Genomic DNA, 144,179 nt, shown 5'->3' on the forward strand with positions numbered 1-144,179 from the left:
TGGCTCTTCCAGCTACAAACGCCTGGGGGGGGGGGTTAAAGGTTTCCTTTCAACTTGCTCCAGTGTAGGCTTCGGCCTACACTCCGCTCCCCCTGCTCCTCCTGCTGACCCTGGGCTCTAACACCGCCAGTTGGGGCCCAGATGTGCTAGCTGCACAGAGAAAAACAACTCGCCAATGTGTCAGTGGGGTTCAGCACCGCCAGCTGTTCCCCTGCTGTGCAGCCGGCAACGTGTCCTGCGACCGCCACGCAGACACAAGAACTGAAATTGAAGGGAACCTGTCCCCCCTCCCCCAGGTGTTCCTATGTTTTACAGCCACCTTGTACAGCAGTAATGCTGCATGTGTGCAAGGTGGCTCATAAACGTATTCTCCTTGCACTCGTGGAACTGAACATGTCTAAAATGTGTCCTCTGTGACCATTAAAACGTCCCTCAGGTGTGATTTTACTTTGTATTGACACGCAACAAGCTCCTTGGTAACGCTGCCCGTCTTCTGGCATCATTGTTTGGCTGGGTGCGCCTCTGCGGCCGCCTTGCCCCACACAACGCCCCTCGGTGTCTTATTTATTTTGACTGCGAGGGTGTGATTGATGGGCTTGAGCAGTGCATATGTTCGCCTGTCACTCGTCTCCTTCCGCCTTCTTCAGAGTGTGCGGCTTCATGGCCGTGGCATGCGATAAGGGATCAGCTGACGCCGCATAGTCTGAAGTGGGTGTAAGAACCCAAGCGAGAGGCGAACATATGTGCTGCGCCAGGCCCTGAATCCCAGCCCCGCAGTGTTTTAACAATGTTAAGACACTGCGGGGCTGGGATTCATGGTCATCGCGAACCGCACCGGCCGACATTAAATGATGCCAGAACATGGGCAGCGCTAACAGCGCTAGGCCAGGGGATCACACGACAGCGCAGACTCCTGTACAGCAAATAACAACGCTCAGGAGGCTGCACCCAGCACCAAGGTGGGATTCTTGACATCTGTGCTGCGTCTCATTACAAAGGGAACTCGCGCCTCCAACACAGTTTGACTGTTTAAAGGGCTAAATATTATACGTGTTTCATTCAGCGTGTGCAAGGAGCGAAATTAAAAGAGCAACCTTTGACTTGTGCAGCACTACTGCTGCATAAGCTGTGGCTCTTCTACTTTGTAACCCCTGAGGGGGGGTTAAAGGTTACCTTTGAAATTGGTTCAATTAGGCTTCGGCCTACACTCTGCTCCCCCTGCAGAGCCCTGGGCTCCAACACCGCCAGTTGGGGCCCGGTACTGCTAGCTGCACAGAGAAAAACACCAGCCAATGTGTCAGTGGGGTTCAGCACCGCCAGCTGTTCCCCTGCTGTGCAGCCGGCAACGTGTCCTGCAACTGCCACGCAGGCACAACAGACCCAAAAGCTGCCGCCAGTGCAGGCTTCGGCCTACACTCTGCTCCATCTCCTCCTCCTGCTGACCCCGGGCTCCAACACCGCCAGTTGGGGCCCGGTACTGCTAGCTGCACAGAGAAAAACACCAGCCAATGTGTCAGTGGGGTTCAGCACCGCCAGCTGTTCCCCTGCTGTGCAGCCGGCATCGTGTCCTGCAAAAGCCACGCAGACACTTGCTCTTGTACCTTCTGCTCCCCATCCTGGTTTCAGTACCGTCAGCTGGTTCCGGGCAGAGCCTTTGGCTTAGGTGCCTCCCTCTGGGTATCCGAGTTCCACCAACGTCAGGTGGTCCTTGGTAGTGCTTTCAGGCACGGGTACCTCCTGCTTAGTAACCGGGTTCCAGTAACGTCAGCTGGTCCTCGGTAGTTCCATTGGCTCTTGGACCTTCGGCTACCCATCCGGGTTCCAGCACCGTCAGCTGGTTCTCGGCAGTGTCTTTTGCTCTTGTACCTTCTGCTCCCCATCCTGGTTCCAGTACCGTCAGCTGGTTCCGGGCAGAGCCTTTGGCTTAGGTGCCTCCCTCTGGGTATCCGAGTTCCACCAACGTCAGGTGGTCCTTGGTAGTGCTTTCAGGCACGGGTACCTCCTGCTTAGTAACCGGGTTCCAGTAACGTCAGCTGGTCCTCGGTAGTTCCATTGGCTCTTGGACCTTCGGGTAGCCATCCGAGTTCCAGTTCCATCAGCTGGTTCTCGGCATTTTCTCAGCCTTCTTGTACCTTCTGCTACATTTCCAAGTTCAAGAGACTAAACACGATGACCCGGAAGACCACCCCTAAGATGACGACGACACCAGAGACGACAACCACCGTGATGACGACGACCCTGGAGACGATGACCCCGAAGACCACCCTGATGACGACGACCCCGGAGACGACGACCCTGGAGACGATGACGACCTGGAAGACCGAGAAGCAGAAGAACAAGAGGCTGCAGAACAAACAGCAGAAGAACATTAAGCATAACACTAAATATCAGAGCAAAAAATATTATCTAAATTATAAGCAGAAGAAGACTAAGCAGTGTATGGGGGTGAGTCCGTTCCTCCTCGTGGTGCCCCTGGATAAAGCCTGATGCTGCAGGCCAAACTGAACGCGGACAAATGTAACTCTTTTGTGACAGGCAGAACGGAAGGTGTAATCTTCAAACTTTTATAGATAACAACTACGGGAATGCCTGTCACAAATAAGAATATGATGAAGAAGTAGAATATGATGAAGATAATAGTAAAATAAAAAGAATATGAACAATGTAACCAAAAAAATAATAGGTAGAAGATGAAGAAGAAGATGAATAAGGTGAAGAAGTTGATGTCAAAGAAGCTGATGATGAGGATAATGAAGAAGAAAGTGTGGGAGAAGTAAAAAAGAAGGTGAAGGGCGTGGAAGTAGTGAAACATCAATATCTGACAAAATAAAAAAAAAAATTAACATAGTCAAAATCTTTCTACCGCCGAACGTCATAAAAAAAACCCAAAATCCTGCTATTCTATTACATTGGGCTAAACCTCTGTGCCTTTAATGTCTCCGCCACGCCCCCCAATACATCCTACATTATTCTTAGTTGTTTTCCTTCATGTAGAATGAACCTACAAGTTTATAAAGGGTTTATTTTAATTCCGATATTTTCGTCCCATTGACTTGCATTGGGATCGGGTATCGGTATCGGATTGGATCCGATATTTTGACGGTATCGGCCGATACTTTCCGATACCGATACTTTCCGATATCGGAAAGTATCGCTCAACACTAGTCATGAGACTTAGGCCGGTTTTCACACGTCCTGACATTTCTGGTACTGGAAAAAACTGTACCAGAGATATCAGTGACTGTGTGTCTATGTGTCCATGTGTGTTATTCTTGCAACTGTGTGCAGCCCATGTGTCACATCAATACCACACGTACCAGCGCCTGAAAAGCAGCGGTACAGTTAACGCTGTTTCCTGGTGTCGGGAGTTGAAGACAGCTCTCATCATTCCCTGCTCTGTCGGCGATCAGTGTGAGAAGGGAAGAACGATGAGCAATATATTTAACTGATAACAGCAACAGCAGGCAACCATTGATGGGACTATTACTCCCATCAGCCTACACCTGTTGCCACTAATAACAGTGAGAGCAGGTGGCAGCTGATGGGAGTATTCATCTCTGCTGCCTGCACTATAAATTAATTAATTAAAAAAAGGTGTGGGTTCCCCTGTATTTTTGATAACCAGCCGGGCAAAATTCACAGCTGTGGGCAGCAACCTTCAGCTGCCAGCATTAGCAAGGCTGGTTGGCTGGTTATTAAGAATAGAGGGGTCCCCACACTGTATTTTTAATTCTTTAAATGAATAATTTAAAAGAAGCGGCATGGGGTCCCTCCATTTTTGACAACCAGCCTTGCTAAACTAAACAGCTGAGGTCTGGTATTCTCAGGCTGATAAGGGACCATGGATTTTGACAATCCCCTAGCCTAAAAATAGCAGTCAGCAGCTGCCCAGAAAGGCATATCTATTAGATGCGCCAATTCTGTCGCTTTGCCCGGCTCTTCCCACTTGCCCTGTAGCTGTGGCACGTGGGGTTCCTATTTGTGGGGTTGCAATCCGCAGCTATCAGTTTGGCGTGATTGGTTATCAAACATACAGGGGAAGCCACGCTGGATTTTTTATTTATTTATTTATAGTGCAGGTGGCAGCTGATGAATACTCCCATCAGCCACAGCCTGCTCTCACTGTTGTTAGCGGCTGCAACTGTAGGCTGATGGGAATAGTAGTCCCATCAGCTGCCACTTGCTCTCGCTGTTATGAGTGGAAGATAATGCTCATCATTCTCCCCTGCTCACGATGATCGCCAGCAGAGCAGGGGAGAATGATGTGCTAACTGCACCGCTGCTTCTCAGGCGTCGGTATGTGTCACACTAATAACATCCCTGTGTGTCATCCATGTGCACGTGTGCAAGATGTTCTGCAGCCCGTGCTGCTGTTAAAAAAAAACAACATGTCAGCGTATTTTGCCCATGGACCAGGTACGGACTGGGGATGAAATTCAGTCCTGGCATTTAAAGTCACACAGTCCCATGTTGTCCCCGTCCCCAAGAACCAGATGGGATATATTACTAATATTACCCTGGATGGAGGAAAGGAAGATTTACTGCAAGACCAATATTTCTAATGATACCCATGGCCTGCTGGGGTAAGAGACGGAGTCATTGACTTTGTGCTCCGTCACAACTCTTAACAGTGTGGATGTCTTGAGAACACTGATTCTGTTAACAACATAGCAGACTAGTCAGCCCATGACCAGACAGGCCCTTCTGGCATTTGCCAGAATTGCCAGATGGCCAGCCCGGCCCTGCCATGGACACATGGTCCATGGAAATACACTGACATGTGCACACACCCATTCACTTGAATGTGTCTACGTGTGTAAGTGTCTCTGGTTCATGTGAAAAATGTCACCACACGTACCGGACACAATGACGTGTGAAAGAGACCTTAAAGAGGTTTTCCATTTTTTGGGAAACCTCTGTCCCTTCACTGCAGTTTTTTTAATAAAAACAATCTTAGCTTTACCTACCCTTCCAAAGTCAAGTGCTTAGTCTCTATTGCTACTCTTGGTGTCTGTTACTGTATGTAGTGCTGACACCATGTTGACAGGGCTGCAGTCAATCAGTGAACTGAGCAGCTCTGACCGAGTTACTAATAGTCGCTAAGCACATTGAATAGCTGCAGTGCTGTTGATTTGATGGCAGCACTGCAGACATTAACAGACCTCAGGAGCAGCAGTGGAGACTCAGTGCTGGATCAGGGATGGTGAGTAAGCACGGTTCTTCTTTTTAATAAACTGCAACCAGAGGAAAGGGGTTTTGTGAAACTGGAAAAAACCTTTACATACTTTTCTACAGAGAACCAGTAATGTGAGACTGACCAGGTCCTATCAATACTGCTGTGGCGTTTCTTCTACTGTCAGTCCTATCAATACTGAATTTAAAGAATTTTACAATCATTGTCTGTATGAATGCTACCGATCAGCTTGTTGGGAAACTAAAAGAGCTGAAATATTATAACTCAGAAGCCAAATCTATAAACGATTCCCAGGGCATCCTGTATAAGGAGAATAAAAGAAAAAATAATAATGCATAGCTGAGTAATTCCATTCTTGGCATCTTTAGAAGACATTATGCTGAGATACGGGTAGCGGCATTAACAATCAATGGATTGCGGCCATTTGCAGGGAGGTATATGTGACAATAAGATGCATTTATTCCCTTGTGGAGTCTAATACTTGAGGACAAACATGATTTTTTCCCCGCTAAATGCCCAGGACATCTCAGCCGATGTGATTCATGTTTGGTGTAATAACATGCAGTCAATGAATACTGTCATTCTTCAATCGTCCCGGGAACATCTTCCTGCCACTGTCCTCTTTATTAGACCACTAAACCTGATAATGTGAGCGATTTCACATCTAAGCAGAATACGTAATCACGTCTGTGAGAGGTTTCATGCTGAGCCTGTTCTCAGAAGATGAACACTCTGCAGATCTGGAGAAGAAACTGTGTTATAGCAAACACACGGACTAGCCCAGGATTAATCACCCTCCAGGAACGAAGTAATGGCTGGAAATGTCGCCATGGCCAAGATCTATTTACACGTAATGTCACATGAAGTGGGTCCCATTAATCGGAATGTCTCATTTTGCCACTGTAGGGGTGTGGACTGTACTGTCATGTTCCTATCCCTGAAGACCACAATGGTGTCATGTTAATAGTATCTTGCGTTTTTATACATATATTGTATCATGTGAAATGTAAACTATGTCCTGCGGTTTTAAGTGTGTATTGTGATATAGACTGTGATATAGTAATATGCATAATGTAAAGGAAATGCATAGCGCTGGTAGTGTGCAACATAAGACTACATTAGGGTAAGATAATGTGATAGGCATTGTAAGTGTACTATGCTTAGTGCATACTGTTATAAGATGCATAGTGTTTGTAAGGGAGATCTGCCCAACAACAGGCTGCAGGGACAGATATAATTATGTGTAGGCACTATCCCACAATAGGGGGCTTAATGATAGGGACAGGATTGTGCTTCCTGGATGAAGTTAGTTATAGTTTATTAGCTAGAGTGACAAGGTCAAGTTTAAGATGCAGTGGGCCTATAGTAAAAGCAGTATGAGGCCTTACAAAATTTCCTGCAGAGATTTCTGCAATGTCCGGAGCTCAAGGCTTAAGACAAGTGCTATGGAGAGCACCTCAACCCCTCCCGTTCAGAAGAAGATAGATGTGGAACCGCATGTGGGAAGGTTAACAGATCTCGGGTGTACTGCAGAACTGGACAGGAAATCCCTTTGCTTACAGGAAGAGTGAATATACGGATAGTCCAGGTAAAATGGAAAGAAAAGCTGAAAATGCACTGTATTAAGAAAACAAAAAAAGATGTGAAGAAGGAATAAATATCACCACTGCACACTGAAAGGGAAACCACTGGGTAAATCTGACATGGAGAAGGACTTGGGGATCCTAGTTAATGATAAACTTACCTGGAGCAGCCAGTGCCAGGCAGCGGCTGCCAAGGCAAACAGGATTATGGGATGCATTAAAAGAGGCATGGATACACATGATGAGAGCATTATACTGCCTCTGGACAAATAGCTGGTTAGACCCCACATAGAGTATTGTGTACAGTTTTGGGCACCAGTCCTCAGGAAGGATATAATGGAAATAGAGCGAGAACAAAGGAGGGCAACAAAATTAATAAAGGGGATGGGGGAACTACAATACCCAGAGAGATTAGCAAAATTAGGATTATTTAGTCTAGAAAAAAGACGACTGAGTGGCGATCTAATAACCGTGTATAAGTATATAAGGGGACAATACAAATATCTCTCCGAGGATCTGTTTATACCAAGGAAGGTGACGGTCACAAGAAGGCATTCTCTGCGTCTGGAGGAGAGAAGGTTTTACCACCAGCATAGAAGAGGATTCTTTACTGTTGGGGCAGGGAGAATCTGGAATTCCTTGCCTGAGGAGGTGGTGATGGCGAACTCAATCGAGGGGTTCAACAGAGGCCTGGATGTCTTCCTGGAGCGTAACAATATTGTATATTACAGTTATTAGGTTCTTTAGAAGGACGTAGATCTGGGGATTTATTCTGATGGAATATAGGGTGAACTGAAAGGACAAATGTCTTTTTTTGGCCTTGCTAACTATGTTACCATGTAGGTGCTGTGTCTGTCACTGCATAATACAAGCTGATGAACTGTTGAGTAAACTTCTGTGTGTTAAAACGAAATGGGTGTGCCCTGATCTGTGTGCGGCAGCTTCTGTAACCAAAGAAGTGGAGACAGCTGAGGCCTGCGGCCTACAAGTGAGGCTTCCATCACACTATTAGTATTTGCTCAGTATTTTACATCAGTGTTTGTAAGCCAAAACCAGGAGTGGAACAATTAGAGGAAAAGTATAACAGAAACATATGCACCACTTCTGCATTTATCACCCACTCCTGGTTTTGGCTGAGAAATACTGATGTAAAATACTGACCAAATACTGCTAGTGTGACGGCAGCCTGAGTGTGACCAGCAGTCATGACACACAAGTTAGTGTGACAGCACTCGTGACAGCCCTCATGACAGGACACTAGGTCTGGGACAAGATTTTCCTGTAAAGTGCCTGCACAACATAGAGCAGCATAACAACCACTGCTACTGTCCTCTGGGACCTTACGCCACAATAGTACATGAACTACTACCTGAAGATAGTTGCCAGAAGGGCTGTTTTGGTGATCAAAGCTGGCAACATAGGTAAATTCACCACTTCTACAACACTGTGCCAGTTATCTCTGTATAGATCCAATACTTTATAATACTTTATAATGTCCTTGGCAGTAAATCTTATATGCTATTATAAGATGTGAGGCTGTGATGGGAATCATATACGAGGGTTGTAGTGTGTCCTCCAGAATGTGCATAGAAGCATTCTAAACCAGCTGGAGAGCACTGTAATTACAGCCACTGCTGTGGTCACAATGCAAAATAAAGGAGAGTGTGGATTTAGTCAAACTATTTGACCAAGTCAGATTTAAAAAAAAAAAACTTAATATGGGCTTTTGATTATGGAGAGATCTGTATGATGGATGTCTCCCTCCACTCCGGGTCCTGGGAGTGGCCCATGTCCACAATTCCCATTTAAACTTTCAGTTAAAGGGCCACTGTCACCCCCCTCCAGCCGTTATAAACTAAAAGAGCCACCTTGTGCAGCAGTAATGCTGCATTCTAACAAGGTGGCTCTTTTAGTTTTTGATTCAGTTATTCCCTCAATAAAGCGTTTTAAAATTTGTACAAAATAACGTGTCCTTCGACCTGGAGGCGGTCCGAAGCTTCCTCGGTGAATCTCCCAACGGCCATCACTCTTCTCTTCTGGGGATGTGGTCGCCGCCCCCTTCGCGCTGTTTCTTCTTAAATCCGGCGCCTGCGCTGTGCGTGCCTGCCTGGGACAGGCGCAGTCCTCATTGTCCGTCATAGGTCAGATGCAGGGAGCCTGACTGCGCCTGTGCGGGCAGTGCGGCCACCCTGTTGCTGAATCCCCGCCCCGCACTGTGTTATTCATTATGCACAGTGCGGGGCTGGGGTTCCTGGGCATGCGCACTGCGCTGTTCAGACGCTCCCCCGGTCCCCCGCCTTCCAGCGTTGCCGTAATATACAGGTTTCCTTGCCAGCGTTTGGAATGAAGCAGCCGCAAATAACAACGCTGGAAGGCGGGGGAGCGTCTGAACAGCGCAGTGCGCATGCCCAGGAACCCGTCATACGGGTGCCGTTCCAACCGTAACATCAGGGAGGGACGGAGGATTAGCAGAACATCATCTAATCGAGTTGTGAGGGAACTTAAGAAACGGACACAACAGTTGTGGGGACTTTCCGTAAGCACAGCAGGGAAGGACCACAACACATAGCGCTAGCAGGAAGGCGCAGATTTCCACCTGTTAAGAGAACTCTGGAGGTGCCATTGGACCGGCTTGCGCAGCCTGGTTATCCGGATTCCGGACTGAGGACCCAGAGATCTTCAGTAAAGAGGTAAAGAGACTGCAACCTGGTGTCCTCGTTATTTACTGCACCGCACCACTACAGCCTCACAACCACCATCATCTACCTACATCTATTACTGTACGCCCCTCAGCAGGGTCACGGACCGGGTCTAGCCACCGTGACGACCCCAGAGCAGAGACTTAGAGGCCCGGTACCGGGTACCCCTCGGCCCTGCGGCAGTAGGGGCGCTACACTAGCCTGAGACCTTGAGCCCAGCCCTGATGGTAGAGAGCATAGTAGTTGACCGGTTGGTGTGAAATCTGTCATTAGCCATACAGCACAGGGTGGTAAGCCTGATCGAGCGTTATGTGGCCACCCAGGACTTCGTACAGGACTGTACCCCATTGCAAGTATTACTCCAGCCTGCAAGCCCAGGATCTTGGAAGCTTGGAAAAGGAACTCGAACCTCTGCTGGTGTCAGTCAGAACCAAGCCGGGAATTGGAAAGGTTCTCCTGTTGATGACACTGGACAGAGCTCATCATAGAGGTACCAGCCAACATCTAACTACAAAGAGGTAAAAAAAAAAACATCCATATATTCAGTGGCTTCTCTGTTCAATTCTTGATGTCCTGATGTATAATATTCTTACTGTCCATATGACGAATGACTGGAACAGGATTTTGCGTAATGCCCTTAACCCCAGATAATGGACTAACAACTACTATCAATAACCAATAACCCTATGATGATTCAGGGAGGCACCATGCATCTCCAAGGTCTGTAAATGAAAAACCTGTTCTGAAGAGACTGTAATTCCTTGTTGGCCAGTCATATCTCTGCCGTGTAGTTGCTGATGCTCTGCAATGAATATCTGAATGTGCATTAATACTTTTAGTAATGGCCTCATTATCGGACTGTTCTTCAAGTCTCTCTGATGACAGTGCTATTTCTAGTCCTTTGAATGGCTGCCAACTGATAAATTAATAATGCTTTTTGTTATCAATGGAATGATCTTGGACGACCTCCCAGCAATGATGAGTTGAGTAGGAAGCAGGTCCCACTGCCCAGTGGCCATAATGCATCCACTGGAACGTGAATAGACCTCAACATACAATAAACGGCGCATTAACAATTTCCGACCTGCAGAAAGCACCAGCAGTGGACACAACCCGAGTCAGCTAAATGGTTTATTTAAGAATGTCATTATAACAAAAGCTTCCTCCGTTACTTTAGAAAACAATTAAAACTCTTCTTCTGAGAGGCGATGTGTCTCAATAGAAATAACAACCAGGATTAACTCCATACTGCATGTCCCTGACCATTATCTCTGGACTTACTTTTATAAGCTGGGCACTGCCAGGGGATGGTATGGTTTGGCTTCTCTACTTCAACAATTAGCTGCTGCAGTCACCAGGGAAAACCATCTCTGCACAATGAAGTAAAAATGTAGAACCTCAAGGTATCCGTAACATATAATAAATGGATGTGACCGACCCATCAAAGTGGAGGCCAGAGGGATTTTGCTTTGATGCCTCTCACTCGAATCTAGAGTATATTTGCATTACGTAGATAATCACCTCATTCATGTTTCTTCTCGTAAGGTGAATTTGATATCATTCACATAGCCTTGGACTGATGATGTACCTTTTCAATAGATGCCATTTTCTTTAAAATGGCGCCATTTAATCGGTTGTTTGGTGAAAACAAGTTATCATATCTGCTGGATAGGTGATAACTCGTTGATTGATGGGGGGTCCGACCGTTGGGATCCACATCGATCAGCAGGACAAGGCACTATTATCTCCTTTAGAATGGAGCAACACTGCGCATGATTGGTGCAGGGATGTCTTTGGCTTTTTCCGGCAGCTCCATAGAGAATGTACGAAGCTGTGCTTGGGTGTCTGATCTGCAATGGAGATAAATGTGCCACGCCAGGGATAAAAGTGTGCCATTGTGGAAATCAACATGAGTCCAAGTGGTCAGACACAAGTTATTACCTGCGGATAGGTAATTAATTGTTTTACCTGAACAACCCCTTTAAGTTGTCTGAGAAAATGCCACCATTAATGGATGAAACCGTATCATGCAGGGACAATTTTTGAAGAGCTAAAGCATGGCTGCTGCCTCTTTAATCCTACAGACCCCATTTAGTATGCAGCCAGCGCCCCACCTATCAGAAACTGACGGCACATCATATGGATGCGGTACTGTATGTGTCAGACTCGATCCTCCGTAGAATCACATTCACTTCTGTATGCAGAACATCTAGCCTTATTGCTCAGTGACCTGAGGCATCTTTACTAAATAGCGATAAACCAGAAGTAAATTGAGCAAACATGGCTCACTGCTGCCAGCGATGACATGCTTAATATCGTCTGAAAGAAGCCGTTGATGGATGAGCTGAATCAGACAAGTGTGAGTGAATTTTGGACGACGGCCCATGTAAAACCAGAATCACTGCACATTTAACAGCATATCACAGGTTAATCTGTCGAACAAGACACTTTCTCAATCGCATTATCTTACATTATAACTAATGAGTCTTGTCTTCCTAATTAGTCATGACCATGATGACTTTTAGCCCAGTTGCAATAGTAATTAGAAGACGTTGCAAAAGTATTCAGCCCCATGTAAGGATCATAGACTCCACTGCAACAGTAAGCAAAGAAAAGAGATCTGTCACAAGGTTTTTGCCACCTAATTTGAGAGCAGCAAAATGTAGAGACAGAGACTCTGATTCCAGCGATGCCTCTTGAAATAGTTTTGATAAAAATCACAGTTTTATAAACAGGAGATGATCACTAGAGGACTAGTAAACCTGCTGCCATGTAGTCATTCATATTTATGAGTTCTGTATAACCTTGACCTCACAACTTATTTTCCGCTTTCTGCCTATGCACAGTGTACGCAGAAATCTGCCAATCAGTGTTGTGGGTGGGGTTATACAGGGATCAGCATTTAAAGAGCTGCTAGATCTGCAACAGATAAAACACGGATTTTATTAACCCCTTTCTGTCATCGGACGTACTATTCCGTCCATGTGGGGTGGGCCCTAATTCCCAAGGACGGAATAGTACGTCCAGCGCGATCAGCCGCGCTCACGGGGGGGGGGGGGGGCGCGGCCGATCGCGGCCGGGTGTCAGCTGACTATCGCAGCTGACATCAGGCACTATGTGCCAGGAGCGGACCGCCCCCGGCACATTAACCCCTGGCACACAGTGTACCGGCGGTACAGGGAAGCATCGCGCAGGGAGGGCGTGCTTCCCTGAGACGATCGGTACAAGGCGATGTGCTCACCTTGTACCGAGCATCTCCTCCTTGCAGTCCCCGGATCCAAAATGGCCACGGGGCTGCATCCGGGTCCTGCAGGGAGGTGGCTTCACAGCGCCTGCTCAGGTCAGGCGCCGGGAAGCCATGAGAAGTGCACGTCAGATCTGCGATCTGTCACTTTACTGTGATGACCCCCCCCCCCCCCCCCCCCGGGGCAAAGTAAAAATGTAAAAAAAAAAAATCACATGTGTAAAAAAAAGAAAAAAAAATTCCTAAATAAATAATAATAATAAAAAAAAATATTGTTCCAATAAATACATTCCTTTAGCTAAATAAAAGAACACATATTTAGTATCGCGGCGTCCGTAACGACCCGACCTATAAAACTGTCCCACTAGCTAACCCCTTCAGTGAACACCGTAAAAAAAAAAAAGATGCAAAAAACAACGCTTTATTATCATACCGCCGAACAAAAAGTGGAATAACATGCGATCAAAAATACGAAAATAAATAATCATGGTACCGCTGAAAACGTAATCTTGTCCCGCAAAAAACGAGCTGCCATACAGCATCATCAGCAAAAAAATAAAAAAGTTATAGTCCTCAGAATAAATAGATGCAAAAATAATTATTTTTTCTATAAAATAGTTTTTATCGTATAAAAGCGCCAAAACATAAAAAAATGATATAAATGAGGTATCGCTGTAATCATACTGACACGAAGAATAAAACTGCTTTATCCATTTTACCAAACGCGGAACGGTATAAACGCTCCCCCAAAAAGAAATTCATGAATAGCTGGTTTTTGGTCATTCTGCCTCACAAAAATCGGAATAAAAAGCGATCAAAAAATGTCACATGCCCGAAAATGTTACCAATAAAAACATCAACTTGTCCTGCAAAATACAAGACCTCAAATGACTCTGTGGACCAAAATATGGAAAAATTATAGCTCTCAAAATGTGGTAACGCAAAAATACATTTTTTGCAATAAAAAGCGTCTTTTAGTGTGTGACGGCTGCCAATCAAAAATCCGCTAGAAAACGCGCTATAAATAGTAAATCAAACCCCCCTTCATCACCCCCTTAGTTACGAAAAATTACAAAAATTAAAAAAATGTATTTATTTCCATTTTCCCATTAGGGTTAGGGTTAGGGCTAGGGTTAGGGCTAGGGTTAGGGTTACGGTTAGGGCTAGGGTTAGGGCTAGGGTTAGGGCTAGGGCTAGGGTTAGGGTTAGGGCTAGGGTTAGTGTTAGGGCTAGGGTTAGGGTTTGGGCTAGGGTTAGGGCTACGGTTAGAGTTGGGGCTAAAATTAGGGTTGGGGCTAAAGTTAGGGTTGGGGCTAAAGTTAGGGTTTGGATTACATTTACTGTTGGGAATAGGGTTGGGATTAGGGTTAGGGGTGTGTCAGGGTTAGGGGTGTGGTTAGGGTTACAGTTGAGATTAGGGTTAGGGGTGTGTTTGTATTAGGGTTTCAGTTAGAATTGGGGGTTTCCACTGTTTAGGCACATCAGGGGCTCTCCAAATGCGACATTGCGTCCGATCTCAATTCCAGCCAATTCTGAGTTGAAAAAGTAAAACAGTGCTCCTTCCCTTCCGAGCTCTCCCGTGCGCACAAACAGGGGTTTACCCCAACATACGGGGTATCAGCGTACTCAGGACACATTGGACAACAACTTTTGGGGTCCAATTTCACCTGTTACCCTTGGGAAAATACAAAACTGGGGGCTAAAAAATCATTTTTGTGGAAAAAAAATATTTTTTATTTCCACGGCTCTGCGTTATAAACTGTAGTGAAACAGTTGGGGGTTCAAAGTTTTCACAACACATCTAGATAAGTTCCTTGGGGGGTCTAGTTTCCAATATGGGGTCACTTATGGGGGTTTCTACTGTTTGGGTACATCAGGGGCTCTGCAAATGCAAAGTGACGCCTGCAGACCATTCCATCTAAGTCTGCATTCCAAATGGCGCTCCTTCCCTTCCGAGCTCTGCCATGTGCCCAAACGGTGGTTCCTCCCCACATATTGGGTATCATCGTACTCATGACAAATTAGACAACAACTTTTTGGGGTTCAATTTATACTGTTTCCCTTGGAAAAATACAAAACTGGGGGCTAAAAAATAGTTTTTGTGGAAAAAAAAAGGATTTTTTTATTTTCACGGCTCTGCGTTATAAACTGTAGTGAAACACTTTGGGGTTCAAAGTTCTCACAACACATCTAGATAAGTTCCTTGGGAGGTCTAGTTTCCAATGTGGGGTCACTTATGGGGGTTTCTACTGTTTGGGTACATCAGGGGCTCTGCAAATGCAAAGTGACGCCTGCAGACCATTCCATCTAAGTCTGCATTCCAAATGGCGCTCCTTCCCTTCCGAGCTCTGCCATGTGCCCAAACGGTGGTTCCTCCCCACATATTGGGTATCATCGTACTCATGACAAATTAGACAACAACTTTTTGGGGTTCAATTTATACTGTTTCCCTTGGAAAAATACAAAACTGGGGGCTAAAAAATAGTTTTTGTGGAAAAAAAAGGATTTTTTTATTTTCACAGCTCTGCGTTATAAACTGTAGTGAAACACTTTGGGGTTCAAAGTTCTCACAACACATCTAGATAAGTTCCTTGGGAGGTCTAGTTTCCAATGTGGGGTCACTTGTGGGGGGTTTCTACGGTTTAGGTACATTAGGGGCTCTGCAAATGCAACGTGACGCCTGCAGACCATTCCATCTAAGCCTGCATTCCAAATGGCGCTCCTTCCCTTCCGAGCTCTGCCATGCGCCCAAACGGTGGTTCCCCCCCACATATGGGGTATCAGAGTACTCAGGACAAATTGGACAACAACTTTTGGGGTCCAATTTCTCCTGGTACCCTTGGGAAAATGCAAAACTGGGGGCTAAAAAATAATTTTTGCGGGGAAAAAAAATATTTTTTTATTTTCACGGCTCTGCGTTATAAACTGTAGTGAAACACTTGGGGGTTCAAAGCTCTCACAAAACATCTAGATGAGTTTCTTAGGGGGTCTACTTCCTAAAATGGTGTCACTTGTGGGGGGGTTTTATGTTTAGGCACATCAGTGGCTCTCCATGGCAACATGGGTCCCATCTCAATTCCAGTCAATTTTGCATTGAAAAGTCAAATGGCGTTCCTTCCCTTCCGAGCTCTGCCTTGCGCCCAAACGGTGGTTTACCCCTACATATGAGGTATCAGCGTACTCAGGACAAATTGGACAACAACTTTTGGGGTCCAATTTCTTCTCTTACCCTTGGGAAAATAAAAAAATTGTGGGCGAAAAGATCATTTTTGTGAAAAAATATGATTTTTTATTTTTACGGCTCTGAATTTTAAACTTCTGTGAATCACTTGGTGGGTCAAAGTGCTCACCACACATCTAGATAAGTTCCTTAGGGGGTCTAGTTTCCAAAATGGTGTCACTTGTGGGGTGTTCCAATGTTTAGGCACATCAGGGGCTCTCCAAACACAACATGGCGTCCCATCTCAATTCCAGTCAATTTTGCATTGAAAAGTCAAACGGCGCTCCTTCCCTTCCGAACTCTCCCTTGCGCCCAAACAGTGGTTTACCCCCACATATGGGGTATCAGCATACTCAGAACAAATTGAAGAACAACTTTTGGAGTCCAATTTCTTCTCTTACCCTTGGGAAAATAAAAAATTGGGGGCGAAAAGATCATTTTTGTGAAAAAATATGATTTTTTATTTTTACGGCTCTGCATTGTAAACTTCTGTGAATCACTAAATGGGTCAAAGTGCTCACCACACATTGTTAGGGCTAGCGGAACGCACCAAGTAAAAATAGATGTTTATTATAAATGGTGCGTTCGCAGCCCGGGGTCCACCGTGCAGGAGAACCTGCTGCTAGTGAATGGTGGCACTGTTTGGCGGTATAGACTAGCTCTGTTACCTCACAGAGCAGCCGTGAGAGGAAAGCACTGCGCCCTGTTAGCCTCACAGGAGTGCAAGCTTGCTGCCGAACTGATAGCAGTCAGTGGTTATGCACACACACAATCTCCTCACCGGAGAAGCCGGTATTCTAGGGGCTTATTTCAGCCGGGTCCCTGAATACAAACACACAATCTCCTCACCGGAGAAGCCGGTATTCTAGAAGGACCAATGAGAAGCTGCCACAAAGCCTGAGCACCTTCAGGACCTTCCAGGAGAACCAATGGCCTTTGCTGCAGTATCTAAGCATGTGACCCTCGATCTCCAATGAGAGATCTTACCCTGGGCATGCTCAGAAGGAGAAAAGCAGGACTTAGTCCTAAAAGCGTCTGCTCGCCGCTGCCCAGCACTGGCTTCAATGGCAGAAGCAGGAAAAGCAGCAGTAACCCTTTGCACAGAGTCAGACTGAGCGAGACACTGGGACCGACGTCTCCGCTGAGCAGACTCCACTGCGGCAGGAGAAGAATGGGAGACAGCAGTGGAGATGGACCGAGATTCCCCCTGTGCATAGGCGGGAACTCGACCCCCAACACACATCTAGATAAGTTCCATAGGGGGTCCACTTTCCAAAATGGTGTCACTTGTGGGGGGTTTCAATGTTTAGGCACATCAGGGGCTCTCGAAACGCAACATGGCGTCCCATCTCAATTCCAGTCAATTTTGCATTGAAAAGTCAAATGGCGCTCCTTCCCTTCCAAGCTCTGCCATGCGCCCAAACAGTGGTTTACCCCCACAAATGGGGTATCGGCGTACTCAGTACAAATTATACAACAACTTTTGGGGTCCATTTTCTCCTGTTACCCTTGGTAAAATAAAACAAATTGGAGCTGAAATAAATTTTTTGTGTAAAAAAGTTAAATGTTCATTTTTATTTAAACATTCCAAAAATTCCTGTGAAACACCTGAAGGGTTAATAAACTTCTTGAATGTGGTTTTGAGCACCTTGAGGGGTGCAGTTTTTAGAATGGTGTCACACTTGTGTATTTTCCATCATATAGACCCTTCAAAATGACTTCAAATGAGATGTGGTCCCTAAAAAAAATGGTGTTGTAAAAATGAGAAATTGCTGGTCAACTTTTAACCCTTATAACTCCCTAACAAAAAAAAATTTGGTTCCAAAATTGTGCTGATGTAAAGTAGACATGTGGGAAATGTTACTTATTAAGTATTTTGTGTGACATATCTCTGTGATTTAATTGTATAAAAATTCAAAGTTGGAAAATTGCAAAATTTTCAAAATTTTCGCCAAATTTCCATTTTTTTCACAAATAAACGCGGTAATATCAAAGAAATTTTACCACTATCATGAAGTACAATATGTCACGAGAAAACAGTGTCAGAATCATCAGGATCTGTTGAAGCATTCCAGAGTTATAACCTCATAAAGGGACAGTGGTCAGAATTGTAAAAATTGGCCCGGTCATTAACGTGCAAACCACCCTTGGGGGTAAAGGGGTTAAAACTGCAGAAACAGCCCAGTAAGTTTTACATCTCTGGAAAAGGTATTTGTCCCTATATCTTGCTGTTCTCGGATGGGGTAGCAAAAACCTGGTGACAGATTCTTTTACACAATCCTTCAATATTAAAAATGGCACTGTGCATTGAAGAGACATGAAGAATTCCAACGATTTGTGGGCTCCAGGGACCTATCTATGATGGTTGCAATGGTTTCAATCACACCCAGCAGTAGGTGATAATGTAGGCAATTACGGAAAGGGTATTAGATGTTGTCTCAGTGCGGATTTTTTTAGGACACCGTATCATTAGATGAAGGGGCAATTAATTGCCGTTGTGTGGTGTTACGAAGCTGCACTCCAACAGTAGACTTGGCCTTCCGCTAGCTTCCTTTAGCCTCCATAGTGGGTATATTTTAGGAGGTACGCTATTTATACACTTTAAGGGGCCAAATCTTCATGACCTGCTCATTTTTGGACTTCTTTACCTTCTGAATGGATTTTTGCTGTCTTATCGACCATGGATAGTAAAGATTTATCTAATTGTTTTTTATGTTGCGCTGATTTTTCAGCTTTAGTGTAGCATGAAATGGTGTAGCTGTAATGGGTGTAGAAATTATAGTCATACCGGGGGCATGTTCCTGCAAATATCCCTCTGCAGTCTAACAGGACAGCAGTACTATAATATACAGTCATATGAAAAAGTTTGGGCACCCCTATTAATCTTAAGCTTAATGTTTCATAAAAATTGTTTTTTTTGCAACAGCTATTTCAGTTTCATATATCTAATAACTGTTGGACACAGTACTGTTTCTGCCTTGAAATGAGGCTTATTGTACTAACAGAAAATGTGCAATCTGCATTCAAACAAAATTTGACAGGTGCATAAGTATGGGCACCCTTATCATTTTCTTGTTTTAAATACTCCTACCTACTTTTTACTGACTTACTAAAGCACTTTTTTTGGTTTTGTAACCTCATTGAGCTTTGAACTTCATAGCCAGGTGTATGCAATCATGAGAAAAGCTACTTAAAGTGGCCACTTGCAAGTTGTTCTCCTGTTTGAATCTCCTCCGAAGAGTGGCATCATGGGCTACTCAAAACAACTGTCAAATGATCTGAAAACAAAGATTATTCAACATAGTTGAATTTCCACTGTGAGGAACATAGTAAGGAAATGGAAGAACACAGGTACAGTTCTTGTTAAGGCCAGAAGTGGCAGGTCAAGAAAAACATCAGAAAGGCAGAGAAGAAGAATGGTGAGATCAGTCAAGAACAATCCTCAGGCCACCTCCAGAGATCTGCAGCATCAACTTGCTGCAGATGGTGTCACTGTGCATCGGTCAACTATAAAACGCACTTTGCACAAGGAGAAGCTATATGGGAGAGTGATGCGAAAGAAGCCGTTTCTGCAAGCATGCCACAGAGTCGGCTGAGGTATGCAAAAGCACATTTGGAGAAGCCAATTTATTTTTGGAAGAAGGTCCTGTGGACTCATGAAACCAAGATTGAGTTGTTTGGTAATACAAAAAGGCGTTATGCATGGTGGCAAAAAAACACAGTGCGTTGTATAGTTGACCGATGCACAGTGATACCATCTGCAGCAAGTTGATGCTGCAGCTCTCTGGAGATGGTCTGAGGATTGTCCTTGACTGATCTCACCATTCTTCTTCTCTGCCTTTCTGATGTTTTTCTTGGCCTGCCACTTCTGGCCTTAACAAGAACTGTACGTGTGTTCTTCCATTTCCTTACTATGTTCCTCACAGTGGAAATTGACAGGTTAAATCTCTGAGACAGCTTTTTGTATCCTTCCCCTGAACAACTATGTTGAATAATCTTTGTTTTCAGATCATTTGACAGTTGTTTTGAGGAGCCCATGATGCCACTCTTCAGAGGAGATTCAAACAGGAGAACAACTTGCAAATGGCCACTTTAAGTAGCTTTTCTCATGATTGCATACACCTGGCTATGAAGTTCAAAGCTCAATGAGGTAACAAAACCAAAAAAAGTGCTTTAGTAAGTCAGTAAAAAGTAGGTAGGAGTATTTAAACCAAGAAAATGATAAGGGTGCCCATACTTATGCACCTGTCAAATTTTGTTTGAATGCAGATTGCACATTTTCTGTTAGTACAATAAACCTAATTTCAAGGCAGAAACATTACTGTGTCCAACAGTTATTAGATATATGAAACTGAAATAGCTGTTGCAAAAAATACAATTTTTATGAAACATTAAGCTTAAGATTAATAGGGGTGCCCAAACTTTTTCATATGACTGTAAGTAATACCTTTTCTGGTCCCTGTGCACACTCCATTCTATGTTGTCATGTCTGTTCCTATTCCTCTTAGCTGACAACCCTTGTGAAACCTCATTTAATTTTATAATTGTGGTAGCCAGGTCCAATTATCTGGGTGTTCAAAATATCCACCTGGGGATCCTTCAATAAATCTAAAGTCTAATTTAGGGCTTCTTACTAAATTAGAATATCATCAAAAAGTTAATTTATTTCAGTTCATCAATATAAAAAGTGAAACTCATGTATTATATAGAGTCATTAAACACAGAGTGATCTATTTCAAGTGTTTATTTCTGTTAATGTTGATGATTATGGCTTACAGACAATAAAACCCAAAAGTCATTATCTCAGTAAATTAGAATACTTTATAACACCAGCTTGAAAAAATATTTTAAAATCCGAATTGTTGGCCTACTGAAATGTATGTTCAGGAAATGCACTCAGTACTTGGGGGTCGGGGCTCCTTTTGCATCAATTACTGCATCAATGTGGCGTGGCATGGAGGCGATCAGTCTGTGGCATTGCTGAGATGTTATGGAAGCCCAGGTTGTTTTGAAAGCAGCCTTCAGCTCATATGCATTGTTGGGTCTGGTGTTGCTCATCTTCCTCTTTACAATACCGCATAGATTCTCTATGGGGTTAAGGTCAGGTGAGTTTGCTGGCCAATCAAGCACAGCAATACTGTTGTTTATAAACCAGGCATTGGTACTTTTGGCAGTGTGGACAGGTGCCAAGTCCTGATGGAGAATGAAATGTGCATCTCCAAAAAGCTTGTCGGTAGAGGGAAGCATGAAGTGCTCTAAAATTTCCTGGTAGATGGCTGCGCTGACTTTGGTCTTGATAAAACACAGTGGACCTACACCAACAGATGACATGGCTCCCCAAACCATTATCCAAGCAGCTTGGATTGTGTGCCTCTCCACTCTTCCTCCAAACTCTTCTATAGCTTGCCGAAGAAGAGAGAACCCAACCAAATCCACTCATCTCTAGTCATGAGTGGCTTGACACAAGGAATGCGACACTTGTAGCCCATGTCCTGGATACGTCTGTATGTGGTGGCTCTTGAAGCAATGACTCCAGCAGCAGTCCACTCCTTGAGAATCTCCCTCAAATTTTTGAATGGTCTTTTCTTAACAATCTTTTCACGGTTGCTTGTGCACTTTTTTCTACCACACTTTTTGCTTCCATGGATGGTTGGAATTTCTATTCATTGGGATGTAAATTCTGACTACCTCTCCACTAATGGCCATGCACAACAGGGCCCCATTCTCAAGATAAAAGCATTGGCAGGACTTGCATCTACTATATCTAACTGGTATATCCTATAAATATGCTATAATTGTATAAGATTAAAATACCCATTTAAAAGGGTTGTACAGGATAAAAAAAAAAATTACTACTTTCTTCCAGAAATTTCCATAATTAAGAGTGGCACTGCAGCTCAGCCCCATACACTTTCATGGAAGTGGACCACAACACCAACACAACACACAGACCGATGTGGCACTGCCGTTTTCTTATAATAATTTAAAAAAAAAATTCCTTTTGACTTTTTGGCCTTTGCGCTTTTTTGCTCATACTCTCATTAATTACTTCAGGACATGTGCACATTGTGGTTTTCTAAGGAGGATTTTACCTGGAACCTGTCTGAAAAAAAACATGAAAAAACATCAAAAGAATGAACGTAATGTAAAGCAATGTCAAAACCACTTTCTGAGACTATTGTGTTCTGTCATTTGTCACTTTTTGTTAACTGCTTCAGGCTTCAAAAGTAGCTTAAAGTAACCAGTCAATTCTTTTAGAGGATCCTGCTTAGAAGCCGCCATTATTTTATATTTAGAATGTAAAAAAAAAGATGTCGGGAGTAAAAGCTGCCTCAAGAGACATCCAAGACTATGTCAAAAAGTACGCTTCAGGGAAAACACCACCAACGTTTTCCAGAAGGGTCCGTATGTGGGTACACCAGTGTCCATAAGACGCCACGTGCACACTGAGATTGGTTTTGCTTCTGTTTTTTTTTAACTAAGTGCATGAGTAGCAAGATGAATTCCTCTGGCTGGAGAATGTGTTAAGAAAGACAATATAATGTAATAAATGTCAGCTCCCAGCCTATGAACCAGTCATTCAAAGAGTGGGAAAAAAAATCAGAGAATAATGTGGCTTGATTGGAAGAAGCTTCAAGACCCCCATGTGCATTAATAATCAAAGCCGGTGGGATTTACAGTACATCGATGTGCAATCTAATCAGTAATAAAAGCCCTTTGATTATGTAAATGATGTGTTGCTGCAGCCGTAATTGCTACCCATGTAGGTTCACCCGTGCAATTTGGCAGCATTAGTCAAGTGACAGCTCTGGGGCCCTACTACTACACAAGACCAATATTCCAATCATGGAAAATTAAGGAGCAAGGCACAGAAACATCAATTCAGAGAGTAACAAAAATTTTCAAAAGTATCTCAGTGAAATCCATCGGTGTGGATTTATCAGGGACTATTCCAATCAGCAATGTATGCTTTTCACAGACAATGAACCAATAAAGAGTGATCATGACATGATGCCACCGAAATTGGCATTATAATGCCAGGACTGCATGACTCCAAAGAATAGACCAGAACCTTACCCTTTTAATTGAAGCTTGTGGGCCTCAATGCTAATCAGAAACAGAGCCTCCAACTATCTGGGGTCTACTCTTTAATAGTAATAGTGTCTCATAAGGGCCAAACGGATGCGATTGCATCCCCTGCACCTATTATAGTTATGCCCTTGCTCTTGGCTGTTTACAAGCATGCATTGCTTTGTAAAACTATCAAGTCATGAATGTATTCTCTTCTCACATTCAGAGCTACATTCATCTTTCTGCCTCCTGAAACCTGTCAGCGTTGCAGTGGTGAAAACCCACCTAAAAGCTTAGCTGGAATTTCATCACATGCTGCATTCTGGAAGGTGTAGGAGGTTTTGCTTGCATCAGACTGTAGTTTGTATGTCCCGGGTAGTAGATTGCACCCCTCTGTATAACACATGCTGGATCACTTTTGAGGGTCGCCATACAAGGGAACAACAGAAAACAGCTCAACTTTTTTAACTGTCAATGGAGGAAGAAGAATATTGCAGAATGTGTTTCCAGTAATAAGTTCAGTGGTTTGCATAGTCTCTTTTATCCTATCTCTCAGCACAATTTATGCTCATTGCTATCTCTGTCTCTGAGTCACACACACTCTCTCCATGGTGGCCTTTTCCTATACCCTCCTTAACTATTTTACTTACTTATGTAACATCATAATATTCTACCATCCTTTACAGACATGGTAATCACTATCCCCATTGGGACACAAAATTTAAATTTAAATATGTCTTTGGAGTGCGGAAACTGGAGAACCCAAACCCACACAAACATGGGGAGAACATACAAATTTTATGTAGAAGGAATTTGAACTTAGGACAAGCGGGACTGCAAAGTAAGGGCATAGTTAGATGGCCTTACAAATCGAACAGAGACCAGACCTCAGTGCACTGACTGACTGCAGCTGTCCCAACCCAAACATGACAGTTGCATAGAAATACATTAAGCTGTCATGCTCGGGTGGGGAGGGCTGTTGGTTAGTCTGTGGATTGTGGTCTGATCTTGGTCTGATTTATACAGCCATCTGACTATGCACTAATAGTGCTGATTACTGAGCCACCGAGCTGCTCACACAACACGGTTTCAATTATTGTGGCTCTTCCCACAGTGCTATTACCCCCTTCATTCCTTCCTCTGGTGAGTCTCCGGAATCAGTCATCTCTTGTCTTTAGCATTTTATAGCCTCAAGGCCTCTTCCCAGCCTCACAGGCACACTGTTTCTATCTCACTCCCTCAGGTGGTAGTCTGAGTTTAACCTTTTTAGGACTCTTCACTTTCTCTGCTGAAGAAAACATCATACATCCATTTTCTACAGGATGTCTACACCTTACGCCATTCTCTTTTACTGAGTGACATCTTCCTCTGCTCATATGGTCGGCCTCTCTTTCACAGACACAGAAGTAATCTCCCCTCTGTAACTTATGGGGGGCCACCATACAACAATTGTCCCTGCTCCCCACCTCCTAGACATGGGCTGTCTCAGATAGCAAGACTCCTACTTGTTTCACTTGCTCTTCGTGACTGACCCAAGGGGCAGGAAACAGGCATTTATATCCTCTGTGTTGGGTTCGTCCTTACACTAGCCACTCCATTCATTACGTCAGATGTCTAGTCATATGTAACATTTGGCACAATTATAATAATAATAATAATAATAATAATTTTTATTTATATAGCGCCAACATATTCTGCAGCACTTTACAATTAAGCGGGGACATGTACAGACAATATATTCAGTACAAGTTAAGACAATTCAAACAGTGACATTAGGGGTGAGGTCCCTGCTCGCAAGCTTACAATCTACAAGGAAATGGGGGGACACAATAGGTGAAAAGTGCTTGTTATTTCAGGTCTGGCAATTATAATAAATAGGGATTTTCATATAAAGCTGCATGATCCGGTCATCAGCCCATGTGTTTAAGTGCAATAGTCAAGTATCAAGTGCAGTCTTCATGTGCATGGAGGGTGTGGATTACGGGGGATGTTAGTCTTAGGTCATTTGTAGAATGGAGGGCACATGTAGGGCGATAGACAGAGATGAGAGAGGAGATATAAGGCGGTGCTGAACTGTGGAGAGCTTTGTGGGTGAGAGAGATGAGTCTATACTGGACCCTGTAGCGAATGGGTAGCCAGTGTAATGACTGGCACAAGAAGGAGGCATTGGTGAATCGGCTGGACAGAAATATGACCCTGGCTGCCGCATTCAAGAAGGATTGGAGAGGAGAAAGTTTGGTAAGAGGGAGACCGATCAGAAGAGAGTTGCAGTAGTCCAGACGAGAATGAATAAGAGCGACATTAAGAGTCTTAGCAGTTTCAAAGGTGAGAAAAGGTAGGATTCTGGAGATGTTTTTAAGATGCAGGTGACAGGAGCGAGTGAGTGATCGGATATAGGGAGTAAAGGAAAGTTTGGTGTCGAATATGACCCCAAGACAGCGGGCATGCTGCTTGGGAGTTATGGTTGAACCCTCCAGGGTAATTTCGATGTTGGGTAGAGTGAGGTTAGTAGAAGGGAGAAACACAAGTTCAGTTTTGGAGAGATTTAGTTTCAGATAGAGGGAGGACATGATGTTAGAGACAGCAGACAGACAATCCTTGGTATTTTGAATTAGGGTGGGGGTGATATCAGGGGAAGAAGTGTATAATTGGGTGTCGTCCGCATAGAGATGGTACTGGAACCCAAATCTGCTGATTGTTTGTCCAATAGGGGAAGTGTATAGAGAGAAAATGAGGGAACCTAGGACTAAGCCCTGCGGAACCCCGATAGTAAGGGGACGAGGAGAGGAAGAGGAGCCAGCAAAAGATACAGTGAAGGAGCGGTCAGAGAGGTAGGAGGAGAACCAGGAGAGGGCAGTGTCCTTGAGGCCTATGGAGTGGTGCATAGTGAGAAGGAGCTGGTGATCCCCTGTGTCAAATGCAGCAGATAGATCCAGGAGAATCAGCAGAGAGCAATGACCTTTGGATTTAGCTGTTATTAGATCATTAGAGACTTTAGTGAGAGCAGTCTCAGTGGAGTGTAAAGAGCAGAAACCAGATTGTAAGGGGTCGAGAAGAGAGTTATCCGAGAAATAGCGGATTAGACGGGAGTGGACCAAGCGTTCCAGGAGTTTAGAGATGAAGTATAGGTTAGAGACAGGTCTGTAGTTAGCAGTGCAGTTCTGGTCCAGGGATGGCTTGTTAAGTAAAGGGGTAATGATGGCATGTTTAAATGAGGAGGGAAAGATACCTGAAGAAAGAGAGAGGTTAAATATTTTAGTCAGGTGAGTGGTGACCACTGGTGAGACTGCAGGAGAGGTGAAGGAATGGGGTCACTGTTGCAGGTTGTAGGCCGAGCAGAAGTAAGGAGCTTGGAAACTTCTTCTTCTGAAACAGGTCTAGTGAGCTTGAGGTGCGGCAGGGAAGGGGATCCAGGCACTGAGGAGATTGGGCTGAGATATCCTGATGGATGTGGTTGATTTTTTCTAGGAAATAAGTGGCCAGATCCTCACCACTGAGATTGGTGATGGGGGCCTATACTTTTGGTTTCAGGAGGGAGTTTAAGGTTTCAAAAAGTCGTTTTGGGTTGTTGGATAGTGAGGTGATGAGGGTGGTGAAGTAGGATTGTTTGGCCAGAAAAAGGGCAGAGTTATAGGTTTTGAGCATTAACTTATAGTGGATGAAGTCTTCTGCTAGGAGAGATTTTCTCCACTGTCGCTCTGCACACCTTGAGCAACGCTGAAGAAAGCGTGTTTGCATAATGTGCCAGGGCTGCCGTTGTCTGTGTCAGGTATTTCTGCATGTAGAAGGTGCTGCTTCATCCAGGGCATTCTTCAGTGTAATATTGAAGTGTGACAATGCTAAGTCTGGACAGGAGAGGGAGGAGATGGGGGCTAAAGATGTGTGGAGGTTGTCCATAAGCTGCTGGGTATTAATGGTACGTGTATTCCGATAAGTGTGGTAAGTGGGGGTGTCCTGGGTGAGGAGACAATTCTTGACAGAGAAGGAAAGAAGGTTGTGGTCCGAGAGCAGAAGAGTGGAGTTAGTAAAGTCGTGCCGCGATCCGGGACGGGAGAAAACCAGGTCCAGAGTATTCCTGTCCTCATGTGTAGGAGAATTAGTAAACTGTGAGAGGTTGAATGAAGAAGTTAGAGAGAGAAGATGAGAGGCAGATTGGGAGAGGGGATCATTGATGGGGATGTTAAAGTCTCCCATGATAAGGGTGGGGATGTCACAGGATAGAAAGTGAGTAAGCCAGGTGGCAAAGTGGTCTAGAAACAGGCAGGAGGAGCCTGGAGGGCGATAAACAACCACCACTCGCAAGAAGGGCTTAAAGAGTCTGACGGCATGGACTTCAAAGGAAGGAAATGTAAGTGAGGGAACTAGGGGGATGACCTGGAAAGCACATTGTGATGAAAGGAGTAAACCAACACCTCCACCCTGTCTGTTCTCAGGTGTGGTAGTATGTGAAAATTTCAGCCCACCAAACGAGAGAGCAGCAACGGCGGTGGTGTCTGAGTGCTGGATCCAGGTTTCTGTAATAGCCAGAAGGTTAAGGGAATTAGAGAGGAAAATATCGTGAATGTAAGTTAGTTTGTTACACACAGACTGTGCATTCCAGAGAGCACAGTGGAAAGCAATAGGAGAAGGCATGCACTGAATGTTAATAAGATTAGCAGGGTTTCTATATGCAACTGGAGGAGAGTAATGTATGCTGGTGGAGGGAGGCCTAGGGTTGGGGGAGATGTCTCCTGCAACTAGTAGAAGGAGAAAAAACAGAAAGAGCAGGTGGTGGGATGATTTGTATGAACGTTTTCAGTGCTGCATGGAGGTAGTGGCTGGTTTGGAGTGGGTAAGAAATTGTCAGTAGAGCCTCAGAGTTATACATGGGTGAGGGGAGAAGGGAGGGGTGGATATAGAGAGATTGCCCAGAATGTGTTAAAGGGCAGGCGAGTTGTGAGAAAGCAGAAGTAAAAACAAATAAGAAGCAGATTGATATGATCAATGCATAATGTATTATGACTGACCAAGAAGCATGATTGTTTGGAAAACTTATGCACCTTACCTGTCTCCTGCCCTGTCCAACTGCCATTGTCTAACTGCCAAGCACTTTATACTGTTGCACTTAATATCTGTTGCACATGCGACCCCGCGCGCGTGCTATCCCAGCCAGACTAAATATATATGAAATGAAATGACTGTTAGCATCAGAAACCAAATTAACCTGTTGTGCACTCATGTCTACCGGCAAAGAACAGATCTTAACAGATCAACATGTCATATGCTCTCAGAGTTGTCGAACTCATCAATAACTACTGATCAGAGCCACAACAACTGGCCTATACTAATAACATCCAATTAAGTTTATTCCATCTTGGTAAATTAGAAAACAATATTTCTAATAGATAAAAAAAACTTTTACAACTCAATAACAAATAAACAAACAGAGCCAAATCTGTTATTTGTTACTGAGTTGTAAAAGTAGTAGAGCTTCAATCCTTCAACTCCCCATCTCCTCGTGTGGACTCACTGTGCTCTTCGGCTGGTGCTCCATTTTTGTTTGTTTTTATCAGCTGTCTTATAATATGGCACCTGATTAGGATGTCTGTCTGGACCTGGCAGCAGCAGGCTGATTGAGCTGTAACAAAGTTGTACACATTCAAATTATCTATGTAGTGTAAGTGTTTTGTTGTTTTTTCTCCCCTCTCCCTACTCGGAAGCATTCCTTTTCAGCCTTTTTTCTTGCTTTTTTCTAGAAAATATAAAAAGTCAAGTTGGCAACCCTTGCCGCTATCTGAATACGAATGGCAATGCACAAGTTGGCCATGGGTCTCCTTATTTAAACTTGACAGCCTCATGTATGCCTATGAGGCTGTTGAGTAGGGGTTTGGAGACCCACGGACGATCCGTGAATCCAAGAGTGGACACAAACAGAATGATATATGGGCCCTTTCCAATTTAATTGCTCATCATAAAGCACAACTGCACTTGCCATGGAGTTTATAGTGTCCCCTTATTTCTTGGGACCCTGTGCGACGCAAAGGCTGCATCAACAGTATGTTCACCCCATCATGAATCATTGAAAATTGACATATGGATGTGTGAATGCATTCTTAGAAGCGAGATTGTGTATCCTGAGAGCTAACTAGAATCCAGCTCTGTGAGTGGAGTAGGTGATCTCAAAGTAGAGTATTTAAGGTGCTCTATATGAATTCTCATTCTATATCCCTATCACAATTTACTAGTTTCAGGTGTTTTAGCTGCCATTATCTGGATATATAGTGATAATTTGCAACTTTGTGAGGGTTGGGATGATCACTGAGCTGTTGTTCAATTAAAATCATATTTTTGCTTTAAAAAACTTTTTTTTTTTCAGACGTCGTCACGATTCTGCCATCTGCTTCTGAAGAGCCAGAAATAACACAGCACAGAATAAATCCCCTGAACTGCATTGTTGGCACTTTTATATTGATAGATTTGATCACATATTTTAGATCTGCAGTCGAATTATTATAATGCAGTACATTTAGATGGAACATTAATCCCTCTGGAGTTAGTGGAGCGTAAACCTTCGTAATTCAGTCTAAAAAATTAGCAGTCTGATCCCTCCTGAACTGCAGTTCTTAAAAAGGGAAAGTTCCTCCAAGAATTAAATCTTACTAAAGCTCGAATATTGTACATTGGAAATGTATAGATCCCTTATGGAATAATACAGGTCCTTCTCAAAAAATTAGCATATAGTGTTAAATTTCATTATTTACCATAATGTAATGATTACAATTAAACTTTCATATATTATAGATTCATTATCCACCAACTGAAATTTGTCAGGTCTTTTATTGTTTTAATACTGATGATTTTGGCATACAACTCCTGATAATAACCCAAAAAACCTGTCTCAATAAATTAGCATATCAAGAAAAGGTTCTCTAAATGACCTATTACCCTAATCTTCTGAATCAACTAATTAACTCTAAACACATGCAAAAGATACCTGAGGCTTTTAAAAACTCCCTGCCTGGTTCATTACTCAAAACCCCCATCATGGGTAAGACTAGCGACCTGACAGATGTCAAGAAGGCCATCATTGACACCCTCAAGCAAGAGAGTAAGACCCAGAAAGAAATTTCTCAACAAATAGGCTGTTCCCAGAGTGCTGTATCAAGGCACCTCAATGGTAAGTCTGTTGGAAGGAAACAATGTGGCAGAAAACGCTGTACAACGAGAAGAGGTGACCGGACCCTGAGGAAGATTGTGGAGAAGGACCGATTCCAGACCTTGGGGAACCTGAGGAAGCAGTGGACTGAGCCACCGTGCACAGGCGTGTGCAGGAAATGGGCTACAGGTGCCGCATTCCCCAGGTAAAGCCACTTTTGAACCATAAACAGCGGCAGAAGCGCCTGACCTGGGCTACAGAGAAGCAGCACTGGACTGTTGCTAAGTGGTCCCAAGTACTTTTTTCTGATGAAAGCAAATTTTGCATGTCATTCGGAAATCAAGGTGCCAGAGTCTGGAGGAAGACTGGGGAGAAGGAAATGCCAAAATGCCTGAAGTCCAGTGTCAAGTACCCACAGTCAGTGATGGTGTGGGGTGCCATGTCAGCTGCTGGTGTTGGTCCACTGTGTTTCATCAAGGGCAGGGTCAATGCAGCTAGCTATCAGGAGATTTTGGAGCACTTCATGCTTCCCTCGGCTGAAATGCTTTATGGAGATGAAGATTTCATTTTTCAGCACGACCTGGCACCTGCTCACAGTGCCAAAATCACTGGTAAATGGTTTACTGACCATGGTATTACTGTGCTCAATTGGCCTGCCAACTCTCCTCACCTGAACCCCATAGAGAATCTGTGGGATATTGTGAAGAGAAAGTTGAGAGACGCAAGACCCAACACTCTGGATGAGCTTAAGGCCGCTATTGAAGCATCCTGGGCCTCCATAACATCTCAGCAGTGTCACAGGCTGATTGCCTCCATGCCACGCCGCATTGAAGCAGTCATTTCTGCCAAAGGATTCCCGACCAAGTATTGAGTGCATTACTGAACATTATTATTTGATGGTTTTTTTGTTTGGTATTAAAAAACACTTTTATTTGATTGGTCGGGTGAAATATGCTAATTTATTGAGACAGGTTTTTTGGGTTATCAGGAGTTGTATGCCAAAATCATCAGTATTAAAACAATAAAAGACCTGACACATTTCAGTTGGTGGATAATGAATCTATAATATATGAAAGTTTAATTGTAATCATTACATTATGGTAAATAATGAAATTTAACACTATATGCTAATTTTTTGAGAAGGACCTGTATAGTGCCATGCATTATAATCATGCAAAGGGACCGCAAGGGTCATCGTGTCCAACCCCCCTGCTCAATGCAGTGCAGTATTCACTAAACCATGTAAGTTGTCTGTTCAGCCTCTTTTTGAAGGCTTCCATTGAAGGAGAACTTATCACCTCTACTGGCAGCCTGATCCACTCATTGATCACCCTCACTGTCAAAAAGTTTTTTCTAATATCTAATCTGTATCTTCTCCCTTTCACTTTCATTCCATCGCTTCTCGTGTTTCCATGTGTAAATAAGAATAAGGATGATCCCTCTACACTGTGACAGCCCTTCAGATATTTGTAGACAGCTAATAAGTCTCCTCTTCTTTTTTGCAAGCTAAACATCCCCAGATACTTTAATTGTTCCTTGTAGGACATACGTTGCAGTCCACTCACCATTCTGATAGCTATTCTCTGAACTTGCTCCAGTTTTTCAATATCTTTTTTGGTGCCCAGAACTGGACACAGTATTTCAGATGAGGCCTGACCAAGGAGGAATAGAGGGGGATAATAACTTCACGTGATCTATACTCTTGGCTTCTCTTAATACATCCTAGAACTGTGTTTGCCTTTTTTTGCTGCTGACTCATGTGCAGTCTGTGATCTGTTAGTATACCCAAGTCTTTTTCACACGTGCTGTTGCTTAGCTCTATTCCTCCCATTCTATAGATGTAATTTTCATTTTTCTTGCCCAGATATAGAATCTAGCAATTCTCCCTGTTAAATGCCATTCTATTAGTTGCTGCCCATTGTTCAAGCTTATCTACTGTAAATCCTTCTGTATCCTTTCTCTGTCTTCTCTAGTGTTAGCTATCCCTCCTAGCTTTGCATAATTTGATTCATTGATTAGTAAACAAAATATCCCCAATTCATCAAAGCTTTTATACCAGAAAGTGGAAGTTAAAAGCTCTGAATAGTCTCAGAAATGTTGTACAACTTGAGGTTGAGCAAAAATGTTGCGACTTTTGGGGTTTTCATAACCATTTTGGTGGAGCTGGTATGCGACGGTGGCATGACGCCATAGCTCCTTGAATTCTTGACAAGGTGTGCCATTTCTTATGCAGAGAAATCTTACTCCAATCTCTTATGGCATGGCACAGGCAACTTGTCAAACATTCCTGATTCATTAAGAGATATGTGTTTCATAAGACTACATTCCTGCAATGAGATTTTGGTAAGTTTGTTTTACACTGCACATTTTTTAAAAAAACACAAGTAACCAATTTTACTTAATGGGTGCATAAATGGTGCAGAAAATCTGCAACATCAAAGACTCGCCAAAAGCTCATCGTGAGAGCATAGCCTAATGGCTCAGGAGTATCTGACTCCACTACACCCATTCACCAACACTCTTGTAAACGTCCTCAGTCTTGATGAATCAGGGCCAATATATCATTGCTTTTTATCTCTAGCCAGACAGCTGTTTGTTTTCTAAATTTGTAGAGATAGGACTTCCTCTGCTTTGGAGACTAGGGTCCTCAGAAAATCATTATAATTAACATGAAGGCCCCAGTTTTAAGTTTGGGAGTAGAAGTGGACCTTCGGGTGATCAAGACCTGCAAATTAATCCATGAGATGCAATATCATCAATGATAAGCCCTTCTTATTGAGTTATAAAACCCCTGGCAAAAATTATGGAATTACTGGCCTTGGAGGATGTTCATTCAGTTGTTTAATTTTGTAGAAAAAAAGCAGATCACAGACATGGCACAAAACTAAAGTCATTTCAAATGGCAACTTTCTAGCTTTAAGAAACACTAAAAGATATCAAGAACAAAAAATATGGTAGTCAGTAATGGTTACTTTTTTTATAACCAAGCATAGGGAAAAAATTATGGAATCACTCAATTATGAGGAAAAAATTATGGAATCATGAAAAACAAACAAACAAAAAAACACTCCAAAACATCACTAGTATTTTGTTGCTCCACCTCTGACTTTTATAACAGCTTGCAGTCTCTGAGTCATGGACTTAATGAGTGTCAAACAGTACTCTTCATTAGTGTTGAGCGATACCTTCCGATATGCAAAGGTAACGGTATCGGATTGGATCGGCCGATATCCAAAAAATATCGGATATCGCCGATAACGATACCTGATACCAATGCATATCAATGGGACACAAAATATCGGAATGGTTCCCAGGGTCTGAAGGAGAGGAAACTCTCCTTCAGGCCCTGGGATCCATATTCATGTATAAAATAAAGAATAAAAATAAAAAATATTGATATACTCACCCCTCTGACGGCCCCGGCTCTCACTGGTCCCAGCGTCTGCCTCCGTTCATAAGAATGCAGAGTTAAGGACCTTCGATGACGTCGCGGCTTGTGATTGGTCACGTGACCGCTCATGTGAGCACTCACGCTTCCAATCACAAGCCGCGACGTCATCGAAGGTCCTTCACTCCCTGCATTCTTAGGTACGGAGGCACCGCTAAGAGCAGGGGCTGCCGGAGGGGTGAGTATATCAATATTTTTTATTTTTATTATTTATTTTTTACATGAATATGGATCCCAGGGCCTGAAGGAGAGTCTCCTCTCCTCCAGACCCTGGAAACCATACGCACCGCACACTTCCGATTCCGATTTCTGATATCGCACAAAATATCGGAACTCGGTATCGGAATTCCGATACAGCAAATATCGGCCGATACCCGATACTTGCGGTATCGGAATGCTCAACACTACTCTTCATCAATCTGGCTCCAACTTTCTCTGATTGCTGTTGCCAGGTTAGCTTCACAGGTTGGAGCCTTGTCATGGACCATTTTCTTCAACTTCCATCAAAGATTTTCAATTGGATTAAGATCCAGACTATTTGCAGGCCATGACATTGACCTTATGTGTCTTTTTTCAAGGAATGTTTTCACAGTTTTTGCTCTATGGCAGGATGCATTATCATCTTGAAAAATTATTTCATCACGCCCCAAACATCCTTTCAATTGGTGGGATAAGAAAAGTGTCCAAAATATCAACATAAACTTGTGCATTTATTGAAAATGTAATGACAGCCATCTCCCCAGTGCCTTTACCTGACATGCAGCCCCATATCATCAATGACTGGAAATTTGCATGTTCTCTTCAGGCAGTCATCTTTATAAATCTTATTGGAATGGCACCAAACAAAAGTTCCAGCATCATCACCTTGCCCAATGCAGATTCGCGATTGCTTTTCCTTAGCCCATTGTAACCTTGTTTTTTTCTGTTTAGGTGTTAATGATAGCTTTCGTTTAGCTTTTCTGTATGTAAATCCCATTTCCTTTAAGCGGTTTCTTACAGTTCAGTCACAGACATTGACTCCAGATTCCATCCATTCGTTCCTCATTTGTTTTGGTGTGCATTTCCTGTTTTGGAGACATATTGCTTTAAGTTTCCGGTCTTGACGCTTTGATGTCTTCATTGGTCTACCAGTATGTTTGCCTTTAACAACCTTCCCATGTTGTTTGTATTTGGTCCAGATGTTAGACACAGTTGACTGTGTGCAACCAACATCTTTTGCAGCATTGCGTGATGATTTACCCTCTTTTAAGAGTTTGGTAATCCTCTCCTTTATTTCAATTGACATCTCTCGTGTTGGAGCCATGATTCATGTCAGTCCACTTGGTACAACAGCTCTCCAAGGTGTGATCACTCCTTTTTAGATGCAGACTAATGAGCAGATCTAATTTGATGCAGGTGTTATTTTTGGGGATGAAAATTTACAGGTTGATTCCATAATTTTTTCCTCAGAATTGAGTGATTCCATAATTTTTTCCCTATGCTTGGTTAAAAAAAAAAGTAACCATTACTGACTACCACATTTTTTGTTCTTCATTTCTTTTAGTGTTTCTTAAAGCCAGAAAGTTGCCATTTGAAATTACTTTAGTTTTGTGCCATGTCTGTGATCTGCTTTTTCTCTACAAAATTAAACAGCTGAATGAACATCCTCCAAGGCCGGTGATTCCACAATTTTTGCCAGGGGTTGTATATAACCATGTGTATATATTGTGGTAGATCTGCAGCTTACTTGACTGCCCATAGGGGTAGACACAGAAACTCTGTCTCTTTAAATCTTCCTCTGGTTTACTGAGGTACAGCATAAACTAGGGCAGTGTTTGAAACATAAACACTACCTTTCTGGCCTAACAGGAAAACAAAACAAAACAAATGGCACAGTCCATGTTGCTCCAGGGATCTGCCCACTCAGGAAACAAGCATTAAAAAAGATTCAATTTTCCTTATCCTCAAACACAGCTCTGGAGCACCCATCTCCAGGCATACCGTGGAGCTAGAAGGCTGTGTATTTATCCTCTGGAATCCACCCTGGGGGTGGAGATATAATGAACAGCTTCCTACCCACTCTTCAGATGTTCACTAAACCTAGCCCCAAACATGGCCAATTAACCCCTCTAAGCACTTAGTGTGCTGGAGTATTTTTCTAGGTTCAAATCACTGAAGCAAATAACCTCAGTGATATATCTTCCCCCAGGACTTTACCAGTAACTTTGCCACAATTTACGAACTTCAGACCACATATCACTGTAAAGTTTGTAATAATAAATACTGCACCATTTCTGATACCATTGTTAAAATTTTTTGTTAGACATTCAGCCATAGCATTGCAAATAGTGAATTCATCTGTATCGTCCGCTGCATAAATTGACAAGCTATGAATTTCAAATCTGCAGCACAGATCAACTTCCACTGTGGATATTCTCCTCTTCATGTGCATGACATTTATAAAGATCTGATAAAACAAATGTGGCGCCCCTGAGGGTCCAGTTGCCACAGAGGTACTGCATCTCATCCAGAGGTGTGGTACCCCAACTCTCTGGTAAGGAGAGGACACTGCACAGAACCCTAACACTAGCACCCAACACCAGACCTCTCCAGGCCAGGGAGGAATTAGGTAGAAGGTGTGGGTGAAGAGTGAGGAGTTGTCAGGGGAGACAGGAGGGAGGAGTCTGTGGAGTGAAGTTGGAGAATTGAGAGCAGGGGACTGGAGCTGTGAGGAGCTCGCCCCAGGACCTGAGAGAGAGAGAACAGAAGAAAGAAAGGAGAGAAGCTCCCAGAGGGAACGAAGGGGTCCTATTGGGAGTGGGAAGTGTGGAAACCACTCGTGGGGCACGCATCCACACTGACCATCGCCAGGTGGATGGACCAGGTTACAGTGGAGGGAACAAGCCCCTGATCTAGTGAAGGAACTACAGGTACCAGCCAGTAACCCGGAGGCTGTTGTGACTGCAGGTACGACTGCCACATACACATCTATTTCGCTGAAAAGGTGGACACAGATGGTCAAGGGGACTGTGAGGACGTTGCCCGACAGTACCCGTGACCACTGGCTTGGGATACTGGATGTGGAGCACAGAGCAGGAGAGGTGAGAGCCAGCACAGTGAGTCGGCCAGGAAAGGCACATATGAAGGGGGTTCTGGACAAGTGCCCTAAGCTACTGGAGAGTTTGCTGGACCACTAACCTGGAGGACACAGCACCCCGGCTGGGGAATAACATCCAGTGAGTAAAGTGTGGAAACTGCACCCTGCTGTGTCCTCTCAATTCTTTCCTGCATCACTCGCCCTGCACCACTACCACCCATCAATAACTTTACCATACACTTCTTTAACTGCCCTGGGGACTAAGCTCTACCTGTGGAGAGCTTTACCAACTCCGCTGTAACACCATAAGCCCCAGCGGTCCCTTTAAGCAGCGTCGGCCATCCCTGGCCGAGTACCACAGGTGGCGTCATGAACATTCCATTAATCCCCTACAAACTTTATTTCCATCATCAAGCCCCTTTTATTGCACGCCCAGGGCCACGGTCCGGGTAACCTGCTGTGACCACCCCTTTAAGAACCGTCCGACCCGGTTCCGAGTACCCCACTGCCCTAGCAGGCGTCAAACAAAGGTACTGTAATATGCAATGGATTTTAAATCTTGATTTTATATCTGCTGCACCATGTGGGATTTTAACCTAAATGATTGTAAAAGTTGGCATAAATGTAAAATCAACTCGCACTAACTAAATCAGGGGTCCTCAACCTTTTTTACCTTGAGAGCAACATCAAGCTTTGAAAGATGGCTGTGAGCCACATTCTATGCAAAGAAACCATAGAACAAGTATAAAAGAATAATGCCCCTAGTATCCGCTTATAAAATAATAATGGCACAAGATATCCGTATAAAGTACAATTGCTCTGACTGCCCATTTCTAAAATAATAATGTTCTAAGTGTCCCCTTATGAAGTTATAATCACCCAAGTGATCCCGCATAACGTTATAATCACCCAAGTGATCCCGTTTAAAGTATTAATGCCCAAAATATCACCTTAAAAATAATAATGCCACAAGTACCTACATTAAAATCAGTGATTTCATGAGTACTCTTATTAAGTAATAATTCCCCAGATACACCAATGAAAAGTAGTAATAGCTTGAGTGCTATAAAGTAATAATGCCCCTTCTGTGAGAGAGTGACACCCACTCAATGATCAATGAGTGGAACAGGCTGCCATGAGAGGTGATGAGTTGTCCTTCCATGGAAGTCTTCAAACAGAGGCTGGACAGACATCTGTCTGGGATGATTTAGTGAATCCTGCTTTGAGCAGGGGATTGGACCAGATGACCCAGGAGGTCCCTTCCAACTCTAACATTCTATGATTCTATGACTTGAGTAGATAAACAGCCATGAGCCACACTTAAGGGACCCAACAGGTACAAGTGATTCATGAGCCATTGGCTGAGGTCCCCTGTACTAACGGATTCCTGGTAAAAATGCAAACCTTAAAAACGTTAAGGTTGTAGGTAGGCATGACATCAATGAGTTCAACCTATTACCTAGTATGCTGATCCAGAGGAAGGCAAAAACCTCAAGGGGCAGATGCTAATTGCTCTACAATAGGGGAAAAATTCTTTCTCGACTCCACATTCAGCTATCAAACTAGTTCCCTGGATCATGTCCCATCACTGAATCTAGTGCTCATAACTTGTAATGTTATATTTTTCAAGAAAGGCGTCCAGGCCTCTTGTACATTTGTAGCGAATCAACCATCACAGCATCATGTGGCAGAGGGTTTCCTAAACACACTCTCTTGTATAAAAGGCACCCCCCATAGGGAGGTGCCTGAGCAACCCTTATAGTTTAGACTTAGTGGTGTTGGTTTGTGCAACTGTATGTCCTTAACCTGTTAAAGCTATTCCCTTATCATGTGTCCCCTTAGTCCAGTATAGGTTTCCTTGTTTCCTGTGTCCATTTCAGAGGAGTCCGTATCCTGAAACCGCATCCGCTGTATCATGACCCCGTGGCTACATCGGCAGCACCTGAACTATTACCCGAGACCTGTGAGTCTGAACTTGTCTGAGTCTGTACCTGTCCTGCCCTGTCTAGGAATCTGATTAATTACTTAGACCCTTGGGGTCAGATGCTACTGCCGGACACTGCCCTGGAGAGGCACCTGACAGCTACCTAACCTCACCACTAGAGGCTCCAGTGAAAACCAAGGCTACTGCTTAGTCACGCCCCTCCAAAGTACAAAAGGTCTGTGGCACAGTGGGTCCACGACCCACATGCACCACCTGCAAGCATAACAGTTTTCTCAGGCTATGGGCCCTGCTAAGATCCATGGTGCTCCATTCTTGGAGTTATTCAAATTGTTGTTTGGCCAGTATGTGTGACAAAAGAAAAAAAAATCATGCAAAGACTCAGGATTAAAGATGGGCTAACCCGAACAGTAAAATTTGGTGTTCGCACTGAACACCTACTGTTTGGGCATGGACACCTAACTTGGACTTTACCAGGAAGTCGGTGTTACTGTTCAGGTTCGGCCCCCCAAACACCAGGTGTTTCTCGCACTGTTATGTGTGTTACAGCGCAGCAAACACTGCCTCTGATTGGCATAAAATTATTACCACCGTTCAGACAGCCACGGTTCCCACGCTGTCAAATGACAGTGTGAGCCCACAGCTGTGATCGGAGGTAAAAAGTTTACCTCCGGTCACTGGCGTCAACTGGCCGGACTACTGTTACCATCAGCCTACACCTGCTGTAGGCGACGGATGTTTGGGCCCCCCATTCAAGTGAATGGGGTCCGGTTTTGAATTCGGGTTCAGGTACTTTTCTAGTGCCTGAACCCCAACTTTTTTTAACTGTTCGACTGAACCCGTCAGATCTGAACATCCAAGGATCCACCCATCTCTGCTCAGGATACCTGTTGTGAATTCCGCTCTTGGGCTCCCTCCGGTGGTTGTAAGTAGCACTTTTGTGAGTTCTGCTCTTGGGCTCCCTCCGGTGGTTTTGAGTGGTATGGCTGCTTCTTGGATTTAGCATCAGCAGCTGCTTCCACTGATCGTCTTTCTGGCTCGGCTATTTTAGTCTGGCCTTATCCCTCAATCAATGCCAGTTGTCAATTGTTCCTGCTTGGAGTCACGGCTCTTTTGGATTTCCCTGACACTCTGACCTGTTCAGCAAAGATAAGTCCTTGCTTGTCCTTTTGCAGTCCTCTTGTTGTGGACTTTATTGTTCAGCACATTCTATGTTTTGCTCATTTGTCCAGCTTATCAGTATGGATCTATTCAGCTAAGCTGGAAGCTCTGGGCAGCAGATTTTGCCCTCCACACCTTTAGTCAGGTGTGGAGATTTTTGCATTTCTCTGCGGTGGACTTTTTCTAGTTTTTATTACTGACCGCACAGTGTTCTATCCTGTACTATTTATCTAGCTAGAAGTGGCCTCCTTTGCTAAATCTTGTTTCATTCTATGTATGTTATTTCCTTCTCCACTCACAGTCATTATTTGTGGTGGGCTGTCTATCCTTTGGGGATTCTCTCTGAGGCAAGATAGCTTTCCTGTTTCTACCTTTAGGGGTTACTAGTTCTCCGGCTGTGACGAGGTGTCCAGGGAGTGACAGGAACATCCCACGGCTACTTCTAGTGTTGTGTTAAGATCAGGAACTGCGGTCCGTATAGTTACCACCTGCTCAGAGCTAGTCGCATGTCATTCCTAAATCACCAGTCCATAACAGATACCTGATCGGAAGCCCTGACTTTTGCTGCACCAGCCTAAGTTGCAGTGCCTACAGCTGCACTTAAGGAACCCAAAATCTTTGCCACAGAAATGGAACCCATCCTGTTTGATCCGCCTCTGTACTATGGGAATCCGAAGCGATGTTGTGGGTTAATAGAGCAGTACATAAGGCACTATGAAGTTTTAGGTTTGCAGTTTTCCTCTGATTGGGCGAAGGTGGGATTCTGATGTTCTACCTAGCAGGAAATGCCCTGGCCTGGCTCAATTCCCTATGGGAAAAAGGGACTCTTACCACCTCGGGCCTGCAGGCCTTCCCTGGTGGCCTTCCATATAGTCCTCAACGAGCCGAACTTAGAACATCCTGAAAAAACTTCCCTTCTCAGCTTCCAGGAGCAGACTAGATGCATGACATGTGTGAGGTAATCATCACATCTGGCCCTGTCCTTCCAAAGACCACCCATTCCCCAGCCTGTTGAGACAGCTACCCATGCAGAATCCATGAAGGTCGACCTTGTTTGGTGAGCTGAGCAAAAGCCGGAACTCAGTCATGAGATAGGATTGCAGTACTGCTGCGGTTGCCTGGAACATCCTTACTGTCTTTTTCCAGTGACGCATAAAACACTCCAAATCCTTGGGCCAATGGGAGAGGCTGCTCTCGTGGGAGTATCCCCTCTACACAAATGACTATGACTGTATCCATGGCACATGTAAACTTTGGTTTGGAGAGAGAGTGTGTGCTGCAAGCCATAAAGAATCAACTCCAGAATCCGGTGAGGGTGGTGTCAAGTGGAGAACGAGCCCTAATTAGAAGCAGTCAACTTGTGTCTGAACTACTTGAGCTCCAGATTGGAGTGTTACATGGAAAAGATCGCCTTGCATGAGCTGCCTGGTTTTCCCATCGGTTGTCCAGAGCTAAGCACTCAGGTGCCCATTCTAGTCTGGAGACCCTGTGTGGTGCTTTGTTGGGACCAGCCAAGTCACAAGAGGTGTCTGGTCCCCATATGTCCAGGTCAGCCAGTAGCGTTGCCATCTTCTTTATCGGGTCCGCTAGTCGATGAGTGTCTGTGAGTTGGTGTCTCCGAGAAAAGGGAAGTGTAGGCAATGTCCCCACACAGTCCCGGCGATTGTACCAATGACCTGCCCTCAGGTACCTACCCGCCTCATGGACTTGTTGTCTAGGAGAACAGGCTCAAAATGAATCCTGATCAGGTATCTATTGCTCTTGATACACAGCTACTGAATATGTCAGCACTATGTAAATGACTCACAATCAATGATATATAAGCGACAGAAGAGCTATAGAGCTGAACTGGTAGATTAGTCATTGACCGGCATCTGCAAGGGAATAGCCTGTAAGACTTCTTTCTATCGCCTGGGGATCAGTCAGCATTTAATAAAGAAGCAATTCATATCTGGGGTACGACAGAGGCTGCACAAGAGTCTCGCTGCTTCCCAGATTCGTCTTCCAGATTTACAGTTTTTGTGCAGTTATGATGGTAATAAAATTGAATTTCGCCTCAAGGGTCCTTAAAAGAGATACTATTATTTTTTACATTTCAGCAGTAAAGATGGAAGAAAGGTAGCAGTGAGATATGTGAGTACGCTTTACTAAAAGAATCAAAAACCTACTGATCAAGAGGATTTCTGCTTGTTTCATATGTATACACTACGAGAGTGGAACTTTCTGCGCCCCTTTATATTTTTATTACCAAAGCATTGCCAATAGTGACACAGTGAGATCTTCAGTACAAGCAATTCCACTCCCAAGATGTTCTTAAGAAAATGTCAGGGTTTGATTTTACAAACTTGTTAGCAATAGATCCGGCTGAAATGGTGCAAAGCAACCAACATTCCTGAGCTCAAAGTCTGTGTCCAGATAACAATTGTGCCACCAACAATACTAGCGCTACTATATAACGTCCATCTGATGTGACAATCCAGGTAATCAGAGGGATTGAAGGTCCATGGACCAGAAATTTTTACCTCTCCAATTTGCCAAAAACACAGTTTTACAAATAAGTAAGAAGCTGAATCAAATATTCATCCAAGGTACGTGATAACCTGAATAAAGGACATCAATGTTCCCCATTGCGCTGCGTGTTACAAGCACAGCACTAAGACAATGCAAATATCTTCTAGAAATATGGCACTTGTCCCCCCTAAGAATATGTGAATATGTACCACAGGTTGAGAAGCTAAGGTACAAACTCAATAAACTGGTATAATTTAGGTAATGTGTCATTGATTGCAGGAGCCAGGTCTAAGTTTCTATTAAACACTGCCCAGCTTTTGCCTAGCAATGCCCTATTTAATTAGTACATGGTGGGTTTCACTTCAAGGTTAACTTGCGGAATGACTTTGCCTTCTCTTAATTTAATTTCTTCTACTCTTTGCTCTTCTCAAACCCTCCTATAAATCTTGTGGCATGACCCCCAAACCCCAATCTGCACAGTAAAGCCTGCATAAAACCTGGTCTAAATTATTAGACTCTGAGAAACTAGGGAGAGAAAATCAGAGATACACGGGACCTCCCATGGGTAGAACTGCATAGGTAGTGAGATAGCAGGGTGTATCACATAGTAAGCTGTGCAAGTAAGGATAGCAATGAAGGGACAGAATTTCTTTTTGCATTCAAAAATATGGTGCAAGTTTCGAATGCCAAATTTTGTACTTTTTGCAATATTCTTCTATCGCTCTCTATACACGGACACAGAATATGTCAGCACTATGTAACTAACTCACCATTAAGGATAAAAAGTGACAGAAGGACGGTAGAGCTAAACAGGTAAATTACTGTAGCCATCAACCGGAATCTGCAAGGGAATAGCCTATAAAATGTCCTTCTTTTGCCCAAAGATCAGTCAGCATTTATTAGAGAAGCATTTCACATCTAGGGTATGGTGGAGTTGGAGAGGAAGTCTTGATCCTGAAGAAGATCAGAAACGCATTTGTTCAGCAACAATTTTTATTGTCCTATTGGTCTCCTACCACTGATTTTATCTTGGTTTTAACTTTTAACAAAAATAAAAGTGGCTGTAGCAACAAACAGCACCTTGTGGCTCCTCTCTTTTCTTCTCCATTTACATATCTAGCCAGAAGGTTCCATCACTGATTCTGTCATTTTTAATGTAACAATTACATTATATTTTTAAGTAAAATGCTGGTTGTTATGATGACAATCCAACAGAACCTCATTTTTAGTCGATGGGGTACTTGGGAGGCTTTTGCTATCCGGCTTACAGGGAGGTCTTTTTTCTATATTTCTTTTAGTATAATGGAAAAAATACATAAATACCTTTCACAGATGTAAACAAAGTCTAAAGCCCCTCATACACATCAGACTAATTGCAGCTGCAGCTGCCGATTTCTACGGGCTTAGCCAACACTCTGTGTGCTGGCCAAATAGGGTGCTGGCCAACTGATTGTCAGGGGGAGGTGTTGATAGGGCATGTCCGATTTCAGACTGATGACCACTTTGTTTTCCCAAAGATAGGTCTCAGCATCGAGAACACAGGAGCACTCGGCCAAACGAGTGCTCCTGTGTATGAAAGCTATGGCAGAGATGACTGTCGGTGAGCAATTGCTCAAAGCATCATTTGGCCGACAATGTGAATGGGGATCTTAAGACATATTATAGTGATGGTATCCCTAGTTATCTATACCTGTCTTGTCTACGCATTTGAAATCTCTTTGCTTCGCATAGGAAAAGACAGAACTTCTTAGTGATGGAAAAATAGCTCCTCTACAGCTGTAAAAATCCCAGAGAGTAATGACAGCATTATAGAGATCTGCACCAGGATGTCTCAACTTCTTCGGGGCATCAGACACTTCGCAGGCACTGACTCTCCGACTGTGGTTTATTGTTTCTCTCCTCCTTTATCTGTAGACAGTGGAACATAAATGAATGGCAGGATGATGCCCCGAGGAGCTTCTCCACTTTCGACAGGAAAATAAAGAACTAGAAAGAGTCGACCAGAGAGAGCACGGAGAGAAATATGTGCTGGCCGTAGGGATTTTAGCTGAGCGATGCTATAGTATTAAGCGCTATAGGTAAACCTATAAGACTATCATGTCACTTCCCCCGGGACACAGATGTTTGTGCTGCAGTAACTGAACCGTTAATGGTCGAATCATTTTTCTCTGAATTGACGAACATGAGCAGCTACTAAACCAATATCTTCGAGCCGCCTAAATATTTACTCCTGTTATGGAGATGACAAGGCTCTCACAGACACTTTAGAATTGTACTGAGGAGATATGAGGGAACTAGAAGAAGTGGATGGCTACTGTAAAGTGTAAATGTAATCATCAAGGTGTGAGATGGTCCAGTTTCTTCACATTACCCTCTGATTTAGCTACTACTAGTGTTGAGCGATACCTTCCGATATCGGAAAGTATCGGTATCGGAAAGTATCGGCCGATACCGTCAAAGTATCGGATCTAATCCGATACCGATACCCGATCCCAATGCAAGTCAATGGGATGAAAATATCGGAATTAAAATAAACCCTTTATAAACTTGTAGGTTCATTCTACATGAAGGAAAACAACTAAGAATAATGTAGGATGTATTGGGGGAGGTGGCGGAGACATTAAAGGCACAGAGGTTTAGCCCAATCAAATAGAATAGCAGGATTTTTATTTTTTTTTATGACGTTCGGCGTTAGAAAGATTTTGACTGTTATTTTTTTTTATTTTATTTTGTCAGATATTGATGTTTCACTACTTCCACGCCATTCACCTTCTTTTTTACTTCTCCCACACTTTCTTCTTCATTATCCTCATCATCAGCTTCTTTGACATCAACTTCTTCACCTTATTCATCTTCTTCTTCATCTTCTAGCTATTATTTTTTTTGTTACATTGTTCATATTCTTTTTATTTTACTATTATCTTCTTCATATTCAACTTCTTCATCATATTCTTATTTGTGACAGGCATTCCCGTAGTTGTTATCTATAAAAGTTTGAAGATTACACCTTCCGTTCTGCCTGTCACAAAACAGTTACATTTGTCCGCGTTCAGTTTGGCCTGCAGCATCAGGCTTTATCCAGGGGCACCACGAGGAGGAACGGATTCCCCCCCATACACTGCTTAGTCTTCTTCTGCTTATAATTTAGATAATATCTTTTGCTCTGATATTTAGTCTTATGCTTAATGTTCTTCTGCTCTTTGTTCTGCAGCCTCTTGTTCTTCTGCTTCTCGGTCTTCCAGGTTGTCGTCGTCTCCAGGGTCGTCATCTCCGGGGTCGTCGTCATCGGGGTGGTCTTCAGGGTCATCGTCTCCAGGGTCGTCGTCATCACGGTGGTTGTCGTCTCCGGGGTCGTCGTCATCGGGGTGGTCTTCAGGGTCATCGTCTCCAGGGTCGTCGTCATCATGGTGGTTGTCGTCTCTGGTGTCGTCGTCATCTTAGGGGTGGTCTTCCGGGTCATCGTGTTTAGTCTCTTGAACTTGGAAATGTAGCAGAAGGTACAAGAAGGCTGAGAAAATGCCGAGAAACAGATGATGGAACTGGAACTCGGATGGCTACCCGAAGGTCCAAGAGCCAATGGAACGACCGAGGACCAGCTGACGTTACTGGAACCCGGTTACTAAGCAGGAGGTACCCGTGCCTGAAAGCACTACCAAGGACCACCTGACGTTGGTGGAACTCGGATACCCAGAGGGAGGCACCTAAGCCAAAGGCTCTGCCCGGAACCAGCTGACGGTACTGGAACCAGGATGGGGAGCAGAAGGTACAAGAGCAAAAGACACTGCCGAGAACCAGCTGACGGTGCTGGAACCCGGATGGGTAGCCGAAGGTCCAAGAGCCAATGGAACTACCGAGGACCAGCTGACGTTACTGGAACCCGGTTACTAAGCAGGAGGTACCCGTGCCTGAAAGCACTACCAAGGACCACCTGACGTTGGTGGAACTCGGATACCCAGAGGGAGGCACCTAAGCCAAAGGCTCTGCCCGGAACCAGCTGACGGTACTGGAACCAGGATGGGGAGCAGAAGGTATAAGAGCAAAAACACTGCCGAAAACCAGCTGACGGTGCTGGAACCCGGATGGGTAGCCGAAGGTCCAAGAGCCAATGGAACGACCGAGGACCAGCTGACGTTACTGGAACCCGGTTACTAAGCAGGAGGTACCCGTGCCTGAAAGCACTACCAAGGACCACCTGACGTTGGTGGAACTCGGATACCCAGAGGGAGGCACCTAAGCCAAAGGCTCTGCCCGGAACCAGCTGACGGTGCTGGAACCAGGATGGGGACCTATTCAAGCTTGTCTTCCTAGAGCCCCAACTGTGTCTTAACATTGTTAAAACACTGCGGGTCTGGGATTCATGGCCTGGCGCAGCACATATGTTCGCCTCTCACACTCGGGTCCTTACACCCGCTTCAGACTGTGCGGCGTCAGCTGATCCCTTATCGCATGCCACAGCCATGAAGCCGCACAGTCTGAAGAAGGCGGAAGGAGATGAGGGACAGGCGAACTGATGCACTGCTCATGCCCATCAATCACACCCTCGCAGTCCCAATAAATAAGACACCGAGGGGCGTTGTGTGGGTCAGGGCGGCCGCAGAGGCGCAGGCAGCCAAACCATGATGCCAGAAGACGGGCAGCGCTACCAAGGGGGTTGCAGCGTGTCATTACAAAGGAAAGTCACACCACCGGGACGGTTAAATGGTCACACAGAGGACACATTTTAGACGTGTTTTCAGTTCCACATGTGCGAGGAGAATACGTTTATGAGCCACCTTGCACACATGCAGCATTACCGCTGTACAAGGTGGCTGTAAAACGTACAAACGCCTGGGGGAGGGGGGACAGGTTCCCTTCAATTTCAGTTCTTGTGTCTGCGTGGCTTTTGCAGGACATGATGCCGGCTACACAGCAGGGGAACAGCTGGCGGTGCTGAACCCCACTGACACATTGGCTGGTGTTTTTCTCTGTGCAGCTAGCAGTACCGGGCCCCAACTGGCGGTGTTAGAGCCCAGGGTCAGCAGGCGGAGGAGATGGAGCAGAGTGTAGGCTGAAGCCTGCACTGGCGGCAGCTTTGGGTCTGTTGTGCCTGCGTGGCTGTTGCAGGACACGTTGCCAGCTGCACAGCAGGGGAACAGCTGGCGGTGCTGAACCCCACTGACACATTGGCTGGTGTTTTTCTCTGTGCAGCTAGCAGTACCGGGCCCCAACTGGCGGTGTTGGAGCCCGGGCTCTGCAGGGGGAGCAGAGTGTAGGCCGAAGCCTAATTGAACCAATTTCAAAGGTAACCTTTAACCCCCCCTCAGGGGTTACAAAGTAGAAGAGCCACAGCTTATGCAGCAGTAGTGCTGCACAAGTCAAAGGTTGCTCTTTTAATTTTTCTCCTTGCACACGCTGAATGAAACACGTATAACATTTAGCCCTTTATACAGTCAAACTGTGTTGGAGGCGCGAGTTCCCTTCGTAATGAGACGCAGCACAGATGTCAAGAATCCCACCTTGGTGCTGGGTGCAGCCTCCTGAGCGTTGTTATTTGCTGTACAGGAGTCTGCGCTGTCGTGTTATCCCCTGGCCTAGCGCTGTTAGCGCTGCCCATCTTCTGACATCATTTAATGTCGGCCGGTGCGGTTCGCGATGACCATGAATCCCAGCCCCGCAGTGTCTTAACATTGTTAAAACACTGCGGGTCTGGGATTCATGGCCTGGCGCAGCACATATGTTTTCGCCTCTCACACTCGGGTCCTTACACCCGCTTCAGACTGTGCGGCGTCAGCTGATCCCTTATCGCATGCCACGGCCATGAAGCCGCACAGTCTGAAGAAGGCGGAAGGAGATGAGGGACAGGCGAACTGATGCACTGCTCATGCCCATCAATCACACCCTCGCAGTCCCAATAAATAAGACACCGAGGGGCGTTGTGTGGGTCAGGGCGGCCGCAGAGGCGCAGGCAGCCAAACCATGATGCCAGAAGACGGGCAGCGCTACCAAGGGGGTTGCAGCGTGTCATTACAAAGGAAAGTCACACTACCGGGACGGTTAAATGGTCACTGTTGTGAATTTACCTTTTTGGCTCCCTCTAGTGGTTACTAGTGATTTGACTCTGGGAATGTCTGCCATCCCTTGTATGCTCACCTGGGTCGTTAGGTCAGGGGTTTTGCTATATAAGCTCCCTGGACCTTCAGTTCAATGCCTGGCAACGTTGTAATCAGAGCTAATCTGTTGTGCTCTTGTCTACTGATCCTGGTTCCTGCTAGATTAAGCTAAGTCTGCTTTCTTGCTTTTTGCTATTTGTTTTTGTTTGCATTTTTGTCCAGCTTGTACATAATCTGTATCCTAACCTTGCTGGAAGCTCTAGGGAGGCTGGAGTTCTCCCCCCGGGCCGTTAGACGGTTCGGGGGTTCTTGTATCTCCAGTGTGGATTTTTGATAGGGTTTTTGTTGACCATATAAGTTATCTTACTACATTCTGCTATTAGTAAGTGGGCCTCTCTTTGCTAAACCTAGTTCATCTCTGTGTTTGTCATTTCCTCTTACCTCACCGTTATTATTTGTGGGGGGCTTGTATCCAACTTTTGGGGTCTATTCTCTGGAGGCAAGAGAGGTCTTTGTTTTCCTCTTCTAGGGGTAGTTAGTCCTCCGGCTGGCGCGAGACATCTAGCGACCAACGTAGGCATGTTCCCCGGCTACTTCTAGTGTTGGCGTTAGGAGTAGATATATGGTCAACCCAGTTACCACTGCCCTATGAGCTGGATTTTTGTACTTCGCAGACTTACTTGTTCCTCTGAGACCCTCGCCATTGGGGTCATAACAGTTTGCCAGGCCAGTATTAAATGTTAAATGCATTGCAGAAGCGGGATTATAAGAAAGAAAATTCTGAGTTTTTTTTTTTTTTTTTCTCTTTCTCATTTTTTTTTTCTTTTCCCCTTTACCTCTGAGTGGCTTGTGTTTGCTGCAGACATGAATGTCCAGACCTTGATTACAGGTGTGGACCAGCTTACTGCTCGTGTGCAGGGCATACAAGATTATGTTATCAGAAATCCTATGTCAGAACCTAAGATACCGATTCCTGAACTGTTTTCCGGAGACCGATTTAAATTTAGAAATTTCAGGAATAATTGTAAATTGTTTTTGTCCCTGAGACCCTGTTCATCTGGAGACTCCGCTCAGCAAGTGAAAATTGTTATTTCTTTTTTACGGGGCGACCCTCAGGATTGGGCCTTCTCGCTGGCGCCAGGAGATCCGGCATTGGCTGATATTGATGCGTTTTTTCTGGCGCTCGGTTTGCTTTATGAGGAACCCAATCTTGAGATTCAGGCAGAAAAAGCCTTGCTGGCTATGTCTCAGGGCCAGGACGAGGCTGAAGTGTATTGCCAAAAATTTCGGAAATGGTCCGTGCTGACCCAGTGGAACGAGTGTGCATTGGCTGCAAATTTCAGAAATGGCCTTTCTGAAGCCATTAAGAATGTAATGGTGGGTTTTCCCATTCCCACAGGTCTGAATGATTCCATGGCCCTGGCAATTCAAATCGACCGGCGGTTGCGGGAGCGCAAAACCGCAAATTCCCTCATGGTGTTGTCTGAACAGGCACCTGATTTAATGCAATGTGATAGAATCCTGACTAGAAATGAGCGGAAAATTCATAGACGCCAGAATGGCTTGTGTTACTACTGTGGTGATTCTACACATGTTATCTCAGCATGCTCTAAACGTCTTACTAGGGTTGTTTGTCCTGTCGCCATTGGTAATTTGCAACCTAAATTTATTCTATCTGTAACTTTGATTTGCTCACTGTCATCGTATCCTGTCATGGCATTTGTAGACTCAGGTGCTGCCCTGAGTCTGATGGACCTGTCATTTGCCAAGCGCTGCGGTTTTGTTCTGGAGCCATTAGAAAATCCTATCCCTCTTAGGGGTATTGATGCTACGCCTTTGGCAAAAAATAAACCGCAGTTTTGGACACAGGTTACCATGTGCATGACTCCCGAACATCGGGAGGTGATACGTTTTCTTGTTCTGCATAAGATGCATGATTTGGTTGTTTTGGGTTTGCCATGGTTACAGACCCATAATCCAGTCTTGGACTGGAAGGCAATGTCGGTGTCAAGTTGGGGCTGCCATGGAATTCATGGAGATTCTCTGCCCTTGTCTATTGCTTCTTCTACGCCTTCGGAAGTTCCGGCGTATTTGTCTGATTATCAGGATGTCTTCAGCGAGTCTAAGTCCAGTGCACTGCCTCCTCATAGGGAATGTGACTGTGCAATAGATTTGATTCCTGGCAGTAAGTTTCCTAAGGGGAGACTGTTTAATTTGTCGGTACCTGAACATACCGCGATGCGTTCATATATCAAGGAGTCTCTTGAGAAGGGGCATATCCGTCCTTCTTCTTCCCCTCTTGGTGCGGGATTCTTTTTTGTGGCCAAAAAGGACGGATCTTTGAGGCCTTGTATTGACTATCGGCTTTTAAACAAGATCACTGTCAAATTTCAGTATCCTTTGCCGCTGTTGTCAGACTTGTTTGCCCGGATTAAAGGTGCCAAGTGGTTCACCAAGATAGACCTTCGTGGTGCGTACAACCTTGTGCGCATTAAGCAAGGCGATGAATGGAAAACCGCATTCAATACGCCCGAAGGTCATTTTGAGTACTTGGTGATGCCATTTGGGCTCTCTAATGCACCTTCAGTTTTTCAGTCCTTCATGCATGACATTTTCCGGAAGTATCTGGATACATTTTTGATTGTTTATCTGGATGATATTCTGGTTTTTTCTGATGATTGGGACTCGCATGTGGAGCAGGTCAGGATGGTTTTTAAGATTTTGCGTGAAAATTCTTTGTTTGTTAAAAGCTCAAAGTGTCTCTTTGGTGTACAGAGGGTTCCCTTTTTGGGGTTCATTTTTTCCCCTTCTGCTGTGGAGATGGACCCAGTCAAGGTCCGAGCTATTCATGATTGGACTCAACCCTCGTCAGTTAAGAGTCTTCAGAAGTTCTTGGGTTTTACTAACTTCTACCGTCGTTTTATCGCAAATTTTTCTAGCGTTGTTAAACCATTGACGGATATGACCAAGAAAGGCTCTGATGTAGCTAACTGGGCTCCTGCTGCCGTGGAGGCTTTCCAGGAGTTGAAACGCCGGTTTACTTCGGCGCCTGTTTTGTGCCAACCTGACACCTCACTTCCCTTTCAGGTGGAGGTGGATGCTTCGGAGATTGGGGCAGGGGCCGTTTTGTCGCAGAGAGGCCCTGGTTGCTCTACTATGAAACCTTGTGCCTTTTTCTCCAGGAAGTTTTCGCCGGCAGAGCGAAATTATGATGTGGGCAATCGGGAGTTGTTGGCCATGAAGTGGGCATTTGAGGAGTGGCGTCATTGGCTCGAGGGTGCTAAGCATCGTGTGGTGGTCTTGACTGATCACAAAAATCTGATGTATCTCGAGTCTGCTAAACGCCTGAATCCTAGACAGGCCCGCTGGTCATTGTTTTTCTCCCGTTTTGACTTTGTGGTCTCGTATTTACTAGGTTCTAAGAATGTGAAGGCCGATGCTCTGTCTAGGAGCTTTGTGCCTGATGCTCCTGGAGTCGCTGAACCTGTGGGTATTCTTAAGGAAGGAGTTATCTTGTCAGCTATTTCTCCTGATCTGCGGCGTGTGTTGCAGAGATTTCAGGCTGGTAGGCCTGACTCTTGTCCATCTGACAGATTGTTTGTGCCTGCTAAATGGACCAGCAGAGTCATTTCCGAGGTTCATTCCTCAGTGTTGGCAGGGCACCCGGGAATTTTTAGCACCAGAGATCTGGTGGCCAGGTCCTTTTGGTGGCCTTCCTTGTCAAGGGATGTGCGGTCATTTGTGCAGTCCTGTGGAACTTGTGCTCGAGCTAAGCCTTGCTGTTCTCGTGCCAGCGGGTTGCTCTTGCCCTTGCCTGTCCCGAAGAGACCTTGGACACACATCTCTATGGATTTCATTTCTGATCTTCCGGTGTCTCAGGGCATGTCTGTCATCTGGGTGATATGTGATCGTTTCTCCAAGATGGTCCATTTGGTTCCTTTGCCTAAGCTGCCCTCCTCTTCTGATCTGGTTCCTGTGTTCTTCCAGAACATGGTTCGTTTGCACGGCATTCCTGAGAATATTGTGTCGGACAGAGGATCCCAGTTTGTTTCCAGGTTCTGGCGATCCTTTTGTGGTAGGATGGGCATTGATTTGTCGTTTTCGTCCGCTTTTCATCCCCAGACTAACGGACAAACGGAGCGAACTAATCAGACTCTGGAGGCTTATTTGAGGTGTTTTGTCTCTTCTGATCAGGATGATTGGGTGACCTTCTTGCCGTTGGCTGAATTTGCCCTTAATAATCGGGCTAGTTCCGCCACCTTGGTTTCGCCATTTTTCTGCAACTCTGGTTTCCATCCTCGTTTTTCCTCGGGACATGTGGAGCCTTCTGACTGTCCTGGGGTGGATTCTGTGGTGGATAGGTTGCAGCGGATCTGGAGTCATGTGGTGGACAACTTGAAGTTGTCACAGGAGAAGGCTCAGCGTTTTGCCAACCGCCGCCGCGGTGTGGGTCTCCGACTTCGCGTTGGGGATTTGGTATGGCTGTCTTCTCGATTTGTTCCTATGAAGTTCTCCTCTCCCAAATTTAAGCCTCGCTTCATTGGTCCTTACAAGATATTGGAAATCCTTAATCCTGTATCCTTTCGCCTGGATCTTCCGGTGTCGTTTGCCATTCACAACGTATTTCATAGGTCCTTGTTGCGGCGGTACGTTGTGCCTGTGGTCCCTTCTGCTGAGCCTCCTGCTCCGGTGTTGGTTGAGGGCGAGTTGGAGTACGTGGTGGAGAAGATCTTAGATTCTCGTCTCTCCAGGCGGAGGCTTCAGTACCTGGTCAAGTGGAAGGGCTATGGTCAGGAGGATAATTCCTGGGTGGTCGCCTCTGATGTGCATGCGGCCGATTTGGTTCGTGCCTTTCACACCGCTCATCCTGATCGCCCTGGTGGTCTTGGTGAGGGTTCGGTGACCCCTCACTAAGGGGGGGGTACTGTTGTGAATTTACCTTTTTGGCTCCCTCTAGTGGTTACTAGTGATTTGACTCTGGGAATGTCTGCCATCCCTTGTATGCTCACCTGGGTCGTTAGGTCAGGGGTTTTGCTATATAAGCTCCCTGGACCTTCAGTTCAATGCCTGGCAACGTTGTAATCAGAGCTAATCTGTTGTGCTCTTGTCTACTGATCCTGGTTCCTGCTAGATTAAGCTAAGTCTGCTTTCTTGCTTTTTGCTATTTGTTTTTGTTTGCATTTTTGTCCAGCTTGTACATAATCTGTATCCTAACCTTGCTGGAAGCTCTAGGGAGGCTGGAGTTCTCCCCCCGGGCCGTTAGATGGTTCGGGGGTTCTTGTATCTCCAGTGTGGATTTTTGATAGGGTTTTTGTTGACCATATAAGTTATCTTACTACATTCTGCTATTAGTAAGTGGGCCTCTCTTTGCTAAACCTAGTTCATCTCTGTGTTTGTCATTTCCTCTTACCTCACCGTTATTATTTGTGGGGGGCTTGTATCCAACTTTTGGGGTCTATTCTCTGGAGGCAAGAGAGGTCTTTGTTTTCCTCTTCTAGGGGTAGTTAGTCCTCCGGCTGGCGCGAGACATCTAGCGACCAACGTAGGCATGTTCCCCGGCTACTTCTAGTGTTGGCGTTAGGAGTAGATATATGGTCAACCCAGTTACCACTGCCCTATGAGCTGGATTTTTGTACTTCGCAGACTTACTTGTTCCTCTGAGACCCTCGCCATTGAGGTCATAACAGGTCACACAGAGGACACATTTTAGACGTGTTTTCAGTTCCACATGTGCGAGGAGAATACGTTTATGAGCCACCTTGCACACATGCAGCATTACCGCTGTACAAGGTGGCTGTAAAACGTACAAACGCCTGGGGGAGGGGGGACAGGTTCCCTTCAATTTCAGTTCTTGTGTCTGCGTGGCTTTTGCAGGACACGATGCCGGCTACACAGCAGGGGAACAGCTGGCGGTGCTGAACCCCACTGACACATTGGCTGGTGTTTTTCTCTGTGCAGCTAGCAGTACCGGGCCCCAACTGGCGGTGTTAGAGCCCAGGGTCAGCAGGAGGAGGAGATGGAGCAGAGTGTAGGCCGAAGCCTGCACTGGCGGCAGCTTTGGGTCTGTTGTGCCTGCGTGGCTGTTGCAGGACACGTTGCCGGCTGCACAGCAGGGGAACAGCTGGCGGTGCTGAACCCCACTGACACATTGGCTGGTGTTTTTCTCTGTGCAGCTAGCAGTACCGGGCCCCAACTGGCGGTGTTGGAGCCCGGGCTCTGCAGGGGGAGCAGAGTGTAGGCCGAAGCCTAATTGAACCAATTTCAAAGGTAACCTTTAACCCCCCCTCAGGGGTTACAAAGTAGAAGAGCCACAGCTTATGCAGCAGTAGTGCTGCACAAGTCAAAGGTTGCTCTTTTAATTTTTCTCCTTGCACACGCTGAATGAAACACGTATAACATTTAGCCCTTTATACAGTCAAACTGTGTTGGAGGCGCGAGTTCCCTTCGTAATGAGACGCAGCACAGATGTCAAGAATCCCACCTTGGTGCTGGGTGCAGGCTCCTGAGCATTGTTATTTGCTGTACAGGAGTCTGCACTGTCGTGTTATCCCCTGGCCTAGCGCTGTTAGCGCTGCCCATCTTCTGACATCATTTAATGTCGGCCGGTGCGGTTCGCGATGACCATGAATCCCAGCCCCGCAGTGTCTTAACATTGTTAAAACACTGCGGGTCTGGGATTCATGGCCTGGCGCAGCACATATGTTTTCGCCTCTCACACTCGGGTCCTTACACCCGCTTCAGACTGTGCGGCGTCAGCTGATCCCTTATCGCATGCCACGGCCATGAAGCCGCACAGTCTGAAGAAGGCGGAAGGAGATGAGGGACAGGCGAACTGATGCACTGCTCATGCCCATCAATCACACCCTCGCAGTCCCAATAAATAAGACACCGAGGGGCGTTGTGTGGCTCAGGGCGGCCGCAGAGGCGCAGGCAGCCAAACCATGATGCCAGAAGACGGGCAGCGCTACCAAGGGGGTTGCAGCGTGTCATTACAAAGGAAAGTCACACCACCGGGACGGTTAAATGGTCACACAGAGGACACATTTTAGACGTGTTTTCAGTTCCACATGTGCGAGGAGAATACGTTTATGAGCCACCTTGCACACATGCAGCATTACCGCTGTACAAGGTGGCTGTAAAACGTACAAACGCCTGGGAGAGGGGGGACAGGTTCCCTTCAATTTCAGTTCTTGTGTCTGCGTGGCTTTTGCAGGACACGATGCCGGCTACACAGCAGGGGAACAGCTGGCGGTGCTGAACCCCACTGACACATTGGCTGGTGTTTTTCTCTGTGCAGCTAGCAGTACCGGGCCCCAACTGGCGGTGTTAGAGCCCAGGGTCAGCAGGAGGAGGAGATGGAGCAGAGTGTAGGCCGAAGCCTGCACTGGCGGCAGCTTTGGGTCTGTTGTGCCTGCGTGGCTGTTGCAGGACACGTTGCCGGCTGCACAGCAGGGGAACAGCTGGCGGTGCTGAACCCCACTGACACATTGGCTGGTGTTTTTCTCTGTGCAGCTAGCAGTACCGGGCCCCAACTGGCGGTGTTGGAGCCCGGGCTCTGCAGGGGGAGCAGAGTGTAGGCCGAAGCCTAATTGAACCAATTTCAAAGGTAACCTTTAACCCCCCCTCAGGGGTTACAAAGTAGAAGAGCCACAGCTTATGCAGCAGTAATGCTGCACAAGTCAAAGGTTGCTCTTTTAATTTTGCTCCTTGCACACGCTGAAAGGAACACGTATAACATTTAGGCCCTTACACAGTCAAACTGATTTTGAGGCGTGAGTTCCCTTCGTAAAGAGACGCAGTACAGCTGGCAAAATGCCACCTTGGTGCTTTGCGCGGCCTCCTGAGCATCGTTATTTGTTGCACAGGAGTCTGCGCTTTTGTGTTATCCCTTGGCCTTGCGCTGTTAGCGCTGCCCATCCTCGGACATCATGTTATGTCGGCCGTTGCGGTTTGCGATGTGTTGTGAAATTGGATTCTGGGCTCCCCCGGTGGCCACTTGTGGAATTTAACTTGTGTGCATCATCCCCTCTGTTCACCTGCTCCTATCAGGATGTGGGAGTCGCTATATAACCTTGCTCCTCTGTCAGTTTCATGCCGGTCAACAATGTAATCAGTAGCCTTTCTGTGCATGTTCCTGCTACTAGACAACTCCCAGCTAAGTTGGACTTTTGTCCTTGTGTGTTTTTGCATTTTGTTCCTGTTCACAGCTGCTGTTTCGTTACTGTGTCTGGAAAGCTCTTGTGAGCGGAAATTGCCACTCTGGTGTTATGAGTTAATGCTAGAGTCTTAAAGTAATTTCTGGATGGTGTTTTGATAGGGTTTTCTGCTGACCATGAAAGTGCCCTTTCTGTCTTCATGCTATCTAGTAAGCGGACCTCGATTTTGCTAAACCTATTTTCATACTACGTTTGTCATTTCATCTAAAATCACCGCCAATATATGTGGGGGCCTCTGTCTGCCTTTTGGGAAAATTTCTCTAGAGGTGAGCCAGGACTGTCTTTTCCTCTGCTAGGATTAGGTAGTTCTCCGGCTGGCGCTGGGCATCTAGGGATAAAAAAACGTAGGCATGCTACCCGGCCACTTCTAGTTGTGCGGCAGGTTTAGTTCATGGTCAGTATAGTTTCCATCTTCCAAGAGCTAGTTCTCATATATGCTGGGCTATGTTCTCTCGCCATTGAGAATCATGACAGTTTGACCGGCCAAAAAAAAGGGTTAAATTACTGGCTGAGAAAGGAGAGAAAAAAGAAGTCTGCTACAATTTTTTTTTTTTTTTTTTTTCCCTCTAGTTCTGAGTGTGCTCTTAATTGAATCACTTGCTAGTCTGCCTATACTGCAGCCTTCCTCTCTTCCTCTCCTTCTAATCCTTGAATGGCTCTGTGTTCACCTGTTTCAAATGGATCTTCAGAGTGTAGCTACAGGTTTGAATAATCTCGCCACAAAGGTACAAAATTTGCAAGATTTTGTTGTTTATGCACCTATGTCTGAGCCTAGAATTCCTTTGCCTGAATTCTTCTCGGGGAATAGATCTCACTTTCAAAATTTTAAAAATAATTGCAAATTGTTTTTGTCCCTGAAGTCTCGCTCTGCCGGAGACCCTGCACAGCAGGTCAGGATTGTAATTTCCTTGCTCCGGGGCGACCCTCAAGACTGGGCTTTTGCATTGGCACCAGGGGATCCTGCGTTGCTCAATGTGGAGGCGTTTTTTCTGGCCTTGGGGTTGCTTTATGAGGAACCTCATTTAGAGCTTCAGGCGGAAAAGGCCTTGATGTCCTTGTCTCAGGGGCAAGATGAAGCTGAAATATACTGCCAAAAATTCCGCAAATGGTCTGTGCTTACTCAGTGGAATGAGTGCGCCCTGGCGGCGATTTTCAGAGAAGGTCTCTCTGATGCCATTAAGGATGTTATGGTGGGGTTCCCTGTGCCTGCGAGTCTGAATGAGTCCATGACGATGGCTATTCAGATCGATAGGCGTCTGCGGGAGCGCAAACCTGTGCACCATTTGGCGGTGTCTACTGAGAAAACGCCAGAAAATATGCAATGTGATAGAATTCTGTCCAGAAGCGAGCGGCAGAATTTTAGACGAAAAAATGGGTTGTGCTTCTATTGTGGTGATTCAACTCATGTTATATCAGCATGCTTTAAGCGTACTAAGAAACCTGACAAGTCTGTTTCAATTAGCACTTTACAGTCTAAGTTTATTCTATCTGTGACCCTGATTTGTTCTTTGTCATCTATTACCGCGGACGCCTATGTCGACTCTGGCGCTGCTTTGAGTCTTATGGATTGGTCCTTTGCCAAACGCTGTGGGTATGATTTGGAGCCATTGGAGGCTCCGATACCTCTGAAAGGGATTGACTCCACCCCATTGGCTAGTAATAAACCACAACACTGGACACAAGTGACTATGCGTGTTAATCCGGATCACCAGGAGGTTATTCGCTTTCTGGTGCTGTATAATCTACATGATGTTTTGGTGCTGGGATTGCCATGGCTGCAATCTCATAACCCAGTCCTCGACTGGAGAGCTATGTCTGTGTTAAGCTGGGGATGTAAAGGAACTCATGGGGACGTACCTTTGGTTTCCATTTCATCATCTATTCCCTCTGAGATTCCTGAATTCTTGTCTGACTTTCGTGACGTTTTTGAAGAACCCAAGGTTGGTTCACTGCCTCCGCACCGGGAGTGCGATTGTGCCATAGACTTGATCCCGGGTAGTAAATACCCTAAGGGTCGTTTATTTAATCTGTCTGTGCCTGAACACGCTGCTATGCGAGAATATATAAAGGAGTCCTTGGAAAAGGGACATATTCGTCCTTCGTCATCTCCCTTAGGAGCCGGTTTTTTCTTTGTGTCTAAGAAAGACGGCTCTTTGAGGCCGTGTATTGATTATCGACTTTTGAATAAAATCACGGTTAAATATCAATATCCGTTACCACTGCTTACTGATTTGTTTGCTCGTATAAAGGGGGCCAAGTGGTTCTCTAAGATTGATCTCCGTGGGGCGTATAATTTGGTGCGAATCAAGCAGGGGGATGAGTGGAAAACAGCATTTAATACGCCCGAGGGCCATTTTGAGTATTTGGTGATGCCTTTTGGTCTTTCAAATGCCCCTTCAGTCTTCCAGTCCTTTATGCATGACATTTTCCGCGATTATTTGGATAAATTTATGATTGTGTATCTGGATGATATTCTGATTTTTTCGGATGACTGGGACTCTCATGTCCAGCAGGTCAGGAGGGTTTTTCAGGTTTTGCGGTCTAATTCCTTGTGTGTGAAGGGTTCTAAGTGTGTTTTTGGGGTTCAGAAGATTTCCTTCTTGGGATACATTTTTTCCCCCTCTTCCATCGAGATGGATCCTGTCAAGGTTCAGGCTATTGGTGATTGGACGCAACCCTCTTCTCTTAAGAGTCTTCAGAAATTTTTGGGCTTTGCTAACTTTTATCGTCGATTTATTGCTGGTTTTTCTGATGTTGTAAAACCATTGACTGATTTGACTAAGAAGGGTGCTGATGTTGCTGATTGGTCCCCTGATGCTGTGGAGGCCTTTCGGGAGCTCAAGCGCCGCTTTTCTTCCGCCCCAGTGTTGCGTCAGCCTGATGTTGCTCTTCCTTTTCAGGTTGAGGTCGACGCTTCTGAAATCGGAGCTGGGGCGGTGTTGTCGCAGAGAAGTTCCGACTGCTCCGTGATGAGACCTTGTGCTTTTTTTTCCCGTAAATTTTCGCCCGCCGAGCGGAATTATGATATTGGGAATCGGGAGCTTTTGGCCATGAAGTGGGCTTTTGAGGAGTGGCGTCACTGGCTTGAGGGGGCCAGACATCAGGTGGTGGTATTGACTGACCACAAAAATTTAATTTACCTTGAGTCTGCCAGGCGCCTGAATCCTAGACAAGCGCGCTGGTCGTTGTTTTTCTCTCGGTTTAATTTTGTGGTGTCTTACCTACCGGGTTCTAAGAATGTTAAGGCGGATGCCCTTTCTAGGAGTTTTGAGCCTGACTCCCCTGGTAATTCTGAGCCCACAGGTATCCTTAAAGATGGAGTGATATTGTCTGCCGTTTCTCCAGACCTGCGTCGGGCCTTGCAGGAGTTTCAGGCGGATAGACCTGATCGTTGCCCACCTGGTAGACTGTTTGTTCCTGATGATTGGACCAGTAGAGTCATCTCTGAGGTTCATTCTTCTGCGTTGGCAGGTCATCCTGGAATCTTTGGTACCAGGGATTTGGTGGCAAGGTCCTTCTGGTGGCCTTCCCTGTCACGAGATGTGCGAGGCTTTGTGCAGTCTTGTGACGTTTGTGCTCGGGCCAAGCCTTGTTGTTCTCGGGCTAGTGGATTGTTGTTACCCTTGCCTATCCCAAAGAGGCCTTGGACGCACATCTCGATGGATTTTATTTCGGATCTGCCTGTTTCTCAGAAGATGCCTGTCATCTGGGTGGTGTGTGACCGTTTCTCTAAGATGGTCCATCTGGTTCCCTTGCCTAAGTTGCCTTCTTCTTCCGAGTTGGTTCCTCTGTTTTTTCAAAATGTTGTTCGTTTGCATGGTATTCCGGAGAATATCGTTTCTGACAGAGGGACCCAATTCGTGTCTAGATTTTGGCGGGCATTCTGTGCTAGGATGGGCATAGATTTGTCTTTTTCGTCTGCTTTCCATCCTCAGACTAATGGCCAGACCGAGCGGACTAATCAGACCTTGGAGACATATTTGAGGTGTTTTGTGTCTGCGGATCAGGATGATTGGGTTGCTTTTTTGCCTTTGGCGGAGTTCGCCCTCAATAATCGGGCCAGCTCTGCCACCTTGGTGTCCCCGTTTTTCTGTAATTCGGGGTTTCATCCTCGATTTTCCTCCGGTCAAGTGGAATCTTCGGATTGTCCTGGAGTGGATGCTGTGGTGGAGAGGTTGCATCAGATTTGGGGGCAGGTGGTGGACAATTTGAAGTTGTCCCAGGAGAAGACTCAGCTTTTTGCCAACCGCCGTCGTCGTGTTGGTCCTCGGCTTTGTGTTGGGGACTTGGTGTGGTTGTCTTCTCGTTTTGTCCCTATGAGGGTTTCTTCTCCTAAGTTTAAGCCTCGGTTCATCGGCCCGTACAAGATATTGGAGATTCTTAACCCTGTGTCCTTCCGTTTGGACCTCCCTGCATCCTTTTCGATTCATAATGTTTTTCATCGGTCATTGTTGCGCAGGTATGAGGTACCAGCTGTGCCTTCCGTTGAGCCTCCTGCTCCGGTGTTGGTTGAGGGTGAGTTGGAGTACGTTGTGGAAAAGATCTTGGACTCTCGTGTTTCCAGACGGAAACTCCAGTATCTGGTCAAATGGAAGGGATACGGTCAGGAGGATAATTCTTGGGTCACTGCCTCTGATGTTCATGCCTCCGATCTTGTCCGTGCCTTTCATAGGGCTCATCCTGATCGCCCTGGTGGTTCTGGTGAGGGTTCGGTGCCCCCTCCTTGAGGGGGGGGTACTGTTGTGAAATTGGATTCTGGGCTCCCCCGGTGGCCACTTGTGGAATTTAACTTGTGTGCATCATCCCCTCTGTTCACCTGCTCCTATCAGGATGTGGGAGTCGCTATATAACCTTGCTCCTCTGTCAGTTTCATGCCGGTCAACAATGTAATCAGTAGCCTTTCTGTGCATGTTCCTGCTACTAGACAACTCCCAGCTAAGTTGGACTTTTGTCCTTGTGTGTTTTTGCATTTTGTTCCTGTTCACAGCTGCTGTTTCGTTACTGTGTCTGGAAAGCTCTTGTGAGCGGAAATTGCCACTCTGGTGTTATGAGTTAATGCTAGAGTCTTAAAGTAATTTCTGGATGGTGTTTTGATAGGGTTTTCTGCTGACCATGAAAGTGCCCTTTCTGTCTTCATGCTATCTAGTAAGCGGACCTCGATTTTGCTAAACCTATTTTCATACTACGTTTGTCATTTCATCTAAAATCACCGCCAATATATGTGGGGGCCTCTGTCTGCCTTTTGGGAAAATTTCTCTAGAGGTGAGCCAGGACTGTCTTTTCCTCTGCTAGGATTAGGTAGTTCTCCGGCTGGCGCTGGGCATCTAGGGATAAAAAAACGTAGGCATGCTACCCGGCCACTTCTAGTTGTGCGGCAGGTTTAGTTCATGGTCAGTATAGTTTCCATCTTCCAAGAGCTAGTTCTCATATATGCTGGGCTATGTTCTCTCGCCATTGAGAATCATGACAGCGATGACCATGAATCCCAGCCCCCCAGTGTCTTAACATTGTTAAAACACTGCGGGGCTGGGATTCATGGCCTGGCGCAGTACATATGTTCGCCTCTCGCTTGGGTTCTTACACCCGCTTCAGACTATGTGGCGTCAGCTGATCCCTTATCGCATGCCACGGCCATGAAGACGCACAGTCCGAAGAAGGCGGAAGGAGATGAGGGACAGGCGAAGAAATGCACCATTCATGCCCATCAATCACACCCTCGCAGTCCCAATAAATAAGACACCGAGGGGCGTTGTGTGGGGCAAGGCGGCCGCAGAGGCGCAGGCAGCCAAACAATGATGCCAGAAGACGGGCAGCGCTACCAAGGAGCTTGTTGCGTGTCAATACAAAGGAAAATCACACCTGAGGGACGTTTTAATGGTCGCAGAGGACTCATTTTTAGACGTGTTCACTTCAACATGTGCGAGGAGAATACGTTTATGAGCCACCTTGCACACATGCAGCATTACCGCTGTACAAGGTGGCTGTAAAACGTAAAAACGCCTGGGGGAGGGGGGACAGGTTTCCTTCAATTTCAGTTCTTGTGTCTGCGTGGCTGTTGCAGGACACGTTGCCGGCTACACAGCAGGGGAACAGCTGGCGGTGCTGAACCCCACTGACACATTGGCTGGTGTTTGGCTCTGTGCAGCTAGCAGTACCGGGCCCCAACTGGCGGTGTTAGAGCCCAGGGTCAGCAGGAGGAGGAGAGGGAGCAGAGTGTAGGCCGAAGCCTGCACTGGAGCAAGTTGAAAGGGAAACTTTAACCCCCCCCCAGGCGTTTGTAGCTGAAAGAGCCATCGTGTACAGCACTAATGCTGGAAAAGGTAAACTTAGCTCTTTTAATTATGGTCCTTGCACATGCTGAACCTAACACTTATGAAAAGTGTCCCCTCCTACCGTGATACCGTCCGGTAGGTGGAACTTTCCTTTGTGATGTGACGCAGCACAGCCGTCATTCTTACCCCCTTGGCGCCGTGCGCCGCCTCCTCAGCGTTGTTTGAATCAGTCCCGGAGCCTGCGCTGTTAGGTTAGCCCTTGGCCATGCACACATTTTGCGCTGCCCGTCTTCTGACATCATTTGGTGTCAGGCTGGCTGTGCCTGTGCGGCCGCGCTGGCCGAGATCCCGCCTCGTACTGTCTTCTGATTTAATCCCACTGGGGGCCTGAGATCCGTGGCCATGCGCAGTGCATATCCTCGCCTTTTACTCCCCTCCCTACGGCTTCTTCAGACTGTGCGGTGTCAAGGCCGTGGCATGCTATTAGGGACCAGCTGACACCGCACAGTTTGAAGAAGCCGTAGGGAGATGAGTGAGAGGTGGAGGTTCAGATATGCACTGCGCATGTCCATGGATCTCAGGCCCCCAGTGGGATTAAATCAGAAGACAGTACGAGGCGGGATCTCGGCCAGCGCGGCCGCACAGGCGCAGCCAGCCTGACACCAAATGATGTCAGAAGACGGGCAGCGCAAAATGTGTGCATGGCCAAGGGCTAACCTAACAGCGCAGGCTCCGGGACTGATTCAAACAACGCTGAGGAGGCGGTGCACGGCGCCAAGGGGGTAAGAATGACGGCTGTGCTGCGTCACATCACAAAGGAAAGTTCCACCTACCGGACGGTATCACGGTAAGAGGGGACACTTTTCATAAGGGTTAGGTTCAGCATGTGCAAGGAGCACCACGAAAAGAGGCACTTTTTCCCTTTGCATCATTACTGCTGCACAAGGTGGCTCCTTCAGTAACAAACGCCTGGGGGGGGGGGGACAGGTTCCCTTAAATTTAACTTGTTGTGCCTGCGTGGCGGTCGCAGTACACGTTGCCGTATACACAGCAGGGGAACAGCTGGCGGTGCTGAACCCCACTAACACATTGGCGAGGTGTTTGGCTCTGTGCGGACAGCACTTCTGGACGGCAACTAGCGGTGTTGGAGCCCAGGGACAGGAGGGGGAGGTGGAGGTGGAGGAGATAGGAGGGATTGCCACACACACAGCAGGGGAACAGCTGACGTTACTGAACCCCAATAACAGAGGAGGGACTGTTGACTGTGCGTACAGCACTACTGGACGGCAACTAGCGGTGTTGGAGCCCAGGGACAGGTGGAGGAGGAGGAGGTGGAGGAGGTAGGAGGAGGTAGGAGGGATTGCCACACACACAGCAGGGGAACAGCTGACGTTACTGAACCCCAATAACAGAGGAGGGACTGTTGACTGTGCGTACAGCACTACTGGACGGCAACTAGCGGTGTTGGAGCCCAGGGACAGGAGGGGGAGGTGGAGGTGGAGGAGATAGGAGGGATTGCCACACACACAGCAGGGGAACAGCTGACGTTACTGAACCCCAATAACAGAGGAGGGACTGTTGACTGTGCGTACAGCACTACTGGACGGCAACTAGCGGTGTTGGAGCCCAGGGACAGGAGGGGGAGGTGGAGGTGGAGGAGATAGGAGGGATTGCCACACAGACAGCAGGGGAACAGCTGACGTTACTGAACCCCAATAACAGAGGAGGGACTGTTGACTGTGCGTACAGCACTTCTGGACGGCAACTAGCAGTGTTGGAGCCCAGGGACAGGAGGGGGAGGTGGAGGTGGAGGTGGAGGAGATAGGAGGGATTGCCACACACACAGCAGGGGAACAGCTGACGTTACTGAACCCCAATAACAGAGGAGGGACTGTTGGGACTGTGCGGACAGCACTTCTGGACGGCAACTAGCGGTGTTGGAGCCCAGGGACAGGTGGAGGAGGAGGAGGTGGAGGAGGTAGGAGGAGGTAGGAGGGATTGCCACACACACAGCAGGGGAACAGCTGACGTTACTGAACCCCAATAACAGAGGAGGGACTGTTGGGACTGTGCGGATAGCACTTCTGGACGGCAACTAGCGGTGTTGGAGCCCAGGGACAGGTGGAGGAGGAGGAGGTGGAGGAGGTAGGAGGAGGTAGGAGGGATTGCCACACACACAGCAGGGGAACAGCTGACGTTACTGAACCCCAATAACAGAGGAGGGACTGTTGACTGTGCGTACGGCACTTCTGGACGGCAACTAGCGGTGTTGGAGCCCAGGGACAGGTGGAGGAGGGGGAGGTGGAGGTGGAGGAGATAGGAGGGATTGCCACACACACAGCAGGGGAACAGCTGACGTTACTGAACCCCAATAACAGAGGAGGGACTGTTGGGACTGTGCGGACAGCACTTCTGGACGGCAACTAGCGGTGTTGGAGCCCAGGGACAGGTGGAGGAGGAGCAGGTGGAGGAGGTAGGAGGAGGTAGGAGGGATTGCCACACACACAGCAGGGGAACAGCTGACGTTACTGAACCCCAATAACAGAGGAGGGACTGTTGACTGTGCGTACAGCACTACTGGACGGCAACTAGCGGTGTTGGAGCCCAGGGACAGGAGGGGGAGGTGGAGGTGGAGGAGATAGGAGGGATTGCCACACACACAGCAGGGGAACAGCTGACGTTACTGAACCCCAATAACAGAGGAGGGACTGTTGGGACTGTGCGGACAGCACTTCTGGACGGCAACTAGCGGTGTTGGAGCCCAGGGACAGGTGGAGGAGGAGGAGGTGGAGGAGGTAGGAGGAGGTAGGAGGGATTGCCACACACACAGCAGGGGAACAGCTGACGTTACTGAACCCCAATAACAGAGGAGGGACTGTTGGGACTGTGCGGATAGCACTTCTGGACGGCAACTAGCGGTGTTGGAGCCCAGGGACAGGTGGAGGAGGAGGAGGTGGAGGAGGTAGGAGGAGGTAGGAGGGATTGCCACACACACAGCAGGGGAACAGCTGACGTTACTGAACCCCAATAACAGAGGAGGGACTGTTGACTGTGCGTACAGCACTTCTGGACGGCAACTAGCGGTGTTGGAGCCCAGGGACAGGTGGAGGAGGGGGAGGTGGAGGTGGAGGAGATAGGAGGGATTGCCACACACACAGCAGGGGAACAGCTGACGTTACTGAACCCCAATAACAGAGGAGGGACTGTTGGGACTGTGCGGACAGCACTTCTAGACGGCAACTAGCGGTGTTGGAGCCCAGGGACAGGTGGAGGAGGAGCAGGTGGAGGAGGTAGGAGGAGGTAGGAGGGATTGCCACACACACAGCAGGGGAACAGCTGACGTTACTGAACCCCAATAACAGAGGAGGGACTGTTGACTGTGCGTACAGCACTACTGGACGGCAACTAGCGGTGTTGGAGCCCAGGGACAGGAGGGGGAGGTGGAGGTGGAGGAGATAGGAGGGATTGCCACACACACAGCAGGGGAACAGCTGACGTTACTGAACCCCAATAACAGAGGAGGGACTGTTGACTGTGCGTACAGCACTTCTGGACGGCAACTAGCGGTGTTGGAGCCCAGGGACAGGTGGAGGAGGGGGAGGTGGAGGTGGAGGAGATAGGAGGGATTGCCACACACACAGCAGGGGAACAGCTGACGTTACTGAACCCCAATAACAGAGGAGGGACTGTTGACTGTGCGTACAGCACTACTGGACGGCAACTAGCGGTGTTGGAGCCCAGGGACAGGTGGAGGAGGAGGAGGTGGAGGAGGTAGGAGGAGGTAGGAGGGATTGCCACACACACAGCAGGGGAACAGCTGACGTTACTGAACCCCAATAACAGAGGAGGGACTGTTGAGACTGTGCGTACAGCACTACTGGACGGCAACTAGCGGTGTTGGAGCCCAGGGACAGGAGGGGGAGGTGGAGGTGGAGGAGATAGGAGGGATTGCCACACACACAGCAGGGGAACAGCTGACGTTACTGAACCCCAATAACAGAGGAGGGACTGTTGACTGTGCGTACAGCACTACCAGGCAACAACTAGCGGTGTTGGAGCCCAGGGACAGGAGGAGAAGCAGAGGAACACAATGTAGGCCGAAGCCTGATTGGAGAAAGTCGAAAGGGAACCTTTAACCCCCCCCCCAAGGCGTTTGTAGCTGAAAGAGCCAGCTTGTGCAGCAAAAAAGATGCAAAAGGAAAAGGTGGCTCTTTTCATGATGCTCCTTGCAAACACAGAACTAAACACTTATAAAATGTGTCCCCTGATACCGTGAGACCGTCCCGGAGGTGGGACTTTCCTTCGTAATATGACGCAGCACAGCCGTCATTCCTACCTCCTTGGCGCCGTTCCCCGGCTCCTCAGCGTTGTTTGATTCCGTCCCGGAGCCTGCGCTGTTATGTTATCCCTTGGCCAGGCACACTTAGCGCTGCCCATCTTCTGACATCATTTGGTGTCAGGCTGGCTGCGCCTGTGCGGCCGCGCTGGCCGAGAGCCCGCCTCGCAGTGTCGTCTAATGTAATCCCACCGCGGGCCTGGGATCCGTGGCCATGCGCAGTGCATATCCTCGCCTCTCACTCCCCTCCCTACGGCTTCTTAAGACTGTGCGGTGTCATGGCCGTGGCATGCTATTAGGGACCAGCTGACACCGCACAGTCTGAAGAAGCCATAGGGAGATGAGTGAGAGGTGGAGGTTCAGATATGCACTGCGCATGTCCATGGATCTCAGGCCCCCAGTGGGATTAAATCAGAAGACACTGCAAGGCGGGCTCTCGGCCAGCGCGGCCGCACAGGCACAGCCATCCTGACACCAAATGATGTCAGAAGACGGGCAGCGCTAAGTGTGCCTGGCCAAGGGATAACATAACAGCGCAGGCTCTGGGACGGAATCAAACAACGCTGAGGAGCCGGGGCACGGCACCAAGGGGGTAGGAATGACGGCTGTGCTGCGTCATATTACGAAGGAAAGTCCCACCTCCGGGACGGTTTTACGGTATCAGTGAACACATTTTATAAGTGTTAAGTTCTGCGTGTGCAAGGAGCTAAACAAAAATAGCTACCTTTTCCTTGTGCAGCATTACTGCTGTACAAGGTGGCTCTTTCAGTAACAAACGCCTTGGGGGGGGGGGGACAGGTTCCCTTACATTTCAGTTGTTGTGTCAGCGTGGCGGTCGCAGGACACATTGCCGGCTACACAGCTGGGGATCAGCTGACGTTACTGAAACCCAATAACACTGGGTCGTATGTTTTGACTGTGCAGACGGCACTTCTGAGCCTCAACTGGCGGTGTTGGAGCCCAGGAATTTAAGTTCAGGTGGTAGAAAGATGAACACAACAGGAGACCTGGATACTGTAGACAGTCACCTAATTATTTAATCAGGAAGAGGAGTGGCAAATTCCTGCGAGATCCAGGCCTTGTTCATTTTCAGGAAAGTAAGCCGGTCAACGTTATCGGAGGATAGTTGCATGCGACGGTCAGTTAGTACACCACCTGCAGCACTAAAGACACGTTCCGATAATACTCTGGCCGCAGGGCAAGACAGCACCTCCAATGCATACTGGCTTAGCTCTGGCCATGTATCCAGCTTTGAGACCCAAAACTTGAAAGGGGAAGAGCCGTCTGGGAGTACAGCAAGAGGGCAAGACATGTAGTCTGTCACCATCTGACGGAACCGTTGCCTCCTGCTGACTGGAGCCGTCTGTGATGGTGTAGACTTTTGTGGCGGGCACAGAAAACTGTGCCACAGTTGGGCCATACTGGTCTTGCCTTGGGCAGAGGCACTGCTTCTGCTCCCTCTTTGTGCAGAGCCTCCACCACTGCCTGGACGCACTGAGCTGCTTTGGAATGCACTAGCAGCACTTCTCTCAGTTGGAATGGAGAAGATGATGGAATTCACCAGTGTGTCTTGGTACTCCCGCATTTTTCGCTCCCGGTTCAACGGTGTGATGAGGCTTTCTACGTTGTCCCGGTAGCGAGGATCGAGGAGGGTGAACACCCAATAATCAGACATGTTGAGAATGTGGGCGATGCGGCGGTCGTTTCTCAGGCACTGCAGCATGTAATCCACCATGTGCTGCAGACTGCCAAGTGCCCAAGAAACGCTGTCCCCTGCTGGAGGCGTGATCTCTGCCCGCTCGTCATCACCCCACCCTCGCTGTACACACTGAGTACTGGACAATTGTGTAACTCCCTCCTCTGGACGGATGTCTTCCTCCTCCATTGACTCCTCCTCATCCTCCTCACAAACTGTCCCCTGCCTACGCGTTTGTGAGGAACCACGTGGCGCTGACTGTCCAGAAGATGATGGAAATGCTGAATCCTCATCCTCCACCTCTTCCACAACATCATCCCTTAGTGCTTGCAGTGATTTTTCAAGCAGGCAGATAAGGGGGACAGTCATGCTGACTAGTGCATCATCTGCACTCGCCATCCGCGTGGAATAATCAAAGGGACGCAAAACCTGGCAGACGTCATTCATAGTGGCCCACTCTGTGGTTGTGAAGTCTGTACGGCGCTGACTGCGACTTCTTTGCGCCTGAAGCAGCTGGTACTCCATTACAGCTTGCTGCTGCTCACACAACCGCTCCAACATATGTAACGTGGAATTCCACCTGGTAGGTAGGTCACATATGATGCGATGTTCCGGCAGGCGGTGTCGGCGCTGCAGAGCCGCAATGCGCGCTTTTGCCGTGCTGGAACGCCGCAAGTGAGCACACTCTAGGCGGACCTTGTGCAGCAGTGCATCAAGATCCGGATAGTCCCTCAGAAAACTCTGCACGACCAAATTGAGCACATGTGCCAGACATGGGATGTGAGTGAGGTTGCCGAGGCCCAGAGCTGCCACCAGATTTCGGCCATTATCACACACTACCATGCCTGGCTGGAGATTCGCTGGCACAAACCACACATCGCTCTCCTGCTTGATGGCATTCCAGAGCTCCTGCGCTGTGTGGCTTCGATTCCCCAAATAAATCAATTTCAAGACGGCCTGTTGACGTTTGGCCACGGCTGTGCTCATGTCGGTCGTAACAGGTAAACGTTCATCACGGGTCCATGTGGAGGTGGACTGTGACGGCTCCTGCAGCGATGATTCTGAGGAACTGGTGTAGGAGGAGGAGTCAATGCGTACAGAATGGATTCCTGCAATCCTTGGAGTGGGCAGGACACGTCCTGCGCCACTCGCACGGTCTGTACCCGGCTCAACGACATTAACCCAATGGGCAGTGAGGGAAAGGTATCACCCCTGTCCATGTTGACTGGTTCACGCATCGGTGATGAGGTGGACCTTGCTACTGACGGCGTTCAGTAGCGCGTGTTTTATGTGTCCCTCCACATGCTTGTGCAGGGCAGGGACGGCTTGCCTGCTGAAGTAAAAGCGGCTGGGCACATTGTACTGTGGGACTGCCAATGACATCAAGTCACGGAAGCTGTCAGTCTCCACCAGCCTGAATGACAGCATTTCCAGTGACAGAAGTTTGGCAATGCCTGCAGTCAGAGCCTGTGCTCGTGGGTGGTTTGACGAGAAAGGCCGCCTTTTCTCCCATGCCTGTACTACCGATGGCTGTAGACTGGGCTGGGAGTGTGTGGATGACTGGGAAAGTGGTGCTGCGGGTGGAATTACAGCGGGTCTCTGGACAACAGGGCCAGAGGTTCTTCCACGGCGATCCTGGGAGGAAGCCGAACCAGCTGCGTGTGAGCTGGAGGAAGAGGCAACACGAGCTGAAGAGGTGGTAGCTGCCGCTGTTGGTTGGCCTAGCTCTTCAGTGTGTTTTTCTAACTCCGCCGGGTGCCTGGTGCGCACATGTTTCCACATGTTGGAGGTATTGAGGTTGCTGACATTTTTCCCTCTTTTGACTTTGTGATGACACACCTTGCATTTGACATAGCAAATGTCATCTGCAACTGTGTCAAAAAAGGACCAGACACTGCAAGTCTTGGGAGCGCCCTTTTTGGCTTTTGGAAGAGACATGCTCCTAACGGGTGCCAAAGAGGAGGCTGCAGGATCCGCAGTCTTCCCCCTCCCTCTCCCTCTTTGGGCCGTACGGGGAATCTCTTCCTCAGAGCTGCTCCCACCACCTTCCTGTCCCTCACGCCAAGATGGGTCAAGGACCTCATCATCTACACTACCCTCTGCCCTCAACTGCTCCTCCTGGGTAGTCTCAGCAGCAGAGCACGCACCAGTAAGTGGCACCTGAGTGTCATCATCAGCTGATGCGGCCTGCGATGTGGTGAACGGAGCCACTGGCCCACCCGCCTCTTCAGAGGAAGAGAGAAAAAGCTGTTGGGCATCACTGCACCCTGCCTCTTCTTCCATTTCTCCAATGCTGCTTGGCTGGCCCCCTGTTTCCAAGCCAAGAGATTCAGAGAACAGAAGTAGAGACGGCTCCTGTCCTGGGCTCTCTGTCTGCCTGGGCAAGTTGGCAGGTGGTGAAGAGACAGATGGCTGCTCTCCAGTGCTCTGTGTCTGAGAGGATGTGGCACTAATTGAAGTTGGTGCATTAGCTGCCATCCATCCGACAACGGCTTCAATTTGTTCTTCACGCAGCAGCGGTGTACGGCGCTCTGCGACAAAGCTGCGCATGAATGACTGTTCCCTGGTGAAAGTGGGTGCTGATGAGTCACCGGTGCCCGCAGCAGGCACAGAATCCCCACGTCCCCTCCCTGCTCCACGCCCACGCCCACGTGCCTTACTCACTGCCTTCTTCATCTTGGTTGACTGATAAAGATAAGCAGAAAAGTACTAACGGATTTGTGTGCTTATTCCTGAACAACTCCTCCTAACAGGTATAAGAAACACTAATTTTCTAAAGTGTGGACTAGACTTTAATATGAGCTAATGTGGCCTACACAAATGTAAAGTGGTGTCACTGGTGTGTTTGGTGAACTTTATTATTTATTTATTTTTTGGGGGCTGAACTGACAACAGATAGAGCTGCAGTCACACGGAGACCGTGCCTGCACTACTTAAAACAAAATGAAAATTGATTTGGCGGTATGACGCAGTGAAGAACCCTGAGCTGGAGACAACCAGGCTATGGCTGCTCACAGACTACAGGGCGAGCTGCAGTCACACGGAGACCGTGCAGACAGCCGTAAATGGCGCTGCAAGGCCCAAAAACCCTCCTCTACGTTATCCTATGTAGTGTTTTTCCACAAGTTAGCTGGAGACGGGTGGAAAGACACTAATAGAATTTTTTTGAAAAAATTAGCAGCAGACTACACTACTTGGAAAAAAAAAAAAAAAAGAACAGTATGAGGCAATGAACCACCCTCCCTGAACTGAATACAACCAGCTATGGATGGCCTATGTGGCTGCACTCAGACTAGAGAGTGGGCTGCACTCACACACACACACACACACACACAGACCTTGCAGATCGCTGTGAAAACAGCGCTACAAGGCAAAAGCAAGGTGAATAGTAGGTGAACACAGCGGTTGCTAAATTAGCCTTTGGAAAGCACAAAGAAGCAAATCGCTATCTCTAAACTGGCCCTCAGTCAGCAAACAGCGTCCTGTCACTAACTGAATTCACAGCAGAGTGATCGCAAAATGGCGCCTGCGACTTTTAAACTGCAGCATGACATCATTTCAGCAGCCAATCACAGCCATGCCAGTAGTTTCATGCCCTCCATGCTGAACAGGATGTGCCCACACTTGGAATCATTCTCATTGGATGAATTTGTGCATTTTGAATCTGGGAACTTCCGATTCCGGTATCCGATACGCGGCAAGTATCGGAATCCCGGTATCGGAATTCCGATACCGCAAGTATCGGCCGATACCCGATACTTGCGGTATCGGAATGCTCAACACTAGCTACTACATTTTTATTTCAAACTCCCCTTTCTCTCCTTCCTTCCCCTCTTCCGTTCGAACTAAGCAACCCTGCTTTCCCTCTCTTCTTTGTTACCGTTTTAACCCCACTCTCCTACTTCTTTGCTCTCCTTCTGCCCCCTTTTCCCAACCCATCATGCAATAAGAAAATTGAAAGTGGGCAGCCATGCGGTTATACCACAGGTAACAGGCAAGGATTGTTATATGCTTTTTGCCATTGCTCTTCGTTATCATTGTCCCTGTTGTGGTGGAGATAACACCGGTCACCCAAGCATCCTTTATATTATGCAAAACTTTTATTTCTGTTAGAATGGAGCAGAAGTGCAAATATGAAACCTACGCTTTATTTATTTATGTGAAGATGCGACCAGAGCTCTGCGTTTTCTGGCAGCCTCATAGAGAATGAATGGAGAGGTGATCTGGCATTCATCCTATGTGATTTTGTAACTATGAAAAAACTGATAGTGATTGGTGGGTTCTGGACAAGGGATGCATTGAATTAATGACCCACTCTGGATATTGTATGATGATGGAATTGCAATGCGTGCAGGGCTGTGTTCACACTCCAGAATTTTGCTGCTTTTTTGGAAGCAAAACCTGCTCTCTTTGCAGTAAAGAAGCTGCTTAAAAAAGCAGGTTTTGCTGAGTTTTGCTGCATTTTTGATGTCTCTTGTGCATGTTGATGAGGTTTAGTGGTCCCCAAAAAAGCATAATTTAACTTCCTTAGGTTTTTGCACCAAAAATGCAGCAAAAACTGATACCTGCATTCTTTTATGCATTTCTACGTTTTTCTTATGGGTGAAAAAATGCTGCAAATACACTGAAAAAAACGCTGAAAGAAGTGACATGCAGTAGTTTCCAAATCAGTTAGGAAAATAAACCAATGTGTGTGCATGAGATTCCTGAAATCTCCTAGACTTTGCTGATACTGTAAAATGCAACTTAAGATTTTCAGTGAAAAAAAAACAAAGCAAAAATGCAACGTGTGAACATAGCCTAAAACAGCGCATAAAAGGTTTTTTTTTGTTTTTGAACAGCAATTGATAAGCCTGGAAAAAGGAGGAACGTTGCGAAGTCCAGCAGGGAGAGTCGGAATCATGCATCATAGCTAGCAAGTGGTGGCAAGTAGCGAACTCATTATATATGGTGTTCCACAACAGGGTTCTAAAGAGGAACACAAAGGAGCACAAAGGAGCATGTAGGAAGTTGCAGCCTGTACTTGCTGTTGAAATATTTCCAGGTAAGATAGACCTGCCATTGCAAAAAGAGATAGGGTGAGGATTGTCATCATGGAGTACAGCATTGATGCTTATTCCTTACTTTTCCACTCTCCATTTATTCTCTGACCATCCATCTCCTCTTTGTTCCTTCCTTCCCTGCCATCTTTCTTTTTTTCACCTTCTTTTCTAAACAATAAGATGGTTCAAGGGTTGTACCAAGTTTCAAAGTTATCCATTACCCATGGGATAAGGGGGAACTTCCCAATTGTTAGTTGTCCGACCAGTAGGACATTCACTGATCCTAATAATGGGGCTCGGAAGACGTTTTTCTGAGTGGAGTGCAGGTTGAGGATGCTCACCTCCGCTCCATTCATTCTCAATAAGTCTCAGCACTTACTGTAAGAATGAATGGAGCGGCAGTGCACATGCTCGACCTCTGATCTCATCAGTGCCTCATTCTTGGGATCGCTGGTGGTCCCAGCAGTCAGACCCCAGTGATCAGGAAGTTATTCCCTATACCATGAATAGAGGATAAATTTCAAACTTGGCACAACTATTTTAATATTATTGGTTTGTCAAACTCTTCAAATTCAATATGCTAGAAAGTGTCTCAGGACTGTTCTGAGTGATATTGGCAGGTTGCTCAAGGGTGCAACTTCCTCATCGAAAAAGAAGTAAATGGAAACAACAGTTCAAATATGTAGCCATTAATTGGGCACAATAAAATTAATATTAGTAGCTTATTTTATTTTTCTCAAATGATGATATAGTGTCATAGAATGTATCACTGTATTATAGATTTGTCTGTATATTTATATATTTTTTATATGATTTATATTACATTTTTTTCTTGGTTCAGTCGTTTGCCATAAATTGAATGTACTTTTTGCCAACATCCCATCTGCGCCTTGCGTTTTCGTCTCTCCAGCGATAATGTCGTTCAAATGGAGAAAGCCATTTAGTGATAAGATCTTCTACTCTAAGCATAATTTATAAGGGAGGAATATCCATCTCACATATGAAATAGATCAATATCAGAGAAGAGCTTATTATTGGCTGAAAAAAAAAATAATAAAAATATAAGACATGAAGTGCAGAGCAGATAACCCGCCCTGGGAGGATTGTGGAGACCGAGAATTGGCTGAAATTCTAAACGATTTTTTTCATGTAATATTTAAGAATTCCGTTCACTCTTGTATTTTCCAAGGTTCGGAGAAGCTCGATATCAGTTTTATGCGTTTCCATAGAAACGCAGACATTTTCTCTGTAAGACGAGGGTCCATAGGGGATCGTCATTTTACACATCCAGGAAGTATAAGGTGGAAAATAAGATTTTTTATTTCTTTACTTTTTGACCTTTTTGAGAAACTAATTTGGAAAATTAATGTCAATATTACCACGCTAATTGGGAATGCAAGAGGTGGGGTTCATGCATAATTGCTTAAAAGGGGGGGGGCTTTTCTAGACAGTTTTTTGAATAGAGAAGGGTACAATTTTGGATAGAAATGCACCTTTTTTTGTATTTATTACAGTCCAAGTCTCATAGAAGGCATTAGAAAACAGGGGGAAATAGGCTTCAGAATTCAGACCATTTTCCTTCTGGAGTTTTCACATGACTACACTTAACGGACCTCAAAGTTCAGAAGTGCAATTTATGGAGAAAACTACAACTCCCAGCAGGTCCAGCATGTCTGCCATACTCACGGTCTGCTGAGAGTGATATAGTGGAGAAAGTAATGACAGGAGGTTAAAAATTATTTTATTTAATTAACAACAAGAGAGAACACATGCAATGTTAACCCTATGTGCTGGGAATACATGTTTACACAATGGCAGGCTACAATCATCAGCACGAAGCTGCAAAATGGTTTGGTGGGAAAATGGCCTCTGTGGTGATATCAAGACTGTGGAGCCAGGTACTAAGGGTTCACTCATATCTGCATATAAAATCAGAATGTGCAATGTGATAAAAAATCAATGTTATTCAATGAGGCAGTGTTCTTCCGTGATTTTTTTTTTTCATCTGCAGTCTGGCTAAGGAAAAAAATTGCAACTTGCTGTAAGTGGCCACGTACATCGGATGAGACTTGCTAATGCAAGTCAATGGGTGAGAGTGTAAAGTGCCTGAGAGCTGTAGTCATGGCCGAGCTGCTATCTCATTACACTCTGACAATTTACAGGAAAACCGTGCTTCAGTTTTGTCAGGTGTGGGGTACATCCCATTCACTTTTAGGTCGCAGGTCTCAGCTGTCTCCAGGCACACATCTTCGGCCCTACCATTCTTTCCGTCTGGGCTATGCCTATGCCCACTGGCTCCGTCAGTCCCAGGGATTTCCTGTCCAGTGCACCAGGGTCCGCTACCTTCCCTTCACACGATTCCACGTCCATCTTCACCTGTGTGCCAGAGGTCACTATGTGCCAATTTGCCCCTAGGCCGGGCTGAGCTCATGACATTACTTAACTGTCCACATGGGATTCTAGTATGGCCTCCCACTGCCTTGAATGATAGGTACTTGCTGGCTGTAGCAGCCCTCTGCACTTGAACTTGACCATGTACTTTCCTATCTGACAATCATCAGGAAGTTATTCCCTTTTCTAATCTTACTAACCTCCTCCCACTGCGGGCTAGTCCCAAACATTAGCTATATCTTATACCTATACCTTGAGCTAACTACAATTACTATCTTATAAGAGTGTGTACTAAGCTCTAATCTTACCTTATGTCCTATCCTTATACTCTACACCAGTGTTCCCCAACTCCGGTCCTCAAGAGCCACCAAGAGGTCATGTTTTCAGGATTTCCTTAGTATCGCACAGGTGATGGAATTATTGCCTGTGCAGGTGATGCAATTATCACCTGTGCAATACTAAGGAAGTCCGGAAAACATGACCTGTTGGTGGCTCTTAAGGACTGGAGTTGGGGAACACTGCTCTACACTATCAACATGTCCTATACCACTTCCACGTACTATGCATATTATACATCACATTACTATATTAAAATACTTATACTACCATATATTATTATTATTTATTTATATAGCACCATTAGTTCCATGGTGCTGTACAAGAGAAAGGGGTTACATACATAGTTATAGATATCGTTTACAGTAAACAAATTTACAATGACAGACTGGTACAGAGGGGAAAGGACCCTGTTCTTGAGGACTTACATTCTACAAATACTTCTACTGCCCTATATCACAGACTAGTTACAACATACACTAAAACCACAGTACATAGTTCACATTTCACTTGACTCTGATGAGCAGTAAACATCAGTCACCAAGGCTGCATTCTGGGAACCTGCATGAGACCCTTATTTTCTAATAAACTGGTGTTTTTCAGGTATACATTTGAGGACTACACGAGATTTGGTGGACTACACAAGATTCGGTGGTGAAACGGAAAGTGTTGGTAGTGTTTATTGAAATAAAGTATTTTTTGTGTGTCTTTTATTCTTGATTACTGGGTTAGAAATGGGGGTGTCTGATCGACACCTCTCCATTACCAACACCAGGGGTTGATGTCAGCTATGATTTTTGACAAATCACAGCTGATATCAACCCCAAGCCCCATTACCCAGATTGCTAACACACTATTGCAATCAGGAAGAGTGATGGCAACAGATTTGATGCATCTAATGTGATGCGGCACTTTCGGGGTGGCTCTGGGCTGGTATTTTTAGGCTGGGAAAGGCCCAATAACCGTAGACCTTCCCATACTGATAATATCATCTCACAGCTGTCTGCTTTAGATTTGCTGGTTATAAAAAATAGGGAGGACCACGTTATTGCTTTTATTTATTCATTTACTAGGTTAAACAAAGCTCAGCAACTTTTAGTGCCACATGAAAGGTACCAAAGGGTGTAAGTTTAATACATGTAGGGAAACTAGTAGACACAGACCGAAAAGGGCATCTGTGCAAGTGTAAGAAGGTGGCGGGGACCCTCACGTGCTTTCTCTCCGCTGTTCACTGTTCACATATTACATGGTGTATTAATGTGAAATGCAACGTTTATACATGCTTACTGATGTTTGTGTACTGCAATGTAAATGCATTTGTTATGTATTATGCATATGCCTAGGGAAAGGTTAGGAAGTAGTATAGGACCAAGGGAGATTAGAATAGAGATAGGGAGTAGGATAGCATAGAATAGACAGGAGTGTTAGTGAGATACAGGAAGCATACTGGTTAAGCAGGTGGGAGGAGTTAGAGCAGGGCAGCGCAGAGCCACAGGGATATAGAAGAAGCACTTCCGCTATAGGCAGCAGAGCCCGGGCAATCTTGCCCAGGGCGAGATGCACGCAGCAGTGAGAGCAAAAGGTTCACAGGCTGTTGGGATAAAGCTGCTAGGCAGTAAGGGGTCCCAGGCTGGGAGCTGTGCAGGTTGTCACCAGCAAGAACAGAAGTCAGCCCGAAAAGGATCCAGGGTCTAAGACTGGGGCAGTAGGATCTGAGATGGTGATCCTGGCACCTTTCCCAATTGGAACCAGACCTGAGACTGGTAGGAAGCTGGTGGGCCTGGAGCACGAGTGGGACAGTAATTGTCCAGAAGAGGGACAGGGATTGTCCAATAGTGGGTCAGAGATTGACCAAGAGTAAGATATTTCCTGCAAGAGCCATCAATAGTGACAGTAGCCATATTGAATTTGACTCACAAACCGCTAAAGAACACATGAGTAGAAATTGTAAGGCATTAATTTCAATGGAACAGATATTTCATAGCAAACCATCGTATGTCAGTAAATCTTCATGTCCGAACCAGATGTTATATCTGTTTGGAAGAAAAACGTATCTAAGTATAAAAAGTAGAAAAAAAGCCAAAAAGATTTCTGACCAGAGTGACACCATGGAATAAACACAGTTTAACACCTGCTGACACTACGACTGTAGAAAGAGGCAGGAGAGGGGGCTCAGCAGGAAAGGTGCTGGGTTCAGTGCTAGGAAAAACACAACATAAAACCTGTGATGTCTCGAAAAGAAAGTGACGAAGATTTAAATAAAGCTGGAAGCAAAATTCAGATGAAGGAGGAAGAAAATCTGGGATTTGAAAGAACAGCGGCAAATCATGTTCGCGACAAGAAAGAACTAAAATAAGAAGATTGGAGAAGTGGAAAATGCATTTTATAGTTATTTTCCTTAGGGTGTTCTTACATGAGTCATTTTGTTGCAGATTTTGTTTTTAAAAAAACCTTGGTGCAGTTGTGCTGTAAATAGGAAAATTGCATTAAAAAATGCAAAACGTCATGTAAATGCACCATGCTTGTATTCTGAATGATAATCAAATGATGAGAAAATTACAGCAACAAACTCTGATTTGACTGACACTACGGATCTATTTAAACGTTGCTGTCATGTTTTCAATTTTATTTGCAGCAATTAAAAAAACAAAACAAAATTGGGCAGCAAAAACATTGCATCAAATCACATATTGCAAAAATTCCTGTAACCAAAATTCTAAATATATATATAGTGTAGGGTGCCAAGGAAAAATGAACTTTGCAAATGGGTAAGTCTTACCCCTCAAATTTGTTCCTTTTGGCATAAGAATTCATCGTGTAAAATATGTTGACATTAAATTTAGATTTACCACTTGCTCAATTGCTCAATGATCCTCTCTTCCGTTGGTGTAAAAGACATTGCCCTCTCCTGCATCTCCTCATATCTCCCTAACTGCATGCAGCGCCCCAGAGTCCTGGTCGTTGCAGTACTGTTGCTCCACCACTAAGGGGGGCTATGGTACGTCTGATGGCACTGAAGGAGTTCATCTGACCAGGTATCACAGACACCAATACACTTCATAGTCTGGCCTCCAGGGGGAGCAAAGGGCACTCTGCATTAGGCCACTCCTCACAATCTGGTAAAACTGGGGGCTAGATAGGAAGTTAGAGAGAAAGCTGACTGGGTTGGAACCAGGCAACATCCTGTGGCAGAGGGTGTTGCAGGGGAAGATTCAGGGGGGTCTCTGTCAGGGGTGGGATCCTGACCGGGGCCTAGCGAACAGGAAAGAACGTTACGGGACCGCGCCTGCACTTCATTGCGGCGGTACCCCAAGAAAGGACAAGAAGCGAGGTCTATTGTGAAGAGTGAGAAACGAAATCATAGCAACAAGGGGAAAACACCAGTAGGAGTCGTGCTGTAAGATCGAGGCAACATCCTACTGAGGCGCGTAGCCAGTGGCCGGAACGCCGAGGAAGTATTGGCTCCAAGCCTTACTTCAAACCAACGGCAGGACAGTCAGTTATAGGCGGGCTGTCTCACCTAAATCACCTAAGCAGACATAGGGGGCAATTGTGGGAGAGGGGCGTCACTAGGATCCCGGAAGAACTCCAGGCCTACCCGTCATACGGGTGCGTCCTAGCCATATCATCTGGGGGACGGAGAAGAACATCAGAATCAGTTGTGAGGGAACATCAGAAACAGACACAACAGTTGTGAGGACTATACCGTGGTGCTCAGCAGGGAAGGACTACAACACACAGGCGCTAGAAGGAAGGCACAGATTTCCACCTGCAAAGGGAACTCTGGAGGTGCCATCGGACCGGCCGGTCTCAGACAGCCCTGTTAACCGTACTCTGGATTGAGGATCCTGAAGCCTTCAGTAAAGAGGTAAAGAGACTGCAACCCTGTGTCCTCGTTATTCACCGCGACCTGCACCACACCTCATCATCCTCAACTTTCATTGGACGCCCCTTAGCAGGGTCACGGACCGGGTCTAGCCACCGTGACAATCCCCGAACTGAGACAGAGAGGCCTGGTACCGGGTACCCCTCGGCCCTGCGACAGTGGGGGCGCTCCATGCACGTTAAGCATCTCCCACTTTCACACTACGTCCTCATCTCACCCTCTCTCTACAGGTGTCCCTCAAGACTCTGTTCTGGGACCCCTCCTCTTCTCAATCTTTACCTTTGGTCTGAGACAACTCATACAGTCCCATGATTTCCAGTACCATCTATACACTGATAATACTCAGATCTACCTCTCTGGCCCAGACATCACCTCACTGCAGTCCAGAATCCCAGAGTGTCTATCAGTCCTATTATCCTTCTCTTCACGCTTCTTAAAGCTCAATGTGGACAGCACAGAAACCATCATCTTTCCTCCATCTCACATAACTTCCTTACCTGATCTGTCTATCACAATAAATGATATAACACTTCCCCCTGTACCGCAAGACCACAGGTCTGCTGCTTCGGAGTAACCATCAACCTGTCCTGTCCTTCAAACTATACATCCAAACTCTTCCTACCTCTTGAGACCTCCAACTCAAAAATATTTTCAGAGTCCTTCATTTTCTCAACCATGAAACGGCAAAAATGTTAAAGGGAACCTATCACCCCAAAAATCGAAGGTGACCTAAGCCCACCAGCATTAGGGGCTTATCTACAGCATTCTGTAATGCTGTAGATAAGCCCCCGATGTATCCTGAAAAATGAGAAAAATAAGTTAGATTATACTCACCCAGTTGTGGTCCCGGTACGATGGGCGTCGCGGTCCAGTCCAGAGCCTCCCATCTTCTTACGATGAGGTCCTCTTCTTGAATTCACGCTGCGGCTCTGGCACAGGCGTACTTTGTCTGCCCTGTTGAGCAGGGCCGGTTTTAGGCAAAGTGGGGCCCTAGGCAAAAGTTTAAAATGGGGCCCCAAATGCTAACAAATTGCACCAACAAACAGAAACATTTTGGTTGTAGCTACATGCGCTGATTTCAGACCACTAAACGAGTGTGATCAACAATATTGAAGTCATTCGCCACTTGTTTCCCAGCCTCTTTACACTGGCTGAGGAACAATGATGGGGACAGAATGATCACTAGTAAATCAATCTGTCCCCATACAGTATCATCCTAGCAGCATATCTGCAGTTTTAACTGGGCGATGTGCTGATGAGAACAATGATTTCTGTTCCGGCATATACTGTACATACATACACCGTACATACACACAGATACACATACCGTACATACATACAGATACACATACACGTACTGTACATACACACATACAGTTATATACACATATAGTATACACATACCGTACATACATATACCATATATACACACATACACATAAATACAGTATACCGTACATACATACACATACCGTACAGAGATACACCGTGCATACACAGATGCACACATATACCGTACATACAGATACACATACATGTACCGTACATACACACAGTATATACACATATAGTATAAACATACCGCACACATATACATACTGTATGTACATGCACATAAACATACATATACCATATATACATACAAATTTATTGCACATACACACATACAGTTATATACACATATAGTATACACATACCGTACATACATATACCATACATACACACAAATACACATACATACACCGTACGTACACACAGATACACATACATATACCGTCATACATACACATACCGTACATACACACATGCATATACCGTACATTCACACACATAGATATACATACATATACCATACATACACACAGATACACATACATACACCATACGTACACACACAGATACACATACCGTACATACATACAGAGACATATACCTTACATGCATACACACATAGTTATATACACATATAGTATACACATACCGTACATACATATACCATACATACACACAAATACACATACATACACCGTACGTACAGATACACATACATATACAGTATATGCAAACACATACATATACCATACATACACACAGATACACATACATATACCATCATACATACACATACCGTACATACACAAATGCATATACCGTACATTCACACAAATGCCGTACACACATATACCGTACATACACAGATACACACACATATACCGTACATACACAGATACAGTTATATACATATAGTACACACATACCGTACATACATATAAAATACACACACCCAAATACACATACCGTACATACATACATATACCGTACATGCATACACATATAACGAACATACAGATACACATACACGTACCGTACATACACACATACAGTATATACACATACCGTACACACATATACATACACATATACTGTATGTACATGCACATAAACATACATATATACCATATATCCATACAAATTTATTGCACATACACAGATACACACATACTGTGCATGCATACACACACAGCCATACAAATATACCATACATACACACATATACCGTACATACATACACAGATACACACACAGAAACATACACATAGATACACATAGATGCACACATACATATACAAGCATATACATACAAATATACCATACATACACACATATACCGTACATACATACACAGATACACACACAGAAACATACACATAGATACACACAGATGCACACATACATATACAAGCATATACATATACACATACTAATCTTGTATAGGTGGTCAGATGAGCCCTGGATGAGGACACATAGTTCAGCTGGAGAGGGCTGCAGACCCCACTGTGGGGGATGGGGCACAGAGCAGACAGGACTGATATCAGCCCCCTGGTGCTGTCCCGTGCAGTGAGCCTCCTCCCCCATCTCTTCTCTGTGAGGAGACGCTGCAGCCTGCTCTGAACAGAACAGTGGAGGGAGCAGAAGACCCCCTGTAAGTCCTGCTCTTCCTTCACTGATGTCTCTATGTGCTGTGCCCTGGGGCCCCTGACTGTAGGTGAGCACTCACCATTGGGACGCTCCATGCAGCAGGACAGACGGCAGCCAGTGAGCGCTCTCCTCAGTCTGGTCACTGTGAGGTATGGAAAGCGTTCATTGGCCAGCGTCTCTCCCTGCATGACACGCCCCCTTTTTGATCTCCTGCACTTCGCGCCCCGCTCTCTCCCGGCACCCGGTGTTCCATGATTATAGGAGGGAGTGAGAGGGGCCCGATCCTGCATGATACCGGGCCTACCTGCAGGGGCCCCCCTCCACCTCTGGGCCCCGGAGCAGTGCCATCAGCAGTATGTCTGCCCCTGGCTGGGGGCCCCTAGGGCAGCGGGGGCCCCAGGCAGCTGCCTAGTCTGCCTGCCCCTAATGCCGGCCCTGCTGTTGAGGGCAGAGCAAAGTACTGCAGTGCGCAGGCGCCAGGCCTCTCTGACCTTTCCCGGCACCTGCGCACTGCAGTACTTTGCTCTGCCCCAGAATGCCTATCGGACTGGACCGCAGCGGGACCGCTCCTGGGTGAGTATAATATAACCTCTTTTTCTCATTTTTCAGGATACATCGCAGGCTTATCTACAGCATTCCAGAATGCTGTAGATAAGCCCCTGATGCTGGTGGGCTTAGCTCACCTTCGATTTTGGGGGTGACAGGTTCCCTTTAATACATGTCCTCGTCATTTCCCACCTCGACTACTGCAATATCCTCCTCTGTTGCAACCTGCTGATACTCTCGCACCTCTCCAGTACATCCTCTGCTGCACGGCTAATCTCCCTCTCACCTCACTATTCCTCCACTTCTCCCTTCTGTAAGTCCCTTCATTGGCTCCCAATTTCCTAGTGTATCCAGTTCAAACTGTTAATTTGATCTACAAAGTCATCCATAATCTGGCTCCTCTGAATATATCTGAACCAGTCACCTGATATTTCCCTTAAGTAATCTCCGGTCCTCCCAAGACCTTCCTCTCTCCTCCACACTTATATGTTCCTCAACCAATAGCTTTCAAGACATCTCCTGAGAATCCCCCTGTCATGACTCTGTTGTCGGGTGTCTCAGTTCCAGGGGCTCCTTCCCTGACCCTAATGCCAGGGGTGCCCTAGAACACTCTGTTCCCCGGATTACTTCTGAAGACGCCGAGGCCACATACCTTGCTTTAGCTCCTGAATCCACCCTCAGTCTGTACTCTTGTCCCAAACAGGGAAGAGGGGAGGAGTATTGTACCGTAATACACCAACCAGACTAACAAGGTAATACGAACAGGGATAACGAAAAATACCAAACATACAAATATACTCACACAAACAATAGAGCAATGCAGTGTGGATTAGAGGATGGGGTTAAACCATAGTAGGAGAAGAAAGGGAATTATTATACACTAAAAACTTAGCAACAGTCACAGATAAATCCACCAAACGCTTTACTCCAATAATAACCATCAACAACCTACCACCATGCAGCAAAAGCTAGCTCTGACAATGAGTGCTAGCCAGGACCCAGATTATATAGGAGATGGGAGTGGCTAATAGTGCACACCTGAGAGCCTTAATGCAGGGAAGCCTCCAGGAGCTCTCAATTGAGCAGATGAACCCGTGAACTTCTAAAAGATACACTAAACCATTTAATATGAACGTGAAGTGCTTCTAATCAGTGCAGGAGTAGGAGAAATCAGACAATGCAGTCTTCTGGCTCCTCACTGTTGTGGTAAACCCATGACACCCCCATTGTGACAACAAGGCATTTAATCTTAATTATGCCAGAAGTATATTTTCAGTAAGTCACACGACATAGGCTATTGTCTGAATGTTGACTATTGAGTTTATATATTTTTCTTTGGTAAGTCACGAAACATAGTGTGTTGTCATATGAGTCTTAATGTTGAAATTGAATTTGAAGTTTGTGAATTGTTACAGTTTCTTGTGTTACTATCTTTAGAGGACAGGGTCAATCGATGTTTGATAATATTTTGATTACCCATTGTACAAGTCCATGTAGCTTGTTGGCCTGCAAAACAGTGGAGGACAAACTATGCAGATTGATCAAATAATCAAACAATGAGACTTAATCTCATCCTACTTCCCCCTGACCTGTGGATGATGACCTGTACCACAAAATGGAGAGACTCTACCGAACAACAGCTAAGGCATCATGACACCATTAAGAGGAATATAGATTATAGATTTGACAATCTACAGGATTCTAGCTTAAGTGACCATGGCCATATTTAGAAGAACACAGATCTGCTCCACTGGCCATCACTGAACCCATGGAGATGTTTGAGGAAGCTGGGTCGGGACCCTTTGCTCACCTGGTCAGCTTCCTAAGCTTGTCATTACCTTCTCTCTGTGGGTGCCCACCAAAACTGAGGTGCCACTGGAGCCCTGAAGTTGTAGGTGCTCTAATCTCGGCAAGTTAGCAGAAAGGTGAGACCATATAAATTGCACCATCTTGGGTATTTTTATGGGACTGTTATATATGTTATTGTCTGTTAGTGCAATAAAGTATTGCCACACTGTTTTATCCTCACCCTGTGTTATCTGAGTAGCATTCTGCCCATGGGAAAGGAGCACGGGTGTTCAGTGAAATGAGCCTTGATCCACGCGGTCTTGGGAAAGCAGATGAGAGCACACACTGACCATCGTGTCTCCACACCAATACGCAGGAATTCTGCATCCAACATGTCCAGCTATCCAATAGTTTCAGAGGTTTCAGATGGTACTTGCAAAACACATCTCATCAAGAAGACTTTGATAACATGGTGCCACCTCATCACCACCAAAATTGTCACAACCCCCCCAACCTACTGTTTCTTTCCCCATTAATCGGTAGAATGTAAGCCCGCAGGGGAAAGGCCCTCTCCTTTCTATAAAAGTCTGTCATTGTTAGTTTGTTCACTGTAATTTATATTTGCATTTTGTATGTACTGCATCTTGAAATCAATGTTGCTCTAAAGCAAATAATACAATTCTAGCTTTCACAGTTTGTTTAGGGTCATTGTCGTGTTGGAAAATGAGCATAATCCCTAGTCTCAAGTCTATTGCAGCCTCAAACAGATTTTCCTCCAGGTTTGCCCTGTATTTAACTCCATCCATCTTTCAATCAACACTGGCCAGCTTCCCTGTCCCTGCTAAAGAAAAGCATCCCCATGGCGTGATGCTGCCACCACCATGTTTGACAGTGTGGATGGTGTTCTCAGGGTTATGTGCATTGTTAGTTTTTTACGTCACACATAGCCTTTTGCATTTAGCCCAAAAAGCTCTTCTTTGGTATCATCTGACCGGAGCACTTTCTTCTGCTAAATACATGGTATGTGAAAGCAAAACTGATGATACCCGGACCACACTCTGATCAAACTCTGATCAAAGTTTGATCAAAATAATCAGTCTGTTTTCTTATTCGTGAGAAAAACAACGTCTGATTAAGGCTTTAGTCCTGATTTCTTTCAATTAAGTTTGTTACATTGTATCAGCCACAGGTATGTGAATGTAATGCTGCATAAGTTACCTGCAGTTTTATGTAACATCACAGATAAGAAGACAGCGATAGGTAGCAGGTTGATAAAAAGGAACTATAAACATTTTCAGCTTTCCTGTATCTACCATCCAGCTAGTAGATGTTGTTGAATGAGCATAATATATTAGATTTACCCGCCTTAAAGGGACTGTGTAGGTAAAGATATTCATGAACTTGTCCTTGAGATAGCTACATGCATTTAATAATAGCATGGGGGGGGCTTGGAATCCTGCTTTCAGAATCCTTTTAAGGTGCATTAAATTGGACCAAGAATTGGTGAACAAGTATTCCTAGGAAGGCAACAGAAGCATCTTTAAAAAATCTTCAGTAAAATCTGGATTGGGATTGCAGCCTGCTACATTAAGAAGGGTGCAGGAGTAAAAGGAAATAGTGTTCCCCACTCAGGATCGGCAATAAGAATGCAGAGACACACTGGAATGAGATTCAGATAACTTTACTCATCAATATTTCCAGGAAGAGTCAGTCGCATACATACCTGGCCACATTCCCGCCATGCCTATCTCTGACGGCAGGCACCGCAGTAACTAACTCTGAAAGTGGCATTGATGTATTCGATGAGAATCGTGTTCATGCGCTGCAGTGCCCAGCTGCAACATCAATAGAGTTTGACTCCTTCTGCTGGGCAGCCTGTATTGCTGTCCAGCTGATTATAGTTATCACTATCTATATTAGGTCTTGCAGACCAGCCAATTACAGGATTGATGAACGGACCAGATTGCGAGCATATCAACCTAATTAAGGCTTCCTATTTCTGATACCTAAACTACCTTGTATTCACTCACTTTCTGCAGCGTTCTCACAAAGTTACCTCATATCAGTTTCTCAGACTTGGGCACCTGCTTTGTCATCCCTGTGGTGGTAAATCTCTTCACTTAGGCATTAGCGTACAGACTCAGGTGTGGCAACTTTTCTTGCCCTTTATGGCCACTTTAATGTGCCTATTCGGAGGATGTGCTCTTCACTCATATGAATTAACCTCCCAGCACCTTTTTGTGTTGACATTTCTCAACCTATATAATGTCAGTTTTCTCCTGAAGGTGGATTGGGTTCCTTCACCTCAGTCAGATAATAGGACAGCAGTACAAGCTAGAGCTTCATGCATGTTTCTAGCCCTCCCTTTAGCTCTGTGTTGGAGTTGCATATATAACTAGGGTTACTCACCCCTACTTGCTTGCTAGTTAGGACACAGGCAACACAGAAACAGAACCTGATATGGATTCTTTCACTTTACAAGTGGCATGTGGGCTCATTCTAATCCTAACCCAAACAGTCATATCAGCAGGAACTCATTTCAGGGGTTGTCCAGGCTTGTACTCTCTAGTCACTCACTGTCTTGATTCCTTGGTATTCCCCCATTTTTTATTGTGGTTGTGCAGCACAGTGTACTAAGGATAGGGCCTACCTGTCACGACATGACCTTTTGTGGGTCTTGTGTTTGGATGATTATCTAACACAAGTTTTTTCTAGTTATGTCTTATTCCTAGTTCACCACTAGCTTGTGTACACCCCTGAGGACACCTCAGCAGTGAGGCAAAATGTATCGGAAGGGTTTTCTTGTTGGGGACACAAAGTCCACCATTACACTTGGGTACTGCCCTTGTGAGGAGCACGACAGAGGGAACTAGGGTCAATCGGATGTGGCCCCTCAACTGACTCCATGAATTACAACAACCTGTCTTCTGGATTGGGTGAGATTGCAACAATTTACTACTTACACAGGTATTGGCATTGCACTTTAAAAAAAAAATCTATGTTATGATTTTTACATACCTATTTATGTCCTCTGTCCTGTGAACAGGTGGTCTGCATAGGTTCTTGGTCATTATCATGGGTATAAACATTACTATTAAAAGTTATATTTTAACAGTAGAATCACTATCTACGATGATGACAGTATATATGAAATTTGTATAGTTGTGGTAACGTGCCGACTCCTCCGGAAGCGGAAGGATAACCTAGTAGGCACGTGACCACAATTATGCAAATTGCATACATGTGGTCACATGACTGTGTGCTCACAATATGAGACAAACGTTGCATTTCTTACGGCGGAAATCTTACTTCAGTCTCTGACTGGAGTACAATTAGTGGCACAGAGACGTTCCTGCGTGCACCTCTTAATTAATCAGGGGTGTCTGATTCTTGTACCCTCTAGCCCACTCATCATAACTGGTGAGAGAATTACCATATTTTTCAGACTATAAGACGCACTGGACTATAAGGCGCACCCAGGTTTTAGAGGTGGAAAATAGGGAAAAAATATCTGAAGCAAAAAAATGTGGTAAAATATTTAATAACATAAATAAACATACTATTATATGTGGTGCTATTACATATAACAGTATGTTATTATGTTGGAAGCTGCAGGACCAGTGTGGTGTCTGTGAAGTACTATATGAAGATGCTGGAGGGTGAGTATAAGAATGGGGGCACAGGGCTGATATTGAAAGCACCACTCCAGCACTGCAAAATAGCACTGGAGTGCTGCTTTAAAATCCCATGGGAGAACTATAACTCCCAGCATGTCCTGCAGATCCTATGACATGCTGGGAGTTATAGTTCACCACAGGAGTGGCAGAGTGCTTTATTGTGTATTGTAAAGACTAACCTCTTAATTGTGGCAGCCTGCCAGCCTGTGGTGAGGTAAAAGCATCCCATGACTGCACACAGAGCCCTCCCTCTTGTTGCCTCTCCACAGCACAGGTTTTGAGGAAGCCTGCAGATTCTAGTGGGGAGCCTGAAGGACCTGTGATGATGTCAAGAGGGAGGGCTCTGAGCTGCCATGTGATGCTCCAGTCCGCCCACTCCTGACATCACACAGGTCCTGTTTGTGCACAGCACTCTGCATCCAGGCATGGCAAGCAGGTATACAGCGATCTCCTCTCCGCTCTGGCCCCTGCTGCTGCTGCTGCTGCCTCCTCCCCAGGACACACAAATCTCCCTAGCTGCTGCAGCAATCAGCGCTGGGGAAGCCATGTGTGTCCCTGCTTAAGTGCAGTATTCATTTGCTCCTCCCAGCTCACCGCTCAGCTGATCGGTGGGCGGGGAGCCACTAATGAATATTCACTGCACTTAATCATCGGGACCACATGGTTTTCCCAGTGCTGATTCCGAGCAGCGGTGACATCCTGAAGTGGGATAACAGTGCGATCCCACTCACTGCTGCCCCCCTCCCCACATGCTACATCCGTACCATAAGACGCACCCACACTTTCCTCCCAAATTTGGAGGAAAAAAAGTGCGTCTTATGGTCGGAAAAATACGGTACTAGGTTTGACAAATCAGGTCTAGTGATGAGCGAGTATACTCGTTGCTCGGGTTTTCCCGAGCACGCTCGGGTGGTCTCCGAGTATTTATGACTGCTCGGAGATTTAGTTTGTCGCCTAAGCTGCATGATTTACAGCTACTAGACAGGCTGAATACATGTGGAAATTCCCTGACAAACAGGTAACCCCCACATGTATTCAGGCTGGCTAGCAGTCACAAATCATGCATCTGCGGCGATGAAAACTAAATCTCCAAGCACTCCCAAATACTCGGAGACCACCCGAGTGTGCTAGGGAAAACCTGAGCAACGAGTATACTCGCTCATCACTAATCAGGTCGTTTGTGTCTAGATCTAATCCCTTCCACCAATTAATGGGTTAGTTCCAGTCAGTCTTCATAGGGACAGATATATCATATCCATATACAAGACTATTTTAAAGTAATTTTTGCTTTTACCATTACTACTAATATAAAACAAATGGCGTAGGTGGGTGGGAAAAGAATAACAGGTGGAGGGGATATAAACATAATGGAGCCCGATTACCCTGACACCTTCCATCCTCCGCCTCAGCCATTACCGTTCGTTCTGTAAACTAATTATACGTTGTTACATATTGTTTATTTATTGATAGACTTTTATAAAGATGATACAATATATGATTTCTGTCCACTTGATGCGCTCATCGTTCCCAGGAAGCATTTCTGTGGGAGATTCTATACTTCTAATATAAAAATAACTCCACACATTCGGCTTCCATTAGTGTAATTTACATTTGAATAATGCTCTCTGCTAATAGCTGTTACAGGAAAATGGAGCCATTCATAGCGGCCGCTTCTTTATGAACCTGGCAGGTGAATCATCCCCCGCCTGGTGCTCAGAGCGAGCTCCCCCGAGAACATCTGGGACTGCGGAGGAAAGAGGACAACTGTAAAGGTGACCCCTCCGAAGGAAAGCTTAGATCACACTCTGCTCAAAATGGGAAAGACAAGAATTTAGACAGCAAATCTGCTGCGTATTAAATTTTAAGTAACATCATGTCTATACTCCAGTCACATACAAAGCTGCATTTACAATTTCCATAGCTGACACTTTGTATCCATCGGTATCATGATGACAAATAAAGTCTAACAGCTTTGGTAGTGTTCAAGTGTTACTCAACTGTCCCGGCCCAAGTGCTGGGCACTTCATCTTTGTCCCTCAATAGCCATCTCTCTGGTCCAGTAGAGGTTGGGTTACCCAGCACACACCTCTAAGGTCACACTCACCTTACAAACTTCCCAGGCAAGCTTAATTACTTAGGTAGTTGGCATTCACACTACTACTAGATCCTGTTACTCTCCTCAACTCTCTAATACCAAAGTGCCACTTGATATACTCAGCTTTGGTAAAGAATAGTTGACCGGAGCAGCAATATATTTATACATTTATAATATTTATATATTTATTATATTTATATACATATTTGGTTCTACTGCACCATTGGGCTCTGCTATATCAAAAGTGAGTCACCTGACATTTTCAACTCTGCTGCATTGCTGGACTCTGCTAAATCAACATTGAGTTACCGGAAATACTCATCTCTGCTACATTGCTGGACTCTGTTACATAAACTATGAGTTACCTGATTTACTCAACTCTGTTGCATTGCTGGACTCTGCTAAACAAAACTGTAAGTTACCTAACATACTCAACTCTACTGCATTTATGGACTCAACTATATAAACTGTGTGTGACCTGATATACTCAACTCTGCTGCATTGCTGAATTATGCTAAATTCACAGTAAGTTTCCTGAAATACTCAACTGTGCTGCATTGCTGGACTCTGCTACATAAACTATGAGTTACCTGACATACTCCACTCTGCTGCATTACTGGGCTCTGCTACAAAAACTGCACTACATGATATATTCAACTTTGCTGCATTGCTGGACTCTGCTACATAAACTATGAGTTACCTGACATACTCCACTCTGCTGCATTACTGGGCTCTGCTACAAAAACTGCACTACATGATATATTCAACTTTGCTGCATGGCTGGACTCTGCTAAATAAAGTTTGTGCTACATGATATACTCAACTCTGCTATGTTGCTAGACTCTGCTACATCACCAGAGACTCACCTGACATAATCAACTATGCTGTATTGCTGGACTGTGCTACATCACCAATGAGCCACCTGATATAATCAAATCTGCTACGTTGCTGGGCTCTGCTACATCAATGTTGAGTCAACTAAAAGGTGAAATAATACAGATAAACGATGTGTGAAGATGTGGAATTAACTATATTTGTTAAAATTAGGCATTTTAAAAAGCTGTTAGATGCAATGCCTGTTTACAGGATAGTTGCACTATTGCAGCTTAGTCCCATCCACTTCAGTAGGACGTAGCTGCATTACTAGACACAACCCATAAATAAATGCTTTCTGGAAACAGCCATACTTGCCCTACACTCCTTTACATATATCTTACAGACTTTAAATGTTAGAACATCAATATATCCACTTTCATTTTTGGTGGCTGATAACAGATAACTCTAGCACGTTATTCTTTCTATCGGTTGAGGCAGCTGTTCAGCCTTTCTTTTCATTTTGATGCTTTTTAATAATTGAAACTATCTACGGTATGACCCTTGATGTCCAAGAACGACTGAACTCAGCTGTCACCACCACATAAACCTGTATTATTGGCTGCAGGTATCATATATTTCATGGGATTAAATCCTCCAGAGCTGTGTTATCCGTGACAAGTCACCATACAAATCTCACCTGTGAATTGCGCAAATCCTGTAGTAGAATCCGCCTGTCAGCCAAGGTTTCCTGGGGATTAATTCAATATAGATATATTTCTTAACTCACTTCAGCTGAGACTGAGCAAAAGAATGATCAAGAAATTATATACTGTTACCAAACTCTGCAGCCATGACACACACATCAGATAAAACAGTACTGGAAGGTTGTGTACCAAGAACAGGTGATGCTTCTTACTTATCTAAATAGATCACACAAAACAGCTTCTAGGAACAGAAATGATAGTAAAAATGCCTCTTATGTCAAGAGTATAACTACTATAATACTGCCCCCTATGTGCAAGTAAATAACTACTATAATACCTCCGCCTATGTACAAGAATTTCATTACTATAATACTGCCTCCCATTTACAAGAATATAACTACTATAATACTGCCCCCTATGTACAAGAATATTACTACTATAAAACTGCCCTTATATACAAGAATATAACTACTATAATACAGCTCCCTAAATACAAGAATATAACTATTATAATACTGCCCCTATGTACAAGAATATAACTGCTATAATATTACCTCTACGTGCATGAGTATAACTACTATCATACTGCCCCTATGTACAAGAATATTACTACTATAATACTGGCCCCTATGTACAAAAATATAATACTGCCTCCTATGTACAAGAATATAACTACTATAATTCTGCCCCTATGTACGTACAAGAATATTACTACTATAATACTGCCCTTATATACAAGAATATAACTACTATAATACTGCCCCTATGTACAAGAATATAACTACTATAATACTGCCTCCTATGCACAAGAATATAACTACTATAATACTACCCCTATATACAAGAATATAACTACTATAATACTGCCCCCTATGTACAAGAATATAACTACTATAATACTGCCTCCTATGTACAAGAATATAATTACTATAATGCTGCTCCTATGTACAAGAATATAACTACTATAATACTGCCTCTATGTACAAGAATGTAACTACTATAATACTGCCCCCTATGTACAAGAATATAACTACTATAATACTGCCTCCTATGTACAAGAATATAATTACTATAATGCTGCTCCTATGTACAAGAATATAACTACTATAATACTGCCCCCTATGTACAAGAATATAACTACTATAATACTGCCCCCTATGTAAAAGAATATAACTACTATAATACTGCCACCTATGTACAAGAATATAATTACTATAATGCTGCTCCTATGTACAAGAATATAACTACTATAATACTGCCTCTATGTACAAGAATGTAACTACTATAATACTGCCTCCTGTGTACAAGAATATAACTACTATAATACTATCCCTATATACAAGAATATAACTACTATAATACTGCCCCCTATGTACAAGAATATAACTATTATAATACTGCCCCCTATGTAAAAGACTATAACTACTATAATACTGCCTCCTGTGTACAAGAATATAACTACTATAATACTGCTCCTATGTACAAGAATATAACTACTGTAATACTGCCTCCTATGTACAAGAATAGAACTACTATGATACTGGCCCCTATGTACAAGAATATAATTACTACTAGATTGTGGCCCGATTCTAACGCATCGGGTATTCTAGAATATGCATGTCCCCGTAGTATATGGACAATGATGATTCCAGAATTCGCGGCAGACTGTGCCCGTCGCTGATTGGTTGAGGCAACCTTTATGACATCATCGTCGCCATGGCAACCATTATGACATCTACGTCGATACTGTGCCCGTCGCTGATTGGTCGAGGCCCAGGCGGCCTCGACCAATCAGAGACGCGGGATTTCCAGGACAGACAGAAAAACCCTTAGACAATTATATATATATAGATAATGCTGCTCCTATTTACAAGAATATAACTACTATAATACTGCCCCTATGTACAAGAATATAACTACTATAATACTGCCCCTATGTACAAGAATATAACTACTATAATACTGCCCCTATGTACAAGAATATAACTACTATTATACTGCTCCCATGTACAAGAATATAACTACTATAATACTACCCCTATATACAAGAATATAACTACTATAATACTGCCCCTATGTACAAGAATATAACTACTATTATACTGCTCCCATGTACAAGAATATAACTACTATAATACTACCCCTATATACAAGAATATAACTACTATAATACTTCCTCTATGTACAAGAATATAACTACTATAATACTGCCTCCTATGTACAAGAATATAACTACTATAATACTGCCTCTATGTACAAGAATATAACTACTATAATACTGCCCCCTATGTACAAGAATATAACTACTATTATACTGCTCCCATGTACAAGAATATAACTACTATAATACTACCCCTATATACAAGAATATAACTACTATAATACTGCCTCCGATGTACAAGAATATACCTACTATAATACTGCCCTCTATGTACAAGAATATAACCATTTTAATACTGAAGAAAACACAGATTTCCAGCAGCAGGCAGATCTGGTAAAAATTCCAATATAGAAAACCTTACCCACCACCACGTATAAAGTTTAAATATTCTGGCAGAAGCTTATCAGATATATGTCCTTAGTCATTGCGCTCATAAAACTGACTGCATTATAAAAAGGAGCGCCCCAAAAAAATGACATCCAAGCAGCAATGTCAGTAAGGCTACTTTCACACTTCCGTCTTTAAAAAGACGTCGCAATGCGTCGTTCTGTGCAAAAAACGCATCCTGCAAAGTTGCCCACAGGATGCGTTTTTTGCACATAGACTTGTATTTCCGACGCATCACAATGTATGGACACACGTTCCATACGTCGTGCACTGGATGCGTCGGTAATTGGTGGACCGTCGTCACAAAAAAAAATTCAATGTAACGATTTTTTGTGAGACGCGTCCGCCATTTTCGACCGCGCATGCACGGCCGAAACTCCGCCCCCTCCTTACCGCTCATCACAATGGGCAGCGGATGCGTTGTAAAACTGTATCCGCTGCCCACATTGTGCTAAATTTAGGACAACATCCGTCGGTACGTCGGGCCGACGGTTTGCAACGGCCCCGTACCGACGGAAGTGTGAAAGTAGCCTAAGGTTACTGCAGTTCATAGGCTGGCTCACACAGAGCTTACCATGGCAACCGCTACCTGCGACCTGTGGTAAGCTTAACCCCTTTCTGCCAGCTGACGGAATAGTATGTCAGCTGGCAGTATCCCCCGCTTTGAGGTGGGCTCCAGCGGTGAGCCCACCTCAAAGCTGCGACATGTCAGCTGTTTTCAACAGCTGACATGTGCGCGCAATGGGCGCGAGTGGAATCGCAATCAAACTCTGACAGCGGCATTTAACAAGCACTGCCGGCCGCGCGGCTGGAAGTATTCGCACCGCTGACCCCCGTCACGTGATCGGGGGTCATCGATGTGTTGCCATCACAACCAGAGGTCTCCTTGAGACCTCTATGGTTGTTGATGGCAGATTGCTATGAGCGCCACCCTGTGGTCGGCGCTCATAGCAAGCCTGCAATTCTGCTGCATAGAGGTGATCTGTGCATCACCTCTATGCAGCAGAGCCGATCAGGCTATGACAGCTTCTAGCCTCCCATGGAGGCTATTGAAGCATGCCAAAATTAAAAAAAAATGTGTTTAAAAAATATAAAAAAAATATATATATAAAAGTTCAAATCACCCCCCTTCTGCCCCTCTGCCCCAATCAAAATAAAACAATAAAAAAATCAAACATACACATATTTGGTATCGTCGCATTCAGAATCACCTGATCTATCAATAAAAAAAGGATTAACCTGATCGCTAAATGGCGTAATGAGAAAAAAAATCAAAACGCCAAAATTATGTTTTTTTTGTCGCCGCGACATTGCATTAACCCCTTAATGACCACCAATACATCTTTTAACTGACCTGAGATATAAGAGAATAGCCTCCTTATACAGGTGACAATCCAGCAGCCATCAGCTGTACACTATAGCTGACAACTTGCTGCATCAGCCACGATAAGCGTTTGCACCATCCAAATCTGTTTAACCCCTTAGATGCTGCTGTCAATAATGACTACATCATTATAAATGGTTAACAGAGTGTGGGGTCTTCCTATTTATCCAAACTGGTGCCCTCAGATCATGATTTTGTGGTCCTGATGTTTGCCATGGCAATTCACGACCAAATAGCAGCGTTACAGTCTGACGGCTCTAGTAATCTGTTCAGAAGTTAGAGGCATTTAGGAGGTAAAAATACACATTTTCATTTCTGTCATACCACTTTGCATTAATTCCTGTAAAGCACCTGAAGGGTTAATAAACTACCTGACAGCAGTTTTCAATATGTCTAGGGGTGCTCTTTTTAAAATGGTATCACGTTTGGGGGTTTCCCAATATATGGGATCCCTAAAGTCACTTCAAACATGGATAAGTCCCTAAAAAAATTAATTTTGTAAATTTCCTTGAAAAAAATGAAAAATTGCTGCTACATTTTTAAACCTCCTAAAATGCTAACAAAATAAAATAACATTTTACAAATGGTGCTGATGTAAAGCCGACATGTGGGGAATGTTATTTATTAATGGTTTGCTGTGGTATGACCATCTGTATTAAAGGGATAATCATTCAAATTTAGAAAATTGCTAATTTTTTAACATTTTTCTCAAATTTTTGATATTTTTTATAAATAAACACAAAACATATTGACCTAAATTTACCATTATCATAAAGTATAATGTGTCACGAAAAAACATTCTCAAAATCACTGGGATTTGTTGAAGCGTTGCAGAGTTATTATCACATAAAGTGACACTGGTCAGATTTCAAAAATTTGGCTCCGTCACTAAGGGGTTAAAATGCAATAACGGGCGATCAAAACATCGTATCTGCACCAAAATGGTATCATTAAAAATGTCAGCTCGGCATGCAAAAAATAAGCCCTCACTTAACCCCAGATCATGAAAAATATTGACGCTACCATTATCGGAAAATTGTGCAATTTTTTTTTTTTAGCAAAATTTGGAATTTTTTTGTTACCGCTTAAATAAAAGAGAACCTAGACATGTTTGGTGTCTATGAACTCGTAATGATGTGGAGAATCATAATAGCAGGTCAGTTTTAGCATTTAGTGGACTTACCAAAAAATCCAAACAAAAAACAAGTGTGGTATTACACATTTTTTTTTCAATTTCATCGCACTTGGAATTTTTTTCCCGTTTTCTGTTACACGACATGGTAAAACCAATGGGTATCGTTCAAAAGTACAACTCATCCCGCAAAAAATAAGCCCCCACATGGCCATATTGAAGGAAAAATAAAAAAATGATGGCTCTGGAAAGAAGGGGAGCGAAAAACAAAAACGAAAAAAGCTCCAGGGTTGAAGGGGTTAAAGAGGCTGTCTACTACTTTTCATCCAGTGGCTGCCACCGACACGCATAACAAGTGATCAGTGGGGTTGCCGAGTGCTGGACCCCGGCGGATCATACATTAAAGGCATGTCCTGAGGATAGAGCATCAATGTAAAATTAGTGGACAGCCTTTTCACTGCTCATCACTGCAGCTGTATTCTCACACTAGGCTCAGTGTGTTCCGGCTGGCATGGTGAGAGGTCACATTACTGATGTCACAGCTCACCAAACCATCCAGATGTAGCAGAGCTGGGGATTATTGTTGGACCTCATCATGTATTATCAGTGGACAGGTAAGGATTACTTTGATGTTTTATTCTTATTTTTAGGTTAATACATAGGTAAAAGAGGGTACCGTAATTGCCAGGGAGTGTTTTTTTTAATTAAAGGACTTTTCTCTGTGTGTATCTTTATTAATCTTGACTATGAGGTTATTAATGGGGGTGTCTGATATACACTTCTCCATTACTAACCCGTTCGCTTGATGTCAGTGGACATAAAAGAGCTGACATCAACGCCGAAGCTATAACCCTAATTCCAACGCACCAGGGCAAGTGGTAAGAGCTGAGGCTAAGCGCCAGATTTGGCACATCTAATGGATGCCCAATTTCTGGGGCAGCTGAAAGCTGATATTCTTAGTCTGGGTGAGGGTCAATATCCATGGCCCCTTCCAAGTATCAGCCTACAGCTGTCTGTTTAGCCTTTGCTGGTTAATAAAATTAGGATGGACCCCACATCTTTTTTTATCGGCCTTACTAACCAGTAAAGGCTAAGCAAACAGTTGTGCAGTGTTATTAATAGACTAGGAACCTTCATGGCCATTTGCCTCTTCCCAGAATAATAACAACAGACTCTAGCTGTCGGCATTCCTTCAGCTGGTTAGGAAAATTAAGGGAGGTCCACAGTATTAAAAAAAAACCATTTATTTAATACGAGCGATACACAGATGGCAGGTCCTGACTCCAAGTCTCATCAGCGTCATCTGGTCTCGCTGTTCACAGAGAGACCAGGCAACAATGAAGAAAGCTGAATTCAGCACCCAACACATGGGGACAGCGCTATCTGTGCTGCTTTTCCAAGATTCCGGTAAGTGTCACATTTAAACACACTGACATGTGCGCAGACCCATAGATTTGAATGAGTTGACGTGTCTAAGGCTACTTTCACGCTAGCGTCATACGACGCACGACGAATTGCGTCGTTGCGACGTACCGACGCTAGCAGTGAATGTGCCACACAACGGGGGCAGCGGATGCTGTTTTTCAACGCATCCACTGCCCCATTGTGATGTGCGGGGAGGCGAGGGCGGAGTTCCGGCCGCGCATGCGCGGTCGGAAAAGACGGTCTCGACGCACCAAAAAATGTTACATGCAACGTTTTTTGGTGGCGACGGACCGACGCAACACGACGCAACCGTCGCACGGCGGTTGCGACGTGTGGCACTGCGTCGCTAATGCAAGTCTATGGAGAAAAAAAGCATCCTGCAGGCACTTTTGCAGGATGCGTTTTTTCTACAAAACAACGCATAGCGACGTGCAGTGCACGACGCTAGTGTGAAAGTAGCCTAAGTGTCTCCACACGTGACGGAGACACTGAAGGAGGCCATCATGTTACATTCAGTAAATTGATTTACTATGATTTTTTTTAATAATCTCAGAAATAACAAAATATTTAGGTGAAATTCTTAATGATGAATGTTAGTAGATTATATTGTATCTGTATGGAATCCGCTGCCTTCATCCTACATGATGACACCCCTGTAGCTGGAGACATTATTAATTATACTGCAGGTTATAGACGGAGACAAGAGGCCTTTGTCGCAACTGATTTCCAGGACAGGTTTGCTCTGGCATAATGGAGAAGATGACACAGCGTTTCTCTCCCTGCTCCTATTCCTGGACCTGACGATCACAGCGATAACAGAGATGCTTTGTTTACTTCTTGGTCGTCCCTCGGCAGTCATGTCAGCGCTCAAATGTCTATCTACGCTTCTTGAAAATTCCTTTGGTTTATTTTGATTTTGTTCCAAACTTTTTTCCAAACAATGACTTTAAATATCAAAATTCGCCACGTTGAGGAATATTTTATTTTATTTATTTGTTGGTTTACATTTTCATTTTAATTCTAAATAATTAATTATAATTTTTTTATGTTTTTAAATTTTTTATATTTCTTTTTATTAGTTAAGAGTCACATTTCAGTAGGGATAGTCACTACTTTTGACCCAAGTCCCTTAGGCCCCCTTCACATGTCCTTACTACTGATATTTCTATTACTGAGAAAAACAATATCGGTGCTATCTGTGTCCACGTGTCTGCGTGCACATGAGTGTCATCCATATGCCGACCCTGTGCACCATCCATGTGACGAATACCGGAATAGAATCCAAAACAGAAATGACAGCTTTTTAGATGTTAGATGTGCAAAGATAGAGATAGACAGATAGATATGAGATAAGTGGATAGATAGATAGATAGATAGATAAACAGATATGAGATAAGTGGATAGATAGATAGATAGATAGATAGATAGATAGATAGATAGATAGATAGATAGTTATTAAATATATAATGTACTTGTATTAAGCTAATAAATGAATCAATAAAATAAAAACGTGGAGGTCCCCCTATTTTTCATAACCAGCAAAGTTAAAGCAGACAGCTGCAGGCTCATATTATCAGACTGGGAAGATCCATGGTTATTGCCCTTTTCCAGCCTAAAAATACCAATCCACATCTAATGGATACACCAATTCTGGAGCTTTGCTTGTCTGGTGCTTTGAAAATCGGTGTAATAGAACTGGGGTTGATGTCAGCTGTGATTTGTCAAAAATGACAGCTGGCATCAAGCTCTGGTGTTAGTATTGGAGAGCTGTCGCTCAGACACCCCCATTACTAACCTAGTAATAAAATAACACACACAGACAAACAAATGCTTTATTTGAATAACACTTTCACAAATTTATTTATTATTTATTAAAAAGAAACCTATGCAGGTCCACCATAATCCACTGAATCCGTTGTAGTCCAGAAATGAAAACCTGTAAAACTTAAAAAGAGAGAAATAAACGAGAGACTGTCCCTCATTCACCAATTTATTTGTAAAAGTGTTCCCACACAGGTCTGATGTAGTCCATGTTCCCTGAATCCCACTCCGGCGTCGGTGAATAGCAGTAAAGTTACTGCTTTTCTCACAGATGCCGGGTACTGATGACCAGGGCCGGACTGGGACTAAAATTCAGCCCTGGCATTTGAAGTCACACAGGCCCACTTGTCACATGGTGACTGTATAATATCTTTGTACACTTGTAGGCTACAAGAAGTGAGGGGAGTGTAACAGGACTATATAACATATAATCACAGCTGTATCCAGCATTACAGCTCAGTCCTATTTATTGCTTTTAGTTGCAGTACCAAGAAAAGCCGCTACTTTACCTACATGGATCTCGTAGATAATGAAGGGATGAGACGACCAAAGGCTATGGAACCTCATTCTGATGCTCCATAAGCTTTGCCTACAGCCACTTTTGGTTCCGCTGCGCAGCACGAGACCCGGTGACTCTAAAGAGCGGTGACATCAGTAACATCACCGCTCTTCAGATATTCCGGCTCTTGCGCTGAGCTCGGCGACTGTGAGGAGCGGTACTGTTACTACCGTCACCGCTCTTCAGAGTCGCTGGGTCTCGCCAGGTCTGGGCTAGTAGTGGGGGTGTCTGATAGACACCTCTCCATTACTTACACCAGGGATTGATAGCAGCTGACATTACGCAGCTGACATCAACCCTAAAAATTATTACAAATACCAGAATTAAATGCTTTGGCGGCTGGGAAAAGCATTAGAGTTAGCACTATTCCCAGGCGTCGGGTGCTAACTACAACTGTCATCATCCTTGCCTGGTCTCCCTGCAAAGCATTTCTGTTGTATTTACATTCTCTGATCTCAGGCCACTAAACGAGTGTGATCGACAATACTGAAGTCGTTCGCTTGTTTCCCGGCCTCTTTGCACCAACTGAGAAAAAATGAAGGGAACAGAACAATCACAATTAGATCAATCTGTCCCCATACAGCATCATCATGTTATCAGCATCACATCTACAGTTTACACCGGCGATGTGCTGCTAAGAACAAGGATTTCTGTTCCCACATAAACAATCCAATCACTCGATGAATAGGCAGCATTTTGCTTGTTTAGTATAATACACCCCAAAGTCATCCATATATTGTAATGTGCACCTCAGTCCTCCATATAGTATAATACACTCCTCAGTCCACCATATAGTATAATACACTCATCAGTCCTCCATATAGCATAATACACTCCTCAGTTCTCCACTTAGTATAACACATTCCTCAGTCCTCCATATAGTATAATACACTCCTCATAGTCCTCCATATAGTATAATACACTCCTCAGTCCTCCATACAGTATAATACACTCCTCATAGTCCTCCATATTTTAAAATACACTGCTCAGTCCTCCATATAGTATAATACACTCCTCAGTCCTCCATATAGTATAATGTACTGCCACAGTTCTCCAAATAGTATAATACACTCCTCATAGTGTTCCATATAATATAATGCACCGCCATTGTCATTCATGTAGTACAATTCACTTCCCATAGTATAATGCACCCCATAGTTCTTCATATAGTATAATGTATTCCCCATAGCCCTCGATACAGTATAATGCAGCCCACATATAGTATAATGATGCCACTCCAGAGTATAATGCAGCCACCCCACAGAATATATTGTAGCCCCCTGAGTATAATGTAACTCCCCAGAGAATATAATGCAGCCCCCTCATAGAGCATAATGCAGCCCCCCATAGAATATAATGTAGCCCCTCCATAGAATACAATGCAGCCCTCCTCATATAGTATAATGCAGCTCCCCACAGAATATAATGTAGCCCCCTCATAGAGTATGATGTAATCACCCCTCATAGAATATAATACAGCCCCCATAGAATATAATGTAGCCCCCAGAGAATGTAATACAGCCCCCATAGAATGTAATACAGCCCCCCATAGAATATAATACAGCCCCTCATAGAATATAATACAGCACCCCATAGAATGTAATACAGCCCACCTCCCCACAGAATATAACCCAACCCCCCATGGAATAAAATGTAACCCCCATAGAATGTAATACAGCCCCCCATAGAATGTAATACAGCCTCCCATGGAATGTAATACAGCACAGCCCCCATAGAAAGTAATACAGCCCAGCCTCCATAGAATGTAATACAACACAGCCCCCATAGAATGTAATACAGCACAGCCCCCATAGAATGTAATAAAGCCCCCCAATAGAATGTAAGGCAGCCAGCCCCCATAGAATGTAATAAAGCCCCCCCAATAGAATGTAATACAGCACAGCCTCCATAGAATGTAATGCAGCCATCCCCCATAGAATGTAATACAGCACAGCCCCCATAGAATGTAATACAGCACAGCCCCCATAGAATGTAATACAGCCAGCCCTAGAGAATGTAATAAAGCCCCCCCATAGAATGTACTACAGCACAGCCCCAATAGAATGTAATACAGCCCTTCCCCATAGAATGTAATACTGCACAGCCCCCATAGAATGTAATACAACCCCCCATAGAATGCAATGCAGCCTGCCCCCATAGAATGTAATGCAGCCAGCCCCCATAAAATGTAATAAAGCCCCACCCAATATAATGTAATACAGCAATGTAATGCAGCCAGCCCCCATAGAATGTAATGCAGCCAGCCCCATAGAATGTAATGCAGCCAGCCCCCATAGAATGTAATGCAGCCAGCCCCATAGAATGTAATGCAACCAGCACCTTAGAATGTAATGCAGCCAGCCCCCATAGAATGTAATGCAGCCAGCCCTATAGAATGTAATAAAGCCCCCCCCCATAGAATGTAATACAGCAATGTAATGGAGTCAGCCCCCATAGAATGTAATGCAGCCAGACCCATAGAATGTAATGCAGCCAGCCCCATAGAATGTAATGCAGCCAGCACCTTAGAATGTAATGCCGCACTGCCCCCATAGAATGGGAGAGTGAGCGACAGCGGACGCTCTCTCTTCCATCATTGCATTCAACTATACCAGTGTCATAGATGCCGGCATAGTTGAATGATTGGCGATTGGGGGGTGAGTCGGCGCTGGCGGGAGGAGTTGGCCCTGGCGCCACTGATAGCGGCAGCGGCCCACCTGGCATTTGCCAGAAGTGCCCAATGGCCAGTCCGGCCATGCTGATGACAGACTCTCATCAGAGCCACTGGCTGCATTCATTGAGACCCAGTGGCTCTGATGAGAGTAGTCATTGTCACTACCCGGCTTCTGTGAAATTAGTAGTAACTTTACTGCTATTCACAGATGTTGGAGCTGAATGTGTGCACCTCCCCCTGCTGAGGGTGCATGCTGGCTTATGGAAAAGTGTGCAGGAGAAAAAAAAGTCTCCATTTTATGCCATTTTTGGCCACTATGAGCATGTATTTGTAAAATATTACATGCACTGCTCCATCATGGGGTCCCTGAATGTCTGTGGGCCATTCCCCCCTGCTTCAATGAGACCCAGTGCTCAGAGCAAAGGACCAGTGTGAGGCACAGCTGTGTCCAGCAGGATTCAGCAGTTCATAAAAATGCAAAACAATAAATTGGTTATCCACGACTATTTTTTTTTACCACGGGCCGGCGCAAAGTGTACATGGACCTCTCCTTCCAGCGATTCTACGGCTTCTGCTGAAATTACAGAACTGAGGTTTCTCTTCTGCTGTGATCTGTTGATGGATTGTGACTGCCGACGTCATGCTGATTGACCGTCAGCTCAGCGCAGTTAGGCAGCAGGGAGGCTGTTAATCAGCATGACGTCAGCAGTCACGCCCTGTCGACAGAGCAGCCTGGAAAAAGAAGAGCTGCTCTGTTGTTGTGTAGCAGCTAAATCGCTGGCAGGAGCAGTGGGTGACCACTCTGAGCCGGCACAAATAGATAGCAGCTACAATTCATAGATATGTTTTAAATCATATTTGCATTACTATCCACATCTAGATTACACCCACCTTTTAAAAGTGGCAATAGCGGTGTGAAAAAAGAAAAAGGCAAAAATGCAAAGGCAAGATGTATCAAAAATTTTTACGTTTTTTTTCAAAATCCTGGTGCAAAAGCTTTGCTAAATTCTGCTTAATAATAACAAAGTAAAAGTGGCAGGGTTCTCCATGGCACAGAGTATTTATTTCAGGAGAGACAGGGTATGCTTATTTTGTCAGAGGAGATAGACTTTAGGTATGTGCACGTGGCATCTTTTTCAGGTAGTTTCCACCTTAAAGCCTCTTGAAAGCACTCAAAAGGTTGAACACATCTTGTAAAAACAACTTGCCATGCATATGCTCAGGCTTCTGAACATCTTTCCAAAGATTATAAGCAGCTAAAAGAAGTGATCTGACAATTTTTCAGGTGATTTTCGCTCGGAAGATGCTCTATACTTTTTGCAATATACGTCAATGGGAAGACTAAAAAAAGATGCCCTGGTGTCTTTTTGAACGTTTTCCCAGAGTTTCTCTGTCAGAAACTACTAATGGTTTTCTCATTGTTGAACAAAGGGAATAAAATCTAAGTATAAAAGAAAAAAAAGCTCCAAAAGTGATTAAAAATGCTTGGGAGAAAACCACTGGCGGTCAAAAAAGTCACAGGAAACTATTAAATAAAGCAAAGAAAGATGCTCCAAACCAATAAACGCCAATGTGGCGCCCTGTGTCTGTGTTGCCACAAAATGGTCAAATATGTACTATTTTATATGTGTATTGTAAATGATGGGAGTTATGCTTTCTCTGCTGGGGACAACTGCACACACAATTTACCCCGCTCCCTTAGGCCAGCGTCACACTAGGCGTATGAAAATACGGTCCGTTTTTTAAGGCCGTAATACGCAGAAATGTTCCCAAAATAGTGATCCGTATGTCATCCGTAGGCAGGGTGTGTCAGCGTATTTTGCGCATGGCATCCTCCGTATGTAATCCGTATGGCATCCGTACTGCGAGATTTTCTCGCAGTGTGCTGTTCAGTTTATTCTGATAGACTTTCAGCCATACATGGACATTTATGTAATGGTAATATACCTAGTTCTATCGTTTATTGTATTTGTTATACTTTGCTGCCATCTACTGGCCATTGCTGTATCACACTGTAATATTCCTTAAGGAACTTTCCCACAATGCCTTTCTGCCTTTAGTTCCTCCTATCTTCTTCCTTCTTTTCCTGTTTTGTACTCTGTGCCATCTTAGATCTCACATGTGCTGCAGAGCTGGAGAAAGGATACTCTTGTTACCTCTAACCTGGAGCTTCTACTATCTCTATCTGGTGATCCTGTAATACCTCTAACCTGGAGCTTCTACTATCTCTATCTGGTGATCCTGTAATACCTCTAACCTGGAGCTTCTACTATCTCTATCTGGTGATCCTGTAATACCTCTAAGGGTACCGTCACACAGTACCATTTTAATCGCTACGACGGCACGATCCGTGACGTCGCAGCGATCGTATGATTATCGCTCCAGCGTCGTAGACTGCGGTCACACGTTGCAATCACGGCGCTGGAGCGATGCCGAAGTCCCCGGTAACCAGGGTAAACATCGGGTAACTAAGCGCAGGGCCGCGCTTAGTAACCCGATGTTTACCCTGGTTACCAGCGTAAACGTAAAAAAAACAAACAGTACATACTTACATTCCGGTGTCTGTCCCCGGCGTTCTGCTTCTCTCCACTGTGTAAGCGCCATAGCCGGAAAGCACAGCGGTGATGTCAGACGTGCTGTGCTCGCTTTCTGGCTGGCCGGCGCTCACACTGCAGAGAAGCTGAGACGCCGGAAGACAGACACCGGAATGTGAGTATGTACTGTTTGTTTTTTTTACGTTTACGCTGGTAACCACGGTAAACATCGGGTTACTAAGCGCGGCCCTGCGCTTAGTTACCCGATGTTTACCCTGGTTACAAGCGAACACATCGCTGGATCGCTGTCACACACAACGATCCAACGATGTCAGCGGGTGATCAAGCGACGAAAGAAAGTTCCATACGATCTGCTACGACGTACGATTCTCAGCAGGATCCCTGATCGCTGCTGCGTGTCAGACACTGCGATATCGTAACGATATCGTTAGAACGTCACGAATCGTGCCGTCGTAGCGATCAAAATGGTACTGTGTGACAGTACCCTAACCTACAGTCCTCATCTCACCAAGGTACTGTAAATAAAACCTGTTGAATGTATCACTGCATCATCCTTCCGGATCACCACGCACAGCTGATAAGGACTAGGAGCACAGTTAGTGAGTAACGCTGTCCGCCATTGTTTATATAGCGATTTGTGATCACATCCCTCAGACACATCTCATCCACGTATATAGGTGGCAGAATAGTAACAAGAGACCTAAGTCTACAGTGTCTGTGTGCATATGCATTGTCTGCTCTGCTCCTGCCACCGGCCATTTAGGCCTTTGTCATTTATCCATAGGTGCCTTTGGTGAGATTTTCTATTGCCATTCTGGTCTTTTGTTTGCCCCGTTCCTGGGACTCTGTTGGCATTGGATGATTGTTTTAGATTACATATTAGTCTGTGGCCTTATTGTTTTGGCCTGGCCCATCATTTATATGGGCTTCATCTAGGACGCTATACACTTTGTCCTATGATATAGGATTAGGGGGTGATCTTTATATAGCACTGCATGATATACCTGTGTGCCAGTCTTGCAATTTTCTTCTCCCCTATGCCAGGTGGTAGCATGGTATTTTGGACATGAATACTATATTGTTCTGCATATTCTCATATGTGTTCAGGCATTGTGAGCAGACAAATGGGTGGATATGGATATCTTTCATGTTTTTAATCTGTTTTTAATTATTTACCAATAAAAGTTGTTCCTTTTTTTCTATCATTTATTGGTGGTGTGCGAATTTTTAGGTGGCTACTTTCTCTTGTATTCAGTAGTTTGACTATAGCCACTTTTTCTGCACCCCCACCCTTTATTTATACGCATAGTGTAGTGCGCCAGCTACCTTGGGCTTATAGTCTGCTAGCAAGTCTTAACCGTCCACCATCTTAGCTAAAACATGTCCACAAAGGGCACCGTGGACCCATCTGCAAGTGAAGCACATCAGGTTCCCCACACCATAGATGCTGCAGGAGCAGAGTCCACAATTACTACAGAGCAGGACGTACGACCCAGACGTGTAACCAAGCCGACACAAAAGGCCAGAGAGAACTTTGAAACTACTAGAGACGAGTTCCATGATAACCTAGAACATTTATGGGGCAGAGTTGATCACTATTTAGCAGCTCTTCCACGCTATCACAGTGACGCCGCAGGTTTAACCGCCACATTGAAGAGTTTATCTGCCGCCTATGATCGCTACCAGAGACTGTCTGAAAAGTACATCACATTCCTGAGTAACTGTGACATGGAAGATGCCCCAGCAGAACTAACTGAAAGGGAAACTCTTCTCCAAGAAAAGACCTCATTAGTCCGAGATGCTCAGGATAAAGCAGAACTCCGCATCGCTCACCTCCAAGAGGTTAGGTCACATCGCACAACATCGACCAAAATCACAGCTCGGTCTTCCAGATCATCTCACTCCAGGAAGTCAACATTGTCCAACAAGCTACTGGAGATCCGTGCGGCTGCAGAAGAAGCTAGAGTAAAAAGCTCCTTTGCTAAGAGGGAGGCTGAAGTGGAAGTAGAAGCTGAAATGGAAGCTCAAAGAAACAAAATGGAAGCTCAAAGGAAATTAAAAATACTCCAAGCAGAAAGGGAAGAAGCAACAGCCCTTGCTAAACTGAAGGTCCTTGAACAAGCACTGGGACAAGATGATAATTCGGACTGTCTTATTCCAGAAGAAATGGAGGACGCAGCTGATCGCACTACTGACTACGTGCTGAGACATTCAACATCTGCACCAGCGCCACCTCCAGTTTCTAACACGGATGTGCCCGCAAGTCAAGAAATGTCGCCACCTACTGCCGACAAGGTAACTTCCAGCACTAACCCACAATTTAGGCAACAGCCAACAGAACCTTTAGAGACTAAACCGCAGTTTAACCCTTATGCCGCATCATTTCGTCCTGATTTGTCGCAGTCATATAAGCCAGAGAACTTACATTCCTTACAGATACCACAAGTTCATCCTGCAACAATGACCGGGAGATCGGACATGTCTGACTTCGCCAGATACATGATTCGCCGGGAGTTAATAAACATTAGTCTCTCAAAGTTTGATGATCGTGCTGAGAATTATAGAGCCTGGAAATCCACCTTCCAAGCAGTGATCCAAGACCTTAATCTCACCGGCAAGGAACAACTGGATTTGCTTGTTAACTGGTTAGGCCCTGAATCAGCAGAGCGCATAAAGACAATAAGGGCAGTTCATGTGGACTATTCAGATGCAGGTCTTATTGCAGCCTGGGAGAGACTGGAACAAACCTACGGCAGCTCAGAAGCAATAGAAAGTTCCTTATGTAAAAGACTGCAAACCTTCCCAAAGATAACTAACAAGGACAATAGAAAACTTCAAGATTTGAGCGACCTGCTAAAGGAAATAGAATTGGCAAAATTAGACCCACGTCTTTCAGGACTGAGCTACCTAGATACTGCTCATGGCGTTAATCCAATAGTGTCCAAGTTGCCACACGGCATGCAGGATAAATGGGCAGACCACGGCTCACGGTATAAAAGGCAGTATGATGTGTCCTTTCCCCCCTTTTCATATTTTTCCAGGTTCATCAGTGACCAAGCTCGGAAGAAGAATGATCCCAGCTTCGACTTCACTGAGCCTACTTCACCAGCATCATCATCATCTACAAGGTATGATAACATTGCCAAACGTAGAGATTCAAGGAACACAGTATCTGTGAGAAAGACTGACATTCCACTTACTACACCTGCCTTCACTAAAACAAATAATGTTGCTCCTAAAGTCATTGACAGCAACCGTATGTGCCCTATCCACAAAAGGCCTCACCCACTTAACCCCTTCACCCCCGGAGCTTTTTCCGTTTTTCCGTTTTCGTTTTTCGCTCCCCTCCTTCCCAGAGCCATAACTTTTTTATTTTTCTGTCAATTTGGCCATGTGAGGGCTTATTTTTTGCGGGATGAGTTGTACTTTTGAACGACATCATTGGTTTTACCATGTCGTGTACTAGAAAACGGGAAAAAAATTCCAAGTGCAGTGAAATTGCAAAAAAAGTGCAATCCCACACTTGTTTTTTGCTTGCCTATTTTGCTAGGTTCACTAAATGCTAAAACTGACCTGCCATTATGATTCTCCAGGTCAGTACGAGTTCATAGACACCTAACATGACTAGGTTCTTTTTTACCTAAGTGGTGAAAAAAAATTCCAAACTTTGCAAAAAAATAAATAAATAAAATTGCGCCATTTTCCGATACCCGTAGCGTCTCCATTTTTCGTGATCTGGGGTCGGGTGAGGGCTTATTTTTTGCGTGCCGAGCTGGCATTTTTAATGATAGCATTTTGGTGCAGATACGTTCTTTTGATCGCCCGTTATTGCATTTTAATGCAATGTCGTGGCGACCAAAAAAACGTAAATCTGGCGTTTCGATTTTTTTTTTCATTACGCCGTTTAGCGATCAGGTTAATGCTTTTTTTTTATTGATAGATCGGGCGATTCTGAACGCGGCGATACCAAATATGTGTAGGTTGGGGTTTTTTTTATTGATTTATTTTGATTGGGGCGAAAGGGGGGTGATTTAAACTTTTATATTTTTTTTATTTTTTTCACATTTTTTTTTACTTTTTTTTTTAACTTTTACCATGCTTCTATAGCCTCCATGGGAGGCTAGAAGCAGGCACAGCCCGATCGGCTCTGCTACATAACAGCGATCATCAGATCGCTGTTATGTAGCTAAAATGCAGGTGTGCTGTGAGCGCCGACCACAGGGGGGCGCTCACAGCCACCGGCGATCAGTAACCATAGAGGTCTCCAGGACCTCTATGGTTACAATGTACAAGCATCGCCGACCTCCGATCATGTGACGGGGGTCGGCGATGCGCTCATATCCGGCCGCACGGCCGGATGCGGTAGTTAAATGCCGCTGTCTGAGTTTGACAGCGGCATTTAACTAGTTAATAGCGGCGGGTGATCGCGATTTCACCCGCCGCTATTGCGCGCACATGTCAGCTGTAAAAAACAGCTGACATGTCGCGACTTTGATGTGCGCTCACCGCCGGAGCGCACATCAAAGCGGGGGTCCCGACATGTGACGTACTATTCCGTCACATGTCGGGAAGGGGTTAAAGAATGCCGTGGATTCAGAACAAGAACTCTGCAGGAGCATAAAGACACCCTCAAGGAGCTAGGGATATGTTATAAGTGTTGCACCTCCTCAGACCACCTCGCTAAGGACTGTAAAGCCGTCATTAAGTGCACTGAATGCAGCAGTGATAAACACGTCACAGCCATGCATCCCACGCCAGCTCTACACAACTCACAACCTTCTGCAGCATCCGACCCTGCTCAAAAGCATGGAGGGGAGCCACAAGTCCCTGACCCAACTGCAACTGCTGTTTCCTCCTCATGTACTGAGGTATGTGGAGAAGGGATTGTTCCAAAATGCTGTGCCAAGGTATGTCTGGTTAAGGTCTATCCAGAAGGACAACCCGACAAGGCCTCAAAAATGTATGCCATAATAGATGAGCAAAGTAACCGATCTCTAGCAAGGCCCAAATTCTTTGAGATCTTCAACATAAAGGGACAAACGACTCCATACACCCTCAACACCTGCTCTGGTCGTATTGAGACTTCTGGCAGGAGAGCCTCTGGGTACATAGTCTCTTCAATCAAGGGAAACGTGCATATACCCTTGCCAACCATAATTGAATGTGACCAGATACCTGATAACAGGGAGGAGATTCCCACTCCGGAAGCCGCACTTCATCATCGCCACTTGAGGCACCTGACTAATGAAATTCCTCCTCTGGACATGAATGCTGATATTCTAATCCTACTCGGAAGGGACATTCTGAAGGTCCACAAGGTACGCCAACAATGCAACGGCCCAGATGATGCTCCATACGCCCAAAGACTCGACCTAGGCTGGGTAATCGTGGGCGATGTATGTCTGGATAGGAGTCATAAGGCATCTGAAGTCAACGCCTGTAAAACGTATGTGCTCCAAAATGGTCGTGCAACTCACTTTAAGCCATGCCTTCATCACTACGAAGTGAAAGAAAGGTTCTCTGATTGCATTCAGGAGCATGACATCATCCCCACTCCCTACGGTGATGACTTAGGGAGAACAGTGTTTCACACAACAAAAGATGATAACAAGGTCGCCTTATCCATAGAAGACAAGCAGTTTCTTAAAATCATGGACAGTGGATTCTTCAAAAATGAATCTGACCACTGGGTTGCTCCCTTACCCTTCAAGGCTTCAAGGACCAGGCTTCCTAACAACAGAGAACAGGCCTTATCCAGATTCATCTCACTGCAGAGAACATTAAAGAACAAGCCTGAAATGAAGGAACATTTCATAGCTTTTATGGACAAGATATTTCGCAATGATCACGCAGAGCCAGCTCCACCATTGCAAGCTGATGAAGAATGCTGGTATCTACCTTCCTTTGGAGTGTATCATCCAAGAAAGCCGAAACAAATCAGAGTGGTGTTCGATTCAAGCGCCAAACATGACAGCGTATCTCTGAATGACGTTCTCCTCACTGGTCCGAACCTGACTAATAACCTGGTGGGAGTGCTCATGAGATTCAGAAAGGAACCTGTCGCCATTACCGCTGACATCGAACAAATGTTCCATTGTTTCATCGTGCAACAAGATCACAGAAATTATCTCCGTTTTCTATGGCACCGAGACAACGACACCAACAAGGAAATGATCGAATACCGCATGAAGGTGCACGTTTTCGGAAACAGTCCCTCTCCTGCAGTCGCTACATACGGCCTACGTAGGACCGCCTCCGATGGCGCCGCAGAGTTCGGGAAGGATGCCCAACAGTTCGTTGAAAAGGACTTCTACGTGGATGACGGCCATAAATCCCTGCCTACAGCGGAGGAAGCCATAGATCTGCTCAAACGGACACAAGGTATGCTTTCTAAAGCTCATTTAAGATTGCATAAAATTGCCTCCAATAGTGCTGTTGTCATGAAGGCCTTTCACCCTAATGATCATGCCGCAGAATTTAGGGACTTGAACCTAGGCTCAGACAATCCACCAGTACAGAGAAGCCTAGGCCTGAGGTGGAATTTGCTAAAGGACTCCTTCAGCTTTCAGGTTAATGGTGCAGAAAAACCATTTACTAAGCATGGGGTTCTGTCAGTGGTGAACAGTCTATATGATCCACTTGGGTTTGTCGCACCCCTGACTATACAAGGCAAGCTCCTGCTGAGACAACTCTCAGAGTGCATTAAGGACTGGGATATACCACTCCCTGCGGACAAACAACTAAGGTGGAAGTCGTGGAGAGAATCTCTTTGCGCCTTGGATAAGATCTACATACCACGTTGTTACACTCCGGCATCCCTAACTACGAGTCAAAGGAAAGAGATTCATGTATTCGCTGATGCCTCAACTGAAGCTATTGCCGCTGTCGCTTACTTGAAGGTTGTAGACTAACAATGAAGCCCATGTTGGATTTCTGTTTGGAAAGGCTAAACTGGCTCCTAAACCCGAGCACACCATACCCAGACTTGAGCTCTGCGGGGCTGTACTAGCCATAGAGATTGCAGACTTCATACAGAGTGAACTAGCTATTCACGTGGATGACACAAAATTCTACACAGACAGTAAGGTAGTTCTGGGCTACATATACAACCAGACGAAACGCTTCTACGTCTATGTCAGTAACCGAGTGGAAAGAATCCGGAAATCCTCCAAACCCCAGCAATGGCAGCACGTCCCATCCCATCTTAACCCTGCGGACCTTGCTACTAGACCAGTGTCTATTGGTGCCTTCGCAAGCTCTTCTTGGTTGACAGGACCAGAGTTCCTTCACGAACAGTGCGAAGAGACTGACATTGAAGACAGCTTCAGTCTTCAGGATCCAGATGTCGACCCAGAGATCCGTCCTGATGTCAGCACCTTCATCACCAAATTCAAGGAGAAGGTTGACTTGGACTGTCGGCGTTTTGATCGCTTCTCAAGATGGACGAGACTGGTTCATGCCATTGCAAGGTTAGTACACATTGTACCATTGTACAATGCTATCGCAATAAGGACAGTAACACTGATTGTCACAGTTGGCATATCTGCCATAAGCCTCTCTCTGCAGAAGACATTGCTCTGAGTGAACTCATTGTGATACGCAATGTGCAGCAGAATGTTTTTTCACAAGGAACTTCAACCTTTGGATTACAAATGGGTTGGAGACAGTTTGGCCTAGCGCGGCTTCTCCAATCCGAAGATGGGTTATCCGTTGGATTACTTCAGGAACTCGTTATAGACATTTGTCTATCTTGTTATACAATATGTTATTGTTGCATTGCATGCATTGTTTTTATCTTACAGGTTGAGGTATCCCTCCATGCACTTCTGGTTAACACTCCCAATTCGAGACTTATGGTATAGTGAAATCCAAGGATTTCAGACGGGGAGTGTGCTGTTCAGTTTATTCTGATAGACTTTCAGCCATACATGGACATTTATGTAATGGTAATATACCTAGTTCTATCGTTTATTGTATTTGTTATACTTTGCTGCCATCTACTGGCCATTGCTGTATCACACTGTAATATTCCTTAAGGAACTTTCCCACAATGCCTTTCTGTCTTTAGTTCCTCCTATCTTCTTCCTTCTTTTCCTGTTTTGTACTCTGTGCCATCTTAGATCTCACATGTGCTGCAGAGCTGGAGAAAGGATACTCTTGTTACCTCTAACCTGGAGCTTCTACTATCTCTATCTGGTGATCCTGTAATACCTCTAACCTGGAGCTTCTACTATCTCTATCTGGTGATCCTGTAATACCTCTAACCTACAGTCCTCATCTCACCAAGGTACTGTAAATAAAACCTGTTGAATGTATCACTGCATCATCCTTCCGGATCACCACGCACAGCTGATAAGGACTAGGAGCACAGTTAGTGAGTAACGCTGTCCGCCATTGTTTATATAGCGATTTGTGATCACATCCCTCAGACACATCTCATCCACGTATATCGGTGGCAGAATACGCAGGCTTGCAAAACGGACATACAATGGATCCATATATGGCTCAAATATTCGTTAAAACACATATACAGTCTATATACACTCACCGGCCACTTTATTAGGTACACCATGCTAGTAAAGGGGTGGACCCCCTTTTGCCTTCAGAACTGCCTCAATTCTTCGTGGCATAGATTCAACAAGGTGCTGGAAGCATTCCTCAGAGATTTTGGTCCATATTGACATGATGGCATCACACAGTTGCCGCAGATTTGTCGGCTGCACATCCCAAAGATGCTCCATACAAGGCAGGATGGATCCATGCTTTCATGTTGTTTACGCCAAATTCTGACCCTACCATCCGAATGTCGCAGCAGAAATCGAGACTCATCAGACCAAGCAACGTTTTTCCAATCTTCTACTGTCCAATTTCGATGAGCTTGTACAAATTGTAGCCTCAGTTTCCTGTTCTTAGCTGAAAGGAGTGGTACCCGGTGTGGTCTTCTGCTGCTGTAGCCCATCTGCCTCAAAGTTCGACGCACTGTGCGTTCAGAGATGCTCTTAGGCCTACCTTGGTTGTAACGGGTGGCGATTTGAGTCACTGTTGCCTTTCTATCAGCTCGAACCAGTCTGCCCATTCTCCTCTGACCTCTGGCATCAACAAGGCATTTCCGCCCACAGAACTGCCGCTCACTGGATTTTTTTTCTTTTTCGGACCATTCTCTGTAAACCCTAGAGATGGTTGTGCGTGAAAATCCCAGTAGATCAGCAGTTTCTGAAATACTCAGACCAGCCCTTCTGGCACCAACAACCATGCCACATTCAAAGGCACTCAAATCACCTTTCTTCCCCATACTGATGCTCGGTTTGAACTGCAGGAGATTGTCTTGACCATGTCTACATGCCTAAATGCACTGAGTTGCCGCCATGTGATTGGCTGATTAGAAATTAAGTGTTAACAAGAAGTTGGACAGGTGTACCTAATAAAGTGGCCAATGAGTGTATATATATATATATGTCAGTGAGACCCATATATATATCTATATATATATACTGTATTTATATTTAATTCAGCGCTAGATAGCAGAAAAGCAGGTAATTCAATTGCCGGCTTTTGTTCTCTCCTTCACAAACCCGACATGATATGAGACATGGTATACATACAGTAAACCATCTCATATCCCTTCTTTTATTACATATTCATCTTTACTAATGTAAATTTTACAAATTAAAACACCATGTGTCTTTATGTCATTAAAATACTTTTTAATATTGTGTGTGTTTTATTAACCATTTCGTACTATTGGATTAATAATAGATGTGTCATAATTGACGCCTTCTCCATTATTAATCTGGCTTAATGTCACCATACAATAGCAAGGTAACATTAACCCTTCATTACCCCATATCCCACCACTACACGGGAGTGGGAAGAGAGAGGCTAAGTGCCAGAATAGGCGCATCTTCCAGATGTGCCTTTTCTGGGGTGGCTGGGGGCAGACGTTTTTAGCCAGGGGGGGCCAATAACCATGGACCCTCTCTAGGCTATTAATATCTGCCCTCAGTCACTGGCTTTCCCACTCTGGCGGAGAAAATTACGCGGGAGCCCACGCCATTTTTTTCTGCGATTTAACCCTTTAATTTAATAGCTAGAGCCCCCAAATTTGACACCAAGACACTTCTTACATTAGTAAAGAGGAATATGTAATAAATGAAGGGATATGAGATGGTTTACTGCATGTATACTATGTCTCATATCATGTCGGGTTTGTGAAGGAGATAGGAAAAGCCGGCAATTGAATTACCGGCTTTTCTAAAGAACACCGCTGCGTATTTCTCGCAAGTCACACGCATGGTCCGTGTGTATTCCGTAATTTTCTCGCCCCCATAGACTTTCATTGGTGGATTTTTTGCGCAATACGCTGACAAACGCAGCATGCTGCGATTTTCCACGGCCGTACAAGACCGTATAATACGGATCAGTAAAATCCGGCAGATAGGAGCTGGGCCATAGAGAATCATTGTACCGTATGCAATCCGTATTTTCTGCACCTCTCATACGTCCGTAAAACTCGCTAGTGTGATGCCGGCCTTACTCTGTCTGAAGCTTAGAGCTTTGCAGAGATACCCTAAGGCTACATTTCCACTGGCGAGGAAAACGGACGAGTGCAATCCGATAAAAAATCGGATTGCACTCGGACCAATGTTATTCAATAGGTGTCTTTTCATTTGCGATTTTTTTCTCAGCCGAAATCGGACTGAGAAAAAAATCGCAGCATGCTGCGATTTGCTGCGAGTCTCGGACGAGACTCGCCAATGCAAGTCAATGGGTGCGAGAAAAAAAACGGACGGAATACGGACCATCCGTATTCCGTCCGTTTTTTACGGATACATCACCATTCTGTGGCCTAGAACACTGTCCATGGTCCTGTAAATGACTGTAGAAAAATAGTTGCAGAGAAATAAAACGGATTGCATACGGATGTCATACGGATGTAAAACGGATGGTGCGATTAAAAATCGCATTGCACTCGCATTACACTCGCATGACAATCGCATACGCTACATCCCTTTTTTCGGTCCAGATTACGGACCGATTTATCTCTCGGCAGTGGAAATGTACCCTTACTGTGAGTGGAGGAGCATAGTTTGTCTGTGAGGAGACAGTGTGTGAAAAGAAAATGGAGAATGTTCATGGAGGAGAGACATGTGCTCTCTCCAGGGACAGTGCTGAGGATCAGGGCATCAGCACCTAGGCCATCCAGGCTTCCAGAGTCGGGTGGTAAGCTGAGATGCTGTGGTTTTCATAACCAGCAGGGAAGTGTTTTTCCCAGGAGCTCCATAGCAACAGAGAATCAGTGAGGGATTGTGCAAGAACAAACACGTGCTTCACATAGGATTCACGCTGCTGGCTGCCGGGGGAGAAAACACAGTGAGTACGTGGCTGTACTGGAAGCTTCAGACTCCAGGAAACCTTTGTCCAGAAGGAATTAGAGCAGCAGGGAGTTCATACTGAATCACAGGAGAGAGAGATAATTCCCATGGTGCAGAGCAGACTGTATACCTGGTGAGAGTTTTATTCCATCCTCTGAAACTGTATCTGGACTTCAGTAAATGGTAAAGTGACTTTCCCTGTCTCCTGCCTTATTACTCTGCACCATCTACTTCCATCACTTTCCCTGGGGGCCAGTCCCAGTTGGAGGGGGTTAAACACCTACACTGCCATCATCACCTATCCCCTAGGGATCATCTGCAGTGCCGGCCATCTTACATCCAAACACTCCAACTGGCATCACAAACTTTTCGTTTTAATTTTTGTTTTCCTTTTTTATCTTTGTATTTTTAATCCCTATTTCACTGTCCCCAGAGCATAGGCATCGGGCACGGCTGCCATCCCCGTGACCCCCTGAATCCAACGCTGCCCAGAGACCTGATTACCCCACTTTGGGTGATACACCAACGTGTCCTGAAGTATCTGCGTTTTAAAAAACTTGGTGGGTAGAACAAAATAGAAGTAGCAGGGTTGTCTGCAGTACAGAGTGTTTCAGGAGAGGAAGGTGGAAAGTATGCAAATTAGGGATCAGTGGCTAAGTTTGGGGACCTGGAGAGCTGCTTTTGGAAAGCTTAGCCAGTGGGAGTGAGGAGGATCTCCACCTGTTGTCGCTCAGTTGGTCTTGAGAGAGAGAAAGCTTTGGGCTAGTTCTAGAGATGAAGAAGTTGCCACATACTGTATTCCTGTAGCATCTGGTCATCACTTTTAATTTATTATATTCTTATGCAGCAACGAGTTAAAACTAAAACTTCCCATAAGAAATTCAGTGTGGATGTGTTTTCTAATTAACACATTATGGTTTATCTTTTTCACCGTACGTTTTTTTTTATACTGAGTATCTGTCCCAGTCTTTACCTAAAATCTCATTTCCTCAGATGTTGCGGAGACGTATATAACAAGTGCTATTTTGCTATCTGACATGTATATTCTGACACATCCAGGACGTGTCTCATACAATTCAGTTTACGTTTTTGCTGAACTGGTAGAATTCTCATTGCTGCGCATCAGATTTTAAACACTAGGTGGCACTTTAGAGGCTAGATTCAAAGGCATAGGCAAGTTCCTGCTTATCGGCTCACCATCTGGTCATGTATGGTATTGCAGGAGAAAAAAAAAACAATGGTTAAAAAACAAGGAACCAAAATAAATTCCGCTTATTAAAAAAAAGTATTTTCATTTAATGAGTTAAATAAACACATTTCTGCCAGCAGCAGCCGAGAACCGCCATTTTGTCTTGTTTTTCATTTGCTTACAGCATAATGTGTGTTGTTTATAGCTGAGTAGCCACGGTGTTTAACGATGTTCGTGCTTAAATAGTCGTAATGCGGTACCCACCTGTACATTATGTAGCGAGACTGCGGCCCTAATAACAGCGTCCCTTTACTACCACATTAACACGCAATATTTGTGAGGCGGAAAAAAAAACTAAAACTGCTGCAAAGTGATGAAATTGCCAGGATTTATTTAGATTTCTTTCCTTTATGAGCTGGGAATGAAGTAACAAGCTGCAGAATAAACTAATGTAAAGATTGCGGTGCACTGGGTGCTATAGAGTCTATACGTAGGGGAAATAAGGACACCTAGTGGCTGGCAGCAGAACTGCAAAAGCCGGGAGTGAAGACAAAAGAAAGAATGCGCTGTGCAGTAATGTGCAGGTATTACAAGGGTACAAGTAAGAAATAGTAACAGCTTGTTCTGCTGCAGTACAGAGTATTTCAGGAAATGAGATTGGGTTCTTCTTTATATATATCACTAGATGGAGGGCGGGAATGTCACGATGGGGGCAGGCTTTGCAGCGTTGAGAATCTCTCCCCCATGTGCTCACCCACCTATCCACTCTCTCTTTCCCCATGTGCTGACTTCTCTCATCTGTGCTCTCTTCTTTGACCTGTCTACCCCATATTTTGTGAGGTAAAATATTGTTTAAAAAGTCAGTGAAATATTTTACCTGACAAAATGAATCCTCTGTGATCCCCTGCTGTAATGTCAGTGGAGCTCCCGCCAGGGCCTAGGGTACTCGGTACCGGGCCGGTTCTTAAAGGGGTGTTCACGGTGGCAGTGACCCGGTCTGTGGCCCTGGGCGTCCAATAAAAGGGGTTGAAGTGAATAGGAAATAAAGTTTATAAAGTTTGTTTGTGACGCCACCTGTGGTATTCGGTCAGGGATCACCGACGTTGCTTAAAGGGGTCCACTGGGGTGACGGTATGGCAGCAGGGATGTTATGGGTTTCCACAGGTGAAGCTGGGTCCCCAGGGCTCCCGGTGTAGTAGATAAAGATGGTGTAGTGCCAGAAAGAACTAGAGGACACAAGGTTGCAGTCTCTTTACCTTTTTACTGGTGTAAGGCAGCCACAGTCCAGGGTACGGATCACAGGTGCTGGTGTGGTCTGGCCGGCTTGGAAGCAATTCGGGAATCCCCCCAGCCAGGTGGGGTTGGAAGCCTTCCTCTCTGCGCTGTGTTGTAGTCCCTTGCTGCCTTAGGCCTCACACAAGGTCCTCACTTTCTCTCTGTGCCCCTTATTGGTAGGACATTACCCACATGGCAGGCAGCACGAGCCTTTTTACAGGTGTCTCTCAGATGACTCCGAGTTCTATTTGTTACTGTGCCTTCGGGTGTTAATGGTGGACAGGTGACCTGCAATCTCCTGTCGGCCGGTTTCTGCCGTGAGGCATAGAGTTACCCCCACAACCTCGGAATTCTGCGCTTCAGCGTGGAGGAAGCTCAGTCGCAGCTTCCCTCCAGCTCTTTACTTCTCCTGTGCTTCTTTCGGTCTCTTACAGACTGCTCTGTTCTCTCTCTCTCCTTCCAGGAGCTGCAGATCCACGGGTCTGCATGGCCCCAGCTTTCCTCTCTCAGACTCTCTCTGTTTACTTCCTCTCTCCTCACTCCACCCTCACAGACTGACCAACTAACTCCTCCTCCATCCAGAATATATAGGGTAGTTCCCCTGAATCTGGGTCTCGATCTCCCCCATCTGGCCTGGAGGCAGAACAGTGTTGCATGCACTGGTTACCTGTTAAAGGGATCCTTCCTCGCTTCCAGGCATGGCATCACCCTCCCCGAGAGGAAGGCAATGCCACTGTAACAACCGGTTACCTAGTGTGTTAAATCAGTATTGTCTTTTGCTTCTTCCCCTGCCAAGGAGATGTGGTATGTTTCGTACACGGTCAGACACAGACAATTTTTAAATGATCTTTTGTTCATGGGAAAACTCCTTTAATGTGACCGGCTTCCTCTGCCTATAGACACATCGCGCATATGCCGCTGGAATCAGCCGAATGATTCACTGGGCCTGTGTGGAATTCACATAGGGCAGTAAGTCAGACCGCTGCCATCTTTGTGCAGACAGATAGCGGCGGTCACATTAAAACTGCGCATGCGCTCCTCCTGTACAAAGATGGCGGCGGTCAGTGAATCATTCGGCTGATCGCGGCGTGTTCGTGACAGTGTTCCGCTGATCTACAGTGTATACAGTGTGGGTGTTGTGTATACAGTGTGTGTGTGTGTGTGTGTGTGTGGTGCGATGGTGTTCCTTTGTTGGTACCGCACAAGAGGCTGGTACCAGCAGCAGTTTCCATATTGAGACACCCATCACTTGGGTGTCCCAATATGGCGGTCGGTGAACTTTCGACTTGGAATTCTGGGATCCGGACACATCTGGATGGAACAGGATTTGAAGATATTACAAGGTAAGTATATATTAAGATATTTGTATTATAACATATTTGTGTAGAGCTGATTTTCCATTGTTTATTCCACCCCTCTTCTAGAGAGAGTTTTTGATTTTTTGCAGCAGTATCCTTCGCAGAACAGATTATATCAGGAGAGAGTGGTGCAATGAAATTATAGGAGGAGACAGACTAAGGGTATGAGCACATGGGGGAGGTTAATTAAGGTTCTTATGCCAAAAATTGTTTACATGCCAGTCCTGTCCAGCTACACCAATGTGGGGGTGACGTGGGTGTTGTATGGGTGGTCCCACCGCATGTCAAATTCATCACTGGTGTACATTTCTGGCGACGGCGCACGTCAGGTACTGATGTAGAAGTAGGAGAGATCTCTGGAGCCCAGAGTATTTCAGTATAGAGGGGTGCACTTATCAGAGAGGACAAACTAAGAGTAATAGAGTAGAGGCATCAGGGGTCTCTGCAGCACAGAGTATTTCAGGAGAGAAGTGTCTGGCATACAGCACTAATATAATAATGTCCAGTTCTAATTCTGCAAACCTTCCCATTAAAGTTTTGCACGTCCTCAAATTTGCTTTACAACTTTCTAATTATGAGATTAATTTGTGCAGATCTGTTACGTAAAGCGTCTCTGTTTCGTGTGATTAATACATTTACAAGTAGCGACGCTCGGCTGCAATTCAGAGCGAATTGTCCGACTAATTTACAGGGAGGAAATGATGAGCTCACACATGATAATTAAAAGCTCTGAGCACCATCTTGTGGTGAAATCATGCATTACAAGGAACAGCCCAAAAACAGGTTGTCTAGTCTCAGAAGAAGGCTGCAGTCTCTCTGTGTGACTACAGACTGCCAAATCGTCACAGTGTACAATACACTTGCTGTCACGATTCCCCTGTGTTCCTCTAGTTGGCTAATCTCAACCAGCTACTTTTAAGGACACATTCACACGTTCAGTATTTGGTCAGTATTCAACAAAAACAGTAATGGTGCAATCAGAGGAAAAGTATAATAGAAACACGTCACCACTAGTGTTGAGCGATACCGTCCGATACTTGAAAGTATCGGTATCGGAAAGTATCGGCCGATACCGGCAAAATATCGGATCCAATCCGATACCGATACCCGATACCAATACAAGTCAATGGGACTCATGTATCGGACGGTATTCCTGATGGTTCCCAGGGTCTGAAGGAGAGGAAACTCTCCTTCAGGCCCTGGGAACCATATAAATGTGTAAAAGAAAGAATTAAAATAAAAAATATCGCTATACTCACCTCTCCGACGCAGCCGGGACTTCAGCGAGGGAACCGGCAGCATTGTTTGTTTAAAATTCGCGCTATTACTTGGTTACGTGAATTCCCGGCTTGTGATTGGTCAGGTCGGCCATGTTGCCGGGACGCGGACCAATCACAGCAAGCCGTGACGAAATTACGTCACGGCTTGCTGTGATTGGTCCGCGTCCCGGCAATATGGCCGCCCTGACCAATCACAAGCCGTGACGTCACGGGAGGCTGGACACGCGCTCACTTTAAAATTGGCGCGTGTCCAGCCTCCCGTGACGTCACGGCTTGTGATTGGTTGCGCCGCGGTCAACCAATCACAAGCCGGGAGGCTGGACGCGCTCATTTTAAAATGGGCGCGTGTCCAGCCTCCCGTGACGTCACGGCTTGTGATTGGTTGCGCCGCGGTCAACCAATCACAAGCCGGGAGGCTGGACGCGCTCATTTTAAAATGGGCACGTGTCCAGCCTCCCGTGACGTCACGGCTTGTGATTGGTTGCGCCGCGGTCAACCAATCACAAGCCGGGAGGCTGGACGCGCTCATTTTAAAATGGGCGCGTGTCCAGCCTCCCGTGACGTCACGGCTTGTGATTGGTCAGGGCGGCCATATTGCCGGGACGCGGACCAATCACAGCAAGCCGTGACGTAATTTTGTCACGGCTTGCTGTGATTGGTCCGCGTCCCGGCAACGTGGCCGACCTGACCAATCACAAGCCGGGAATTCACGTAACCAAGTAATAGCGCGAATTTTAAACAAACAACGCTGCCGGTTCCCTCGCTGAAGTCCCGGCTGCGTCGGAGAGGTGAGTATAGCGATATTTTTTATTTTAATTCTCTCTTTTACACATTTTAACATTAATGTTGTTGCGATACCCGATACCCGATACCACAAGAGTATCGGAATCCCGGTATCGGAATTCCGATACAGCAAGTATCGGCCGATACCCGATACTTGCAGCATCGGAATGCTCAACACTAGTCACCACTGGTTTTGGCTTAATGTAACCTTATAAAAGGGAGTTGAAAAAAGTCCAGGCATCTACTAGGGCTGGAACCACGAGTATACATATCACATGCATGCCGACAGCCCATGTGCACAAGAAATACAGGGTTATCGTAGCAGCGGGGGGACAGGATGATAGAGTGACTGCAAAATTTTCTTCTGAGATTGGACAACCCCGGGACAACTGATCGACAGTTACGTGGTGGAAGAAACAGGGTCATCTAAGGCTGGTTTCACACTTGCGTTTTTGTCTGCATGCGTTTTTTTAAAAAAACGCATGTGTGAAAAACGCATGTAAACGCGGTAAAACGCATGCGTTTTTTAGACGCATGCGTTTTTATAGAAAAACACAAGAAAACACAAGAAAACACAAGAAAAAACAAGAAAACCCTAACCCTACCCCTAACCCTAACCCTAAACGTGACTGAAATACGTGGCACTGAAATACGTGCAACTGAAATACGTGGTACTTAAATACGTGGCACTCAAATACGTGGCACGTGGCACTTAAATACGTGGCATGTGGCACTTAAATATGTGCCACGTGGCACTTAAATACGTGGCACGTGGCATACGTGGCACTGAAATACGTGGCACGTGGCATACGTGGCACTGAAATACGTGGCACGTGGCATACGTGGCACTGAAATACGTGGCACGTGGCACTTAAATACGTGGCACGTGGCACTTAAATATGTGCCACGTGGCACTTAAATACATGGCACGTGGCACGTGGCACTGAAATACGTGATACGTGGCACTTAAATACGTGGCAATATGACTGTCAGAAAATGTTCATTAAACGGTTAGGGGTGAGGTTAGGGGTAGAGTTAGGGTTAGGGTTTAGATCCCTTTATCACCTTGATGGTGGTGGGTGGCTTTTCAGTGTGTTTTCTGTTTTTTTTTCTATAAAAACGCATGCGTTTTTAGCGCAAACAAACGCATGTGCTTAAAAACGCATGCGTTTACATAGACAGCAATGCATTTTTTTGCCGCGAAAAAACGCATGCGTTTTTTCGCGGCAAAAAAACGCGCAAGAAAATACTGCAGGTAGCATTTTTGAAAATGAACGCATGCAGACAAAAAACGCATGCGTTTGAAAACGCGACCAAACGCATGTGCAAAAAAACGCATGCGTTTTCAATGTTAAATATAGGAAAAAAAAACGCATGCGTTTTTTGTGCAAAAAACGCTGCAGACAAAAACGCAAGTGTGAAACCAGCCTTAGAAACACAGAGCATTTCAGGAAAGGAGTGTGCTGATCTTGTGCTAGGTCATAGATTGAGAGATACAAAACCCAAAGAAAGAAGCAGTCTTCTAGCAGCACAGAGTATTTCAGGAGAGGAGTGTGCTAACATTGTGGAGGATCATGCTGAGAATTGCATAATTAAAAATGTAGGCTCCCCCACAGCGTAGAGTATTTCAGGAGGGGAATGTGCTGATTATGTTGTATTCTGTTCTGTGCTTCTCACAAAATTAGAATACCATCAAAAAGTTAATTTATTTCAGTTCTTCAATAAAAAAAAAGTGAAACTCATACACTACCGTTCAAAAGTTTAGGGTCACTTAGAAATTTCCTTATTTTTGAAAGAAGAGCACAGTTTTTTCCAATGAAGCTAACATTAAATGATTCAGAAATACACTCTATACATTGTTAATGTGGTAAATGACTATTCTAGCTGCAAACGTCTGGTTTGTAATGCAATATCTTCATAGGTGTATAGAGGCCCATTTCCAACAACCATCACTCCAGTGTTCTTATGGTACTTTGTCTTTGCTAACTGTGTAAGAAGGCTAATGGATGGTTAAAATACCCTTTAAAACCCTTGTGCAAGTATGTAAGCACAGCTGAAAACAGTTTGGCTGATTAGAGAACCTATAAACCTGACCTTCCTTTGAGCTAGTTGAGAATGTGGAGCATTACAATGTTGGTTCCATTAAACTTTTAAAATGGCCAGAAAAAAAGAACTTTCATGTGAAACTCGACAGTCTATTCTTGTTCTTAGAAATGAAGGCTATTCCATGTGAGAAATTGCCAAGAAACTGAAGATTTCCTACAACGGTGTGTACTACTACCTTCAGAAGAGCACACAAACAGGCTCTAACCAGAGTAGAAAGAGAAGTGGGAGGCCCCGCTGCACAACTGAGCAACAAGACAAGTACATTAGAGTCTGTAGTTTGAGAAATCGATGCCTCACAGGTCCTCAACTGGCAGCTTCATTAAATAGTACACACAAAATGTCAGTGTCAACGTCTACAGTGAAGAGGCGACTCCGGGTGCTGGCCTTCAGGGCAGAGTGGCAAAGAAAAAGCCATATCTGAGACTGGGTAATAAAAGGAAAAAAGATTAATATGGGCAAAAGAACACAGACATTGGACAGATGAAGATTGGAAAAAAGTGTTATGGACAGACAAATCCAAGTTTGAGGTGTTTACATCACACAGAAGAACATTTGTGAGACGCAGAACAACTGAAAAGATGCTGGAAGAGTGCCTGATGCCATCTGTCAAGCATGGTGGAGGTAATGTGATGGTCTGGGGTTGCTTTGGTGTTGGTAAAGTGAGAGATTTGTACAAGGTAAAAGGGATTTTGAATAAGGAAGGCTATCACTCTATTTTGCAATGCCATGCCATAACCTTCGGACAGCGCTTGATTTTAACCAATTTCATCCTACAACAGGATAATGACCCAAAGCACACCTCCAAATTATGCAAGAACTATTTAGGGAAGAAGCAGGCAGCTGGTATTCTACCTGTAATGGAGTGGCCAGCGCAGTCACCAGATCTCAACACCATTGAGCTGTTGTGGGAGCAGCTTGATCGTATGGTGCGCACAAAGTGCCCATCAAGCCAAACCAACTTGTGGGAGGGGTTCCTGGAAGCTTGGGGTGAAGTTCTCCAGATTACCTCAGCAAATTAACTGCTGGAATGCCAAAGATCTGCAATGCTGTAATTGCTGCAAAGGGAGCATTCTTTGACGAAAGCAAAGTTTGAAGGAGAAAATTATTATTTCAAATAAAAATCTTTTTTTCGACCCTTGTCAATGTCTGGACTAGATTTTAAATTCATTTGGCAACTCATTTGATTAATAAAAGTATGAGTTTTCATGGAAAACACAAAATTGTCTGGGTGACCCTAAACTTTTGAACGGTAGTGTATATTATATCGAGTCATTACAAACAGAGTGATCTATTTCAAGTGTTTATTTCTGTTATTGTTGATGATTATGGCTTACAGCCATTGAAAATCCAAAGGTCATTATCTCAGTAAATTAGAATTATTAGCAAAAAAACACCTGCAAAGGCTTCCTAAGCATTTAAAAAGGTCCCTTAGGCTATGTGCACACGTTGCGGATTGGGGTGCAGAATTTTCTGGACAAAATCCGCATCTCCTGGCAGAAAACGCAGGTGCGGATTTTGTGCGTTTTTGTTGCAGATTTTATGCGGATTTTGTGCAGATTTTCTGCGTTTTTTACCACTGCGGATTTCTATAATGGAAGGGTTCAGAAACACTGCAGTTCTGCACAAAAGAAGTGATATGCTACTTCTTTTGATCCGCAGCGGTTTTCATGTGGATTTTTCTGCACCATTAGCACAGCATTTTTTTTCCTATTGATTTACATTGTACTGTAAATCACTTTGCGGAACTGCAGTGTTTCTGCGTGGAACAAAACGCTGCGAATCCGCACTAAATCCGCATCGTGCGCAAACAGCCTAAGTCTGTTTCAGTAGGCTCCACAATCATGGGGAAGACTGCTGACTTGACAAATGTCCAGAAGGCAGTCACTGCCACCCTCCACAGGGAGGGTAAGCCACAAAAGGTGATTGCTAAAGAAGCTCGCTGTTCACAGAGTGCTGTATCCAAGCATATTAATGGAAAGTTGAGTGGAAGGAAAAAGTGTGGTAGAAAAAAGTGCACAAGCAACTGGGATAACCGCTGCCTTGAAAGGATTGTTAAGAAATGGCCATTCAAAAATTTGGGGGAGATTCACAAGGAGTGGACTGCTGCTGGAGTCATTGCTTCAAGAGCCACCACACACAGACGTATCCAGGACATGGGCTACAAGTGTCGCATTCCTTGTGTCAAGCCACTCATGACCAGTAGACAACTCCAGATGCGTCTTACCTGGGCCAAAGAGAATAAGAACTGGGTTGTTGCTCAGTGGTCCAGGGTGTTGCTTTCAGATGAAAGTAAATTTTGCATTTCATTGGGAAACAAAGGTCCCAGAGTCTGGAGGACGAGTGGAGAGACCACAATCCAAGCTGCTTGAGGTCTAATGTGAAGTTTCCACAATCAGTGATGGTTTGTGGAGCCATGTCATCTGCTCGTGTAGGTCCACTGTGTTTCATCAATACCAAAGTCAGCGTCTACCAGGAAATTTTAGAGCACTTCATGCTTCCCTCTACCGACAAGCTTTTTTGAGATGGAAATTTCATTCTCCAGCAGAACCTGGCACCTGTCCACACTGCCAAAAGTTCCAATTCCTGGTTTAAAAACAACAGCATCACTGTGCTTGATTGGCCAGCAAACTCGCCTGACCTTAACCCCATAGAGAATCTATGGGGTATTGTCAAGAGGAAGATGAGCGATAACAGAGCAACCAGAGAGATCCACAGGTGAACGGCACCACGGTATTACTGAAAATATATGTCCAGATACGATCCTCAATAGCTGATGAAAGTCGGAATTTTTCAGCCGGTATATGGTGCTCGCATGAATGAAGAAAATGATGCAGCACTCACTGGATTGCTATATAGCCAGAGTCCTTTATTGTACCATCCAAGCTTTAAACAAGATGACCGGGGGGTCAGGCAGGTGTGTAGAGGAATGCGGGGAACACAGACGGACGACGGCCATTTCGCATACTTGACACGTGGACCAGTTGAAGCATCAAGAACACGAAACGGGTGAGCTCTGCATGGAGAACATGGGGGAGCTCTGCATGGAGATCATGGGGGGATCTGCATGGTGATCATGGGGGGGCTCTGCATGGAGAACATGGGGGGGCTCTGCATGGAGAACATGGGGGGGCTCTGCATGGAGATCATGGGAGGATCTGCATGGAGATCATGGGGGAGCTCTGCATGGAGAACATTGGGGAGCTCTGCATGGAGATCATGGGGGGATCTGCATGGTGATCATGGAGGGGCTCTGCATGGTGATCATGGGGGGGCTCTGCATGGAGAACATGGGGGGGCTCTGCATGGAGAACATGGGGGGGCTCTGCATGGAGATCATGGGAGGATCTGCATGGAGATCATGGGGGAGCTCTGCATGGAGAACATTGGGGAGCTCTGTATGAAGAACATGGGGTGAGCTCGGTATGGAGAACATGGGCGGGCTCTGCATGGAGAACATGGGCGGGCTCTGTATGAAGAACATGGGCGGGCTCTGCATGGAGAACATGGGGGGCCTCTGTATGGAGAACATTAGGGAGCTCTGTATGAATAACATGGGATGAGCTCGGTATGGAGAACATGGGAGGTACTGTATGGAGATCATGGGGGCACTGTATAGAGAACTGTATGGAGAACATGGGTGGACTTTGTATGGAGAACATGGGCGGACTTTGTATGGAGAACTTGGGGGAGCTCTGTAAGGAGAACATGGCTGGCTCTGTATAAAGAACATGGGGGAGCTCGGTATGGAGAACATGAGAGTTCTGTGTGGAGAAAAAGGAGAGGCTCTATATGGAGATCATGGGAGGGGCTCTGCATGGAGAACATGGAGTTAGCTCGGTATGGAGAACATGAGAGTTCTGTGTGGAGAACAAGGAGAGGCTCTATATGGAGATCATGGGAGGGCCTCTGTAAGGAGAACATGGGGGTAGCTCGGTATGGAGAATATGATTGCACTGTATGGAGAAGATAGGGGCACTGTATTGAGAACATGAGTGGGCTCAGTATAGAGAACATGGGGACACTGTATGGAGAAAATGGGGGGGCTCTTTATGCAGAACAAGAGGGTGGTCGATATGGAGAACATGGGGGCTCTTTAAGGTGAAGAAATTGGGGCTTCTGTATGGAGAACATGGGGTAGGCTCTGTATACAGAACATGGGGAAATGCTCTGTAAGAAGAACATGAGGGGAAGCTCGGTATGAAGCACATAAGGTGGCTGTGTATGGAGAACATGGAGCCTCTATATGGGGAACATGGGGGAGCTTGGCATGGAGAACATGGAGGGCTCTGTATGGAGAATGGGTAGTATGGGGGACTCAGTATTTTGAGTAAAAAAAATACAACAACATGCAGATTGAGGAAGGATGCCATTTACAGTGCCTTGAAAAAGTATTCATACCCTGTGAATTTATTTTGCGATACAACCACAAACTTTAATGCATTTTTTGGGAGCTCTATATGGGGTTGGGGCTCTATATGGAGAACTTGGGGGGAGCTCGATATGGAGAACATATGGCACTTTGTATTGAGAACATGGGGTCTCTGTATGGAAAACATGGAGAGGAGCTGGGTATGGGGAACACGGGGGGAGCTCGGTACAGGGAACATGGGGAACTCTGTAAGGAGAAGATGGGAGGGTTCTGTATGGAGAAAATTGGAACTCTGTATGGAGAACATGGAGGGGAGCTTGGTATGGAGAACATGGGGGGCTTGATATGAAAAACGTGGGGGCTCGGTATAGAGAACATGGAGGGGAGCTTGATATACAGAACATGAAGGAACTCAGCATGGGGAACATGGGAGCATCAGTATGGAGAACATGAGGGGGTCTCAGTATGGAGAACATTGGGGCTTCTGTATGGAAAACATGGGGGCTCTGTATGGAGAAGATTTGGGTTTGGTATGGAGATCTTGGTTGGAGCTCAGTATGGACAACAACGGGAGCTCAGTATGGGGAACATGGGGGAGCTCGGTATGGAGAATGAGGTAGCATGAGAGGGGCTCGGTATGGAGAATGTGGTGGCGTGGGAGGGGCTCATTATGGAGTAGTGGTGGCATGGGGTGGCTTGGTACAGAGAAGGTGGCATGGAGGGCTCAATATGGAAAATGGAGTAGCATGGGGGTTTGGCATGGTGAATAGGGGTAGCATGGGGGCATGGTATGAAAAAGGGGTGGCATGAGGGGCTCAGTATGGAAAATGGAGTACCAGGGGAGGGGGCTTGTACAAGGGACTCAGTATTTTGGATAAAAAAAACCCACACAGATTGGAGAATGATGCCATTTACAGTGCCTTGAAAAAGTATTCAAACCCTGTAAAAAAAATTTGCGATACAACCACAGACTTAAATGCATTTTTTCGGGGCTCTGTATGGAGAAAATGGGGGTGGGGCTCTGTTTGGAGAACATTGGTGGGCTCTGTAAGGAGAACATTGGTGGGCTCGATATAACGTACATGGGGGAAGCTTGGTAATGAGAGCATGGAGGAGCTCGGTATGGAAAACATGTGGAAAGGCTCTGTATGGAGATCATTGGAGGAGCTTTGTATGGAGAACATGGAGGAGTTCAGTATGTAGAACATGGGGGAGCTCTATGGAGAACATGGGAGGCACTGTATTGAGAACATGGGTGGGCTCAGTATGGAAAACATAGGGGTGTCAGTATGGAGAAAATTTGGGGGAGCTCAGTATGGAAAACATAAGGGGCACTGTATGGAGAACATGGGGGACACTGTATGGAGAACATGGGGGGACACTGTATGGAGAACATGGGGGGCTCTGTCTAGAGAACTTGGAGGGAGCTCAATATGGAGAAGATATTGGGCTCTGTATCTTATAGACTCCTCTCCATTACTAACTTGTGGGCATGATGTCAGCAGTGATAAAACAGTTGACATCAACCCCACAAATATTAACCCAACTTTTCACCACCAAAGGGCAAGTGGGAAGAGAAGGGCAAAGCACCTGAATTGGGGCGTCTACAGGCTGCTATTTTTAAACTGGAGGGGCAATATCCATGGCCCCTTACCATCCTGAGAATACCAGCGCCCAGCTGCTTTAGCTTGGCTGGTTGTCAAAAATGGGGGGACCCCATGCCATATTTTTAATTATTTATTTAAATAATTTTAAAAAATAGTGGGGACCCCTATTCTTGATAGCCAGCTATGACTGCTGCGGGTCGCAGCCCGCAGCTGTCAGTTTTGGTTATCAAAAATAGATGGAAACCCAAGCCAATTTTTGTTTCTATTTATTTATAGTGCAGGTTCGGCTCATGAATACTCCCATCTACCACCGCCTCCTCTCACTGTCATTAGCGGCAGCAGGCATACACTGATGGGAGTAGTACTCTCTCATCAGCCGACGCCTCTGTGACCGGAGGGAAACTTTTTACCTCCGGTCATAGCTGCGGCCTCACACTGTCATCTGACAGCGTAGGAGCCACAGCGCTCTAACCGGTGGTAATAATCTTGCCATCGGTGCTTCTCGAGCTGTTATGCAGATGACAAAGTGGGAAACACCCAATGTTTGGGGTGCTGAACCCAAACAGTAACACAGACTTCCTGGAGAAGTTTGTGCTCATGGTCTATACCCAAATAGTAGGTGTTCAGTACAGACCCTGAACTTTACTGTTCGGGTTCCCCCATCTCTACTCCCAGGTCACTGTTGGGAATAATGTTGTCAGAGTATTACTCCACTGCTATGGAGTGACAATAAAACATACCGAAGATAAAATGGATTTTACAGGAAAAATTTTTAGGAACCATTCTTTCCTATATAATGTCTTGCTTATAAGGCAAAATTAAAAAGAGAAACACCCCCCGCCTCGCCTCCTCCACCCCTTATTAGCTGAGCTATCTCTCAACAATTTTTGCCGTCACCTATGACTACAGCAGAAAATATAGTAGAGGGGGGAATAAAACTATACTATAACATTTTACTACCTTATCTGGGCATGTGGTGTGGTGTGGAGTGTGTGATATGGTCAGACACATCTTGTTTAATTTATGAAGAAGGGACTCTGAATCTCACAAAGCCTGTGCAGCCAATGCAAGAACTGCCAAAAATTTGAAAGAAATGGGACTCTGATACACCCTGTATTAAAGGAAGGCCTCATACACATTCTGTTAAAATTGTTAGGTAGTGCGACTCCTAGACTCATAAAGCCTATGCACTAAGTGCAAAGGCTGCCAAAAATTAGAAGGAGGGAATGCAATACACACTGGGAAGACATGTAGAGGAGGTCCTCAGAATGTTTTTTTTTTTTTCAATTTTTAAGGAGTGGGACTCCTAGACTGGTAAAAAATTAAGAGCGAGGGCTGCTTGATGACCCTCTAAAAATCTGGAGTGAGGGCCGCATGATATGATAACCCTCTAAAAATTAGGAGTGAGTGCTGCATGATGACTCTCTAAAAATTTGGAACAAGGGCCGCATGATGACCCTCTGAAAATTTGGAGCGAGGGCCACATGATGACCCTCTAAAAATTTTGATCAAGGGCTGCATGATGGCTCTGTTGATATGGTGGAGAAGGAGGAGGACTAGAAAAAGAAGAAACTATGAACCGTATACATTTTTTGGGTGGGAAAGAGTGCATGGAAATAGACCAGAAGAAAAAAGAACATTTAAATTGGCTTTATGTTTCGCTGCTGTCATCCTGTGGAGTTGAAAAGTCTGGGACAATCCAGACCTTGTTCAATTTGATATGAGTCAGCCTGTCAGTATTTTCAGTTGAGAGGGTGATGCGCCCATCAGTTAATATGCCCCTGGCAGCGTAAAAAATTTGCTCTGACTTGCAGGGCAGGCCAGCACCTCCAAGGCATATAGGAACAGTTCATGTTACATGTCCAGCTTGGATGCCCAATATTTGTATGGCACAGAGGATGCTGGTCAGCAAGATGCTTCTTCACCATCTTCACCAAAACTTTTTCCCTTCTTATCAGACTACCTCGCGCGTCCGGGCCTGGGTGCTGGCAGGGGCTAATGAAACTGTCCCAGACCTTTAATAGTATCTGCCTCTGTTGGACCTGGTGTGTTTCTCTCTCGTCTCTCCTCTTTGGTTGCCCAAGGAACTATGGCTTCTGCTGCCAGCTTTGTCAAATGCAAATTTTTGTATTAATTGTTCTACTAGGGCCAGGTAACAGTAGTTTTTCTAGAGGAGCTGTATACAAGTACTGTAATAGCAATATTAAACACTGCCTAAATGTCTGCTCTAATCTAAAAAAATATTTAGAATTGAGAGTCCTCAGTGGGTGATACCTTTTAATGGCTAACTGAAAAGATGGTAACAAATTGCAAGCTTTTGAGACTACTCAGGCCTCTTTATCAGGCATAGACTAAAAGAAATTCTGAAGAATCACATATTTATTCACAACACCGCACAGAGCTGTCATGGCCTCATAGAACCCATTCATACAATAAAAACACAAAACGCTTTAATTGTGGATAAAAATGGCCGTGTAGTTTATTTAAGGTTACATAAATTAATTAATCACCAATAAATAAACTCCATAAATTATAAAACCAAAGTACCAAACTTTTCCAATAAACCAATCCACCCAGACATGGGTGATTTTCCCACAAGTAAACTACACGACAGTAAAATTACAAGAATTCAGGGGAGGGAGGGTGGGGTCTTCTTTATCTTCTTCCGCTGACAGAATGACCAGATACCACAAAACAGGTGTTTATATATTCAAAAAAAGAGCGGCAAAGCTGCTTACAGCCAATAGAAAACCGTTACAATAGGCACCAAACATACCAGAAAAAACTGGATAAAACCAGTTTCACACTTTCAGAGATGACTGACCTGACCTTTATTTGACCTTTCTTCTGACAGAAAGCCATATTAAATGACAGGGTCCATGAGGCCATGAGACCCCCGCTATATTTCTTTCAGGTTTACGCGGGGGGGCTAACATGGCCTCATAGAACCCATTCATACAATAAAAACACAAAACGCTTTAATTGTGGATAAAAATGGCCGTGTAGTTTATTTAGGGTTACATAAATTAATTAATCACCAATAAATAAACTCCATAAATTATAAAACCAAAGTACCAAACTTTTCCAATAAACCAATCCACCCAGACATGGGTGATTTTCCCACAAGGCCATGACTCAGCGAGACATGGCCCCCCCCAAACCACACAGCCATTTTTTTAATGATAGTTTGTAAGTCCAAATTAAAAATATCAAGGCCAATATCAGATAAATGATCCAAATCAAGCCTATAAAGGCCCGGTAAAAAACCCTCCAAATCCAAATGCCGGAATGAAAACCCTGAAATTAAAAGAAAAAAATTTTTTTCCATGGATTTATTGACCCTTCTCCGGATATTATCTAAAAAAGAAAATTGATTGTCGTGCCACAAAAGTCTGGGAATAATCTTGAAAAAACGAAGTTTGAATCAGGCAGAATTTGCTTAAGATAAATAATATCGGATCGAATGGCCGATAATAAGTCAAGAGTCCTGATTTTCCCGAGATCATTCCCAGATCATTCCCAGCTACATGAAATATAATTAAATCAGGGGAAGGAAATTTAATTAGCCATTTCTTCACTTCAGCAACCAGGCAATGCCATTTCAAGCCGCGAACTCCATGCCACCAGACCTGAATATCAGAAGGATTAAAGGATAAATTTTCAGTATAAGATCGTTGGCTGGCCCTCTTCCTGGCCCAGAAGATAAAAGAATGTCCGACTATCCAAATGACTAGCGGACCTGAAAGAAAACCAATAATTAATAGTCATACAGATCATGTCCTTTATCCCTGAATTGTAAAGCCCGGCCCTAGAGGCCTCCGTAGCTGCTCCGATTCTAAACGAATGAGATGTGATTTTAAGGTGTTTTTTACCCAAAAAGCTTAAACATTTCTTTAGGACAAAATTAAATTGGAAGACAGTAACCGGAGAAAAATCCCTATGAATGAATAATGAGCCCTGTCCCATAGGTCTGACCTTAATCCAATTTGCCATGTTATCAACAGGGCAAATGATAGAGACATGGATCGCGTTAATTTTCAACCTAGATCCCCTGCCTAATTAATCTGTCTTTCATTTTCTTATAAATAAAATTAAAAAAAAAAACTACTCATGAATCTGGACATCCGAAATCATGAGTCCCGAAGGCTCCGATTTCTTAACAGAAACCACCTCACCAACGCGAAGTGCTCCAAAAAAGGACAGGGAAAAAATAGAGCTAAATAATAAAGCTTCCTTAAAATTTACACAAACGTGGATGAGACAGGAGCACAATTCTTTCAATAAAGACAGGGAAATAGGTCGTCTCGAGTCAGGTATAAAATTGGTTTTCCTAAAGCTTTTTTAAAAACTGCTTTACTGGAAAAAGATTAGTTAAAGCAATACTGCCAGAAAGTTTAAGGAAAAATTAAACTCCTGCTTGGCATTTCGCTATTGCATAGTAAGACAAACCGTTTTGTACTATAGATTCAGCAAACTTTAGTGCTGCTACCGGATTAGAAACTGTTGGGTCAAAATAATGTAGGTTGCAAAAATTGTTCCAATTCAGCAATGCAGCGGAATAGTCAGCCCATGATCTATTAGATAACCATTTTTTTTATAAAATACTGTATCAGAGTGCAATCATGTCCCAAATTGAAAGAGGGTCCTTCCGAACCCACGTTGGGAACCTGCAGGAAAAAATTCGACCACTGACGATTTTGTAAAGAGTCAGTTATGGAAAAAAAATTTGCTCTTTCCCAACTTTGCTTTCAGGCATTGTAAGACCAATTGTCTCAAAATTCTGTCAGCAAAAGTATTTTTAGAAGATAACGTGTTGATAGAAAAAAAAAAAAAAAAAAAAAAAAAAACAACTACTGCCTGGTTAGTGGAAAGGAGTAAAATCCTGGAATTCTGCATTAGTGATCCCCAAATTAATATTCCTGCAAAAATAGAAAAAAAGTTCCAACATCATTACGTTTGAAGTTACTTTCTTAGACACCCAACTTTTTGGCCACAGGATAGACATCCAATGGGAGTCAAATAAAATACTTTAGCCACACTGGGTATCCGCTGCGAAAAGAAAGGGAAAAGAATCGCCAGAGACAAAAAATGACTGCCACAAAGATCTGCCGTTATGCTCTGACAAAAAGGAGAGCCAAATTCTAGCGTCTTCCTTTAGATCAGAACGGATACTAACATGCGAATGAGGTGAAGATACACCTTAAGTGGCATCCTATAAACTTGTGCAAAAAGCCCGACCTATAGGAATGACACAAACCGCAAAATTCAATAGACCTAACAATGATTGAATTTCCTTAAGAGTGACCTTGTTCTTGGCTAAAAAATTTGATAACGCAATGCGCAGTTTAAAAAGTTCCTCATCAGGAAGTCAGATTCCATTTTTTGATAATCAAGAGTGATTCCCAGAAACTCGAGGGATCTAGACGGACCAACTGTTTTTCTATGAGCAATAGGAACACCGAAGTGCTCACACATTTGGATAAATTTATTGAGGGGATCTTCGCATATTGAGGAACCATAAGGACCGATAAACAAAAAATCATCTAAGTAATGGAGGATACCTGCATCCTTACAATAAGTTTATAAAACCCAATGAAGAAAGGAAGAAAAACTTTCAAAATACGAACATGACAAAGAAAAGCCCATTGGCAGGCACTTATCAAAAAAAAAAAAAAAAAAGAAGCAGTCATCAAAATAAAAACCTAAAGAATTAAAACCGCACGGGTGAACAGGAAGGAGTCTAAAAGCAGACTTAATATCTGACTTGGACAATAAAGCATTAAAACCAAATTTCTTGAGGATTTCTAATGCAGAATCAAAAGATGAATAGGACACGGAGCATAAAGCCTTGTCCACTTCATCGTTCATGGATGAACCCAGAGGATATGATAAGTGGTGAATTAGCCGGAAAGAGCCCTCATCTTTTTTTTTTTTTTTTTTTTTTTTTTTTGGCACAATACCCAATGGTGATACACGGAAATTAACAAACGGCGGGGTTAAAAAAGGGCCTGAAACTCTGCCTAATTGAATTTCATTAATAATTTTATCCCTAGCTGCCTCAGGGTGAGCCTTTAAAGAGGGTAAATTAGGAACAACAGAACAACCCGCCCCTTTAAATTGTGGGATAAAAAATCATTCAGAAAAACCATTAAAAAGCAGCTCACTGGTCCCCTGGTCGGGATATTTGCTTAGCCGTACTGACATGTTTGCCAGAATCACTGGCGTCTGTGCTTTTTGAATTAGGCTCCTTACCTGAGGACTGTTGACCTGCTTGTTACTTAAAACATTTAGACATAGGGTGTGAGTTACCACAGAACGAGCATTCATGGCGGAATCTACAGTTGTTGTTCCACTTACAAAAGGAATCGTTGAAAGCGAAACAAACACCGCGTTTACTTGAACTAGAAGGGGGCTGAAATAACTTGTTGCAGAGATGGGGAGATTTTTCACCCAAAACTGCAGCAAAAATAGAAAAAGCTTGCACCCAGTTGTTGAAAGATTTAAAGTTGGTGCGGTTAAATTCATCTGAATCAGCTTTCTCATCCTTCTTTTCGAATTTTGAAAAGCTGGTCCTTTCTAGGCAGTAAAGAAAAAATATCAACATAATGATTATTCCAAATAAGCTCTTTAACAGAAGGGCTTAAATGGAATGCTAAGGGAGACAGCTCGCATGTCAGAGCTTCTTTAAAAGGGTTAACAGGGGCAGTGCTAGCTGATGAAATGTCAGAAATTGCAGCACTGTGTACAGCTGATGTGTACAGCTGATGTGTACAGCTGATGTGACAGCAAGGGGGGGGGAATAGCTTCTTTTAACGTTTCAGCTAACACTTTCTTTATGATGTCTTTTAAATGTGAGTGTTGGACAGACAAAGGAACATTGAAAGTCTCACCCCTCGATGAATGCTGGTCGTTTCTCTGCTCCATACAGCAGCTGGAGCTCAAGCCCTCCATGTTGGGCAAGCTCATATGGGAAGCTGCTGTAAGCGGCGTTTCTTCATCCTCTTCTGAGTGTGACGACAGGGGGTCCTCCCGGTGGTCTGGACTGCAGCTGCAGAAGCCACCGCTGTTGTATAATCCAATGACACCGCAGCGCTTTTACGGCTGCGGTGTGTTGAAGACATCCCGGCCACTTCAGATGAGGCGGTCGGCGCTCTGTCATGACGCTGGCGGTGGAAGTCTCGCGCTGGGCTGCGAGACTTATGAGGAGGGCGGCGCCGTGACTTTCTTTTTCCTTCTTGGACACTGCGGCTGGAAGCAGACAGCGACTTCGGAGAGTATGGGGTCCTTTGCCTCCTGCGCCTCCCTGAAGCGGTGGGTGTTGGCAGGACCGGAGAGGCTTGACACGGCAACCGAAGGGTATCTTCTGGATGATGAGGGACAGCATCGGCAGGCGCTAAGATAGGTTTCATAGCCAGGCACTGCCTCAGCCAGTCCGCTCCATCCTCGCCGTCGGCTCTAGTCAGGAGCTGTTGCAGGAGATTCTCCATCCTGGGGTATGTGTCTTCTTTATCTTCTTCCGCTGACAGAATGACCAGATACCACAAAACAGGTGTTTATATATTCAAAAAAAGAGCGGCAAAGCTGCTTACAGCCAATAGAAAACCGTTACAATAGGCACCAAACATACCAGAAAGAACTGGATAAAACCAGTTTCACACTTTCAGAGATGACTGACCTGACCTTTATTTGACCTTTCTTCTGACAGAAAGCCATATTAAATGACAGGGTCCATGAGGCCATGAGACCCCCGCTATATTTCTTTCAGGTTTACGCGGGGGGGCTAACATTATGGGAGAGTGATAAACAGTTGTGTCCATAAATATTGGAAAGTTCCTAGATAAGGAGTGAATGTTTTGTTGTCCACTGATTGGGGTCTTGTTCTATGTTATGATGCCCCATAAGGTCTGAGTGCAAATTCCTTAATTGATGAAAAAGACATAAATCCATGCGACACATTCATTCCTGCACTAAGTGTGTCAAAGGTTGTATAAATTTATACTCCAAGATTCTACTGTCTCTCTGAGATTTGAAGTTACCTTTCAATACAAGTAATTTTAGGTCCATGGTGCTATGATCAGACATGCAGAAATGTTTGGCCACAGGTAGATCCATTCTTTTTTCTTTTATTTTGTGGCGGTGAGAGTTTATCCTTGATCTCAGTTTTTGCCCTGTCTCCCCCACATACAGACCCCCAGTTGGACATTTAGTACATATAATTAGGTACACCACATTAGAAGTGACGCAGCTGAAAGTACCTGGTATCTTGTAGTCCTGATGTGAATTGGGGATCTTTATCTTGTCCGTGGTCATTAGACAGGTTTTACTTTTTTTATGGTTGCAAGGAAAGGTTCCTGCAGCTGTTGGAGAGGACAGTGAGCTTCTGACAATGATGCTTCTTAGATTTGGGGGCTGCCTAAAACACAGTAGTGGGGGGGTCTGGAAAAATGGATTGTAATCGGGCATCTTTTTGTAGTAAAGGTTGTAATTTCCGTGCAGCTCCCCTTAGCCCCTCCAGATTTGGATTGTAGGTAACTACTAGAGGTACCCGATTATTTTTTTCTTTAGCTTTGTAATGTAGCAGGTGATTCCTTGATATTCTGGTGGCTTTTACGATCTGGTTTTCAATTGTTCTTGGATGGTAGCCCTGATTCAAAATGGCCTTTCTGAGGTGACCAGGGTATTTATCCCTATCCATGGGGATGGAACATAAACGATTGTATCTGATGACTTGGCTTTTCTACATATGTGCTCTAATCTAAGCACTCCCACTTATAACAACTCACATGAACTGCTTCCAGAGGAGTAAGTAATGCCAGTAGCCAACATGCTACAGCATTACCTTGTATGGCAGGCAATACAGCATGTTTATTCGCTGCCTAACAGCTGCGAAACATGCAGGACAGGATGGTGCTTGAGTCCCGGTAATAGTCGATTGCGGGCTACTTGTGTAACAAGCGTACCCGAGCACCCGATGTGCATCACTAGTAGTAACTCCAACATCTAAATTAGCTTGGAAGTTCATTGGGGTGTGTCAATGTAAATGGACCAATCTTCTCTAAACGTGATGATTAAATCTAATTCCACCACCGGTATTCATTTCCTCATCTGTGAGGGTCAGGACCATGTGGTACTTGACATTATTAAATATGCTAATTATAAGGGAAGTTGTGGGGTCAGTGAAAAGATCAGGATTATATATGGACGATATTATGATGTAGGACGAATCCGGGCCACTGTCCTGTAAGGGTTAACCTAGATTTTCCTGGATTCTCGGTGCTGTTAGGATATGATGGATGACTGGGCCGCAGGTGAATTACTGATCTGATCTACTGGAGCGTATAACATCATAAAGGACAAACTCAATCCTCACTGGGATTTATATAAAGTGGCTAATGAGAAAAGTTCAGAAACCCCCAGAGAATAAGGTGTAATGAACTCCTAGATAAAGATATAGTGTTACATAGGACTGCAGGTGACAATAAATGTGTGTACTCAGAGAGTTATAACTTGGTTATCTTTGGTGTTAGATAGGACTGCAGGTAACAGCTACATTATCTGTATTCAGATATTCATAAGTGTGTTTTATCTGTGGTGTTACATAGGACTGCAGGTGACCTTGACTACATAAAATGTAATCAGAGAGTAATTGTGCTATCTGTCATGCTACATAGGACTGCAGGCAACATCTACTACATTATACTGTATGTACTCAGATATTCGACACTGTTATCTGTGGTGTTACATAGGACTGCAGGCAACATCTACTACATTATCTGTACTCAGGGTGTTATCACTTTATTTGTGGCATTACAGAGGACTGCAGGTAACATTTACGGCATTACCTGTACATGGAGGTGTCATTTTGTTATTGTAACTAACATCTGTGCCGGCTCCTGCCTCCTGCGTCGGCCACTAGGCAGTGCCACTTCTGTTGTGGGTGATGCGTGAAGGCATCAGTCCTGTTTTATTCCTGGGACTTTTGATGCCAATAAATCAGGAACCTACAAGGTTAATTGTCTGGTTCTGATTACTCGTGATTGTCTGGTTTTGATTAAATGATTGTATCATCTAATATTGAGTAGAATTACAGTGGCTTGCAAAAGTATTCATCCACCTTGGCATTTTTCGTGTTTTGCTAACTCACAAACTGGAATTTCACTGTTTGTTTTTTGAGGGTTTGCATCAGTTCATGTAAAGAACACACCTACAACTGTGAACATTTGGTTCTCTATTTATTGCGAAGCAAACAATAAATAGGGCAAAATTACTGAAACATTCAGTGTGCATAACTATTCACCCCCCTAAAGTCAGTACTCTGTAGAGCCTGATTTTGCAGCAATTATAGCAACTAGTCGCTTTGGATACACCTTTGTGAGCTGTCGACACTGGGATTTTTGGTCATTCCTTAAAGCGAATCTGTCAGCAGGATTTTTCTAAATAAACTATAGCCATTGTCAGGTCGGCAGTGTTAAACTGATGAAAATGATACCTAGGGTGAAGAAATCCGTCTTGTGGTTCTTGTGTATTCAGTGTTAGACGTTTTCAGGTAATGATATGCCCGTTCTCTGGGACAGGACTGTATCCATGGTCTTATCTTTCTGCTCTAGGCTAGAAAAAACAAGGAAAGACCTGCCCACAGGCCCGCCGCAGAGCAAAAACAGTCTGTCTCTCTCTGTCTCTGTGACAAGAAGCATGTTTGTTCTGGTCTTTCCTTGGTTTCTCTGGCTTAGAGCAGGATGATAAGACTCTGCCTACAGTCTACCTGCCTACCCTAGGTATCATCTTAATCAGTTTAACAATGGCAACATGACAATGCCTGTAGTTTACTTAGCAAAATCCTGCTGACAGGTTCTCTTTAAGGCAAAACTGCTCCATCTCCTTCAAGTTAGATGGTTTCCTCTGGTGAAAAGCAATCTTCAAGTCTGACCACAGATTCTCAGTTGGATTAATGTTTGGGCTTTTACTGGGCCACTCCAAAGCATTTACATGTTTTCCCTTAAATCACTCCAGTGTTGCTTTAGCAGTGTGCTTTGGATCATTGTCTTGTTGAAAGGTGAACCTCCTTCCTAGTCTCGTATCACTGACAGACTGAAACAGGTTTTGCTGAAGAATATCCTCATATTTCACACTATCCACCTCCCCATCGATTCGGATCATTTTCCCTGTCCCTGCTGCCGAAAAACATCCCCACAGCTTGATGAGGCAGCATGGTGGCTCAGTGGTTAGCATTGCAGCCTTGTAACACTGGGGTCCTGGTTTCAAATCCCACCAAGGACAACATCTGCAAGGAGTTTGTATGTTCTCCCCATGTTTGTGTGGGTTTCCGCTTGGTTCTCCGGTTTCCTTCTACACGCCATGGACATACTGATTGGGAAATTAGATTGTGACCCCATTGGGGACAGTGATGATAATCTAAGTAATGAGAGATAAACTAAGGCACTCAACTTATATGTAGTTTTTGCTGACGAGCTGATGAGCGGTGGATGCCGCGTCACTGCCAGACACGCCGGCACATCTCCTAGGTTACTGAAGAAGGCCGTGTATTTGGGCCGAAACGTTTATTTGATGAAAACAATAAATTGCAAAAAC

The sequence above is a fragment of the Ranitomeya variabilis genome, chromosome 4 (genome assembly GCF_051348905.1).
Source record: "Ranitomeya variabilis isolate aRanVar5 chromosome 4, aRanVar5.hap1, whole genome shotgun sequence".
NCBI lineage: Eukaryota > Metazoa > Chordata > Amphibia > Anura > Dendrobatidae > Ranitomeya > Ranitomeya variabilis.